Below are 144,179 nucleotides of genomic sequence, written 5' to 3' on the forward strand. Positions count from 1 at the left end.
TATAGGGAAAAGTGAATATACCATTAAGGGTATATAAGCTTAAGTACCCAAACTCATCATAGTACATCGTTTCCTATCATATATAGACATTGTAATTGTCCAATGTTCTTATAATTCAACTTCTAACTTGAATTACTTCAAAGATTTTTATAAATTTCATATTTATTTTCATCTTACATAATTGTCATTTTCAACTATAATATATATAACCTAGTAAGTTTTCGACAAAAAGATGACATGTAAGAGGAAGATAATAGTGAAAATTTAAAGATGTTGAATATAAATCAAGTTAAAGATTGTAGTTTAACAATATTATAATGAATATATCAAACAAAACGACGTATTATTATGAGTTTGGGTACCTAAGCTTATATACCCTTAAGAGTACATTCACTTTTCCCACATATATATATATATATATATATATATATATATATATAAAGAGAGAGAGAGAGTTACTTTCATATATTTTCAACAAATATTGTATCTATGTAAGAACCAATCCGAATTAAGCAAAAATAAAATTATTAGTAAATTATAAAATGGTATAATGGTAATATTAGTATATCTAATTATGGTAAAAATAATAATTCAATTAATACATACCCTAAAAATAAGGTAACAAACACCATATTTTTATCAATGGTGTGCACACACACATACCGATTAAATTGATCTCGTTTTTCCCTATTCAAAACATTATTAGCAACCACCCACAAAACGTATCGACAAACAATAAACAATCGTCATCAGCATCATCGTCGTCGATTTGGAAATCATAAAAAGGATTTCTCTAAAAAGGTTAGGCATTCTGCTCAATTCCTGACACCATCAGACCATCATCGTGAGAGTGCGATGTAATTCTATGGCTTAAGTGATTGACCATCGATCATCGACTTTCTTCACCAACGCCCCCCTCGTTCCCTATAAATTCATTTCAGGTGATTGTAACACCTTGTTCCTAATCGATTCCTAATTCGAGGCTGTGGGCTGAAGATCGGTAATCATAAGGCTTAGGGACTTTGGAATGGTTAGATCTAGACCCATTTGGGTGCGAGTAATGTAATTGAGGTGACCCGGGTGTTCGGTTTGTGTTTTGGTCGCCTAAGGGTATTTCAGTAAAGTGTCAGTTCAGGATTTTATGGAAATTGGATTTTGTTCAGAAGGTCTTAAGGTCGGTATGAGTTGATAGAAGTGTATAGCTTATTGTTACCTTTTCGTGGACATAAGGGTTGTTAGAAACAAACTTGTAATGACGAAGTAATCGCCTTCAGAAGATTGGTGAAATTAGGGTTTCACCAGGTACGCGGGATGTACATGAGTGTACGCATGACGTACTACTAGGAGGGTCAATATGCGGGGAGTACATCTTGAGTACGTTGGGCGTACAAAGCCAAATGTTCGTGATTATCCTTTGGAGTACGCATGGCATACATGAAGTACGTTGGGCGTACTCTAGTCAGTCCCAAACCCTATTTTATGGTCTTGGAGCCTATTTAAACTCCTTATCTCATCACCTAACCCTAATATGTTCAGCCTTCGTCCCTCTAAACCCTAGAAATGAAACTCTAGCTCCTATTTGAGTGGTTTTTGATTTTTTGGATGTTATTTTATGCTTTTGGTGTTCATAGAAGAAGGAGCTTCTTGGAGAAGTGTAAGATTGATTGAGGCTTTTGGATCCAGGCTTGTTGCATATTGATCTACATCTTGAAGGTACAAAAATTATTACCTTGGTGATCTTAAATGTTAGATCTAGTTCGTGGAGTATTTTGTAGATTTTGGAGTTTTGTATTAAAGATGGGTTTTTGATCTACTCCAAAAGCAATGGGTGTTGGATCTTAGTTCCATTCAGTCCCTAGGTTCATAAAAATGCAAGCTCTATAGTGTCTTTTAGTCCATGCTTGTATTTTGGTCCATGCAAGCATTAAGAACCTTTTTAAGTCCTTATTGAGCTTTCGAGTCCCTTTTTGCCATGTAAGCACGTAAACTTGCCAACTTTACATGATAAGTAGTCTTATAAAACCAGATATGAGAATTTAGCACTTTGTCTTAACCAATTAAGGGTTTATTGGATCGAAAAAGGCGTCTGAGGAGTATGTTGGGCGTACGTAAGTATATGCTCAACGTAATGCTGAGTTTGTGCATAAATGACTTGTACTCTGTGCTTTGAGGTTGTGTACGTAGGGCGTACATCTTGAGTATGCAGGGCGTAATACCCAATTCATGATTATTGGGCCTTTTTGAGTTTAGGCCTTGTTGGGCCATTAGAGTTCTGTTTTTGGGCCATGGTTAGGCTGAGGACTTTCATGGTATTGGTCCCTTGAGAATTTTAGGCCCAATTAGGAAGTTGGACCATACTGGGCTTTTGTTGCTTTTTCTTGGGCTTTGGGTTGCCATTTTGGGTTTTGGGGTTTCTATGCATGTTGAGATGGGCTTTGGTTATGGAATAAGTAAGTAAAGGGTAAAATGGTTTTTTATCATTTAGGAAGTTAGTTATGGAGTGGGTCTCGGATTTTGGGTTATCAGGTTAATTATCGATTAAGATTGTACTTATTATTAGTTGGCACGAGGTTATCTAGTTCGGCGATACGAGCAATCATTTGAGTATCAACAGATCGAGGTGAGTTTTCCTCACTATACTTGAGGGTCGAAGGCACCAAGGCCGGCCCTTTGGATAGTTATCCTAGTTTATCATACAATTATGTACTGTAGTGACCTGTTAGATCTGTATCCTGGTAGATAGGATGTTGCTATGCTATAGTGATCTGTTAGATCTGTATCCTAGTAGATAGGATGTTAGCATGCGGTAGTGATTGGTAAATCTGCCTGTTAATCTGATTCCTAGTTATATATTTATTAGTTGTTGTATGTCGACATGTTATGGTTGGCTAGGTTGAGACGATCCTATTTTGTGCTGAAGGCCAAGACACCCAGGGCGGACCAAATATATTGTAGGCCCTGCAACGCGGTCTAATCAGGACAAAGGCCTGGAGGATGGTCCAGATAGGCCGAAGGGTCGGTGAAGTGGTCCAGTCATGCTGAAGGTCCTGTGAGCGATCCAGATAGGCTGAAGGCTTGTATGGCGGTCCAGTCATGCTGAAGCTCTGTATGCATGCGGTTTGTTGGTATATGTTATATGTTTGTATGGTGGTTCTTTGGGGGAACTCACTAAGCTTTGTGCTTACAGTTTTGGTTTATGGTTTTAGGTACTTTAGAGAACCGTGGCTAGGCGAATGCATGACCGTCCACATCCTGATATTATGTGATTGATCTTGGAGACACTAATTTCTAAATAATGTTACGAAAATAATGTTTTGTAAACACAATGGGTCGTTTTTAAAAGTTCTAATTGGTCAAATTTTTTTGGGATGTTTAGAAATTGTAGTACACCCCAAATTACCACACATTAATTGATTGTTGTATGACTCTTTCGCGTATAAACCAAATATTGAGTGAATAAGCTAAGTCACATGCTACATGGTTTTAATGATCTTAGGATAAGGGATTTGGTCCTACTACATAACTCTTCTCTGATTCCAACTGTTGTAGGATCGTATCTTTTAGTATAAGATTGTTTAAGTTGTTCGACATGTGATTGTATTCATGCAATAGTTATTTGGCACCATTGGAGGGTCGTGTGGCAGTTCGTGGTAGGATGAGTTGTCTGGGGTCATCCGCCTAGTCTCGGGATGTGTAGTCCTCCTCTAGGCGGATTTTGTATGTGCGTATGCTAGTATGTATCGTTAGGGTTGTTGTGATGATAGTTGAGACAAATATAGGTAGGTGTGGAAGGTAGTATGGGCCTGTACTACTGAAAGCACATGATCCATACGTGTGTCAGGGAAGTCACAACCCATATGGCTTTGTTGGGAGTTGGATCTCCTGGTATGATATGTGTTTCTTCTTATATCTCCCTGGTTTATGTTGACTATGTTGATGATGAGATGATTGGAGGTGGGATCCGAATCAGGATCGGGAGCTAGTGGCCAGGATAGGCCGGTGTTGTCTATTCATCAAATGTAGGAGATGACTTCCGTGGAGGTTTTTCAGATTTTGCAAGAAGAATTGTCCAGTTTTGTAGATCGGGTCGCTAGTAGGGTGATTACAAGGATCGAGGAGCAAACTGCAACTTTGTAGTTTATGATAAGTGCTGCTAATAAGATGGCTACTGGGGGAGGCCTGGTTGTGTAACATCCAAAGTCCAAGTATAACTTATAAACCTTGTTCTTTTGGTAATTGTCAAGTTTATCCCTTATTGAGAAAAAGGTGGTAAATGAGTACGTGTGTGTATGCTCAGCGTACTCATGTGCGTGTTTTTGATGCGGAAGCGACCTAGTACGTTGGGCGTACCAGAGGGTACGCTAGGCATACTAGGTCCAAAATGAAAACCCTAATTTGGGGTGTGTCCCTATATAAAGGATATGATAGCCTCATTCCTGCCCACCATCCTTAGACAAACAACTCTCTCAAACCCTAGATTCTCGTTCATTGAGCTGGTGTGTCCTTTTGAGAGCATTTAAGTCATTTTGTCTGTTCTTGGAGTAAAGAAGGAGCTTTGAAGAATGAGTGGGAGTCCAGGCTGTGGATCTGAGCATATATCTGTGTTGGGAGCTTCATTTAGAGGTATAAAGCTCAAAGCTTTCTCACTCTTTTGATTTATGCATCATGTTAGATCATTTTAGGGGTTTAGTCCCAAAGTTGGATACTTTATGAGATATTGAGCTCCGGAGACTATGATCAGCTCCTTTGAGTGTCTTTAGTGGTGCAATGTCATGAAAATCGAGACTTGGACGTTTGAATCAATCCATGCATGATATATGGGCATTTTGAGATAAGAAAGTGAGAGTTTTGGATGTTTGTGACTTTTTCAGCTATACAAAGGCTTAAAGTCATAGACTTTATGGAGTAAGAGCCTTTAGGGAGTCTAGATCTGTGATATGAGCTAAGGTCTTAACTAATTAAGACCAAATGAGTAGGAAGACAAAAAAATGCAACGCAGGGTTACGAATGCCTGATGCATATGTGGCATCGGAGTACGCCCGACGTAGAGATCTTGTACGCACAACTACAAGTTGTCGTTGACTTTTAGGGTTTGGTCAATTTGTGGACTAATAAGGCCATGGAGGGGTAAAATGCTCTTTTACCCTTATGTGAGTTTGTAGAAAGGTTAGTCTAGCTTCTTTGAGGGTCGTTATTAATTAGGGATAGTCATCGTATGTGTTAGGCGGAGGCTAGACCGGTGATTCGAGTTCGAGGTTATCCAATTTCTTACGAGGTGAGTCTTCTCACTATACTTACTTGAGTGGTAATACCGAGCGGCCGGAGGGCCTTATCTAAGTTATTAACCGGAGGGTCCTATGTGCTTATATTGAGTTATGTGATATTGTGCTTTTCTGTCTTTGTGATATTTACTATGTTATTTTGTGTTTTCTGAGATCAGACTGCAGGGTCCAACCCGAGCTGTGAGACCGTAGGCTCCTCATCGTGACCGGAGGGTCCTCACTAAGACACATGACTGGAGGGTCCACACCGAGTTATAGCCATGAAAGGCTTATTATTTGTGTTTGTGGTATTTTGGGGAACTCACTAAGGTTTATGCTTACCGTGTTGTGTGATATGTGTTTCTAGTACTTCTGAGGGTCGCGGGAAGGCACCAACTTGATAGTACATATTGGAGCAGGATTATTTTTATGATTATGGGATAGTGATTTTTACTTGTTGATTTATTGACATTTGAGACACTTGTGGATTTTGAGAAAATATAATATGAGTTTATTGTGTTTTAGAATGAAAAATTTGGTTTGAAAATTTACGTTGTTACAAGTGGGGACACAACTAGGAAAGAGGAAGATGGATTTTTCAGTAGAGGACAAGGAGACTGAGGTTGTTGACTTGGGTACTGGAAGTCAGGAGAATCTTAAGGTGTGTGGCAAGTTTTGGGGAACTCACGGATTTTCTTTTCATAAGTTCAAGTGTTTCAAGTGTAGTGAAAGAGGGCATGTGCAGCAGGATTGTAAGAAGGAGCAGATATGCTTTCACTGTCACCAGCCGGGTCATTTCAGGTCCAGCTGTCCTGTTCTGGAGGCGGATGGAGTTCAGTTACCAATGCTCATCGTCCATCTGGAGGTCAAGGTCGAGTCGTAAGAAATCTATGGTATGTAATTGAAGCCCAATTTTGTATTGATATTGTGGTGAAATTGTTCTTGATCGATGTTGTATCTACCTTGGAGTGTTGATGGGTATTGATAAGTAGTATCTTCGCGTTAGTTCTCTATTTTTCCTAAGTTATGTATTTTGAATCTTCATATGAAATTTTGCATGTGAAGAGTTATCAGTGGGTCGTATCTTCTTGGGCATAGTTTAGTGGTTTAAAGGATTGTTCTGGTTCCTTTGGTTGGTCCAGTTCAGGGGTACATATTGAAAGATCTATGGTCAAGTAGCAGGAATTTTTCATTAGCGAAGTTGGATTTTGGGCATGATAGCATTCGTTTAGGTAGGAATGGAAGTTATCCATGAGAGAAACTTTTGGTCCAATCACTATCGTTGTTAGGGAAGGAGCGGTAGCGAGGAGATGGTCATGTTAGTTGCATGAGTCGTTGGGTCATTGGAAGTGTCAAGGGTTGTAGATAGTTAGTATTTATGGATTCAATTAAAGATGATGGGTTAGGATAAGATTCATCAATTTAGAGCAAGGGTTATGGTTTTAGTCACTTGCATTACGAGCTTAAGGATTTGTGCGATATCCTGAGAAGAGATTGAGATTATCAGACTTGCTAGGATTTTTGAGGAGATTTCTTCGAGAATTCAAGAGTTGGTCAGTCATCAAGACCGGCGTGTAATGGAACGTTGTTATTGCTAGACGAACTTCATAGTCAATTCGTGAGGATAACATGGGTTGGGAACCCACCAAAATTAGGGGCTTAAGGATTTGGTGCAGTATCTTGAGAAGCGATTGAGATTATCGGACTTGCTAGGATTTTGAGGAGCTTTCTTTAGGAATTTAAGAGTTGGTAAGTCATCGAGATCGGATTGTAATGGAACGTTGTTATTGGTAGACAAACGTTATAGTTGGTTCGTGAGGATAACATGGGTTGGTAACCCACCAAAATTTATGGGAAGGGAGAGTTTCGGAAAATCCAAGTGGGGAGAATTGATCAGAATCTCCGGGAGCTAACTCAGGTGTGGAACTAGGGTAAGTTTCACTTCCCAGTTTGAGGGAGGCAATTGTTTAAAGAGGTCATGAGTATATATGGGGGTCAGTTCGTGCCTTGGGCACGACGAGCATGATTGTTGGAGATAATTTCTCTGTTTTAAGTTAATGACCACTTGGGACCGAGGCGGAGTCAGGCTTGTGTATCTCTATGTGGATGGGACCCGTGGGCAAGGCCATGTGTTTATAGAAATTCAAGTGGGTCCTAGTGGAGACCGTAAGGTCGGGGTTTTGGATCTTGGGTTGCATGATTGAGTGTATGGTCATTAAGTGGCACAGAGGGATGCTTGGGTTAGGATATCCTTATCTTTCAAGTTCTGGTGAACCTAGTGGCTAGACCAGGTGTGAGATTGGTATCCTCAGCGATGGTTGGGGTAAAATCTTTATATCCAGGTTTAGTAAGGGGTGGCCGTAAATCAGAAAATTTTGGGTAAAATTCAAGTGTAGGTCGTTGGATATCGGGTTATGGGTTAAGTATTGAGTTGGTTCTTGGTTGGAACTTATATTGGGAATCATGGGTGTTCATGTGCAAGATCTTCATTTTGGTAGGGTATGAATTAAGGAATATATATGCCAAGAATATCCGTTGAAAGGTTCAGGGTTAAAGGATGGTTTCAGTTTTGATGGCATATCAGATTTGTGTGGTTGTGGGTTGGTTTGGTTCTATTTGTGTAGGTGTCAGAGAAGTATGGGGTTTTTGAAATTTTAAGCAACGATATGATGGTTTAGGAGTTAAAGGAAGCAATGTTTTGTTCAGCACTAGAAGGTTCATCTCCCAGTTTGTCTCCTGTTGTTCATTATTCCTGGGAAATTGTTTTCATCATGATGAACTTTCCCTCGAAGGATTATTTTCCCCTTTGGCCAAGTGAAAGGTTATTGCTAGTAGCATTCGGTATGTGAATATGTTTTCTAGAGGGAACTTCTAGTAGTAAAAAGTTGAGTAGTTGGTTTAGGGACAACTGGAATGGAATTAGCAACGGTACAATATGGGCGGTCTACTAGTGAGTCAGACCAATTCGAGACTTGAGATTTCAGGATTAAGTAGTCTTAATTATTTTTCATGGGATTGTTTGAGGCTGGGAAGGATTTTTTCATCTTCGGGTTGGAAGAACCCTTCTAGGATTGGTTTTGGTTGACATTGGAAGGTTGTTGTATGCTCAGGGTTGTGGCTGTGTTGCTCAAATTTTCTGGCATGTCGGGGATGGTAAGGACTGATTTCGAGGATGAAATCTAATTTAAGTGGGGGAGAGCTGTAACAGCTTGTTCCGAATTGATTCCTAATTCAAGGCTATGACCCAAAGATAGGTCATCATAAGGCTTAAGGCCTTTGGAAATGTGAGATATAGACCCAATTGGGTGCGAGTAATGTAATTGAGGTGATATGGGTGCTCGGTTTGTGTTTGGGGAGCCTAAGGGTATTTCGGTAAAGTGTCAGTCTGGGATTTTATGGATATTGGATTTTGTTCGGAAGGTCTTAAGACTGGTATGATTTGATAGAAGTGTAAAGCTTCTTGCAACCTTTTCGTGGATATAAGTATCGTCGGAAACAGACTTGTAACAAAGAAGTTATGACCTTCGGAAGATTGGTGAAATTAGGGTTTCACCAGGTATGTGGGGCGTACACGAGTGTACACTCGGCGTACTAGTAGGAGGGTTAGTACGTGGGGCGTACATCTTGCATACGATGGGCGTACTAAGCCAACTGGTCACGACTATCCTTTAGAGTATGCATGGCGTACAGGAAGTACGTTGGGCGTACTCCAGTCAGTCCTAAACCCTATTTTAGGATCTTGGAGCCTATTTAAACTCCTTATCTCATCACCTAAACCTAATATATTTAGCCTTCATCCCTCTAAACCCTAGAAATGAAACTCTAGCTCCCATTTTAGTGGTTTTTGAGTTTTTGGATGTTAATTTATGCTTTTGGTGTTCATAGAAGAAGAAGGAGCTCCTTGGAGAAGTGTGGGATTGCTTGAGGATTTTGGATCTAGGATTGTTGCATCTTGATCTACATCTTGAAGGTATAAATTTCTACCTTGATGATCTTATATGTTAGATCTAGTTCATGGAGTATTTTTTGCATCTTGGAGTTTTGTATTAAATATGGGTTTTTGATCTACTCCAAAAGTAATGGGTGCTAGATCTTGGCTCCATTCAGTCCCTAGGCTCATAAAAAAATCAAGCTTTATAGTGTATTTTAGCCCCATGCAAGCATTAGAACTTTTTAAGTCCTTATTGAGCTTCTGAGTCCCTTTTTGTCATGCAAGTACGTAAAGTTGCTAACTTTATGTGATAAGTAGTCTAACAAAATTAGATCTGAGAGTTTGGCATTTTCTCTTAACCAATTATGGGCTTATTGGAGTGAAAAAGGGGTCTGAGGACTACATTGGGCATACGTAAGGGTACGCTCAATGTAATGCTGAGCTTATGCATAAATGACTTGTACTTAGTGCTTTGAGGCTGTATACGCGGGGCATAATACCAAATTCAACATTATTGCGCCTTTTTTGTAGGGCCATTAGGCTTCTGTTATTCGGCTACGGTTAGGCTGAGGACTTTCTTGATATTGATCCTATGAGAATTTTAGGCCCAATTAGGAAGTTGGGCCATATTAGGCTTTTGTTTCTTGTGTCTTGGGTTTTAGATTACCATTTTGGGTTTTGGTGGAACAACCTAGAAATACGATCCAAAACTTTCATTTTAAAACATTAAATAAAAAAAAACATAACTCTCAATCATAAACATAACTCGTTATATCAAATCAGAGTATCATCTCAAAACATGTTCTTTTTATCAGAGTAAACATCCCAGGCTAAAACTTCTTGGTGTGTGCCATGCAGTCATCCCGAGCTTTTCCCTTCGCTACCAGAAGTACTTGAAACCAAAACTAAAAAATTTAAGCACGAAGCTTTGTGAGTTCCTCAATCTACCACATGCTATGCATAATCACATACTATAAATATTGGGCCTAGCCCGCTATATCGGCCTCTGACTGGCATCAGATGAATCCGGCATCAGGCCCCGCCTGGCATCGAGCCCCACTCGGTATACAAATTTGTTTCTACTAGGACCTGCCTATCTTCAGGCCCCGCCCACTACGCACATACAACAATAACATATAAACATGCTAACACAATCACTATACTCTAACTGCTAGTCTCAAGGCCCCGCCTATCTTGGGCCCCACCCCTATTTTGCTACTAATGAGATATCGAACCCAGTCCACATTCAGCTAGTGATGAGATATGGGCTCCCACCCAAACTCATCCCCCTATTAGGCTCATACAAGTATCACAAAGAAAACAAGTATAACTACACATACACTATTGCCTTGGGTACCACCCGACATCGAACCGCAGCTCGGAAAAATATATATAACCCTTCCTCGGGCCTCGCCCACTATCGAACTGAAATCCAGAACATATAAAATACATCGGGCTAACCCCAACATCGGATATAAATATGGTATACACCAACATACATAAACGGGCTGACATTGGCACCTTAGACCCGTTCCTACTGGAGAAAACTCACCTCACAAGCTGACTGTAGAATCCTGCGAATAGCCCCCCCGCTGCTAGCTGGCAGATCATCGAATTGCTAATCATTCAACTCCCCAAGCTACCAATACCAACATAACACTTAGTCCCAAAATGCCATCCAGAAGTCAAACTAAGTCAACTCTGGACAAAGTCAAAGGCAACGGTCCATGGTCAAAGTCAAAGGCAACGGTCCATGGTCAAAGTCAACACTTTCAGGTTGACTTGACTCGCTGAGTTGCTCCATCAACTCGCCGAGTTCAAAATCTTAGAATCCTGCAATTGTGAACCAACTCATTGAGTCATCCCCTAACTTGCTGAGTTCCCTGGTTAACCTGATTTATGAAAAAACTGAGTCAACTCATCGGGTCATTCCCCTGACTCGTCAAGTTCACCCATAACCAGAAAACAGGAATACTCACTTAAACTCGTCGGGTCCTTCCCTTGACTCGCCGTGTTCCTCGGTCTGCTGGACTATCTTAAAGGATTAAGCCCTATACCTCAGATCTGAACTCAAAACTTCATAAATACTCTGGAAATGGCCTATTAAGGGTAAAGTTTCCAGCTTAACCCATCCTAAGTCCTTCTTAATGGGTTTACACAAAACCCTAGCTCATTAAGACATAATTCCATGGTCCAAAACCCTTATTACACCAAACCAAAACAGGGAATTCAAGATCTAGACTCTTGACATCCAATAACCATGTACATTCCTAGACTTTACTTCCTTGCATGGCCTTTAGGGATCCAAGAGGCCATAATAATCTCTTTAAGCGTGCATGGGACATCCTAATGACATAAAGCTTGCACCGTTATACCTTAACCACCCCAAATACTTCCAGATCTGAAAGGATCACGCTTGGGGGACGACCAAAACCCAAAGACAACCATTCTTGGACTAAAAAGCTTCCAAAAAGGGACCATAAGGAGATCTAAAAAACCAAAAACCAAGATGAAGACTTGATTACCAAGAAACGCAGCATATGGAGTGTATCTTCTGGATCTACTTCCTCCTTATTGAACCTCCAACTTCCTTCTTCTTCTTCTTCCTCTTCAAGAGCACACAAAACACACCAAGGTGGCTCAAACACTCACAAGATGCACTAGGGTTTCTTGGGTGAGGGTTTGGGGTCTGGGGGTTGAAGATGAGGGTGAAGGAATGAGAATATGATGCTTAAATAGGGCACCAATCCCAAAATTAGGGTTTCCCAACCCAGACCAGACTCACCGTGTCACTCCCCCAGCTCGCCGAGTTTGCCACTTAATCTGCGACACAGAACTTGCTCCGACTCGTCGAGTTCTACCTTGGACTCGATGAGTTGACTCATTGACTTAGGTTTTTCCTTCCTCAAGCTGGCCTCCTGGCTTCCAGCTATTACAACTCTCCCCACTTAAACTAGATTTCGCCCTCGAAGTCCGCAATGGCCAACTTCCTTATAATCTGCTTATAACTTCCCCACACGATACACACTTCGCCTTTTCGGTCCAAACCTCGGTGGTCCACCCTTCGGAGAACCGCCTGGTCGTTCCACAAAACAAATCCTTGGAGACAAAAACCTCGAGAGCACTCCCATCACCAATAATCCTGAGAAACTGCTTCTTATCCAACCGACAATCCCTTTGGTACTCCTCGAACACTTATGCCAGACATCCCAGGGGTTCACCCATTCTTCCTGCACGATACACAGCTTTCCCAAGGCAACTTTCCATACACAACAACAACCTTCTCTTTGTTGTGAAGAATATACCTTACGCTGCATCAAATAATCCTTCGAGTAAAAGACTCACCTCTGCAACGGTTAGAATCAGATGAGAGCTGCGCAATAGGGCCAAATCCAGCACTCTGAGATTATTTAACCCTGATCACTCTCTTAGTCGCTCCCAACGACTTCTGCATAAAACTTCAACTACCAAAACCACTTTATCCACATTGCCACTCTTGGCTCTATAGATCCTAGAATCCTCGATCCTGTATCTTGACCCTAAGGTCTTTACTAGGTCCCACCTACACTGTTATAATCACATGGGCCTCCCCCATAGGTCTCACCCAACTATATCTCAGGGTGGCCTCCCCTTCAGGTCTCACCTCTCTAGGGCTGTGCAGGACCAACTCCATCGTAAAACTCAGCAAACCATCCTTCCTTGATCTTTATCCGACTGACTAGGAGATACGAGCATCCCCCACACTCTGCTAGTTAGGAGATACGGGCCCCTACCCACACTCCTCTAACTAAACTGCTAATGAATGATACGGATAATCCGCAATCTTACAACACTTTCCCATACTGTCTAACTATTGGCTACCAGCCTGAATACATCTAACGTCAAGCACTCCACAATATAACATCCTGATTAACATGTGTGTTACCGAGAAAAACATCAACTTGGTTTCCCAAACCAGTCCTCTACTACTGTGAACACATGAACTCTATGTCGGGAAGTTTCTCAAACCCCCGACTTCCCCGCTACTCTACCCAAACGGCTACCTCGACTGTTTCCCTTCTCAACAATTTCCCTTCTTAACAAGGATGCGAACACAATCCAAGTTGTTCTCCAACGTCAGCTCCTGACTACTAGGATAGCACTCCCCCACTTCGATTCAACTAGATCCCTACAACTCCCAGCTTGGAAAGGATTCCCAATCCTTCTATCCATATAATGGTCGATATGCTTACAACCAATGCTTACCACTGCTAGAGCTCCAAAACTAATCAATACTGAATCTGAACCACCCTCGAAGACTAACAAAACACCTCTCGAGCCCCACTCTTACTTGCTACAGTGACTACATCCTGAGAACCTGTTCTCAAGGGAAACATCTTCGAACCACTATTCTAAAACCCAAGGTATGCAAATGGCATATAACTTAATCATAAGCAAGAAATATAATATTATGAAATATACGTACCAACATCGATGCAGTACCATAGCAATAAAGTCATAAACAAAAAAATGATTGGAAAAGGGAAAGGTACGCACCTGCCACATCAGGGGCTACTTGCGTCTCCTCTGTAACCAACTGGAATGTTGTGCTCCTCGCCATGGGTGCCTCCGACCGGCCTGACGGTCGTCGGTGATCCTCAAAGTCGCAGGGGCAGGTGCTATCACCTGTCCCACAGTAACCAAACTCATACATTGGGCCTTATTATGGCCCCACTGAATGCAATGGAAACAGATCAGGTCTGATCCTTAGGTGGTGGCAACAATACAATCCCTGCTATAATGACCGATCTGAGCACACCTGAAACAACCAGAATCACCACCATTTCCACTCCTACATGTACCCTCGTGCGTCCTACCGCACTTCCAATAACGGCTACGGTCCTGATGACCTCTCGATCTAGAATCTGATGTCTTGGGGCTCTTGCCCGATCCCGTGGATGTCTGCACCTCAATTGGGTTTCTCTTCCTGTCTGTCTCTAAGTCAATCTCCCTCTCCCTGGCTTGAGCAATCATATCCTCCAGCATCTTGCAGCTGGACCGACTCACAAACTGCCTGATGTCACTCCTCAGCATTTCGTGGTACCGATCCTTTTTAAATTCCTCATCCACCACATACTGCGGAACTGGGAGGGCTCTCTCTCTAAACTTGGCAGTGATCTCCGCCACTGTCTCAGTAGTCTGCTGGAGGTCCTGAAACTCCCATGTTAACTGCTGCACCTCAATAACCGGTGCAAAATCTTCCCTGAACCGGGTCGGGAATTCGGTCCATGTAATGGCATCTAATGCGGAATCATCCCAAATGGCATGTCCAACCTCCTCCCACCAATCTCGTGCTCTGTCCTTCAAAAGACAGGAGGCAAGTTGGACCTTGTCCCCCTTGGGACATTGGCTCGTACGGAAAGTGTTGTCAAAATCGGCCAACCACCAGCTACTAGCGATGGGGTCACTGGCCCCAAGGTAATCTAGAGCTCCACAAGCTCCGAACTCTCTGAATTTCAGAGAGCACGCCCTCATCATGGCCACCATCTCAGCGCGGAAGGCTCCAAGCCTCTCATCCAAAATCTCCAATATACCCTCCTTGACCGTACCAAAGATCACAAGATTCTGGTCTAGAATAATGCGCATAATCTCAGCTAATATAAACTCCTTCATCTTCTCCCCGAATTGCTAGGCTCCTGATCCCGAGCCTGATCCCTCGAGTGCGCCTGAACCACCCACTGGTCTCTCACGCAACGTCACCATTCTGCAACATAACATAACTATCATCAGAATACTCACCACTACTGAGGGATCACCCACTCACTACAAGTTCCCCGATTGTTATCTTATCCCTTATCGAATCGAGTACAGATCTTATGCTTTCAGTAGTACGGGCCCATACTACTTTCCACATCTATCCGTACTCTCCTCGAGAATTTCCTCAACTCCGCCAAGTCCCTTTCACTACTACTATTGCTCCCAGCACTACTCTCATCCTAGGCTTTCCCTAGGGTAATCACCAAATCACTCTTCGCCATGAGCTGCATAAGAAGTCCCTGCTTTCTTCCCTTAACTAGCTCGCGAATACTATTACATATTACCCAGACTAGATAATTCTTCGAATGAGAGATCCTACCCTACAACGGTTGGACTCAAACAAGAGCTGCGAAATAGAGCTAGACCTAACCTTTTAAACTTATTTATTCCTTTCAATATGTAACTTAACATATTCGTTTACTAGTTAGTGAAAGACAACTAGAACTCCTAAAATAACTAAGCAAGCAGCATTCAGGCATTGAGTACACATAATCAAACACATACTACTCTGGATATCATACTGACTAATCTGTACTAGCATGCACTTCTTGATAAGCTAGTACACATATAACAGATACATAAGGCATCCTTCCTAGATCCTTAGTCCTAATCTAGCATGTTGTTCTCATAAAGCTGAAAGACATATCACAACATAAACTTGTATGGATAATTTGGGAGAACTTACTTGAGCTCGGCTGATTGCATGCACCACACCCTTTTTCTCTTTTTCCAAGTTCTTTTATAAAAATGAGTTTCCTTTAAAAAATTTCATACCAAGTCCTCAGTTTTAGTTTAGACACACCCGAGAGTGTGACCAAATCCCTCAAACCAAAGCTCTGATACCAACTTGTAACATCCTAGAAATACGGTCCGAAAATTTCATTTTAAAACATTAAATAAAAAAAACATAACTCTCAATCATAAACATAACCTGTTATATCAAATTAGAGTATCATCTTCAAACATGTTCTTTTTATCAGAGTAAACATCCCAGGCTAAAACTTCTTGGTGTGTGTCATACCGTTATCCCGAGCTCCTCCCTCCGCTACCGGAAGTACTTGAAACCAAAACTGTAAATTGTAAGCACGAAGCTTAGGGAGTTCTTCAATCTACCACATACCATACATAATCATATACTGCAAACATTGGGCCTAGCCTGCTACATCGGGCCCTGCCTAGCATCGGATGAATCCGGCATCAGGCCCCACCTGGCATCGATCCCCGCTCGGTATACAAATCTATTTCTACCAGCCCCCCCCCCCCCCCCCCCCGCTACACACATACAAAATAACATATAAACATGCTAACACAATCACTATACTATAACTGCTAATCTCAAGGCCCTGCCTATCTTGGGCCCCGCCCCTATTTTGCTACTAATAAGATATGGAACCCCATCCACACTCAGCTAGTGATGAGATACGGGCCCCCACCTACACTCATCCCCCTACTAGGCACATACAATTATCAAAAAGACAACAAGTATAGCTATACATACACTACTGCCTTGGGTACCACCCGACATCGAACCGCAACCCGGATATATATATATATATATATATATATATATATATATATATATATATATATATATATATATAACTCTTCCTCAGGGCTCGCCCACTATCAAACTAAAATCCAGAACATATAAACTACATCGGGCTAACCCCGACATCGGATCTAAATCCAGTATACACCAACATACATAAACTGTCTGACATTGGTGCCTTAGACCCATTCCTACTGGAGAAAACTCACCTTACAAGCTGACTATAGAATCCTGCGAATAACCCCTCGCTGCTAGCTGGCAGATCATTGAACTGTTAATTATTTGACTCCCCGAGCTACCAAAGGAGATCTAATAAACCAAAATCCAAGATGAAGACTTGATTACCAAGAAATGTAGCAAATGGAGTGTATCTTTTGGATCTACTTCCTCCTTATTGAACCTCCAACTTCCTTCTTATTCTTCTTCTTCCTCTTCAAGAGCACATAAAACACACCAAGGTGGCTCAAACACTCACAAGATGTACTAGGGTTTTGTGGGTGAGGGTTTGGGGTCCGGGGGATGAAGATGAGGATGAGGGAATGAGAATATGATGCTTAAATAGGGAACCAGTACCGAAGTTAGGGTTTCCCAACACAGACCAGACTCGTCGAGTCAGTCCCCTGACTCACCGAGTTGGCCACTTAATCCGCGACACGGAACTTGCTCCGACTCGTCGAGTTCTACCTTGGACTCAACAAGTTGACTCATTGACTTAGGGTTTTTTCCTTTCTCAACCTGGCCTCCTGGATTCTGGGTGTTACATTTCGGCTTTCTATGCATGTTGGGCTAGGCTTTGGTTATGGAAGAAGTAAGGAAAGGGTAAAATGGTATTTTTTTCCTTTAGGAAGTTAGTTGTGGAGTAGGCCTCAGATTTTGGGTTATCAGGTTAATTATTGATTTAGATTGTATTTATTGTTAGTTGGCGTGAGGGTATCTGGTTTGGCGGTACGAGCAGTCATTTGAGTATCAGTGGATTGAGGTGAGTTTTCCTCACTATACTTGCAGGTCGAAGGCACTAAGGCCGACCCTTTGGATTGATATCCCGGTTTATCATATGATTGTGTACTATAGTGATCTGTTAGATCTGTATCCTGGTATATAGGATGTTGCTATGCTGTAGTGATCTTTTAGATTTGTATCCTGATAGATAGGATGTTAGCATGCGGTAGTGATCGTTAAATCTGCCTGTTTTTCTGATGACTGGTTATATGTTTGTTAGTTATGTGTATGTCGACATGTTATGGTTGGTTGGGTTGAGACGGTCCTGGTTTGTGCTAAAGGCCAAGACAGCCAGGGCGGACCGGATAGATTGTAAGCCCCGCAAGGCGGTCCAATCACTAAGCTTTATGCTTATAGTTTTGGTTTTTTGTTTTTGGTTTCAGGTACTTCAGAGAACAGTGGCAAGGCGAAGGCGTAAACATACACATCCTGATCTTATGTCATTGATCTTGGGAGACACTGATTTTTAAATAATGTTATGGAGATAATGTTTTGTAAACACTTTTATTAGTAAATGGATTGTTCTGAAAAGTTTTAATTAGTCGAATTTTTTTTTTGGAATGTTACAATGATTCTCAACCTTTTTGATGATTTTTTACTCATATTCCTTCACTTTTTTTAGTATCGATGGTGATGATGATGAGAAAGGGATTTAGATGAGACTATGGTTGTTGTTCTATTATCAAACACTATGGCTCAAAATCACAACAATAATGTAAATAATGATGTGAAACTATCCCGTTGTCAGTGATGTTTCTATTGGCGGTCCTCCTTCTGAAGCTTCAAGGATTCTTGAAGAATTATCTGACAAAAATCTCATTCTGTAACATGTTGGGTAGGTATGTTTTAAATAATTAATCTCTCTTTTCTTTTTGAATTAAAATTTACATTTTATAGCTCAAATAACGCTTTTTTATAACTTAGACTAAAAAAAAGAAGTCATCAACTTCTACCAAGTGATGTAATTGCTGCGATCAATACAAAAAACTGAAATTCTTTAAAGATAATGAGATTTTTAGGTTTTTATTTGCAAATATTGTTGCTTATGATCTTGTTGATATTGCTATGTTTTGGATGATGATTCAAATAACTTTTAATCAAATTACTTTTTGAAGATATCACCATTGTGTCCATTTTTTATTCTTTAATTCTATATTATATTCTTTAATTTTGTTATATATTCTTTGTAGGTATTAAATATCAGGTTATCTGTTTTAGTTTTGAAAGATTCAAAGTTATTTCTTTTAATGTTAATGTAAAGTATATTTGTTCATAATTATATGTACTTCTTGAGATTTTGCATAATTTTTCTGCGCTCTAAATGTTAGATGAAATGCCTATAAGATACCATATGTAACATTCATATTATGGTATATATCCTTTTAAACCCTAAAGTGAAAATTCTCTACAAAATTGGTCCTTGGTTGGTACGTTGGGCGTACTCTTTGGGTACGCTTAGCGTACTAGCCTTAAGTTGGTTGCGGATATCACCCACGTACGTTGGGTGTACACGCAGATTTAGAAAACCCTAATTTTAAGGGTTTGCACCCTATTTAAACCTCAATATAACCTGTTTTGGACATGTTTAACCAGTCTCCCCCTTCCCTTCTCCAAAAATCGAAACCATAGTGTGTTTTGAGAGTTTTGAGCAATAAATAGTGTTTGTTGGTGCTTTGTGAAGGAGAAGAAGAATTGGACCACTTAGAGTTGTGCTTGGAGCTTGAGAATCCGGGATTAGCTCATCATTTACTAGCCTTTTGAGGTAAAAAGCTCACATTTTTCTAATATTTGATGCTAGATCTAGTTATGTTGCTATTCAATGTTTTTTGAGTCCTTGGAGTGATTGATGAGCTTCTTGATTCACTCATGAAGTGATTGATGGTAGATCTAGGTTTCTTTTAGTCTCTTTGTTTATGGACTCATGCATGCATTAAGACCCTTTGTTAAGCTCTTTTGAGCTGCAGAGCCCCATTAATCCATGCATGCACATAAAGTTGGCAACTTTACATGATAAGTCACCCTAAGGAAGTCATATTTGAGAGTTGCATCAAGGTCTTAACCGAATAAGAGCTAAATAAATAAAGTAGGCATCTGAGGCGTACACTAAGCGTTCGAGTTGAGTATGCTTCACGTACTCACTAGTGGGCTTTAGAATTTTGGGGTTTTTGATATTGGGCCAATGTTGGAACTTAGGAGTTTAGGGCTTTGTTGGGCCATCAGAATTCTATTTTTGGCCTGATGCTATTTTATTGGACTTTTTTGGTTGAAGGCCCACTAAGGGATTTGGGCCTAATTTGGAAGATTGAGCCATATTTGGGCTTTAGGTTATCATTTTGGAATTTGGGCCTTTTAGGATACTTGGCTTGGGCCTTGGCCTTGATCCAAGTTAGGTAAAGGTAAAAAGGTCTTTTACTCTAGTTTGGACTCATAGTGTGATTTGCGATCCAATTATTAATTGGATGTTATTTTATGTTAATAACACAGAGAGTTTAGTGGACCAGTAGCCATTGATTTATCTGTGAGATTCAACAGTTTCAGTTGAGTTTCCTCACTGTATTTAGTGGGCCGAAGGCACCAATGTTGGACATGGTTTATCATGTAGGTTTCTAAATGTCTACGTGACTCTTGCATATGTATGTATTGGTATGTATAAAGAGCGAGGCTCGATGTCGGGCAAGTCCTGATGATTGTATTGAATGTTTTTATCTTTTGGTAATCACATGTGTTAGTATGATTATATGTTTATATGCTTATATGTGTATTAGGTGGTGTGCGATGTCAGGCGGGGCCTGGTGATTGATAGATCTATAAACCGAGCAAGGCTCGATGGCGGGCAGGGCCCGATGAAGGGTGGCGGCCTAGTATGTGTTTATTATGTATGTTATGTGGTATTTTTGGGAATTCACTAAGCTTTTTGCTTACACTTTTCAGTTTATGTTTCAGATACTCCTGGTTCGAAAGGGAAGAGCCCGGGAAGATTGCAGAGCACACAAAACTTTATTCCGCATTTTGAGAATTAGTCTGGTATTTTGTGATGTAGTGATACGCTATGGTCTTCTTCGTTGTATGACAATGTTTTTAGATTATTGTTTTATTAATTTTAAAAATGAAAATTTTGGGTCATATTCTTGGGAAGTTATAAGTTGGTATCAGACCTTAGTTTAAGGGATTCAAACATACTCTTGTGTGTGTCTAAACTCAAACTGATGATTTTGTAAAATTTTCAAAAAAAAATGATTTTAAGGAAAAGGGTTTTCTAATAAAAGAAACGGTGTGGTGCATGCAACCGACCAAGCTCAAGTAAGTTTTCCCAAAATACCCATACATGTTATCTGATATGATTTGAATTGTGAATCTGTGAATCACATGATAGAATCCTAGGAGATATTCCTTTGTATGCCTATTGTATGAGCTTTTAGACTTGCATGCTGGTACTGATCAGTCAGTGATAAGATGACTTGATTAGGTTATGTTTGGTTCTGATTACTTGATGCTTGAATTTTTCCTATTTTATGCTTTTTTGGAGTTCTCACTAGTTTCAGCTAACTAGTAAGTGACTATGTTAGGTTACATATTGCTAAGACTAGATAATTTAAGAAGGTTAGGATTTAACTCTATCGCACAACTCTTGTTTGAGTCCAATGGTTGTAGTGTGAGACTTCTCATTCGAAGAATTATCTAGTTCTAGTGATATGTAATTGTATTCATGAGATAGTTAGAGGAAGTTAGCGGGAGTTCCTTCTGCAGCTGATGGCGGAGAGTGGTGTGGAGTTGCCCTACGAAAACCTAGGAAGAGATTTAGTGCTCGGAGCCTTATCTTGATGAGGGTTAATTATATGGATATAAAGTGACTTGACAGATTTAAGGTAATCCTTGAGGAAAGTATGGATAAATGTGGAACATAGTATGGGCGCGTACTACTGGAACCAGCGTATCCATACTCGAGTTAAGGAGAGTTGCGATGAAACCAAGAAGCTTTTAGAGTTTGTGATCCCTCGATGTATTTTGATGCGTATTCTAATGGTTTATATGGTCTATTTTCAGTATGGCGATTCTTCGAGTCAGGCCGGTTGGTAGTTTTGGTGCTGGTGAGGGCTTGGGCTCGGTTTTTGCAGCCGGAGAGTTGGATAATCAGATGAGGGAGTTCATTTCGTCTGAGATTACGCGTTGCATTCTCGAGCAGACTCCTGTGATCTTCGGTACGATCAATGAGGGTATTATGGAGCTGTTGGTGGAGCGTTTGGGCTCTTTCTGTCCTGAGATGGTGGCCTTGATAGGGGCGCGTTCATTGAACTTCAGGGAGTTTCTGGCATGTGGGGCTCTGAACTACTACAGGGAGAAGGACCCGATAGCGAGAAGCCAGTGGTTAGCAGATTTTGTTAATGCATTCTGCACCAACAGTTGTCCCTATGAGGCAAAGGTCAAACTTGCTTCCTGTCTTCTGAAAGATAGAACTCGAGACTGGTGGGAGGATTTTGGGCACTTCGTTGGTGATGAGGTTATTGATTTGATGACATGGGACGATTTTACAACTAGATTCAGGGTTGAGTTTACACCAGTGATTGAGGTGCAACAGTCAACACAAGAGTTTCAGGATCTCTTCCAGACTACTGAGACAGTGGCTGAGATCACCATAATGTTTCAAGAGAGGGCATTTTTGGTTCCACAGTATGTGGTGGACGAGGAGATGAAGAATGTGAGGTATCACAAGATGTCGAGGAGCGATATTCGACAGTTTGTGAGCCGAGCCAGTTGTAAGACACTAGAGGATATGATAGCAAGATCCAGAGAGAGGGAGATTGATATCGAGATGGAGAGGAAGAGGAAGTCGGATCAGGCTCAGGTTTCATGGGGATCAGGTAAGAGACCCAAGGTTTAGGATTTCAGATCGAGGGGCTAGCAGGGTTGGAGCCACTATGAGAAGTGCGGAAGGACGCATGAGGGACCATGCAGGGTGGGTGGTTTGGGTTGCTTCAAGTGCAACCGGATGGGTCATTTTAGCAGGGATTGTACTGCTACCACCACCACCCTAGAATCTGATCTGATTTGCTTCCATTGTAAGCAGAGGGGCCACAAGAAGGTCCAATGTCTGAGTTTGGCTGCAGCAGGGCCAGTGTCAACACCCGCTCATGCAACTCTGTGGATCACTGATCACTGCCAGGGAAAGATGGATGCATCTGTGGTGAAGATCAGGGCTTTCCAGTTGACGGTCAAGGTGGATCACGCGACACCTGATGTGGTGACGAATATGTATCTTCTCATTATCTCTTTATTTATATTAAATTGTTTGCTTATGTTCATATGTTTTATTTTAGGATCGTTCCTCGTGAACGGTATTTCTGCTTTGGTATTGTTTGATTCGGGGGCTACCCGATCTTTGTATCGCTTGTGCTTAGCAAGATGGTTATTGGAGCTCCAGGGGAGCTGGATTGTCCTCAAGATGTCGAGATTGCAGATGATCGATTTGTCAGGGTAGCGAGGGTTCATCATGGATGTACTCTTCAGATATTCAGCGAGTAGTGTCCAATTGATTTTGTTCCCATTCCTTTAAGTAGGAACAAGGTTATTGTGGGTATGGATTGGTTGAGCCCTAAATGGGTGGTGATCAATTGTGAGCAACAGTTAGTTCTGATTCAAACCCCAAGTGGCTGAAAGTTAGTGGTTCATGGAGAGAGAGCTCAGCATGGGCCAATTTTGTGTTCAGCAACGAGGGTCAGACGCTATATTCAGCAGGGTTGTTCCGAATTTGCCTCCTATGTTATGGATACTCAGGATAAGGGTAAGGTGACTCGAGATGATGTGCCGATTGTGTGGGAGTATCCGGACATGTTCCTAGAGGATTTTCCTGGGGTGCCTCCGGAGAGGCAGGTTGAGCTCACAATTGATTTGGTTCCTAGTACGACTTTGATGGCTAAATAATCATATCAGTTTGCTCCTCCCGAGATGTAGGAGTTGTCTATACAGTTGCAGGAGCTATTAGATAAGGGATTCATTCGACCGAGTACTTCGTCATGGGGAGCACCGGTCTTATTTTTAAACAAGAAGAATGGGTCTCATCGTATGTGCATTGACTACCGGGAGCTGAATAAGGTAACGGTAAAAAACCATTATCCACTCCCGATGATTGATGATTTATTTGACCAGCTTCATGGTGCAACTTTGGTTTCCTAGATTGATTTATGTTCGGGTTATCATAAGATGAGGGTTAGAGGCAAGGACATGCAGAAGACAACTTTCTGGACTCGTTATAGTCATTACGAGTTTGTGGTAATGCCTTTTGGGCTTCCCAATGCTCCATCCACATTCATGGATTTCATGAACCATGTGTGCAGGCTGATGTTGGATTGGTCTGTGATTGTAACATTGATGATATCTTGGTCTATTCCAAGACCCATGAGCAGCACGAGGAGCAGTTAAGGGAGGTGTTGGATACTTTGAGGAGGGAGAGACTTTTCACAAAGTTCTCCCAATGTGAGTTCTGGTTTCACGAAGTGCAATTTTTGGGGCACCTCGTCAACCAGAATGGTATTCTGGTTGACCCGGCCAAGGTCGAGGCTATGATGCGGTGGGAGGTTCCGAGGTCTCCATCTAAGATTCAAATTTTCCTTGGTTTAGTAGGTTACTATCGGAGATTCATCCAGGATTTCTCAAAGATTGTTGTTCCATTGACTCGGTTGACAAAGAAGACGGTCACTTTTCGTTAGAGGCCTGAGGAACAGACGACTTTTGAGACCTTGAGATAGCGGTTGTGTGAGGCACCGATTTTGACCTTGCCAGAGGGTGTTAGGGATTTTGTGGTTTATTGTGATGCATCGATCAAGGTTTTGGGGGAAGTGTTGATGCAGATGGCTCGCATGATTGTTTACGCTTCGAGGTAGCTGAAGCCTCTTGAAGCGAATTATCCGACACATGATTTGGACCTGGGAGCTGTAGTTTTTGCCCTCAAGATTTAGTGACATTACATATATCTGGTCCACTGTATCATTTACACGGATCACAAGAGCCAAAGGTATCTAATGCATCAGCCAAATTTGAATATGAGGCAACACCGATGGTTGGATGTATTGAAGGATTATGACTGTGAGATCCTTTATCACCCAGGGAAGGCTAATATGGTGGCCGATGCTCTCAACCGCAAGGCGGTCGCAGCTCCGATCAGGGATATATGTTTGAGGATGACCGTGATTACTCTGTTTTTGGAGCGAATTCATGAGGCTCAAATCGAGGATATGAAGGAAGAGCACCATAATAGTGAGTGTATTATGGGTCAGGTGGCTTCATTCAATTATGACAGCCGCAGATTGTTGATTTATTGGAGAGTATGTGTTCCGTATTGGGGCGGTGTGCATCAACTTCTGATGGAGGAGGCGCACAAGTATAGGTTCTCCATTCACCCCAGGGCGATGAATATTCACATAGATCTTCGTCCTGATTATTTGTGGCCCTACATGAAGAGGGAAGTGGAGCAGTGCTTGACTTACCGGAAAGTCAAGGCCGAGCATCAACGACCTCACAACAAGATGCAACTGTTGGAGATTCTCGTATGGAAATGTGAGGAGATTACCATCGATTTCATCATGAAATTTCCTCGGACTGCACGCTGAGTGGATTCTATTTGGGTCATCATGGATAGATAGACTATGAGCATGCATTTTGTCCCGGTCTAATAAAGTATCTCTACGGAGAAGTTGGCGGAGATTTACATCAAGGAGTTTGTGGCACGAAATGGGGTGCTGGTTTTCGTGGTTTGAGATAGGGATGTCAGGTTTACTTCCAAGTTCTGGAAGAGGTTTCATGATGAGTTGGGTACTCGTCTCCACTTCAGCACGACCTTCCATTTACAAACCGATTTTCAGAGCAAGCGGACCATTTAGAATCTATAGAATATGTTGCGTGCATATGTCTTGGACTTTGCTGGTAGTTGCGATACGTATCTTCCATTAGTGGAATTTTTTATAACAACAATTATCACGCCAACATTGATAGGCCTCCTTTTGAGATGCTTTATGGGAGGAAATGTAGGACCCTGATATGTTGGGGTGAGGTCAATCAATGGGTTATGGGGAGTACCAAGGTGGTACTCAAGACCACCAAGTTGATCCAGCAGGCTCGGAGTAGGCTCCAGATAGCTCAAAGTCGGCAGAAAAGTTAAACCGACAGATACTGATCAGACTTGGAATTCTAGGTGGGGGATATGGTTCTCCTGAAGGTGTCACCTTGGAAAGGTGTCATCAGTTTCAATAAAGAAGGGTAAGTTGGGCCCCAAGTATATCAGTCCTTTTAGGATTTTGGCTCGGGTGGGCTAGGTTGCATATCTCTTGGATCTTCCAGATGATCTTAGTCAGATCCATAACACATTTCATGTCTCTCAGCTATGGAAGTGCTTAGTGGATGATTCCGTAGTGGTACCGTTGGAGGATATTCAGCTGGAAGACCTCCTGAATTATATTGAGAGACCGATGGGAATTCTTGACCGGAAGATGAAAACCTTGAGGAACAAGGTTGCTGAATTGGTGAAAGTTTAATGGTAGCATCGCAAGGGTTCTGAGTGGATGTGGGAGCGGGAAGTCAAGATGAGGGAGCACTATCCGAAGTTATTTGGAGCAGCAGACGTTGAGGAAAAAGTATGATTCAAGTGGAGGAGAATCGTTACATTTGTATTCTGGTATGTCTCCTTTTAAACCCTAAAGTGAAAATTCTATACAAAATTGGTCCTTGGTTAGTACGTTGGGTGTACTCTTTGGTTACGTTTAGCATACTAGCGTTAAGTTAGTCGTGAACATCACCCACGTACATTGGGCGTATGTGGGAGTATGTTGGGTGTACACATAGATTGAGCAAACCCTAATTTTAAGGGTTTTCACCCTATTTAAACCCCATTATAGCCTCTTTTTAACCAGCCTCCACCTTCCCTTGTCCAAAAATCAAAACCCTAGTGTGTTTTTGAGAGTTTTGATCCATAAAGAGTGTTTGTTTGTGCTTTGTGAAGGAGAAGAAGAAGTGGACCACTTAGAGTTGTGATTAGAGCTTGAGAATCCGAGATTAGCTCATTATTTGCTAGTCTTTTAAGGTAAAAAGCTCACATCTTGCTATCTTTGATGCTAGATCTAGTTATGTTGCTATTTTATGGTTTTTGAGTCCTTGGAGTGATTGCTAATCTTTGATGCTAGATCTAGGTTTCTTTTAGTCTCTTTGTCTATAAAGATGCAAGCTTTGTGGTGTTTATGGACTCATGCATGTGCTAAGACCCTTTGTTAAGCTCGTTTGAGATCTAAAACCCCATTAATCCATACATGCACATAAAGTTGCCAACTTTACTTAATAAGTCACCCTAAGGAAGTCAAATTTGAGAATTGGGTCAAGGTGTTCACCGAATAAGAGCTTAATGAAGAAAGTAGGCATCTGAGGTGTACGATGGGCGTATGAGCTAAGTATGCCCCGTGTACTCAATAGTGGGCTTAAGAATTTTGGGATTTTCGGTATTGGTCCTATGTTGGACCTTAGGATTCTAGGGCTTTGTTGGCCATCATAATTCTATCTTTGGGGACGATGCTATTTTATTAGACTCTTTTGGTTTAAGGCCACAAAGGGATTTGGGCCCAATTTGGAAGATTAGGCCATATTTGGGTGATCATTTTGGAATTTGGTCCTTTTTGGATAGTTGGCTTGGCCCTGGCCATGGGACAAGTTAAGTAAAGGGTAAAAGGTCTTTTAGCCTAGTTTAGACTCTTAGTGTGAGTCGGGATCCAATTATCAATTGGATGTTATTTTATGTTGATAGCGCGGAGATTTTAGCGGAACAGCAACTAGAGATTTATCTGTGCGATTCAGCACTCTGAGGTGAGTTTTCTCATTGTATTTAGCGGGTCGAAGGCACCAATGTCGGCCCATTGATTATTATGTATGTTGCTAGATGGTTGCGTGACTCTTGCATATGTATATATATATATATATATATATATATATATATATATATATATATATATATATATATATATATATATATATATATATATATGTATATATATATATATGCCAAGCAGGCCTCGATGTCGGGCAAGTCCCGATGACTGTATTGAATGCTATTGTATTTGTAATTATAACATGTGTTAGTATGATTATATGTTTATATGTTCATATTGGGCAGGGTCCAATATCAGGAGGGTCCTGGTGATTGACAGATTTGTAAACCGAATGGGGTTCGATGCCGGTGGGGCCCGATAAAGGAAGGGGGCCCAATATATGTTTATTATGTATGGTAGGTGGTATTTTGGGGAATTCACTAAGCTTTGTGCTTACAGTTTTTAGTTTATGTTTCAGGTACTTCTGGTTCGAATGGGAAGATCCTTGTATAATATTCTACCATAATGTATAAAGTGTTTCTTAACAGTAATATTCTTGCATAATGAATTAGTGTTTTTTAGATTATTATTCATATTATTTTTTCAGAATGAATGTAATAATTGTTTATAGTGTTATTGTTTACGAATTATTGTAATTAGTGATTCTTAAAGAATAAAATACGCATTCTTTATAAAATGTTATTCTTGATAATACGTTGTGTAATTCGTTAAATATATTAATTATAAAAATAGCTTGAATGGAACCATATTCTATAAGAATGAAATCGAAAATATATTTACTGGTTTATGGTTGATTTTCTGTTATTCTGTCAGAATAAAACATGTTATTATTAAAAATTATATTAGAAATAAATTTGAATTAATTTAAAAAATTCTGATTTTTTAAAAAATAAGGGTATTAATTATCCATTAAAATCCGAAAATTTCCTTTTCCAATATATATTAATTGATTAAAATACCGTTATATTAAAATTTATGTGATTATATAGTATATATTATTACCCTAGTGTAAGACCTTTTATTTTAGATCATCACCATTTCACTCATTGGTCTAAATTATCCTTACGAACATACAATAGATGTACAAATCATATATATATATATATATATATATATATATATATATATATATATATATATATATATTAAAAAATTAAATCTTAAAAAGAAAAAGCAAGGCATGTGGGTCAAGTTGACACTTAAAACATGTTTTTTTAACAAGATAACAAAAATCTACTACCACTACCGTAAAAAATGACTAATATATTAGAGGTTGGTTAAACTGTGATCAATGATTATAGACGTTTATTTATCATTCTGTATAAATATGCTATTCTATTTGTATATATATGGTAGAGGGGCACATTTAATCATTGCTTGTCTATTAGTTTTCAGTTCATCTCTTTAACGCGGGGTAAAGTAGTTTGGGAGCTTGCAAGGCTCATAACCTTGAGGTCACGGGTTCAAATCCTGTTTCCACAATACTATTTGTCAAAAAAAAAAAATGATATGTTTTACTCTGATAACTAGTAATTAGTTAATACTTTTAGTTTTGGGCTAGAAGGCAAAAAGAGGAAGGATAAAATCACTACACTATGAAGGTTAACTATACCTTTCGCATTTTACATTTTGTGATATTAGATATTAAGTAAATGACTTCATTTTCGGCGGATAGCGGGAACCGAGCCCGCATCTTCTCCTTGCCAAAGAGAAATTTTACCTGTTATATATTCGTGATAATAAGTTGTATAATTCTTTAAGCATATTAATTATAAAGATATATTGAATGAAACCATATTTTACAACTATATTTACTAGTTTTTAGTTGATTTCTATTATTCTGACAGAATAAAATAGGTTATTATTAAAAATTATATTAGAAATAAATTTGAATTAATTTAAAAAATTCGGATTTTTTTAAAAAATAAAGGTATTAATTATCCCTTAAAATTCGAAAATTTTATTTTTTAATATAGGTAAATTGACCAAAATACTTTTATGCTGAAATTCGTATTATTATATAATATATGTTATCCTATTGTCCTTACCAGCACACAATAGATGTAAAAAACACATGAACATATATATATATATATATATATATATATATATATATATATATATATATATATATATATATATATATATATATATTACAAAAAATCAAATCTTAAAAAGAAAAAGCAAGGCATGTTGGTAAAAAAGATGGCACTTCAAACATGTTTTTTTAACAAGATAACAAAAATCTACTACTACAAAAAAAAAAAAAAAAAAAAAATTATGATTAATATATTATTAGAGATTGATTAAACAGTCTAAGAAAAATTAGCATATGTGACCCCATAAATTTATATGATTGGCACGTATACAATATTAACGTGTATCCTTCAATATCAGTGTTTATCATGTGTCTTATGTATAGATGTTTTTCTTCTACATTTCCATCCTATTTAGCTCGCAGATAGTTGTTTACGCGTTCCTAGACTGATGTAGCAGACCTTGAGTTTTTCCAGAAACAACGTACCTGGTGATGATTGTTGAATATTCATGTAGTATAAAAATATCAAGAAAAAGGGCAAAAGGGAATAGCTTTACTTTGCCATAATTTATGTATAATATTAATTTAATTATTGCTCAAAGTACTACTTCAGTTTATTGGTAAATCTAACTAGGGGAGGAACCGAGGTAAGAACATTACAAAATGTAGCACACATTAGAAGCTCCTATTGCATATAGAAAAATGCCCCTACAACCATTGCATATGATTTGGCTCTATATATTTCTATGAAATTCCAGGTATGCATGGTATTGGCTTGTGATATCAGAGTCAAACTATTCCAACAATTGAGAAAGATGATATTATGGAATTTAGATTTACTTATAATTATATTGATTTTTTAAAAATGATTAAAAATTGGACTTTTGTAAATTCGATATTTTAAAAACAAGTAATATGATATATTTTAGAGTAAATTAATGAAATCATCCCTGTGGTTTGGTCAAAATTGCACGTTTGGTCCCTAACTTTTTTTTTGCACTCAGATCGTCCCTATGGTTTGATTTTGTTGCGTTTTTCGTCCCTGTGGTTTGATTTTGTTGCATTTTTCGTCCCCTACATACATAAAGTTAGGGACCAAACATGCAACTTTTACCAAACCATAGGGACGAAAAACACAACAAAAGCAAACCACAGGGACGATCCGAGTGCAAACAAAAAGTTAGAGACCAAACGTGCAATTTTGACCAAACCATAGGGACAATTTCAGTAATTTACTCTATTTTAACTCCAAACAACAAATGACTTTCTTTTTGAAAGACAACACCACACCTATATTTTATCACATTGATGTAAATGACTTTTCCTTTTAATAGACGACACCACACCTATATTTTATCACAACATATACATCAAACGGACATATATTTATATTTATTTTCAAAAACGGCATGTTGCTTACATTTTTCTTGTCAAAAAGCAGCAAATTAACTAAGTGAATCACAAAAATGTAGCAAACTTAACTTTAAAACCCCAAAAAAGTTAGAAACAAAAATTGACAAAGAAAACATTATAAAAAAACAAAAACTATCTCCACTTCACTACTAGTCATTAGCTTTATCGTTCGCCGAACTAAAAAGCATCTCCAATCGAAACTCGGAACCCGCTATAGAATTGCCCTTAGTTCCAACTTTATCCAATTCTGCTATCGAAAACTGAAAAAGAAAATCAATAACCTTAAAATTAAAAACCAATCATAGATTCAGTTCCAACATTAGAACCTAACAAAATCCATTAAATTAATTAAGTACCTGTATCAAGTCATTTTCAATAAACCCGGTGTTGAAGCAAACACAGAAGAGACGACCCCCAATGTTCTTTTCATAGAATGTCACACACACATCTCCAGCAACCTGCAAAACCATTATATATATATATATATATATATATATATATATATATATATATATATATATATATATATATATGCAACGTTAATAATTTTACAAAAAACCTTGATTTTCATAAATGAAGGAGGTTTATTTAATAAGTAATCACACACCTTTATTGTTTTGTCACAAAAGTAGTGGTCAAGGCAGTTTTGTGTCTCTTCTTCCTCGATTTCCGAGTTCCCAAAACCACGGTTTTTCCTAACTTTTCTGCAGAAATTTCGACAAGCATCCACCGGTGAACGATATATATCTCCGGTAACTTCTTGCAGTTCCGAAACAACAAAAAAGATCAACTCTACAGATTTGGTGTCAAAAAGTCGAATCCTCCTGAGCTCTTTGCTACATGGTTTTGGAAGGCTGACTTCTGGTAAACAGCCGTTTGGAAATGTAAGAGATCTCCGCCAATAGCTGACGTAACGCCGTTGACTTGGTGTCATCACCTGCCACCGTTTCCATATTTAATATTATTATACTTTCATTGAAGATTTTCATTATCATAATGGAAGAAAAAGTAAGTATAAAACTTACTCGAAGATAATTTGTGGACCCTTTATGATTTGAATAAAGGGGAAGAGCTTCTTCTGCCAACATGCCGACGTAAACCAAGTAACAAGATGCCATCAACCCGATCCGACCTTTACCCGCCTGTTGAATTTTAAAAAGTATTTTAGTTTTTAGTTTTTTATAGCAAAAAATAATTTGCATGAATATAAAGAATTCCATAACGTATAGAATTTTGAGAATTTACCATGCAGTGGATGAAGACAACATTCTTTGGGTCACTTGAAAGCCATGAATGGACACTTTCACAGAATTCATTGATCATTTGGATCGATGGGGCATGATTATCATCAAACGGAAATCTTTCCACAAGATTGTTGAAAAGAGATGGATCATAAGCTTGCTCTGTACATAAGTTATACACCTACAAGGTAGAAAAATGTGAGAAATAGTAATTGGATTTCTTACTTTAATTTAATACAGGTTTTTGTAATCAAAAGTTTTTACCAATATTACACAAATTGATAAGTAATTATGGCTTTATAAATTGCTAAAAACGTTGTAAAGTCGTTACTTAAAATTGACACTATATAAATCCAGAAAAAACGTTCTTTTTCTATGGAATCGAATGAATGAAAGTTGTAATGTAATCCAATTTTTTATTTGTAGAATTTTTAATTAGACAACTTTTTTTAGAATTTCATGATATTATATATAATCTTCTTACAAAATTAGCCAGCACATATTTTCTTTATTGTAATGTTTTGCTTAATTTTAAGCTTTGTAAATAATCAAATTTATAACTATTATTAAATAATATATAAAGTATATAAGATAAAAAAATTCTTCTGAAATTTTATGATTGATATAGGTCAAAGAAAATATAACAACATAACTAGAATATAATAACTAATTTTTTTACCTTGTAATGTCTTGGATGTTTCTTTTGCAAAAATGCCTTGACTTGTATCATAGGATTTTGATACATAGCTCTCATTATCTCAGCTGGAAATGACATTGCTAAAATGCGAGTTGTGATGTAAGACATATCAAGCTCATAGCTAACACCACCAACAACCACCACCCGCTTTTTCTTTTGTTGTCTTGTTAGGAGTCTTGAAACTTTCACACCCATTTTTTTGTTGTAAACTATATGCAAAAATCAAAATATATTAGTTAAAAATCAACCCTACACAACTGAATCATCTATTACGTTGTATAATTTATAATATGTATAGATATTTTGCTCTTCTTCTATATATACACATTGACCCGTTTGATTGTTAACTTCAACTTAATGGAAAAAATATTCTTTATATTTTTCATAAATCTTTTATGTTTTCTGTGGGGTTTGGTCGTAGTCTCAATCTACGAAACATAGTCAAAACTTTTTATCCTACATTTATAATTCTTAAAAGAACATACTACTACATTCATAGTTCTTAAAAGAACGTAAACATTCGAAGATGTAAAGTTGAGATTACCTGTAATTGATACTGAAACTTAGCCTTAGGTTTCTTGTTTCCTCTTCGTTCTTCTGAGTCTCTTTGTGCGATAGGAGTAAGATACGGCTATTTAAGATTGTTGGTATATATAAGATTAGGGATTCGTATTTATCTCTTTGTATGTATATCTTTATCTCTTGATATTTCCAAATATGATTTAATCTGTTATCGTTTATCACAAATTGACAATTCAAAACTTACAATACCAAGGAAAGATAACTGACATATTACAATTGGAGTACAAATCGATTTCCTATATTCTCTTCTTTAATTTTTTATTTTTTTTTTTAATTTTCACTTTTGCACCCCACCTTTATTTCCTCTTCCAAGTTTAGCCTCAACTATTGTAATTTACGTCTAATTCCAGTGCTTTTTTCCCGGGTGTTACGATTAGAGATGCACAAAACATAGGATACAAGTAAATATAACTACACATTACACTTAGAGTACAAATCATACAAGTAAACATAACTACACATTACAATTAAAGTACAAATCATTTCATATATTCCTTTTTTTTCTTTTAAAATTTTCACTTTGGCAAACCACCTATATTTCCTCTTCCAACTTTATCCCTCAACTATTTTAAATTACATCTAATTCCACGCACTTTTTTCGGATGTTATGATTAGAGATCCACAAATGACTTGGGTGTAACTTAAACAGTATAACTAGTGGTGTGCGAGGGCAAGTGCTTAAAAAGACCGACACCATTCATCTCTTTCGGTCCAAAATGTTTGGCTGAAAGTCAATCATATTGTATTGGCAGACTTAATAGTGTTGGGCCGCAATACCTATATGACAATAGTCAAATTAAGTCAATGATCATCACATGTGAACGATCAAATGTAACTGTTTAATTTGTAATCTTTAACAACTTTAATAAAAATACAAATTTTGCATTATATTGTATAAATAAAAGCATAAATCCTGAAATACATGTCAACGCGATTTCGTAAATATAATGAACGCTTAAATATGATTTTGTATGAAGAAGTTATTATTTTTCGAAATTTCATATCGACATAGATACAGAAATCGAAATAGAGATCGATTACTTGTTATCCAAAACAATGTAAACAAAAGTTGAAGATTTCATATACGAATCCATCCATAGAAAGACGATTGAGAACGGAATTCGTATGAAAAAATTATAATTTTTGTTCAGATTTTAGCAATGTAGTCTCTATAAAAATATGAGTTAAAAATAGAGTGAGAACTAGTTGTTAAGATCTAAAAGAAAATTTGTAGAACATGGAAATACCTATGTATGAATATAAAGCACGTACAAAAACGGAGCTCGTTTGCATAAGATATGATTTTTCGAAGATGTGAAAACTACCAGGTAAAATGATGATGTGGCGGTCTGAGAGCGTGCCACATGGCAGATCGGGAATGCTCTTAACCGCCTCGGAACCAGCTCACCACAATGTGGCGAGCTTATAGCCATGACGTGGCGAGTCACAGAAACAGCTCTTAGCCGACTTAACACGTGGCACGAGGAGGACGTAGCAGACATGAGCTGATCCAAAACTCCACGACGTGGCACTTTCATGGCCATGACGTGGTGAGACATAGATCTCACCGTATAAATAGTTTGCAAAATCGGATGTTTTTTCATAAAAACGAACGCGATTCTTCTCTACTTTCTCGAGATTTCCCCAACCCTTGAGGCCGATTATCTTAAATTTTTGACCATTTTCTGACAGAAGTTATCGTAAAGTGTGCTTCGAAAAGTGGTTCATGGTCCTACTTTTAAACAATTTTAATGCTTTTGGGGGAAAATTTATGCTTGTTATAAAATATATACTCGATCCTATTATAAAGGTTATTGATAGTTTTATAATTATAACCGCTAAATAGTTGATTTATCATTATTACACAATTATATGGACTTATTCATATGATCGGTATTGTTGGTTTTACATTGGTTAAAACATGGTATAGCTCTATATACAGTAGTTGTGTTTCCCGTCAAGTAACTTAGGGTTTTAGACACACATTCACTTACTGTTGGAACTGTTAAATCTCGAAAAGTCTACATGAGATATGCAATTCATCAAATAAGAGTGAAATCTTAGTAAAATCCTCTGACCTATAACAGTTAATCCCGTGTGAGCGAGAAAGTTGTGTATAGATCTATATGGGTTGGCACTCCCAGTCGTTGTTGCTAGCTACAACCCATGGTTTGACGAAACCTACGGGGTGATAAGTTGTCCTTTCATTTGTTGGTCTGATGTCGATGAAGCATGCAAAGTGTTCGATCTGGTGTACTCCTTATAGCACCAAGCATAGGTCTTGAACGTCATATAACATCGATTATAGCCTCATGCAACGCCTATTACACTCCATAAAATTATACTTGTTCTTTATACAAGTATTAATGTGATGTATAAGTCTCATAAAAATTTATACTCAGAGTACTTGAAATGTTGTAGGTATAAAACTGGTGGGTTTTATAGGTTATAAAAAATTACATGTACATGCAGAAAACCATTTAACATTTAAAGGGTACATGAAACCTATAATGATCTATGTAATAACACTTTGAAGGCAACATACAATGAATAATAAGAACCCTAATGAAACCCTAATATAATCAAAATTAGTAGATATGGGGTTAAATACCTTTGATTTCTTGTAGTAAACAAATCACTTCAATTCCTTATAGTTGTTGGTCTTGGAAAGCTTAACATCAAAAGGATGAAGCCTCTAATGGATTTTACCTAGACCCTATAGCTAGAAGGGAAGAGAGGAAAGAGCTTGAGAAATCTGAATTCTTGGGGTGTCGAGAGTGGCCTAAAATCATAGGGTAATGCTTCTATTTATAACTGTTGAAAAACCCTAGAAACCCTAAATTTGAACATATGATAATAATACTTCAAATTTAGTAATTATCTAGTCTTTTAATTATCGAAAAGAACATTCTAGAAACCCTAATAGGGCATGCCAACCCCCCCCCCCTCCCCCTGCGGCCCTTTAGAATGTTCTGGAATCCTTATTTTGTTCAACTTTTAAACAATTACAACTCAGCCCTTGCATCTTTAATTAATTCTTATTAACCTCAAATTAATTCCAAACTAATAATAATTAATTCTTAATTAATAATTACTATTTCCAGTTAATATATTAATCACATGATACATTAACAAATTATTTATTACAATTTATTAACCATATAATAAACTAATAAATCATCTTGTCTCTATAAATGTCATTGTAACCAAGTTCTAGTTATGAGGCAACCCAAACAGACTTTTACTTTTAATTACAAGTATATATACCAATTCAGTTATGAGCATAGCCACCTTAATTAAATAGCTTCCCACTTAGATTAGTCTATAATTACAACTCCAAGTATAACCATTAACTAAACAGCAAAGCGTACTTTCCAAAGCCACAACCGAATTCTGATTCATATCAGAAAATTTCCCTAAGATAAGTGATCAACCATTCCTTCATTCTTCATGATATCTTATGGACACAAGAAATGGATTAGAATCAATCTCATTGTCTAAGATTTTGTTCTCAGATTTCCCAATTTGTGATAACGTCATAAGGCTACTAATTGAACACATCAATTTAGTCTTAGCTTGGCCCAATATTATAATGTCAACATCAAATCATTGATGGGCCATAGATATCGATTTTCATGTTAAGGAAAAAGGAACAAATAAACTTTGAATATATAATTTTAACCTTTACTTACCAAATTATACTACCACGTAATATAACATCAAGTTACTAATGCGTTTACGGAATACCAATGCACAACCGATTTGTAAATCACCACTTATGTATATCCGTTCGAAGAATAGAAGATATTATCATCTTAGAATTACTCATAATAAAATCCATGAAGTAATCTCTAAGCATGGGTTTATCTAATACTCAAAATCTCTATTTTCTAAGAACTCATGAAAATTGCAGTAATCCCATTGCAATGTCTAGTCTATATGGACAATCTAAAATCGATTCATGTTAGGACATGATTTGTGGTTTATACTTTACTTTACATAGCTTTTAGAGTTCTCGGTCTAGGATTGAAAACACCATGAATTCGGTGGTGTTTGGACTGAAATCATTAAGTGATTTCGGTTGGGCTTTGAGTTGGGCCTTTGTAATTAGGTCTAGGTATATATATTGTATTGATTCAGTCGTGTATAGAGTTAATTATTCTAGTTGTTGATTTCGAGATTTGAGAGAGACAGAGAGAACCGAGAGACATAGAGAGTCTTATGTACGAGACTAGTGATTAATATAGTGTACATTGAAGATTCAACATTGTGTTCTTATTTCATATTTACGATTTTTGTCATTCACTTGATTGGGATTCCGAACCAATCTAGTGATTTGGATTGATACCTAGATCGGGGTTTTACAATTGGTATCCGAGCTTGAAAAACGACTTAAAGTTGTTTTGGTATCAATCAATTCTCAAAACAATCCATAATTTTTTTTTTTTTTGAAGTTTTTGGTGTTTTGGGGTTTCCTTAGGCGAAAAATCACATTTTCTGCTCATAAGTGTTCATCATGTTCTTCGTTTATTTGGAAATTACGATCAGAATCATCGATTTCGGTTTAGCCTGGGTGATTTCGGCGGCACACTTGAGTTCTCGGCTGGGACAAAGTGATTTTGGCGGTTACTAGATTTCTCAGTCAGCAACTAAGTCAAACATCTAGTTTTTCGGTCAGATGGGGTTTCAGATCAGAGTTTTCGGAATGACATTGTGTTCGATCAACGATCTCGGTTAAATAGAGTTCTCGGTCAACGTTTTCAGTCAAGGGGATTTCTATCAGTAATCTTGATTTTTGACTTTTTGGTCAAACCTAGTAGTTTTTGGTTAAATCGTATACCTTTCGGTTTACAATAGACTCATACAACACCTCTCTTACAATAATGCAAAGTGATCTTGATTCAGTTATGGGGACAACAACTCGAATTCCCCGACTGCTAACTACTGATGGATTTCCTGAGTGGAAATTTAGATTTGAGAAGTATGTTAAGATGAATGATAGCAAAGTGTGGAGAAGCTTCCTAAGAGTTCCAGTCAAGATCACAACCACTCTGGATGATGAAGCTAAAACCGTGGTTAATTAGCCAATCGAGGACTACACTAATGAGGATTTCAACAAGATTGAAAATGATGAGAAAGCACTGGCTATTCTTACCGTGGCTTTGTCCCCTAACATTGTTCATGGTTTCCGGGAGTATAAATCTGCTAAGGCTTTATGGGAAGCCTTGATTGAGGTGTATGAATGGAATGAGGATATGAAGAAAAGCAGACAGAATTTGCTTCATCAAAGATTCAACATGTTTAATCATGTTCTTAGGGAGGCTTTGGAAGTCCAGTAGCAGCGTTTTATTGCTCTCAACATAGAAATGAGCACTATTGGAATTGTGTTGTCTCACTCTGAGATAAATAAGAAGCTGCTTAATTCAATTCCCAAGAATTGGGATATGAATGTGTTTGTGATCAAGAAGATAAAGGACCTGAGCAAACTCTCTCTTGTCGAAATGATGGCTATCATCAAGGCATGTGACATGGATGACAAGCAGAGAAAATTTAATCATGTCAATTCCTACTCAACTGCAAGCTTAGGAGCATCCACTAACAGTGAATTTTTAGTTGTACCATCGCATCATGCTCCTCCATCTTTTGATCTACCAATGGAATCTCCCAACTCTTCTACGTCCAGTTCCACCACCAAATCTACCCCGTAGACTCTAGCTCTTACCAAAGGAGTTGAAGAAAAGATGGCTATGATGGTTGGATTCATGAATTGCTACAATTCCTTTGTTGCTGGTGAATTAGTTCCTCTATTATGATTTGAGAACTCGATCAAATTCACCCTGAGGATGTTTAAGAGATGGACATATCATGGCAGATTGCTATGTTGGTGTTCAAGGAGAAGAAGTTCACTCAACGAACTGGAAAGAATAACTAGGGAGTGAATGTGGATAAGAAAGTAGGCTTCAACAAGAGTAAGTTGAGGTGTTACAACTTTCATGAGGCAGGTTATTTTGTTCATGAATGCACGACGCCAAAAGTGGAGAATAATGATGAGAGGGCTTTGGTTTCAGCTAGAAACAACACAGAAGCGCCTCTGAATAATGAGAAAGCTATGGTAGCACAACAGGTTTCATAGGAAGATCAGATGTAGACTCTAATATTAGTGAAGATAGAAGAGCTAATCTTGCCCAGATTAAAGATGGTGAGGATGCAGATTTGGCTGAGAAGAAGATGATGGAGTTGCAGTTCTCTTTCATGATCTTCACCACTCCTACCACTAAAGAGGTTAGTGAAGCTTCATGCTATAAATCTTGCATGTATAAAGTTAATAAATATCATGAGAAAAATGAGTTATTAGTTAGAAAAGTTTTTGATCTTAGAAATGAAATCTATGAAATTAAGAAAGTAAACAAGCCTCTTGAAGAAAAACTAGATGCTCAAAATAAAGATCTAATTAGGATTAAGGAGGAATATAGCATTAAAAGTGTTCACCATAGTTACGCTAAAGAGGAAATTGTCAAATTAACTACCGAACTTGATGCGTTAAAAGCTAAATTTAAATATGTTGAATTTAACTTTATGAAATTTGATGTGTCAAGTGAGATAGTTGAATCTATGATAGAAAAACAATTGAAATGGAAAGGTAACCAAAAAATTAGCTTAGGGTATCATAGTGTTCCACCTCATTTTAATGATAATTATGTTCTGCCTCTGAGACTATAGAAATCAAAAAACTTTCCCAATATGGCCAGCCCCCTATATAAACTTCAGTTAAGACTGAACAATCTAGCTCTACTAAAAGTGTTGAGATGAACGATACTGATGTCTCTACCTCATGTGTCGATTAAGTATTAGTGGAAGATGAGGACAAGGAGGACATTAATAATGATAGCTCTATTGAAAACCTTTCAAAGAATAACGTTTCATTTTCTTCTATTTCAAATATTTGTGTGAACAAAGATATTAAAAATGCTACTTTAGATTGTTTTAAAAATTGTGGTGATGTTGCTTTGAATTCAAATTCAAATAGTCCTATTTTTGAAAAATTTAAGCCACGTAAAGTTGTGAAAGAGTTAGATAAATGTAAATGTACGTGTGGAAATTCTTTGAAACAAGACTCTTTTGGGCCAGGACCAAGCTCTAATAACATTTTCTTGAAAATACAGACTTGTTTTAATTGTAGGACTCCATGTCACATTGCTAGAAACTATCCACATCATTCATATGCTCTCTTCTCTGAATTCGGATGGACGAATGTACTAAAGAGGAGATCTTCCAAAAGAAATCCTTCGACGTCACGTCCCCGTAATAACTATTGGAATGATGACAAGGCCAAGAATCAGGCCTTCAAGGACAAAATGAAAATTGACTTGAGAGATGGCCCAACCAAACCAAATCAAATGAGGTCAATGTCATCTCAAGGGTTGTCGTCTAGCTCACACTTAGAATATAAGCCTAAATCGAAAGGCAGTCCCATCCCAAAGGCAAGTGAAAAAGGTCCCATTCGTTCCAACAAGAAAGTACACAAACCAAGATACAAATGGGTACCCAAAGTCCTTTCTTCCAAATAATCAATTGGTAAACAAGATATAGTATGGGAAAGAGTATCCCGGATTAATAGTAATGGTGTAACATCCCCCTCTGGCACGTATCACAATATTGTCCGCTTTGGGCCACTCGGCACGAGGACTTCCCAGGGGGTCACCCATCCTGGTACTACTCCCGCCCGAGCACGCTTAACTGCAGAGTTCTTATGGGATCTGCTGCCCTCACGGCTTTAAAACGCGTTGTGATAGGGAAGGTATCCACACCCCTTATAAGGAATGCTTAGTTCTCCTTCCCAGCCGATGTGGGATCAGATCTAACCCACTTTCACCCCCCCCCCCCCCATTATAAGGTTCGACGTCCCCGTCGAACACATCGACCCGTGCCCTAGCTCTGATACCATTTCTCGATTTGTGCGTGTCATCCTTGCGCAGGGTCGATGTGTTCGACAGGGACGTCGAACCCTATAATGGGGGGTGAAGGTGGGTTGCACCTGATCCTACATCGGCTTGGAAGGAGAACAAAACATTCCTTATAAGGGGTGTGGATACCTTCCCTATCACAACGCGTTTTAAAGCCGTGAGGGTAGCAGATCCCATAAGAACTCTGCAGTTAAGCGTGCTCGGGCGGGAGTAGTACCAGGATGGGTGACCCCCTGGGAAGTCCTCGTGCCGAGTGGCCCAAAGCGGACAATATTGTGATACGTGCCAGAGGGGGGTGTTACAAATGGTTAACCCAGTTTCAAGATGGATTGGGTTCCCAAAACTAATTAATCTCGTAACTTGTACCAGAACAGCTATGAAGGAATATCATCAGACGTTGATACGTTGATAGTGGTTTCTCCAGACACATGACATGAGACATATCTCAACTGCATGACATTCAAAACATTAATGGTGGTTATGTGTTATTTGATCAGGGGGAGGGGTGGGAGGAAATATTACTCAAATGGGGACTGTTACAAATGGTGTGTTGAATTTTGAAAACGTCAACTTTGTTCCTGAATTGAAACATATGTCATTTGCATGTCGTAAATTATTAGTGGTTAACGAAAGGTCATTTCCCTATTTGCGGGTTGGGAGTGTTCAGTATTATCTTGGTTTATTGTCGAGATCGGTTCAGGGGTATTAAGTGGAAGATCAACGGAAAGGGTTCTGCAGGATGGTTATTCAGCATCATCAGGATCCAGTGGTTTTAGTAACCGTTATTGATTGGTTGATGGAAGCCCCAAGGGATGTGGCTCGTTGCTGAGGTATTGGTTGGAGCATTTGTCTTTTGGTCTTCAAGATTTGAGTGAGGTATCATTTCAAGCATTAGGGGCTATCAGTTTTACTGGAATCTAGGAGGTGTTCATCTAGTCTTTAGAAGTTGTGTGGTCATTGGGGGATTAGCTAGTGATGGAGCACGAGTTGGTAAGAGCTAGTTGTCATTGGGTCGATCGTTGTAAGGTGAGAAGGATTAGGAATCCTTCAATTCTCATATTCTTTGAGAGCTTAGTTGATTTAAAGTGGGGGAGAATCATTCCAAGACTCAGAAGTAGGAGCAGTTTTGAAACCGAGATAAGTTTTGCTTCCTTGTCAGGAAGAAAGACGGCCCAAGCGGTTGTTCGGGTTGACGATTGTGTGAGTTGGAAGTCCAAGAAACTTACCAACATTGAGATCATATTCTCTTGGTGATTAATAGCACGCTTCGGAAAACTAGGTCGGGGTCCCAGACATAACTCAAGTTCAGCATGGGGTGTTCGGTTGAGTGTGTGCTTGACTCTGAGTGTATTTGAATTGATAGATTGGGGTAAGGTATAGGGTTGCGAATGTGGTGAGGTGAAAGTGTTGTAAGACTATGGTGGATTCGTAGAATTCACTAGTAGTTAGTTGGGGTGAAAGTATTGTAAGACTACGGGGGAGCCGTAGCATTCACTAGTAGTCAGTTGGGGTGAAAGTGTTGTAAGACTATGGGAGAGCCGTAGCATTCACTAGTAGTCAATTGGGGTGAAAGTGTTGTAAGACTACGGGGAGCTGTAACATTCACTAGTAGTCAGATAGTATGGGAGGTGTTGTAAGACTGTGGGGTAGCCATAGCATTCACTAGAGGCCAGATAGTGTGGAAAGTGCAGAAAGACTGCAGGGTAGCCGTGACATTCACTGATTTCTTCAGATGACTTAGGCCAGGGTGGGCCAGTTCGCAAGGTTGTGAGTAGGTCACAACACAATTGGAATCAGGAAACAGCAGGTCAAAGGAGACCGAGCATGATGTAAGACTACAGTTATTCTAGTAGCATTCACCTTTTTACGTCGGATTCAATGGCGACAGGTTGTCGGCCTCTCATGAGCAGATGGATCAAAGGGATGGAAGGAACCATGATCGATAGTACAGATAGGGAAATTATTGTTAGATGAGGTATCCTTTGGAGGTCACGTGGGGCGAATGCAAGGTTTCTCGTTGGCTCAGCAATCGAGCAGGAACCCAATATTTTGGATATGGGCAGACAAGTTGGATCCAGGGAGGCTTCAGTTGCTTAGGAAAATAGCTAGGAGGCGGTGTGTTGTTCTGACCAGTGGTAGTGATTGAGATTCGTGTGTGGAGTTGCTTGCTATTCGGGGTACATGCAGAGCTGTTACATTTAGATTAAATAATCTCAGAGTAGCTAATTAGACCATGTTGTGCAGCTTTTTCCTGAGTCTTAATCGTTGTAGGGATAAGTCTCCTACTCGAAGGATTATCTGTGTTTTCTGTCAAGTATAAGTGTACTGCAAGGAAGTTTGGTATGTGACTCTATTTTCTAGTGGGAATCTCAAGTTATCAGAAGTTGAGTAGTTATTTGGGAGATAAGTGCAATGAATTCGGCAATGATTCAGTGTGGGCGGTCTGTCAAGGAGACCGAACATCTCGAGACTTCAGATTTCAGATTGAGTAAATGTGATCATGTTTCAAGGAATTTGTTCATCTTCGGTTTTTAGAACCCTACGAGGGTTGGTTTTGGTTGCCTTGAAAAGGTTGGGGTATGCTTGTGGTTGTGTTCGTGTTGCTCAAGTTGTTTGGCGTGTCAGGAGTGGTAAGGAATGATTTCCATGACGAAATCTAATTTAAGTGGGGGAGAGTTGTAACATTCTGTTTGAAATTGAGTAAATAAATAATAAAACCTGAACCCCAAGATGTAAATTTATATTATATATTATTTTATAGTAGCCCTAAAATCCATAATATTAAGCGGGGTGTTGGTTTCGGGGAGCCAAATGATATAATTTGGAATTTCAAGGGTTAAAGTGTAATTTCAGGATTTATTTTGTAAAGGTTTTCAGAAGTCCGGGGTGTTTGGTAATATATTGGACTTACATTGAAGGGATTTTGGAATGTTGAGGGCTGAATGGTAATATGTACTTAAGTTGAAAAGAATTGACATGGAGCGGCTAAAAGTGTATTATGAGCAAAGATTTCACATGGATGGGCATATAACCCGTCACCCTTGTCCCGTAACACTAACCCTAAGAAGTCTTTAGCCACCACCTTGTTCTTTCCCACCAACAGCTGCCACCCCCACCCCCTCCATTGTCAAGGTCGCGAAGCACCAACCAACACCACCACAACGTTGCTGTCGGACATCGTGGGCAGCCAAAAGAGCCACCGAGATAAAAGCCGAAGTCATGTTCATTGTGAGAGGGTTGTGAAGCCAGAAACCACCGTTTTGTTGTTGTCGTTGTTGGCCTTTTTCCCACAAGATCGTAGTGACTCGAGGAATAGCGTAAAGGTTTAAGTTGGTGTCTGCTTTGAATCTCTTCTCCTCTTCTTCATTCTTTTCTGTGCTGTTCCAACCTAGCCAACGTCCGTTACAGTCCATGCGGCCGTGAACGACGTTGTTTTCTTCGGTTCCCAATCGGTCTGCAGTTTCGACCATCTCTCTGCCGCCCTTGGGGCTCCAGTTGTGTGTGGTAGCCTCGGTTTGGTTGTGGGTCTCATATGTATGTACTCATCAGAATTCTTTAACATTGTATGTTTGTTGTATGGGTGTATGGGTGTTTTGTATCGTCGTAAAATAAGAGCACCACCATGGCAGCCAACCATGGTGGCTGCTGCCATTTATACCCTTTCTGCCGCCACCAACCACCGTGAGGATTTGCTGTGTGTGTGTTTTTTTAGTGTGTATGTGTGTGTGTGTGAGAGAGAGAGAGAGAGTGTGTGTGTGTGTGTGTGTGTGTATTTGATGAGTGTGATATTCTATGTATTTGTTTGGCCGGAAAATCCAAAGAAAACCCACCATCACCGCCGTAAGGTGGTGGCTGCCGCCTTCTGCCACCACCAGTCGTCGTGTTGGGTGGCGGTGTGCATTTATGTGTGATTGGATTGCTAATTGAGTTTCTTGGACATGTTTTGGACTAGAATTATAACCACCACCACCACAAGGTAGTGGCTGCCGCCGTGATCCGCCATTGGCCACCACTTCCCGAGGTGGTAGTGGGTGGTGCCCGACTTATTTAACACAAATTGACCTAAAAACTCAACTAATGGACTATTTGGCACGCGATTGGGTTGGAAACCCTAATTTTGGATATTTTAGTTTGGAATTATCGGGACCCACATTCAGACCCTTGGATTGATGTCACAACTTATGCCCAATTACATTGTATGCTTGGCCTAGTGGGGTGATGGACTTAATGGATTAAGTCCTTAATGGGTTAAGCAAGAACACTTAACCCTAATCATCATTTTATGTGAAAAACCCCAATTAGGGTTGGGTTCTTGATGGACCATTTCTTGGACTAAGTTGTTGTGGGCCTTCGTAGGCAAACTGAGAACATATTTATAGATTAAGGAAATTATTGGGCTTTAGGATAAGGCCTATTGGAAAGTCTTGTCCCTAATTTGGAAAATTAGGCCATATGAGGGCCATAATTGGGCCTTGATGATTAAGAGATATTGGACCATCGGAATGCCAAGTGTTTGGACTAGAATAAATGGTTGGGCCCTAAGGTAAAACCATGTAGAGGTTTGGGCCTAATTTGGAAAATTAGGCCATATGTTGGGCTTTGGTTGATTATCTGGCTTTTGGGCCTTTAGAGTGTGAATTTGGGCCTTGGTTTTGAATCAAGCTAGGTTGGGGTAAAGTAGTCTTTTTACCCCAAGCATGGACTTATTGTTATGTATTGGAACCCAATTATTAATTAAGTGTTGTTTTGATGTTGACAGTTTGGGAAGATGTCAACCAGCAGCTGAAGTTTTATCCGTGGGGCTTCAATAGTGTGAGGTGAGTTGTAACACCCGATCTCTGGTATGCATTCAATTCAAGTATTTCATATGTTTTTCCTCTAGGACTCGACGAGTTGGAGGCCCAACTCGTCGAATAGGATCGTGATCCGCGAGGAGTTTAAGTGATCTACTCGACGACTCAAGAGACTGACTCGGTAGTAGATGTTGTTTGAGTGAAACCCCAAATTAAGGGCTTGCACCCTATTTAAACACCCTATAACACCCCAACTCAAACCCCATCGTTCAGAGCAAACCCTAACTCGAAACCCTAATCGTTTTTGTGTGTTCTTGAGCCTTGTGGTGTTATTTTTGTGTGATTGAAGCTTGAAGGGGAGAAGGAGACTTGTGAGATCAAGGGGAAACAAGAAGATCCAGAGTTTTAAGCTCATTTCCAGCTTATTTGAGGTATGAAGCTGAAACTTTGTCTATTAATTTCTTGGATCTTGATTTTAGACCTTTTTTACATCCTTCTAAGCCCTAGTGAGGATGTATTCGGGATTTGGTATAAGAAGTGAGTTTGTGCTTCAGATCTAGGGTTATTGGGGGTCTTTATGGCATAAAGGTGCCCACTTTGTTGCCATAAACACCCCATACATCTTGTAGACCATCTTTTATGGCTTTTTGAGCCAAAGACCCCATGCATGTACACCAAGTTCGAATCTTTACGTGAAAAATGGACATTAGGAGGCCAGATCTATGGTTTTGGTGAGTTAAGACCCATTTAAATCAACTGTATAGTAATGGTCAAGGATGGACTCGGCGAGTCGTTCTTAGGACTCGGCGAGTTAGGGTGTAATGACCACCAAATCCTTTTTGTAGATGGATCATATGATAGGATGGAAGGTTCCTCTGTTGTTTAGGCTCATAAGGAACCTGGGAATCATGGGACTCGACGAGTGTTTGAGCAAAATCAGCGAGTCCAAGGCAGTCTCCCAATCTTTGAATATGGACTCGATGAGTTGTTCATACAACTTGGTGAGTCATAGACTGGACATATTCTTATGAGAGAGATGAACTCGACGAGTTCAAGGATGAACTCGACGAGTCGGATGAAGATGGTCCCGATGGTAGGATTGAAGGAGAACATGTAGAGTTCTTGCTAGACTCGACGAGTAGTGTCGGAGGTTGGTTTGGGTTAGAGGAGTATGGACTCGACGAGTTGGTAGACCAACTCGGTGAGTCAGGTCAACTGGATGTTGACTTTATCCAAAGTTGACTTTAACTTAATTAAGTTGACCACTGGTTAGGGTTGCGTATTCAAATTGATAACTTAGAATGGTTGTTGTGTAGGGATTGAGGAGTCGAGGAGAGTCGAATTTCACACCGAGGACAGTTCAGACACTACACGACATCGAGATAAGTTTCCTTCTAGTAGAAGTGGGTCTAAGGCACCAAGGTTGGCCCACTAGGAGTTGTCTAGTTTGAGATAATTGTCTTTGTGATAATTGTTTGGTTTGTTACTGCTTGATATGTGCTAGTACGCTATGTTATGTGAGATATTATCAATAGGAGGGGACTAGTCCGCGATTCGGTCGCTAAGACCAACGGGTCGGTCAGACACCCCAGATATGTCTGACAGCATGATTATGATATGATATTATATGCTAGCGGTAGGGGGTGAAATAGTCCCTATGTTCGGTTGAGATAGATCAGAGGGTAGGTCGGCACCCTAGAATAGCCTGAAATGGGTAGGTCAGCACCCCAGAACGGCTTGACATGGGTAGGTCAGCACCCAAGAATGGCTTGATATGGGTAGGTCGGGCACCCAAAAATTGCCCGACAATATGTATGGTATTTTGGTATGTGGTATGATGGGGGAACTCACTAAGCTTTATGCTTACAGTTCAGTTTTAGTTTCAGGTACCTCTTCATCTAAGGGGAATGAGTCGGTGGTGTAGCGGCACATCACACACACGCACTCATGGTTTCCGCATGGAATTTCTTGGATTTTACTCTAGTTTACTACTTTTGATTATATGGTTTGAGACACATTGGTATGTTTTTATAAATTGATATGACAACTGGAAATGTTTTGGTAAACTATGTTACAAGTTACTTAATTAAAAATGAAATTTTTGGCCCCGAAATTTAAGATGTTATATGAGTCTCCTCACCATACTAATGGCTCGAAGGCATCAAGGCCGACCCATTTTGTGATATGCGGTACACTAGTTGACGTAGTGATATGTGGTATACTAGTTGGTTATATGCTATGTAGCATGCTAGTTGTTTAAATGATATTTACATGAAAGACCATGGGGGATCCCATGGCACTTGGATGTCAGACCATGTGGGGGAGCCCATGGCTTTCCAAGTAAATACCATGGGGGGAGCCTCTGGCACTTGGATGTCAGACCATGTAGGGAAGCCCATGTCTTTCCAGGTAAAGACCATAGGGGGAGCTTATAGCACTTGGATGTCAGACCATGTGGGGGAGCCCATGGATTTCTAGGTAAAGACCACGAGGGGAGCCCATGGCACATATGTGTAAGACCTTAGGGGTAGCCCACGGCATCCTGGAGTAAGACCCTCGGAGGAACCCACGACATCCTTATATGTATATATATGCATGGCTTATGTGATTCGTATGGTTTCTGTGATTATGTGGATTATGTGGGGTATGCTCTGGGGAACTCACTAAGCTTCGTGCTTAAAGTTTTGTTTATGGTTTCAGGTATCATCGGTTTGGAAAGGAAGGGCCTGGCTTGATCGCAGCGCACACACCCGTGTTTTCTGTAATATGTGATTTTGGGATGAAATCTAATAAATGTTTTTAATTAGCAATGATTTGGAATGTTGAATTAAACGATATCTGTGTTTTGACTATAATAAAATGAGATTTTTACCCTTAATTTTTAGGTCGTTACATAATTCTCTCTTTATTAATCTAGTTAGTGTTCAAGTCATGCATTGGACATGCATAATTGAAAAGCTTTGATTTTTATGGTCCTTTGGGTTGGGGAAGACCTTCTGGAAGGTCTGAAGGATTTGTTTAAGGGATTAACAGCTTAATCGTCAAAGTTGTCTAGAACAAATATCACGAAGTGATGGATGGACTGTCAAACGACATGACCTATGGGTGGTCACAACGTGACAATCGGATGAGGTGGACTATGGTTAACCTTTGGATCAAACTTGGGTTTTAAGGGTGTAAAATGAGAGGGTATTTATTTACTGTTGTTAGGTGTCTTGTTGCTCACTATAGTTTCTTGTATAGTAGATATGTGTGTTGACCAGTTGGGTCTTAATTTTTGTTTGCTGCTATATGTGAACCAAATTAACTATGGTTAACTTTGGGATTTCTGAAAGTCCCTGGGGTTGTTGATAACACCTAAAACGTGTTTATAATCCATTGGGCGTGTTGTTAGCTCACTAGGATTGCTGATAATCCCCAGGGTTGCTGATAACTCATAGTTGTTGGTTGTGTTATGATGTATGGATATTTTGGGGAGGACTCACTAAACTTTATGCTTACAGATGTGGATTAAATGTATTTCAGGTACTTCGGATGATCGCAGAAAGGCGAAGGCTTGACTGTATATTCCGTTTATAGGTTTTGATGATTTTGCATTTTTGATACTCTGATTTGGGATGATTGTACATGACATACCTGAGATTTTATTGACTTAGATTTTATAAAACTTAAGGTTTTCCATATTAAAAATGAGAAATTTTTTGTTGTTATAAGGATTAAGTTAACTATTCATGTAACCGTTACTTTTACAGAAAAAAGTTTTTCTAAATTAAAATTGTTAAGAAAAATTATTTAAGATCTACAAAGTCACAAGAAATATTAAATGGATTAGTTATTTTGTCAAGTAAAAACATTTAGTAAAAGAAATTGATTATGGAAATTTTATTAAAGAATTTGCTTCTAAAAAGTCTAGAAAATCTAACTTAACGTCCTAAATATATTCACAAAAAACATATATAATAATAATAATAATAAATTTAACTCTGCTATTTATAATTTTTTTAGTTTATTAGGGAAAATGACGCAACGGCCCTACTATGTATTTCGATTTTACCATTTTAGTCCATAAAGTATTCTTTGTGCCTTTTAAAGGTAAAAATTGTTTTTTGTCAGGTCGATTTGGTCACTTTTGACAAAATGAAGGGGTAACCCGGTTACCCTTTTGTCACATGGACATTGACTTTAATTTTGGTTAATAGTCATTGATTTTCTATATTTGTATTAATTGTTTTTCACTTTAGAAATAAAAAATAAATAAATATTGGCTTCTCTCTCATGATTTGTTTTCTCTACTAACACCCAAATCTTAATACTTCTTTCTTAAGAGACCTCTTGCTCTCGTTATGTATATGTATGTATGTATGTGTCATCTTCATGATTGTATTTTTAAAAGCATCTCACCAGCTTCTTGGATCTCTCTCCGTTCCAACTTCTCTCTATCTCTGTGTTTTGTTTTTTCATTTCAACTTCTCTTCTCTAGCAATGTACATACCCTAAATCTATGGCAATCTCTCCATGCAAACTTGGTCTAGATAGCTTTACAAACATGACAACAAGCGAGAGTAATGGGTGTTTGGATGGTGATAAAGTGGATGAAAATTCTATTCTACTCTCTCTTAGTCTACCAAGTCAACCCCAACACCATGAAGTATCGAAATACCTCAACTATCACCAACATCATCACTTAAGTCTCTCATCCTCACACTACTCCTTTCACCGAAATCCTATTAAAGATCTTAACCTCAAACTAAATCTCAATAACATACTGCTGATCATAGTTGTGAGGATGGCGTAACAGTTGCACTTCATATAGGTCAACCAACAACTAAATCATCAGTAGGAGATGAAGACACCAACTTCTCCACTAATCCTAACATAAGCATATCAGTTGATCATATATAGTATTGGATCCCCATAACATCACAAATCATGGTTGGCCCTAGTATATTAGGTCGCAGTGACCAAAAAACCAGGTCGACAACAACTTTGTTTTGTTAAAGGATAAAAAAATACCTTTAAGGATTGAAAGGATAAAGTCAAATTACATAAAAGGAAAAGTTTATAACATTCAGTATAGTAATAGCCAAATAGCCCCAAAAAATTTTATTCAATTAAAGCCCCCAAACTGATTGAACTGTCCCGGATAATTCTGTCACGATTAAAAATTAGGATTCAAACAAAAGATCTCATGTGTATAATCCCACGCAAAGAAACTAAACAAGAATACTTCCTTCTCTTTTATTTTCATATTGAGTTTTATAATCTAATCTTTCACAAAGTATTGAAATCCCCAAACATTTGTGTTCATCAAAAACTAGTTTTCAACTTGGGAAGACCTCTACTTATTCATTCAGGATGCCCACAATATCTAACTAAACGCACATTATCACAATTTTGGGAATCGTTACTTATGGTAATAATTAGTTAAACAATATTTCATTGGTAACAAGAATAAAGCACATTAGCACATTGTTATTTCCTAAAATTTACTTAAAATTTTATTCAAATAAGATCATGATCCTACATTCGAATATGATTTTCTAAATCATGATTCCCAAAGTCACATAAATATATTTACTAAATCACTACTAAACCATTAATTGCCCTTCATTCTAGAAACAAAGATTACCAACACCTCCCTCATTCAAACCACTCTTCTATGACCTCCAAAAGCCCAAATCTGCACCCAAAAAAGGTACAATCGTTAAAGATAGGAATGGAATCCAAGATTCCGGAGTTTGTTTGATGGAATTCAAACCTTAAGATTTGTATCCCAACTTCCTGTGCACAAGGCACTGCCATCTGCAGACAACCCCAAACAGCTGACACGTGCCTCATGTGAGTTCTGAAGAGATCCCAAGTTCAAAACCACCTAAAACACCACAATACACACATTAACATTTACCCAAATTACAGAAATACCCCCCCATACTTTGCCTTTTTACCAATATGGCCAATGTCCTTCATTCAATTACAGAAATCTACTTAATACTGCTGACTGCTGACCTCAAAGAAAGACCAAAATCACAAGAGAAAATATTTTGGGACCAAAACTGCAAAAACCATCTATCCTCGGGGACCAAAAATGTAATCTACTCCAAACACTATTTATCCACACAATAAAGAAGAGGTTATAAACAAATGACGATTACCTTTGCCAATAAAGTATCCCACACAAAGCAATCACCATTTGAATATCCAGCAAACAAAAGCCTTCCAGATACAGAAAAAGCAATAGAAGTGACAGGAGGGGCATCAGCACCCTGCTGCTGAGGGTAAACTTGTAATTGATGTCCAGTTCTGATGTCATAAAGTCTGCAAGTTCCATCATCAGACCCTGTTCCAAATCTATTTCCATCTGGAAAGAATTTGACTGAATTCACATCCCCTTCATGCCCATGAAATGTTCTTACTGCTCTACTTGCAACACGTGTGTCCCACAGACGTGCAGTTGCATCACAAGAACCCGAAACAAACATTCTTGAGTTTGATCCGTTTATTGAAACACTGGAATTGGAAGAAAGATTCAAAAGTAACATGATGCAGATAGATCATTAGCTAGAAAGTTTGATTATGATGTTGTAATTAGCAACAAACAATTTAGTGATTTACCTCAAAACATCAGCAGTGTGTCCTGATTGAAACTCTCCTCCAAAAACAGAAGTCTTTAATCCAGTAGTTATATCCCACAAAACACATGTCTGATCACCAGAACTTGTTATCAAATGAGTATCTTCATCAGGAACATATTGACAAGAAGACACGTAACCCTTGTGTCCACTAAGCATTCTTGACACTGGTATATTACCATCTTTATCAGCTTGTGATGCAAGATTGAAAATGGAGCATACACTATCAAGCCCTCCACATGCAACTGATTGTCCAGTTGGAGAGAATGCACATGTCATCACCCATGCACATGGTAGCTTGATCGCATGTGTTTTCTGACTTGTGAGAGCATTCCAAACTATCAATCTTCCATCTTGTGATGCGCTAACTATCCGGTTCTTTTCAGGCGTCCAATCCAGTGAATACACCTGTAAATTTCCCAAAATTTGTTGAAATGTAGGAGACATAATAAGTGATTTGTGACTAAATACACTTTTGATATGATATGATTTCGCAGCATTAGTACTCAGATATCTGCATTAGGATTTAGGCGTTTGGTTTATATCACTGTCATGTAATTCTTCACGATGCTAATTTTAAACGATTTGAGTTGAAGAGTGATGAGAGTTAAAAGCCTAAAACAAGTCTAACATACACTAGTTTTTGATTATTAACTTATAGAAACTTGAAATCTTACCTTTCCAGTGTGCCCTTGTAAGGTCCGACAACAAACCAGATCAGTCGGGCCGAAAGCAACTGAAGTCTTCCCTTGCGCTTTCGCATACCCCGCAACTACAATCCATAGACGAGATCTAATTACATTGAGGAAACACAAATTCGCCAACCAAAACTCTAAATCATCAAAACCTAAAAGTTACCATCGGTATCGAGAAGTTGAAGTCGTTTTTGCTTTAACCGTTCTCTGAGAGAATTAACAGTTTCCGTAGCAGCTAAGTGCCTCTCTTTGAGCTCGGCGACAGACATAGTTCCACCCAAATTTCTGAAAGAGAAGCTCGATTATGAGGTCTGGTTCAACTTCATCATGATGTAATGTCGTGGAAGTTGAGAGAGGAGCTTGGTGATGTGATCAAATTGGGTTGAAAATGGTGGTGGAGGATTTAGGGCTTTTGAATGGGAGGTTTATGTGGGAAAAGGAAAATGAAAAAAAGATTGGGGTTGTGGATGCAATCTAGACGGACCCACTGGTGTTTGAGGAGGTGGCACACATGAACGGTTGGAAATTGTAGGTGGTGATGTGACAAGTTGTGCCGTCATTATTAAATGGCTAATACCTCTTCTTTTACAATTTCACCTGGACGTGATTTTTTTTTTTTTTTAATTTTTATTTTAACATTATTATTATTATTATTATTATAAATTTCGATAGCACTATAAATGTTGTAGCTATAATGTAAAAGTTACCAAAGTTGGGAAAATATGGTAGCAAAAGTCTAAAGGAAGTTTTTTTTTTTTAATGTCAAAATGCAAAAGTTTTGATTTTAAGGTTGAAAAGTATCAAAGTCACTAAAATTTTATAGTATTGTAGCACAACAATGTTTGAAGAATTTACACGTTTAGTTACTTAAGTATTTTTTATGCTCAATTGGTCATTAATGTTAGGAAATACTGATTAGTTAAGGGTTTCGGGGAAATTGTATCTAGTTTACGGGTGACAAGCTGACGTGACATAACATATGGAGGATTGTTTTTGGCACTGTAACACAACAAAGTTTAACGAATTTACACATTTAGTCACTAAAGTAACCAGCTATTTTTATATCAGGTCATATAATAGTGTAATTTATGGGTAAAATTCAATTTTAATGGTCTATTAAGTACAAAAAATAATTGAGTGACTAAATGTGTAAATTCGTTAAACTTTGTTGTGCTACAGTGTCAAAATCGAACTTAAAAATGTAAAAGTTTTTACTTCGGGGATGAAAAATGTCAAATTTAACAAACAATTATGGCAAAAACCTAAACCCAAAAAATTACTATTCCTAAGGTCTATGTGATTATATATATATATATATATATATATATATATATATATATATATATATATATATATATATATATATATATATATATATATATATATAAAAGATTAACATATAAAATAAAAGAATAAACAACAAAAAAAACAAAAAGGAAAAAAAAATAATATCAAATCAAAAGTAAAAGATTGATTAGATTGATATTAGGGGAGGTAAAATTAGTTAATGGGATACTTATAACACAACCCTTATTACATATACAATATCCCTTTTACTCACATCCAGTATCGCAACGTCACATCTACCACTATTACACTCATATGTAAAAGTACACAATAGCAGGGATCCATATAAAATTGTCATATAATTTAATCAAAATTATGTAATTTTTTGTTTTATAACATGAGAGTATTTCACATTTAAGTTTTTTGGAACTTTTTTTAATGAAAAGCATTAAGGTTTTATTTATGAGATTAGTTGGATAGTTAAAAATTTTAATTGGAAAAATTAGTTTTTATCTGATAAGCATTTATCATGTGCGGTCTAAAACATGTTTAGGGTAATCTACTATATGGAATACATAACAGTCTTGAGATCGTAACTAGGGATGAGATTTAAAATCGAAAAACCGGACCGGAATTGAAATCGGACAGGAACCGGAACCGTTAAAACCGGAATATATGGAACCGGTTTTGGTTCCGGGTTTAAAAATTAGCTTTATACGGTAATTTGGGTTTCGGTCTATCGGGTCCGGGTAAACTGGGTCTAAGAATCGAAACCAGTGTTAGGAAGCAGAACCACTCTTAGGAGCTGGAAACCGGTTTCCGTGAAACGTTTAAAACATGATATCTCATTCGTTTTAAGTCGAATTGACATACGGTTTTTTTCCAATGTGTAGTTTAGAATTTGTACATGATTTTAGACAATAAATTTGACATTTTAAGTTTTATATTCATTGATTTACAGTCCCCTAAAATCGAGATATCAAAACTGATAGTTTTTAGTTTTTCAGTTTTTTTGTATTCTGTGAAAATTTTAAAACATACATATCTAATTCGTTCAAATTCGGATTGACATGCGGTTTTCTCCAAATTATAGTTTAGATTTTATACATGATTTTAGACTGTAATTTTGTGATTTTTGGTTTAATATTCAATGACTTATAGTCCCCCGAAGTCAAGATATCAAAGCTGAAAATTTTCAACTTTTCAACTATTTGTTTTTGTACTTGTATTTTGTGAAAACGTTAACACATGCAAATCTCATTCATTTAAAGTCGGATTGACATGAGGTTTTTTCTGGAGTGTAGCATAAATTTTGTACATGATTTTAGACTATAATTTTGTCAATTTTGGTTTCATATTCAATGACTAACAGTCCCCCAAAGCAGGGATATCAATATGAAAATTTTCAAAGTTTAACCCACTAAGTAGTAAGTATGTGCCAAAAAATCTCCGATTTTTTCAGATTTTCTAGTTCTAAACCCACTTTATCTGGTTCCAACCTACCCACTTTGATGTTTCCGGGTTTTTCGGTTCTACACCCACTTTACCCAGAACCGAACCAGAACCGGTTCCTATATATCGGTCCGGTTTTCGGTTCTAAAATTTTTTGTTAATCTGTTCTGGGTTTTTTGGACCCCGGCCCATCCGGTCCGGGTTTGGACCCACTTTCATCCCTAATCGTAACAACCCAAAGCCACAACTTTGTTATATATAAAATAGGTCAGAAATTTATAGCATAAATGTTTCTAGTCTAACTAGTAAGACGTAGGCGTCACCATTTTAATATTCATAAAATTCTTGAAAATTTTAAACTTTTAAAACAACCTAAAATCATCATTGTCTACAAATTGTTTTCAAATAAGTTATACATCAGAGAAATCCCAAAATCGTAAAACAAAAACATGAGGAGGTGTACGATCACACATTCGCCTTCCCGCGATCCTCTGAGGCACCTGAAACATAATCCAAACTGTAAGCTCAAAGCTTAGTGAATCTCCCCCAAAATACCACTACAATATATAATCATAAATATCACAGCAACAACATGCATACAAAACCATCAAATGTTCTGGACCGCCGCACCGGGCCTTCAGCTTGTTTAGACCGTTCTCTAGGCCTTCGGCCTGACTAATCTGCCTTGCAGGCCTTCAATCTATCCGGGGGGCCCTGGGTCTGTTGGCCTTCAGCACAAAGCAGAACCGCCTCAACCCAACCATACACATGTCAACATATACATACCCATAAACATACAATCAAGCAACAGTCAAGCACAGATTATACAAATCAATAAGCATAGCATCATCCTATCTACCAGGATTCAGATCTAACAAATCACTATAGTACTTAATCATACGATATCAGGATAACAATCCAAAGGGTCGGCCTTGGTGCCTTCGACCTAAAAGTATAGTGAGGAAGACGCACCTCTCAAATGTCAAACTTCACTAAAATCTCTGACTGCTGACTCACGGAAAATCTTGACTTATCACAGAAAACAAACACCCAATTAACAATTGGGATACCATTCTTGATTAAGGATCCATACCTAGGGTAAATAACCACTTTACCCCTTTCCTAAATGGTCCAAGGCCCAAGTCCAAATCTTTGATCTAAAAAGGCCCAACTTACTTCAAGGCTCATGATTGGCCTAATTTTCCAAATTGGGCTCGAACCCCTTATTAGGCCTCATCCAAAGGTCTGATCCTCTACTTAACCCAAAACAAACTAATCCAGATGGTCAATTAGGGCCCAAGTATCAAAGCCCAACAGATGGCCCAATACCCGAAGCCCAAAGTCTGAAACCCAAACAGAGGGCATATGCGGGGCGTACATCGACTTACGCGGGGCGTAACCTCGCAGGTATTAAAATCCTTATAAGTGCTTAATGGATTAAGCACCTAAGCTCAAACTTTAGATCTAAGATTTAAAAGCACCCTAGAACCATGAAGTGTCAAACTTTAAGACTTTAGTCGACCAAAAAGGGTTTAATGCATGGTTTTAATCCATTAAGACCTCCTATAATGAACAAGGGACCAAACTAGCTAAAGGGACCTCATTTTTATGCCTTAGGACACATCCTAGGGTTTGAAAGGACAACCCATCACGTCCAAAACAAAGCATGAACAATATTGGGACTCTTGGAACAAGAAGGATACAAAAAAGCAACCAAAAAAATATCTAAACAAACCAAGCATAAACACATACATGGTAGGTCTAGAACCTCAGAAACACCAAGAGTTTCAACTCATAGCTCTTGGAGTGGTACTAAACCACTAGATCTCATTCTTAGGACCAAAATGAACCAAAAACTCATACATGCTAGATCTAGGACGTCAATGATCAAGTTCATAGCTTTTTACCTCAAACAAGTTGAAAATGAAGCCCATAATCCAGATCCATAAACTCTTTCTTGATCCTCATCTTTACACCAAACTCCGTTTTCTTGAAAATGGACCAAACACACCAAAATGCACACCATGAGCTCAAAATAACATCATGAAGGCTAAAGGACAATTTATAGGGTTTTGGGGACTTAGAGGCTAGTAAAGAGACCAACCCTAAGGACTTAATGTGCTTATATAGGGTACAATTACTTAAAAATATGGGTTTTCCTCTAACCCTCGTACGCTGCGCGTACACCTCATATGCCCAACATACGAGGATTCACATTCTCGAACAACTCTCACACTAAGCTCAATGTAACCCACACTACGCCTTGTGTACCCTTCTTCGTAGCAGTATGCCCCACATAATCCCTAGGTACACCCCGCGTACTAAGGTTTCCCCACAAACCCTACACATTCCGAAGGCCATAACTTCTTCTATACACATCTGATTCTGACGATCAATATATCCATGAAAAGGTAACGAGAAGCTCTATGATTTAACCAACTCATATTGGGCTTACTATATCCCAAAAAAACATCCATTACATAGAAGCCCAAGCTAAAAAATTACCGAAATACCCTTTAACTCCAAAACACAAACCGAATACCCAGATCATCCAGTATACATCATCCACCTCCAAATGAGCCCAAAAACTAATTTCTTCAAGGATCCTAATCCTTCTGATACCCAATCCTTGATCACCACCCAAAATGGAAACGATCTAAAACAGGGTGTTACAAGGTGTATGTGTGTGTTGGACAAGATAACAATGGAGTACTTAGAGTGAATTATATGCATGGCTCTTATTTGGGTTATAGTCTTTTGAATTGGAACAAAAGTGCGGTCGTCTATCCTATTATTGGGTTGTGTGCAACCATGTTTTTTGTTGGATTTTGCATTGGTGGCAGCATGTATTGTGAAGGAAAGTGTTTGTGATAGAAGTGTATGGTCAAGGTTGGGCTTTGGTTATGGAATCTCGAGTCATGAAGTTCATGGAGACGGTATAGCATGGGTTGTCAGGTAGAGGTATGAGATTTTAGGGGATGCTACATGAAATTCTTGGATGGACCATCATTATGTTCTTGGGAGCAGTGGGCTTATTTATGTTTCAAGTTCAGTCATAATCTCGAATGATCAGTTTTAATGGAACTCCCTCATTTAGCTCTATTATAATTTATTTCTCGTTGTCATTGGGTTAATTATATTTGCTCTCGAATGTATAGGTGATGGAGTTTGTGAATGTTATGTGGAATTAGGGCCTCTTGGGTTTCTGGTTATTAGTGGTTGGTACAAATTAATAGAGTGTAAGTTGGTTTGAGTATCATAGATTATACAATGGTTGGTTAGTGGATCGGGGGTAAGCGTGGGTGCTGTCAGAGGCTAGCAGTGTAGAGGTTGTTAGAGCCGAGTAAGAGCCGAAACTTGTGTTGTATGTGATCGTTGGGTTCCTTGTGTTGGTGCATTTATATGCGGGAATATATTGGCAGAAGTCGGTCGAGAATTACGATATTCTTTTTTCTAAGGGACAGCGTATGGCTGAGAATATCTAGGACCGATCAAATCCGCAAATTTTGGTCAGCATAATTGATAGAAATGATGGTTTAGTCTTGTCGACTGGGTTTTGTAAAATCTCTTGTCGGTGCGTTAGTGTGTGTGAAGATGGTAGTTATGATGTTAACTAAAGTTCCTATTTCATATGTGGATAAGCGATGCGAGGCGAGGAGACCATGGTCGAGTTATGTTGGAGGAATTAGGCAACATGAGTTTCAATGGGGTGGTTCAGTTTTCTTGAACGTCGTTCATGATCTTGCAACCTAGAGGTCCTAGATTGAAGAGTAAATTCTTTTCTTGTGAATTAACAATGTTGTGGGGAATTGTTTATCGCCTGGTTGCTTCTTTCTTTTAAGGTATGCAGATATGTCGGGAAGAAATCGATCGTGATTAGGTGCTAAAATTAATGCATGTGCTTGGATTTGGATCTTAAATGCTACCGGTGCGGGTCTTGGTCTCCAAGCGATCTCAAATTGTGTTAAAAGAGTCGGGTTTGAAGGATCTCAAAGGGTTACCTCTTGAATGGGAGCGAGAAGTGATTTCGAGGACAAAATTGAATTTAAGTGAGGGAGAATTGTAACACATGGTTTCCAAATCGGATCAATTTTGGGATTCGAAGGGTCAAAGGCATGGTTTTTGGGTAAAACCATGACTCGCAACGTGTCCATAAAGAGGTCACGAGTAGTGATCAATAAAATTCTGGATTTAAAATGTGCTCACGACTTGAGGAATAAGAGCTCACGATGTCAAAACGCTGCTAATGCGTATTTAATGTGTATATATATTTGTCCAAGTTTTAAATTTATAAAACTAATGTTTCTTTCACTAGACAATTAAACACACCAGGCAGTGTACCTAATCGTTTAATAGTATAGTTATGGTAAGAACAAGTGTCGAACTCCAGGAACGGTGTTTTAATTGAATTTATTCTACTACTAACTAATTACTAATAAAAATAGAAAAGGTTTTGTTTTTCTAGTTTTGCAAGACTAGTAACTTAAATTACCAAACTAACTATTATCAATTAATTAAGCTAACACTAAACTAAGACAAGAGAACAAAAATTGAATTAACCAAAGTGAGTAAGAGACTTTTGTTTAGCTTCAAATTTACTTGTTATTATGGTTGATTTATGGAAGTGCAAGGGATTTAATTTCTTTAGTTACCGATTCCTAAGATGATCAAATTAATATTCACTAATTTAATCCTTTAGTAAACTATCTTATTTATTCGGTGATCAAGCGGACAAACTTACAAGTTTACTAGTGTTCGGTTCGAATTGATTAGACTTATAATTTATTGATCAATTTAGTTTATTGATTCAATTCAATACATGATTTATCGTCATATATTAGCTCTTATACCTTTTTACCCACTTTTCTACTTAACCATAGGCTTTGTTCAAAACTCTAGTCCTACAATTTTGTAATTCACAAGATCATAAGATTCAAACTCAACTAAGTAAGATTTTCATACTAACTTAATTAAATTCAGCAATAAGTAGAGAAAATAGTTATCAAAAGTACTTGAGGTTCTTTAATAAGCTAAATCAACAAATAACTAAAACAAATTAAATCCAATCCATAAATTCAACCACAAATAATCAATCCATCCTACACTAAACGAAAGTCATGAGAATTTAGCTCATGATTTCAGCATACAAGAGCATAAAATCGAAATTCAAAGAGTTGACGTGGTAAGCAATAATTAAAAATCAAAGTGTAGATATTGGTTGCCTTAATCCTCTTACTTCCAATGGTATGATTTAATTCCTTGCTTCTAAGTCTTAGAACAGGTATTTCTCCTTCAAAAGTGATGATTCTTTCCAGAGCCAAAAGTCCCAATTCAGAGGAAAATGAGGTCTTTATATAGTTTTCTCAAAATTAAATCACCATAGCATGGTAAGTTCACCACGCCATGGTCTTCGTGTTTATCCCGTGTTCTACAAGTCTTCGAAATTGATCGGGAATCTTCAAGTCACCACGCCGTGGTAGGTCCACCATGCTGTGTTTGGTGTATTTTTTGTCATTTAAGAGCTTTGATCCAAACTTCCAACTTCCAGCATCCGACTACCAGCTTCCAGCTTCCTTTGTGCTCCATGCATGACTTTTGTCCATACAACATAATTCATAGCAATTTAAGTATCTTTTGTTCTAATAAGGGCATAAAAGTAATTAAAATATTAAATTATGATGTATACTTATGTGTATAAATATACACATATCAGATGCAGCCAAAGCCCACGATCTTTTAGGGGTTCCTTCGTATTTAAACCCCATAAACTTCATTTTAGGGTTCCAAAACAGCCTCCTTCGTCCCTAAGCTTAGTAAAACCTTAACCCTAGCCTCTCACCATGATTCTTGAACTTTGGGTAGAGTTTTGGTGGCTTGGAGAGGAAGAGATCACCATGGAATCACAATTTTAGCTTGGAAGTTTCATTTGCAACCCTTAGCTACACTTCTAGACCAATGTGAGTAATCAAGATCCAAGCTTTATGTTTCCTCTTTGATAGATCTAAGGTTTTATACATATTTATCCAAGATCTTAAGATCTAGAGTATTAGGACTACATAAAGTTGGCAACTTTATGGGTCCTTAGGTTCCCTTGATGCTTATATGTCATGCATCTGAAGTTTGGAGGATGTTTGAGTCCATGCTCGAGAAATTACCTCCTTTATCTTCATGAATGACCTAGTTTGAAATCAAGTCTTGTATTGGACCTATAAGACCTTAAAACATCAATTTTTATGATCCTAGGATTGTTAGGATGCCTCCTGGAAAAGATGGACTGATGGCTTATTTGATTAAGTGGTTTTTGGTTCAAAATGGCGTACAGATGCATATCACGACATGAGGAAGATGCGTTCCACGTCATGTGTAGTGTAAGATCCGACTATTTTTTCCTGTAGTGGTTCACGACATGAGCCATAAATGGTCATGTCGTGAGGGTCTGCTGACTGTTAAATTCCGTTGACCATTGACATTTTGACCAAGTTTGACATTGGGTCAAACTTGAGGATTTGGGATTATTGATTGAGATTCTATCTGGTTCTCGTATTAGTAGATTCGCAGGAACAAACAATGATGAAAAAATGGATTGTATTGCAGTATTTTAGAGTTCTTCGATTTAGGTGAGTTTTCTTCAATGTACTTATAGGTCGAAGGCACCAATGCCAACCCATTGGATTGATATCATGGTTTGTTGTATGTTGTTATATTGTAATGATCTATTAGATCTATATCATGATATATAGGGTGTTGCTATGTTATAGTGATCTATTAGATCTGTATCCTGATATATAGGATGTTGCCATGATGTAGTAATCTTATAGATCTGTATCTTGGTATATAGGATGTTACTATGTTGCAATGATCTATTAGAGTTGTATGACTACCTGTATTTGCTAGTTATTGATTGTTATGGTGCATGTTGATGTGTGATGATTTACAGGGTTGAGGCGGACCATCTGAGACTGAAGGCCAAGACACCTAGGGCGGTCCAGATAGAATGAAGGCCTGTGAGGTGGTCTAGTCAAGCCGAAGGCCCGGAGAGCGGTCCAGATATGTTGTAGGCCCAGTGCATCGGTCTAGCCATGTTAAAGGCCCTGAGAGAGGTCCAGATAGTTCGTAGGATGGTGAGGTGGTCCAGTCATGCTGAAGGCTCTGTATACATGTTATTATTTGTTATGTTATGTGGTGGTATTTTGGGGGAACTCACTAAGCTTTGTGCTTACAATTTCAGTTTATTGATTCAGGTACTACAGATGATTGTGGCAAGGCGAATGTGTGATCGTGCACATCATTCTGGTTTTTATGATATTGGATTTTAGGACACTCTGATTACTGTACTTTTGAAACAATGGTTTTGTAAACATTTATGGTTTTTGGTTGTTTTTTAAAAGTTAAAATTTATTGTGATTTTTGGGATGTTACAGGGGTTGTTTTGGAAAAATGAAATTTTTTCTTTGATTTTTAGTATGTTACATGATTGTTAGCCAAAACAATCTAAACGATAGTTGAAGATCCCGTAGATACAATTCTGACAATATAAAGACAGTTGAAAACGGAATTTGTATGAAAGATTTATGATTTTTATATGGATTTTCGTAGTCTAAGCCCTTTCAAAATATATCTTTAGAAATAAATTGAGAATTATCTGACGGAGTCTAAATGAAAGTTGTAGTACTTGTTGACAGCTACACGTGAATATTAAGAACATAAAAAACAAAGCTCGTGGATATAAGTAACCAAACTCATCAATAATTACTTGGTTGTATTGTATTTTTCCTTTTTCTTATCTAATTTTACCTCATATAAAAAAAATTTCTCGTTGGTTTATCTATTTTAAATCAAATATCACTCTGATAATTTTTTACTTGATTTTTCATATATGTATTTAAATTTTGTAGAAAATTTGTTTATAGTTTTTATGGAGTCTGAATATTTTTATGTTTTTTAATATCTTTAAACTTATGTTGGTAAAACTGAAATTTAGAGTTTTTCTTTACGTAAAATTTTTTATATTAAAAGAGAAAATAAAATCCCCGATTTCCCTCTGGAGATCCTTTGTCCCCGTTGGGGATGGAGGTGGAGATTCATTTATATTCGTGGTGAGGATGTGGATTAGAATGAAGATTCGGAGATAGGGATGAGGATTAAGGACCCTTGTACCTGTCCTGGTTGCCATCTCTAGGTCGAGATGACATTTTACCCCTAATAATTTTGATTCTGATGTTGACCTTAATAACTTTAACTCTATTGTTGACCTTGATAATTTTGACTATGATGTTGACCCTCATTTTTACGGTTGATATAGAACCAATTTTAGGCAGTTTAATGATGGTTTGTGGCAGTTGTAATTATTAATGTGATAATTTATTGACAATTTTTGGACAGAGAGTTATATCCCATTTTTGGTCATGGTGCACATAAGATAAACATCCATCATTTTATGTTCTTTTTTGGTCATGGTGCACATAAGATAAACATCCATCATTTTATGTTCTTTTTTGGTCATGGTGCACATAAGATAAACATCCATCATTTTATGTTCTTGATCTCTTACCGAGTTACATCCGATTAGAGATTTCAAGTGTACTATCGAAATACTTTAATATGAAAATGCAATTCACACCTCTGAGTAATCGAAACATTCTTAACCCTAATTTTCTAGCTTTAACATAAGTATATTTTCTACATTCTCGTATTGCATTGTCACAACTTGTTAGACGATACAAAATTTGTCATATTTAGAGGTGTTTTCGCACTCCAAAGATACACATAATTAAATAATTAACTGATTAAGCATAAAGTTACTTAATGTGCATATAGTAAAAGGTCCACTTCTATAAAGAATATGTTTCACACTTTCACTTTTGATGGGGCCACGTTGCAAATTTGAAAAATTGAAAGAACACAAATATTAAAAATAAGAACAAAAAGTGTATGGATTATGTAGAATGTTTGATACATGATGTGGATATGTCTCAAACATTTTTCATGTATAAATAACTTAATTTACAAAGTAAAAATATTTTCAGACTTGAAAAATAAGTTTGAATGTTAGAAACCTGTAGGGGTAAAAATTAGAAACTCCAAATAGTAGTGGTGATTTTTAGTAAAGTAAACGGACAGAATGAAAAAAAAGTTCCATTGCCGGGAATCGAACCCGGGTCTCCTGGGTGAAAGCCAGATATCCTAACCGCTGGACGACAATGGAAACTTGTGATGATATGTAATCATTATTTATTTTTACTGGAAATATCATCCAAAGATTCAATACAAAGCAAAATTCTACCCAAATTAACTAAAGCTGTTGTTGTTGTTTGCTTATAATTTCTTTTATGATGTTATAAACCGTGAAATTCGATTGAAATTCTGAATCCATATATGAAAATGATACTACGGCTTATGTTAGTGCCATTCATATATTACTTAATTCACAAAATATATGATTAGATTCATAAAAGTAAGACAACCTTTGTGACTAATTTCAAGGCTTATTAAAAGTTATATCCTAGCAAAATAAGTTTCGAAAGAGATTATATTCACGAATGAAGTCACGAACTATGTTCACTTTCCATTAATCGCCTTATTTTGCTTCACTTTGTATCCAACTCTTTTTTTAAATGCCAAGTCTACAACACAATCAAATTCATAATGAAAATCTCATGGTTACTTTTTATATTATCATAAACTATAATATGTGGTTAGAGTCATAGTTTACACTTGTATTTTAGATTCAAAATTTTGTTTCATTATTTCATTCCAAGTTCTAACATATTCAGCAGTTATTATAACCCAATGGTCAATATGATAATGTGAGGATAACCATTAAACCAAAAGAAAAAATTATCTCGACTAAATGAAAGAAATAATAATGTATTTTTTTATTAAATAAATAGAATTTCTATGTATTACAACATTCTACATTCATTATGAAAATCTATTCAGCTAAAGCCTTCAATTTTTTTTTTCTTTATTAGGATATTATACTTGTAAAAAATCTACCACATTATTGCATCCATTTTCATTTTCATTCTATCAAAATATTTAACTTTGAAAAATCTCAATCCAATTATAACAAAACTGAAGTGCAAACATTACTCTCCAAATCCCACAAACGGTTACAAAAAAACACAAAACTCTCGAGCAATGTATTCGGACTTTTTAATCAGACAAATAAAAAACAGCCGAAAAGCAACAAAATTTTGAAATAAATGAATATGAAGCACTTCGAGGCTTCTAAAAAGAATTTTAAATAAAATGGAAAAAAAAAATGGCTGAAAGTGAAACTTGCATGATGGATATTTCACCAATTAGATTAGATTTAGCCTCCAGAGTGTGAGACAGGGTTTGTAACAAAGTTTCCATCTTGGTAAGTGTGAATGTATTGCTGTGGCAACGGGTGTTCCGCCTGCAACCATATCATTACATCTCTCTTAAACAGTACATGACATGACAACAACACAGAACAACTTTTACTGTGTTTGGCCTGCATTGGACTGAGACTGAAACTTGGATTGATGTGAATGGGACAAAAATAACAATCTACCGTGCCGCCAAAAATGGTGGGACAAGGATTTGTTTTTGATTTCTTGTCTGTGAAAATGACGTAACTACCCCTAGAAAGTTTTTTAAGAAAAAAAAAACAGGGAAGCAAAGCATACCAGATCAGCATCAGGATCTGAGGAAGGCACCATGACATTAACTTCAGTTGCTTTGGCAGTTGTTATAGAAGCTTCTAGAGACTCTCGGCTCAAGTACAGCTGGCACCCTGCTGTGTTGTCAATAGAAATTGTAGGGGCTGCACCCTATATAAATATAACCAAATATTATTTCTATTTCACCATATTATTATAAACTAACATTAATTCAACAAAACTGATATATATATATATATATATATATATATATATATATATATATATATATATATATATATATATATATATATATATATATATATATATATATATTACCTGGCATTGCACCTCAATACTGCTACAGTTAACAGTTTCAAAAGCAGCAACCACATCCTGTTTTCCAAATTTAAGACTCAGTCATCACACATACTACACAAACTTACATAAAAAACAAAAATAATCATAAATTTTTACTGACTGTGAATACAACTCCCATTTTTGTGCATTTGTCAACAGTGATGTTGTTGACTTTTCCTGTATGCAGTAACCAAGGTCAACGAGAATACCAATTAAATAGCTCAAATTAATTATTACGAATGAATTAGTTAAGTTGTGGGACAGAATGCCACGTCATCAGTTAGTTGATTCCTTGTTTGTACTTTATATATGGGCAAATATGCAGGAAGTAAGTAGTAATGTATTTTTTCCTTTTTTTCTCTCTTTATTTCTTCTATTACTAGGTGATATTACCCCTGCTTTGTAGGGAGGCGTAATCTGTAAATTTTGTATTAGGTAAGGATCATTTTTGTAATTTTTTTAAACATATTGACCGTTTCTATGAAAAAAAATATGCATAGAGACCTTTTATGTAAACTACAGGGACCGTTTTCGCAATTTATTTTCTATGTAGGGATCAAACCTCATTTTTGTAAATTTGTTATTAGGAAGGGGCATTTTTGTAAATTTTTTAAGCATATGCACAACTCCTGTAAATATACCGTAAATTAAAGGGACTGTTTTTGTAATTTATTTTCTATGTAGGGACCAAACGTATCAAACCTGAAAGCATGATAATATATGAAAGGTAAAGGGGTGGAAAATGCCGATGTTCATATTTGAGGGGGTAAAACTAACATTTTACAACATACGGGAATGGAAAGTGGCATTTGACAAAGTAAAGCGGAGGGAAATGCGAACGTACAAAAATGTAGGGACCAAATTTGCCAACATAAGAAAGTTTTGTAGCGAAAATTTAAAATAAAAAAGTTTTATTTCTAAAGAGTAAAACCCTAAAACCATACTTTGTGGCAACAACCTAAAACAAGAAACTTTTTTGGCTAAAATCTAAAACCATAAAACTATACTATTCATAAGCACTTTTGTTTTAATATATATCATAATATCATTTTTATTCAATGGGAGTTGAATTTATAGTTAATCATGGTACCAAATCTATATTTTTTCTTATTAACCCTTTTCAACTTCCAATAATTAAAGTTAAATTTTTTTGATTATAGAGGGAGAAAAAAAAATAAAATTTATTACCTTTGATATGTAGAACTGAATCTTTGCATCCAAAAATATATACAGTCTGCTTAGGATCACAATCATCAATCGACAAATCCTTCACACCAATTTGATTCTCAACAACCCATCTGTATATTGTGTAAAAAGTATACAAATCCACCATTAATAACCTTATATGTCCAAATGTACTACAAAGCATATAATATAAATCTAAAAAGAAAGAAATAACAACCTACTTTCATTTCTTTCCATTACAACATTACACTTTCACTTTTTTTCTTATTTAAGCATTGTACTTAAAAAAATCTATCCAATTATAACGATGATTGGGTAGTATTTTTAAAGTACAATGTAGTAACATGAAGAAATGAAAGTAAAATGCTATAAATATAATAAACATATAAATGGAAGTACGTTGCTATTTCTTGCATTTTACACTGTAAAATACTCACTTGCGACCCATTACAAGCTCAAGCTTTGGAGGCCCAGTTTTAGGAGCAGCTTTTGGTGCATTGTCGTGAACTTCTTTTTCGCCTGAACTCACAAACCCTCCTCTATCTTTCCGGTTTTTGGTTTTCATATCATCTGTAACCTTTCTTAATCCTGAAATCATGAAACTATGAGTCAATAACTTTGCACTAAGTAGCAACATACTTTCATTTCTTTCTATTATAACATTGTACTTTCTTATACAAAATCTATCCAATTACATCATTGTACTTCCAACTTTTTTCTTTATCGGGATATACTTTAAAGAGAAATTACATATCCTACTACTTATCTTCTTACCCATATGAAATGATGACAAGCGCCTTAAAATATTATTAATTTTATCAAATTGTGACACTTGTCACCATTTTACATGGGTTCAGACAAGTAGGAAGAAAATGTATGAGGATATTTAATTTCTCTACGTTAAAAACTCTACCAAATTATGGCATTGAAAATTGCTATTTAGATGGGGTACATTGCTATAATTTGGTAGAGTTTTCAAAGTACAAACAAACCAATGAAAATACATTGCTATTCATAGCATTCTACTTTCATGTCATTATAGCATCCTACTCTCACATTTTTTCTTTCTTATTAAGGCATTGTACTATGATAAATCTACCCCATTATAAAAATTGTTTAATAGTTAGATGACATTAGGTTTTTTCACAGTACAATGTTAAAATAACGAAAATGAAAATAGGATGTTATAATGAACAAATCAATAGAAATACATTGCTACTTCTTACATTTAACCCAAAACAAAAATGGAATATGGACCTTAAACTTACCAGAAGTAACCGGCTTTGAACTAATTTCCTGAAAAACAGCAGCCATTCCTTGGCCTTGCTTTGGGCGGGATGAAGAAGAAGATGCCAAGTTGGCAAGTGAAGCTGATGGAGGATTTGGGGCAGATGGTTGGGCAGATTTTGGGGCAGAAACAACTGCACCCGTTGTACTCCATAAAGGTCCCAAAGAATAGTGAGCTTTCACATAATCCCTTAACCCTGGTACATAAAGTTCCTTAAGAGCTTTTGCCCATTCCACATGATATGGATCTTTATTTTTGTATTCTACAAGAACCTACAATCAATATACCAACAATCAGGCAATCACAACTCACAACCCCTGTTAACTTTAAGAAAAGGGGGTGGATAAAGATGAACTTAATTATAAGTGATAAGTACCTTGTTGTTGTAAAATTCAGCTGATTGCCAACATTCTTCCACGTGTCCAATAGGCATGCTCATTCCTGAGAAGATAAGAACAAATAATGGTTGCTTTGATGCAAGATTGATGTTGAAAATGGTAAAACATGAAATGAGAATTAAGAGTTTTTGCTTACCACAGCCTTTCCCTGTATATGCAATCCAGATTAAAGCTGATAGACTCTCAGAAGCAGCTTTTAAGTGGTTGAAGAAATCAGAACGCTTTCCTTCTGACATGTCATTTGCTTGAGCTAATTTATCATTTAATGGTTTTAAAAATACTGCCATTCCTCCCGCATCAGGTTTCTGCATGATTAATATGTAGAAATTAAACATCAAATATAATGATTAATTAACATATTACTTCACATTCACTAACAAAAGAGTCTATGCATATAATAGGATTAATGTAAAATACTTCATCTTCTAAATCAATCGGAGGCTTTTAGGTTTTGTTTTTATCCCAAAATAAATGTGGCTTCGATTTTTTTTTTTTGGTTTTAATCAAATTCAACTACATCTTGATGGAGCTTTTTTTCATAACAATCTGTTTTATCGAATCCAAGGAATGTTCATGTCTCGTTTTTCATCCAATTTCAAAACACAAAAGAATTAAATATAATGTACGTAACATATGTGCATGAAACAGCTACTTAGATGTTTAAACACGATGAATTTATGGTTTTTAATACCTAATTGATTGATCGCGATGATTTACATGATAAATTCTCTTCTGATTTGGTAGAAACACACGAAATACGTGAATTAAACAGAAGAAACGAGTCCCAAACTTCATTCACGATAATCAACATGATTCCATTTATACGCGTAATGCCGATGACGATTGGAAATGAAAAAATTGTAAAAAATTAACCTGAGTTTGTTTGATCTTCATGAGAAGCTCCTTCTGAGTAGCGAAAGCCTGACTGAGAACAATCGTAATATCATGAACTTGTCCGCCGATCTTCTCCGCAGCAAGGGATACCTTAACGACGTATTCCACGAGCAGATCGTCGTATGCGACGATCGACGGTTCCGATGCCGCTGATACGGAGTCAAGTGTGCCGGATGGGGGCTTGGAACCGGGGGAGAGCGATTCCAGCCGTGCTATGGCGGACTCCAATCTCTGAATCAACTTCTCATCCATTTGGACGAGCGTCTTCCTGTATCGGATCTGGTGTTTTGTGTGTGTGTGTGTGAAGGTGATGCTTTTGTGGTTTTTGAAACGCCAAAACCGGTGAGTGCGTTTGCCGGTGATTTCAGGGGAACAACATGCAATTGTGCGTGTGACACGTGTCGTTTATCAAATATTCTCCCTTTTTCTACGTTCATGTAAAAATAGCAAAAAGTAATGTAATGTCAGTTTGTTTAATACGACCTATATTTAATCGTTTTTGTACGAAACTTTTTATTTTATTTTATTTTATTTTATGAGTAACAAGGTTGCTTGTTAGTTGTTTCACATTGTAACATAAATTTTTAAACATTAGTAATAAAAAAAATATCAATACAATATCAAGATGCTTTAATGGTGAACTTTCTAAAATGGAGAGATCAATGTTCGTTGTCTAAGTTATATTGATGTGCTTTTTTTTTAATTAATTCGATTTAGAGAGTATCGGGTTAATGAGCCGAAGAGATCTCCAATAGATGAGGTACAAACATAAACTGTGCATATACACCAACTCATGGGTTATAAATGAAAGAATACGACAGAATTTAATACTTTCTAAAAAATGATCATATAATTTCTTTTCTCATAAAGGAAATAAGAGACCAAAATCTTAGAACATTATATCTCAATCTATCGTAAAGGTTGAATATCAGGGGTGAAAAACTTAGTTAATGAAACATGCTAATTCGAAACTAATAACGGGAGTTATACATGTCCCTTCTCAAGACAACAATTATCTATACGAAATTTACATGTATTCAAGTGTAACATTTAGCATCAACATACAAAACACATTCAACTTACATTCACCATACCTTGAAAAAAACACAAAAGGTCTAGTTTAGGTGTTACACATTCCTTTTTTTATATGAGTTAGCTGACATCTTTACCAAATGACTACCAAGACGTTTACTTGTTGACATTCATAACAATCAAAGAATATGTTTTCATCTTCTTGGACTGACCGAGAGAAATAAAAAAGAGTCAAAAAAGAGTCGTGGTGAAAAAAGTGCAATTCTTCTACGGTTCATTGATTATTTTTTGCATGTTTTACTTCTAAAATAAAAAGAGACTAAGATGGTGTATTAGATAGATAAATATTTGGTAAATATTGTTGTTGGAATATGATGATCCAAAACATACAATGAAAACATTAAAAACATTGATCATCACATAGGACCACAAATCCATGTTCATCGAATTACAAGCAACAAAAACTAACCTATAGTTACCTAGAGAACTATTATGAAATGTGTGCGCTTTAGAGGTTTTTGTGCTTTATTTTTTGTATTTATGTTGTTTGTATGTTGTATGGATGATGATGTTAGGTCCATTGACATGACCTAAGCAACACTAATTGGCAACACCGCATGACTACACTTGTAACGACGAGATTTTCAAAACAAAATTTTCATTTTTCAACAACCAAATTTTAAATATAAAACATTCCCAAAAAGTATTCCACAATAGTTATCAAATCAAACATATCCCAAGATCACAAATCAAATCTCCTCTCTGTATGTACGGTTCACGCCGGTGCCTTTCCACGGTCCTCGCTAGTACCTGAAACACATAACACAACAACTGTAAGCATAAATGTTTAGTGAGTTCCTCAATATATCACATACAACACATATGCCACTCGAGGCTAATGTACGACCCTCCGGCCGATGTGTCTCAGCGGGACCCTTGTGACAACCCGAAATTTCCATTGTACGAACATTATCTATTCAATAGAAGCTAGTCCAATTTCTGTAAATTTCAGACTTGTCCGAACAAGTTTGTGTACATTAGGGTTTACGTTTCTGGACGTATCAGGAGAGTGGATGCTCCTGTAATTGTGAAACTTGAACATTTTAAGTTTCATAATGTTATAGTCCGACTTCTGGAATAAAAATATTTTCTGTCAAAATATTCCAGGACTATAAATAGATTTCTGAATTTAATTAATTCATTATTCACAATTCCAACTAGAGAAAAGCCAATTCTCTCTGACGGATCTTCGGGTTTTCATCCCAGATTGTGAGTCTACTTTCCTAAACGTGTTTTAATACTTGTTATATGCTTTATAACATCAATTACATGTCCAAAATACAAGATCCGTGAGTTTACCGCCCAAGAACGTTCTTGGGGAGTAAACTCCAAAATGGAACTTTAAGGCTTCCTAGTCCCGATTCCGTGTTAGACAACGTGTAAAGGACCTTGTGTATGATCTTTATAGACTAGAAAGCATCCAAAATCAACAAGTTAGAGGAGTTTACGGCCAAGGAACTTTCTTGGGCCGTAAACCCCTTTTTAAGGGTCAAACATGCCCTAACTTGCCTCCTTGAGCCTAAGGACTTTAACCACTAATACTTGTGCTTAGTTTGGACTTCAAAACACTTCAAAATGATAGAATTATAGGAGTTTACGGCCAAGGAAGGATCTTGGGCCGTAAACCCCTTTTCTAAGGGTAAAAATCATTCCAAACACACCTTAGGCCTTAAGACAATTTACCTTGAGTACTTGGGACTAGAATGGAGAGTAGAACACATAAAAATCACTCCTTGAAAGGAGTTTACAGCCAAGGAACATATCTTGGGCCGTAAACTCCAAGTGAAGGCACAAAAGTGTGCCTCTTGTCCCCATTAGCCTTAGATAAATTCATGGAAGCCATCCTTGATGTGTAAGAGCCTCAAAACAATTAAAATCCATCACCCCATAGGAGTTTACGGCCGTAAACTCTAGGGTGAATGGACTTTAGGCCGAAAAATCCACTATGGGGTATTCTAGAGCCTTAAACTACTTCATGTGTTATTCCAACAGAGCTAGGAGTGTTCTAGGATCAAGATAACACCATAAAACACCCAAGACCACCCTTTGAGGAGTTCACGGCCATAAACCCATGAGTTTACGGCCGTAAACTCCAAGGTGTGGGGTTTGTTGGGTGGTGAACTCCTATGCAAGGCCATTTGATGTTTCAAACCCTTTTGCCTTGTCCCGTAGCAACTTAGATGCAACCATTTGAACCTTAAACACTCATAAAAGTGTTTACATGTTTCCTAAGTGTCTTAACTTATTTATTTAAGTTATTATTTGTCTAATTAGTTATATATATGCTTATTATATGATAACTAGGCTCGTGCGAGTAAACAAGTCTCCGTTTGCCACCTAGCACGGTATCTGACACTGCAATTCAAACGACTCACCACAAGTGAGTTCATACCCCTTGAATCAACCTTTGAAATGATTTTAAATGTTTTAAATACTTTATGGGGGGAATACAAGTCAAATACTTATAGTTATTGCTTCAATCACATGTGATTGCATTTAATCACATGTGATTAATAACTAGGAAAACAACGATTTTTACCAATGTTCAAACTGTTTCACTTCAAATGTTTTACAAACTCTTTTTACTTATCAAATGCTTTTATTAAACTTTGTTTTACTTCTTATAAATTGCATGCCCATATATGTATATATATATAAGTAATGTTTAAAGGGCTTAGGAAGGCCATCCGCCCTATTTCCTTTTCGCGCACTGAGATGTGGTCTGGTGGGATTTCGGGTGACCATCCGAAGGTCGTTTCAACATTAGTTATATATCATATATACATGTATAGACATAAAAGTACTTCCATATTCATATTTATCAGTACATCAATAGTTAGTTACCATCGGGGTAACACAATACATAAAACAATACATATACAATGATGCTAGAAACAATACATATACATATACTAGAAACAATACTTATACAATGATGCTAGAAACAATACATATACATATACTAGAAACAATACTTATACAATGATGCTAGAAACAATACTTATACAATGATGCTAGAAACAATACATATACATATACTAGAAACAATACATGTACAATGATGCTAGAAACAATACATATACATATACTAGAACGAGAAACAGTACATATACATGAATACTTTATTATTGTGATTTAAATCGGAGCATGACTTAACTGTCATGGCTCGAGTTGTAGCCAGAATTCTCTTGAAGGGAGAGCGTGAGTTTGCGTATAGATCTATACTGGATTGACAATCCTACACCTTGCTGCTAGCTACAGCCGGACCTGCAGGTCTACGGGTGCCAAACGTCATTCCGTTATTACGACCATTCATTTGTCGTTGTTACTAGTCGATAGTATGGTGCAATTTATCACGTAATGCCTTAATATAAATCCGGTTTAAGGTAGTTAGTACAACAGTAGTTCTTATAATACAAGGCTACAGTACTACAATAATTTACCCATTACATATTTTTAGTGATAACCTCACTTAAACGTTTATGTACAAACTATATTTTGTTAAATGATAGTTACATTTGGGAAATTACACACTTTTACATCAAATGAGCATACAAAACAGTTAAGCCTTGGTAGAAGGCTACTTTAATAGAAAATATAGGTTTTTCTGAGAGATTCAAACTTTTACAAATAATTGCAAACCTTTACGTACATTTTACAAACTTATACTTTACACATGTTCAAACATTTGGATGACAAATACCGACACAAAAATACTTATGAACTCACCAGCTTAATGCTGATAAACTCTTTCAAAATAACTTGTATTCTCAGGTCGTCAGTAGACAGGTACCGAGGCCAGCTTTTGAGAAGATGGAGCGCATTCAAGACTCATCTTATTATTTTGATATACGTTATTTTTGGTGTCTATAATGTATAGAACACACTTGTATTAAAATTATATATTTGATGCAATGGATGATGTTGTTTGCTTATTTACATTTACTGTGTTGTGATACTTACATAACGTCCTCCGCCCCAGAACGTTTCCGCCGTTCTTGGTTTTGGGGTGTGACAACCCTCCGGTCCCATAGCTCGTTGGACCCTCTGGTCCGGTAATAGCTCGTTGGGCCCTTCGGCCCAGTCTGAATCGTTGGACCCTCCGGTCCGGTCTATACAATTATATATCATACTTACATCACATAGCACATAATCTCATACATGGCACACAATCTCATACATAGCACATAAGACCTTCTGGCCAACTCATAATACCACTCTAGGTAACGTATAATGAGAAGACTCACCTCGTGTAACTCGATAACTCGGAAATATCGGACTCCGTGAAATAGGATCTAGCCTCCGCCTAATCATACGAAATAAACACTCGACATCAACACATTTCCCAAGGCTAGACCATTCCCTCTCTTAGCACTCTCAGGAGGGTAAAAGACCATTTTACCCCTTTCAAGGCTCAAATACTCAAAAGTTGACCAAACCCTAAAAGTCAACAAAAGTCAATGGTCAACTCTTTAACTAGACTCGCCGAGTGCACAATTGTGACTCAGCGAGTTTGGTCATGAACTCACGTCCTCAAAATCCCCAATGACTCACTGAGTCACTTCCCCAACTCAGCGAGTTACCATCTGCGTGATTTATGGGGGAAAAACCATCCTACTCGTCGTGTCTGTTCTTGGACTCTGCGATTTCAAGCCATGCTCAAACTCAAACGACCTCCTGAGGTCAGACCCGTTCCTCTAACCTATATATCTGGCCTCCTTAAGCAAAATAAACACGTAAAGTTTGGATCTTGATGCCCATGCAAAGACCTAATGCCTCTATATGAAGAAATGGCCCCAATATGCCATCCCAAACTCTTATCTCCCAAATACACTCATAAAGATCAAGGAGTTAAGGTCTCTGGACCACTTTGGATCCAGATCCAAAGTCTCAACACAAGAAGGGACCAATTGCACCACAATCCATACTCTAAAGGGGCTAGAAACCCTAACTCTCAAGGATTAACACCAAACTGAAGAAGGATCGAAATATATACCTCAGAACGAAGTCCCTAGCCTCTGAAATCCACAGAATATCGCCCTCTTTAGTTCCCTCATGCCTTGACCACCTTCTTCTTGCAAAAACACCCACACAAAGATCAAAAATGACCTCTTCTTCCTCACAAACGCTCTGGATCTCTTAGGGTTCCTCTCAGGGGTCTGGTAGCCGCAAATGGTGGCTATAAACCCCTTTAAATAGGTCCTAACCCCCGGGGATTAGGGTTTCATTAAACAGCGTGGACTCGCCGAGTCCGCCATTAAATCAGTCCGACCATCCGCAATCCTACTCGGCGAATCTAAGCGCCTACTCGCCGAGTCTCTCTCCAAAAACTCAATATAAATGCATAAAATAAGATACATGGGAGTCCGGATGTTACAACACTGTATGACAGCACGACATGACAACACCACCAAACAACATTGCATAGACAACCATGCAGTGTTGCAAAACGTGTTGTCAAACTGTTTAGGTCATGCCAATTGACCTAACATCATCACTCATAAAAACATACTAACATCGTAAATACAAAAATAAAGTACAATGGCCTCTAAAACACACACATTACATAATAGTTCTTTGGGTAACGAGCTTTGAATTTTGTCCATATTTAAGCAAACATGTTTTCTTTTTGTACATGTTGGTAATTACTGTTGATATTAGCATATTATGAATAAGTCAAAACAAATTTACTGTCAAATATAAAAAAGCGGGGTTACCCATATCATATATTAATACAAAAACAAAATATTATTACTCGTTTATTATGATTTTGTCATGATATATTAAAATTCATGTTTTATAAAGATAAAAAATAAATTTTATAATAACAAAAGTTTGTCGAAACATATTTAATATTGAATGTATTATTAACTTTATTAAATGATATAATTTATATCTGAAATATCCAAATTTTGTCAAGAATTAAATAAAAGAAGAAAGGGTATAAAATGTGTATCGGATGTAATGTAACGACTATAAATGAAATAATAATTATGTTAATAAAAATGGTGAGGGCCATCCATGGCATATCATTATCCACTTTAACTTCACAAATACCTTTCATATCATTATCCACTATAACTTCACAAATACGTTTCAAGAAAACACCATAGGAGGCTATATGAGACTAAAGGTCTCAGACCCATTAAAAATCTTGTCGATTGTCTTGAATGGCGTTTCTTTTGGCTGAATAAAGGAAGGAATGGAAAGCCATTACTTGTTCAACACAATAGAAATATGGCTGAATGAAGGACGAAATGGAAAGCCATTACTCATGGAATATCATCGAATGCCATTACTCGTCCATTTCCTTACCTAGTTGATTATATTCCATCAAACAAAATATATTTGCACTCTGATAATAATAAACAAAAAAAAAGGTGACACTTCACGATTTCTTGTGGTTCTAAAAGCTACCATTTTTAATAAACCAATAATTTCAAGTAAAAAAATGCAAATAATTCGCTAATATTTACAATGCTCTTTGATGTCCATGTTTTAAAACATATGCATTTGTGTGTATATATATATATATATATATATATATATATATATATATATATATATATATATATATATATATATATATATATATATATATATATATATATATATTATCATATTATCAATAAAGAACAAACAAATTATGATAATGTGACCCACAACAAAACTATTTCATTGAAGTTGTTTTACTTGCGGCATCCACACCCAAATTCAGCATACCCGTGTCTCTAGGCGGACGATGCTCCTACAAAATGAAACCAAGAAAAACTCATCGTTAATATATTAACAGTCTTATTCTTCCAGCAACCCTTGAGCTGACTCACACTCACATTGCACGTTACACATTATCTGTGAGGCTTAGGGCCCACAAGGAGCCCAATCCACATTGGAAATGAAACTCATACACTGTGTCTACTGACACGAACCCTTCAATCCACATTGGAATTGAAACTCTCACACTGCGTCTGCTGACACATGTCTGTAAAGATACCATGGGTGAAAGTTTGAGATGACTCACGGTGCGGAAAGGGAAATCGTCTGCTTCAAGCATGTGTACGATTTGGCCCATTTTTGGACGCTTATTTGCGTCCATATCTATACAACGAAGACACACGAGCAATACGCGCTTTAAAGCTCTTGAAGGAGGTTGTATGCTAATTTTGGGATCTAACAATTCTTCTCCACGACGACTTGCCACCATTCCTTTAAACCAGTCGACCAAATTCATCTAAAATAAAAACCAACACAAACAAGTTTTATATAAAATGAATATTTTACATTTTTGGTCCTTGAGTATAGCTATTTTTTCAATTTTGGTCTTAAAAAAATTCCCTTTTGCAATTTTGGCCCTTATTTGCGGTTTTGGTCCATGTTTCTAGTAAAATTATTAAAGCGTAAATTACATATTTGGTCCAAAAACGTTTTCGCTAGCAATTTTTGTCCTTATTTGAGGTATTTATTGCTAACATTTTGGTCCATGTGTCCGAGTAAAATGATTATATAGTAAATTACATATTTGGTTTCTGAGCATAGTTGATTTTCGAAATTTTGGTACCAAAAGGTTTTCTTTTGCAATTTTGGTCGTACATCAAGTTTTTTTTGTAACATTTTTGGTTCTTGTTCCAAGTAAAATGACGATTTTGGGACCAAAACTACAAAAAACAGCTATATACTCAGAGACCTAAAAATAGTAATTTTACTTGGAACATGAACCATAATAGTTGCAAGAAACTCAAATAAGGACCAAAACCGTAAGAGAAACCTTTTTGGGACCAAAATTGCAAAAACCAGCTATACTTAAGGACCAAAAATGTAAATTACTCTAAAAAAATATATATCTACAACACGAAAAAGTTCAAAATTTTAGTTATACCTCTCCGGGTGCTCTAGAATAATCAACGGGGCTTCTTCCTGTAACCATTTCCATAAGTAAAACTCCAAAACTATAGACATCACTACACTCATTTAACATCCCCGTGCTTGCATAATCGGGAGACACGTATCTGGAGATTCATATATTTGTGGTGTAAGATAAATATAAAATGTAAAAATGTTAAAAAAAAAAATTAAAGAAAAGGTAAGTTTTTTACTAACCCGAATGTGCCCATTACACGTGTGGTGACATGGCTTTTTTCAGATCCTAATAATTTGGCAAGTCCAAAATCGGAAACTTTTGCATTCCATTTTCTATCGAGGAGAATGTTGCTTGATTTAACATCACGATGAACAACTTTTGGTTCCAATCCTTCGTGTAAATATGCCAACCTAATGCAAATAAATTAGTTTAAGTCCAGTCCTAACCAGTCTGCTTTTCCTCAATAAAGTCTTTTTGGGGACCGTGATACTCCAAATTTAGGGTTTTCCATTGTTTTTTTGTCTTTTTAGGACTGTCGGTCAAGTTTTAGTTTGGGTCAGACTTTTTTCATCATGATTGATTTGTCTTTTTAGGACTATCAGTCAGTTTTCAGTTTGAGTCGGACTTTTTTCATAATGATTGATTTGTTTTTTTGTCAAATAGATTTATTAATTAATTCTTATAAAGCTATGCAAATATTTTATTTTTTTAAATCCCAACAAAATGTTCTTAAGTTTTTGAGTACATTACATATTTGGTCCCTGGGTATAGTTTTTTTTTTCAATTTCGGTCCTTATTCGAGGTTTTTTTAATCTTTTGGTCATTGTTACAACCAAAATTCGAAAATTTTAGTTATACTTTACTTGGAACACAGACCAAAAACGTTACAAGAACCTCAAACAAGGACTAAAATTGCAAGAAAAAGCTTTTTGGAACCAAAAGTGCAAAAATCAACTATACTAAGAGACGAAAATTTTAATTTTTATTTGGAAAGTGGAACAAATATCATAAATTATTGGATCTCGGGTTATTAATCTCATAGCATGTGAAATATTCAATCTTCAACCATCATTGTTGTAAATGTCTTTGTATTATATATATATATATATATATATATATATATATATATATATATATATATATATATATATATATATATATATCCCTCAAGTGTGTATGAACAAGCAAAAGTACACGATTATTAGTTGTAAGAAATAAAAGAAAAGTACACACGTACCCTTTAGCTGTCCCAATTGCAATCTTCATTCGAATATCCCATGTTAAAGGGCTTATTGGTCCAACATCACCATGCAACCATTGTTCCAAATTTCCATTATCAACATACTCATACACAAGCAACCTGCATTGACCAAGTTAAACTATCCTTAACTAGCATACTCTACTCCATCTTTAAATGTCGCATAACTTACTAAATTAAATATCTAAACAATGACAGATAACAGACAGATAATAGATAACAAACAGATGACAGATAACAGATAACAGACAGATGACATGTGATTGTCAAAAGCTTATGACTTTCTGTCCCACATGGTTTCTTGTCTGTTCAAAAGACGTGAATGCCCTCTTGATAATTAATTATACCTTTTAGCACCATCTGCGCAAAATCCAAGGAGACCCACCAAGTTTTTATGCCTAACTTTTCCAATGGCTTCAACCTCCACCTTAAATTCCTTTTCTGCTTGACCCCTATAAAATTTTGACATTATTAAAATTAAGTTAGTTAACACACTATGCATTATTTTGGTAATAAAAGTTTCAAGTATGCAAAAAATAATATTGTAAAGAAAATAGTATGCACCAAGAGTAACGCATAATCTACATTTAAATTCTAAAGTCTCCTCGAGCCCCATACAAACATTTTAAAATAAGATATTAAAGATATTCAACACTTTGGAAAGTGTTATATTATATTATATTATATATTTCCTTATTTTTTTGGTGCAACTACTCTCACATTTCTCAAATGAGAAGCACATTCTTTACACCAAAGACCATGTGATCTGATTTTTATTTTACAATTTATTCAGAGGGGACCAATTGTCAGTGTAGATTGTTCACAGATCCATTTTTTGAAAGGAAAATAGGGGGCAAAATAAGCAACAAGATGATAAATCTGGGATTTTTTTTTTATTTGTGTTGATAATTTTCCAGGATGAATGACTAAATGAGGTATCTTTATTGCAAAGATCAAGACAAATATAGGATTTTAGTTTTTCATGGAAGAACAGTTATGCTTTGGATGAAAGTCACTTCCATACAAAGATTTTTGTTGCTATTTATGTAGAATATTAATTTAAAGAAAAAAAAACATTTTCCTTTTGTTCTTTACGAAAAGTAAATGAACAAGTTGGGGAATTAAGTGGGGAATAAGATAATGTTACATTCAGTATGAATAAAGAAAATTTAATATTTAAATGTCGAATGAGATGCAATTTAGAGAAGAAAAAATGTGGATGGAATTTTGCTTTATAAAATAATATCGGTGATCAATAAGAAATATATCCCAAAAATCAAAGTTTTTCTTTTTCTTCTTTTGAAAAAAGAGGGATGATAATTGATAAAGCTATACATTGCTTTATTTTTTGTTGAATAAGTCCCTTTCAAACCATTATATTTTAATTTATTCAACACGATATCATTTTGGTCTGTAAAAATGCAAAGAGAGAAACATTATGTTTTGCAAGAACATTGTCATTTTGTATAAAAAAGTCAACTTTAATGGTTGTTTTGTATCTACATTTGTGTAATTTGTTAGAAACCGTTCATTTTCACTAATTATGGCGTTGTTTTAATCCCAGACGCCGGCACCGGCGAGAATCAATCTTAGATCTAAGAAGTGCAGATCGTCTCTTCCAAATAAATTCAATGAAAATCTCAGTAAATTTGAAGAGAAATTTCAAAATGAATGTACACAAATAGCATACATTCAATTCGATTTGGAACAGAATTTGAAAAGAGAAGCCGAAGAAATTAGAAAACTAACTTGTTGTTCAGAAGATTCTTCACAGCCACAAAACCATCTCGTACAACACCTCTATACACAATTCCGTACCCTCCTTCTCCGATCACATTCTCCGGCGCAAAGTTACTCGTCGCAATTTCAAGCTCATTCAGGCTGTACCACCTGCCCCAACCTAAATTATTCATACCATCCGCCGACAACGACGTTGACGCCCCTTCACTCCAACTCGTACCCGATTCATTACTACCAGAATTCGTATTCCCTAATTTACCCTCAACAACTTTGATTATCGGTCTAATCTCTTCCTTCTCTCTATCATCCTTCTGAAAAACACTGATTTTCGATGTTTTCTCAATCTTCTCGATGTTGATCGCCTCCGAGACCAACGGCAACAATCCCGAGCTGTGCTTCACGCGCATCCTACGACGTCGTTTAGAATTCAAATTTCGACGAATACAACAGAAGATCGCTACGAGAACAGCTGTAACAATTAGTACGGTGACGGCGACGATGACGTAGAGTTTTTGGCCAAATATTGGTGTTTTCGAGGTGAGACTGACACCGCCGTCGGTGGAGGATGTGTTATTGGACACCGCCATTGCTCCGGAGGAGATCAGATGCCAAAAATGAAGATCAAAGTGCAGGAATTCAGTGATCTTGTGAAGAATTTGTAGTCGAAGGGAAGGAAGAAAAGGGGGAGAGCATTTTTGTTAGAAAGAAAATAGAGAGCAGAGCATTCTAACGGACATAATGATGGTGGAGAGTGTAAGAGAGTGGAGTTAACACAATTGGGTTTGATTTATGGAGATTATTACGATAGTGCCACTGCACTATTAAACGTCAATGGGACATTATTGACTAGGTAAAATGACAGAAATGCCACCCGCGTCGGTGTGCTTACGAAGTTAAACGTTATTAGGTCACAAATTTGTTAAGTATTTACTATAATTTAAAAGTATAATAGTAATTAGTTTCAACTATGTCTTGATAAATTATTACATCATATAGTTTCTGAATAATCAATTATATTAAAGAGACAAAAAAAATGATTGTCATATGATAAAAACAAACTCACATATCTATATCATCTTTTCATTTTGATATTAGATATTTTTATTTTATTTAGATTTTACATGACATGTCTCTTTTATTCTATCAAATATGGTTCTCTCATTTTTATCGTCAAGATATAGAAGTCGACTTGAACGTATCTATTAGACGAAAAATAATTTTTGAGTGTATTCGAGCACCTCATATGTTTATACATTTTGTATTTTGATATATTTGTTATTTTTCGTACCAGAAGTAGTGAGGTTCCTCAACAAAGTCCAACTAGTTATGGATAGTATGTTATATCCTTTAGATCCACAAATATTTTTTAAAATAATTAGTTTTGTCATTTAGAAAAATGCTTATTTACATTCCATTCGATATGCATTGACTCTATATATATATATATATATATATATATATATATATATATATATATATATATATATATATATATATATATATATATATATATATATATATATATATTACAAATAAATTCTATTAAATAGTTTAATAATAAAAATTTGAATAAATTTAATTATCAAGTTTTGCAAAATTTGACAACAAAATCACAGGTGGATGTTGCCTTGTAGTTTATTTGTAGAGTAAATTATAGAAATGATCCCTATGGCTTAATGGAATTCGTGTGTGTGTGTGTATATATATATATATATATATATATATATATATATATATATATATATATATATATATATATATATATATATATAATTGTTTTTTATCTTTATTTTAATAGAATTAATATAGATTATTTATAAAATTATTTTTATTTTTTAAATCAGTTATCTAAATTATATAAATTATATAAAGTCATATTCTTATTATTATTATTTATTTATTGCTTTATATATTTATCTTTATTTTTATGGTTTAAAAATCTTTTAATATTTTTGATATTTTATCTGAATATATTATTAAATGTTCTCTCTCTTTTTTTTTTTACATTTTGTTCATTTAAATTATATAATGATTTTTTTGATGTTTTTTCGAATAAACAAATTAAAACAATAACCCGGATAGTTATCAGTCGTCCAATAAAATTATTTAATGTTCGTTTTTTTCTTCTCATTTAAGGATATATATATATATATATATATATATATATATATATATATATATATATATATATATATATATATATATATATATAATTGAATAGTTTTACTTTGGTTTTTTCATAAATAGTTATACGAAAAAATATAATTATTTACGCAATAAATGAAGAAGCATTGACATATAAACGAATGATGTAAATAAAAACACATAAAACTAAATAAAACTGAATAAAAGAACAAACATCACCATATAATTGTGTGACATCCCCAATTTCACGTAAAAAAAAACCGATTTGTTTATGCTTTGTTTTATAAAATCAGAGTAAATCTTTTAAAGAAAACGGTTGCGGAATTTGTTCCCAAAACAAAATATAATAACCATTTATCAAAACATTTCTCAAAGAGAAATGTATTTTCATTAAATAATAAAAACCTCGGGATGTCATGTTCCGATACAGACCAAAAGCATAAACAGAACAAAATAGACCTTACAACAGTTATTTATAACTACTGATCTATAATCCAAAAGCTCTCGTCAAGTCCACCAACTTATACTCTTGTGTCATTACCTGCAATGCAAAGAAAACTGAGTGGGTCAGGCTTGGGAGTCTGGTGAACATATAGGGTTTTCAACCCACAATAAATAATTAATTTAATTTCATCAACCAATAATAACCCAATTACCCATTCCCATTATTCTCACTTTACATCCCTAAGACAACTAACACAAGGAACTTAGTCTAAGAATATTTCATCGGGGCGACAACACATGCTTCGGGGGTTCCTCAGCAATATAACTCAAATAAGGCAACTATGAGGGGGATGGAATACAACGAATGAACACCCAAGTTCATTAACACCTACAGGTTATGAGCCTGATAGTGTTCCACGGGACTGTCTAGAAAGAGTCTGTGGTCATCGTCTAAATTCCGCTAGATGACTGGATCACAATGACATCAAGGCCTCTCATCTGTTTATCACACAACTATCTACCCATGTTCTACCCAACATATTAGTAGATAAAAATATATATTTTTATACATAGTTTAAAACCTGTATAGCATGTTCAATCAATACATATTCCACATAACAGACGAGGCACACACACATAACACACATTTCATAGAGAATAAATCAGATCTATGAGATAAAAGAAAGTGAATATACATTCACACATATAACAACAAACTATACACATAACGCGTATATCGTATAAAATACTTCATAGTTATGCGTTAAAAGAAAGTAACTACACACTCACTTGATCAGAAGATGATCTGACAACATTACGGCTTGTAGAAGTAGTATTCTTCGGTAGATCTAGAAGATCTTCACAAAAAACCGGACTCCTCGTGGGCAGAGCTTCGACTCGGAAACTCTTTTCTTCTCGGGATCTTCGGGCTTCGGGACTCGCTTCGGGTCTCGGGATGATACTGGGGCTTCGGGGGTACTTCTTTGCACGTAAATCGAAGTAATATGGGTGAGAGATGAGAGAATGAGCAACCAAACTCGGATGGCCCTTCAAATCTATTTATAGGGCAAAACTGGCCCTTGCCACGTCGTGGAACCTTTTTCCACGTCGTGGGCTTGATCGTTAGTGCATGCGTCATCTCAAGTTGCATCTGGGGGACTCCCGGAGGTGTCAGAAGACCTGCCACGTCGTGGCACTGCTTGCCACGTCGTGGTCTCTGACAGTTTTGGGGTTCGCGCCCCGTACTTCAGAAGTTCATAAGTTTCGCATACGAACTCCGTTTTCGACGTTCTTTATATCGCCGCGAAGGTGAGATTAGGCTCTACAACTATCGTTTAGACTCCATTGGCCAATTTTAACTTTATTTTTAATATATTATCAGTATATTACTTATATATTATCTTTAGTAAGCCGGGACAGGAAAACTCTGTTCGAAATTCATAACTCCTTCATCTGAACTCCGTTTTCGCCTGTCTTTTTATCGTTGGACTACTATCGAAGAAATCTTCGAATCTCATTTAGATCACTAAGGATAGATATCTATCTACCTTAAATTCACTATTTACGTTGCGCTAGGTCGCGCTGGGTCATGTCGGTTTTATCGCGAAACTTCGACAGGTCATAACTTCTTCATTATAACTCGGATTTTGGCATTCTTTATATGCACGGAAACCTTGTGACATATACTAAAACTTGGTTAAGATTAATCCTTCTAAATAATCTTCCATCAAAAAGTCATTTTTTGATGCTTATCGTCTCTAATTTGACTAGCCCGGATCTACGGGCGTTACAATTATCTCCCCCTTAGGATGATTATGTCCCGGAATCATCAACGAAATAGGACTTGCATAATGATTCCGCACGTTATTTCTTCATCCTAGGTAATAACCGTAACTTCTATGTTTCCTCGAAAGAGTATTTAACTCGATGGCTTTCTTGACCACAAAAGATGCCCAATCTTGCATTTGTTTATCGTACTATTATGTACTTTCAATCGTAAACTTCAAGTTACCAAATAAGTCCTTATTGTGGAATCCTTCTTCTTCTCAGGATAAATTCTTTTATTTATCTATTGTAATAGACTGATGGGTCGTGTTTTAACGACCTCTCATCATAGTCGGACTCAATTTGATATGACCACTAGGGTCGGAATAACAACCATCTTACTAGTCATTACTGAAACAATGGTAATGACATACTTGAATAAAAATGAACTCAATTACAAGCTTCTTGGTAACCGTGTAACTTTCCTTGATCCAAGCGTGAGTCATGTGCTTCCAGTGGTATAGATCTCTACTACTATTCACACCTACTCATACTCGTCCCAAGTATTGTCTCGCAGTCCCCAAGTCCTAAAATCACAAAACAATTTAACACATGCTAATGTGTCCAATTAATCATAAAAATTCTCCTAAACTCTACTAGGACTTCTTCCATGCGTATCTTCAATCATCAATTCTACTTCAACTCGGTTGGTGATGGAAATTCCAGACGATGGGATAACTTCAAAAATTACACCAGTCGTTCCATCATCTTGCCAATCGCAGGTGTACTTCATACGTATTGTAATCCTCTTAACATTCCGTTATTTTATCAGACGTATTCTGAAGGCAAGATACCACTCTTACGATATCCTTCGATAGATGTCATTCAACACATCAAATAACAAAACCAGGGTTTATATTAATTCTTGAAACTATTACACAAAAGTTCAAGTTCACCCTATACCGTGCCTCTAATAGGCTACACTTCTTGATACTAGCTATACCTTGATACGAGTTCTTCGTCCTTGACTCCTCGCTTTGTCATCTGCTTCGTCAAGGATCATTTAAAATGCTTCTGCCTTTGGCTATGGCAGTGCATTTGGTTTTGCTCCCTCATTCTTCTTTAGGCAGTACCTAAATAAATGCCCTTCTCCTCGGCATTCATAACACACCCTCTTTTTGGATACACACTTGTTGGAATAATTCCCTGTCTTTCCACACTTACAGCAAGTCACCTCTTCGTCGCATCTCTCAAAATGTTTCATTGGAATATTTGGCTTTGTAGCTTCTTCCCTCTTTGGGCAGTCCTATTTGAAGTGCCCTTCCTCATTACATCCGTAACATACCTTTTCGTTGAATGTACATTCATTGGCATAATGCCCATGCTTTCCACACTTAAAACATGTCACATCTCGCCACTTTTTCTCGAGTTTTTCTTTTTGCATTTCCCGCACCATTTTTCTTCATCTCCTCTTTTTCTAGACTTCGAGAATATGTTGCTCTTGTCAGACTTTGAAGACCCCTCAAATTTCCTCTTCTTGCCAACTTCAACCTTGTTGGCGATACAACCAATGATCACTTCTTCGACTGACTTAGTAACCCTTATAGTTGTCTCAAGAGTAGGTTCCTGGCGTATTGGTACAGTATGTTCATCCTTACTTTGTTGAAGTAAATGCCTTGTTTCCTCCATCTGATGATCCAACATCATTCGCACCATTGCGTATACTCCCGCCAGCGTGATTGGCTCAGGTGCAGTTGATAGCTCTGGTGCACTCCCAATCACGTGTGGTTCAAGCAGCGGGTTATGGTTTCCCAATCCATTTAGTGTGTTTTCCATTTCGATCTATACACCAAATTAGGTGAATTTAGATCTCTATTTCGATAGACGTTCAAATCATCCTTTTCACTCCGAAACGTTTACATGCTAGTCCTAATATCGTATTTGTACGCTTAGAATCCTAAACACATAAGGTTTCTAGATCCGGTCGGCAACAGACCATAAATCCGAACAAAAATATCATATATGGCAAACATATATCATTTAGCACATAAAAGCATTTTAGGCATCTTTCCTAAAGCATACTAGTGCTCGTGTCAATTTAGGTGTACTGCCTAAAATATAAAAGACACACTCAACTCACAATCATCGCTTAGCATCCTAAGTTTAAGTCTACTAATTTCCTACAAATTCCTAGTTCGCTTAAACTAATGCTCTGATACCAACTGTGACATCCCCAATTTCACGTAAAAAAAAAACCGATTTGTTTATGCTTTGTTTTATAAAATCAGAGTAAATCTTTTAAAGAAAACGGTTGCGGAATTTGTTCCCAAAACAAAATATAATAACCATTTATCAAAACATTTCTCAAAGATAAATGTATTTTCATTAAATAATAAAAACCTCGGGATGTCATGTTCCGATACAGACCAAAAGCATAAACAGAACAAAATAGACCTTACAACAGTTATTTATAACTACTGATCTATAATCCAAAAGCTCTCGTCAAGTCCACCAACTTATACTCTTGTGTCATTACCTGCAATGCAAAGAAAACTGAGTGGGTCAGGCTTGGGAGTCTGGTGAACATATAGGGTTTTCAACCCACAATAAATAATTAATTTAATTTCATCAACCAATAATAACCCAATTACCCATTCCCATTATTCTCACTTTACATCCCTAAGACAACTAACACAAGGAACTTAGTCTAAGAATATTTCATCGGGGCGACAACACATGCTTCGGGGGTTCCTCAGCAATATAACTCAAATAAGGCAACTATGAGGGGGATGGAATACAACGAATGAACACCCAAGTTCATTAACACCTACAGGTTATGAGCCTGATAGTGTTCCACGGGACTGTCTAGAAAGAGTCTGTGGTCATCGTCTAAATTCCGCTAGATGACTGGATCACAATGACATCAAGGCCTCTCATCTGTTTATCACACAACTATCTACCCATGTTCTACCCAACATATTAGTAGATAAAAATATATATTTTTATACATAGTTTAAAACCTGTATAGCATGTTCAATCAATACATATTCCACATAACAGACGAGGCACACACACATAACACACATTTCATAGAGAATAAATCAGATCTATGAGATAAAAGAAAGTGAATATACATTCACACATATAACAACAAACTATACACATAACGCGTATATCATATAAAATACTTCATAGTTATGCGTTAAAAGAAAGTAACTACACACTCACTTGATCAGAAGATGATCAGACAACACTACGGCTTGTAGAAGTAGTATTCTTCGGTAGATCTGAAAGATCTTCACAAAAAACCGGACTCCTCGCAGGCAGAGCTTCGGCTCGGAAACTCTTTTCTTCTCAGGATCTTCGGGCTTCGGGACTCGCTTTGGGTCTCGGGATCTTCGACTAAAACTCCAAACATTTGATAGGTTTGAGAGAATAATCGCAATATTTATAATTTTTTGAATCTGGCCCACCACATCGTGGTTGACCGCCACCACGACGTGGTCTTTATTAAAAATAATTAATCAACAAATCACTATTCCATCGGAATTTACAACATCACCACGTAGTGTTGAGACCATGGTTGCCAAAATCGCGATACTGATCATATGATCGTACGACCCTACGATCCTAGGTATGAAAAACGATCCGGATCGTAAAAGGATCGTATTTGGGGTAGGATCGTAAGATCGTAGGTAGGATCGGAGGATCGAGATCCGATCCGATCCTACCTTCCCTTGATTTTTTTTTTCAAAAGAATTTTTTTTACCACTTTATGTCTTTTACCCTTTATCAATCTATCATTTATCATTTTGTATTGTGGCTTATGACTAATATTTTGAAGTTTTTATAACTTTTGAACAAAAAATTGAATGTTTGAAATATTGTTCATGATTAAAAATTATAAATTAAAATTATATTTTATTTTGTGGGATCTTAGGATCGCGATCCTAATCTTGCAAACCCAAAAACGATTCTAGGTAGAATCCCGATTTTGACAACCTTGGTTGAGACAACCACGATGTGGTCTTCAAGTTTTAAGGCTTCTTTTATTTTTATCCATTTTCCCACTTCCAGCTACGCAATAGCTTTTTTTTTTTTTTTTTTTCACGAGCATGTCTTCACTGCTATAAAACATATTTTAAACAAGTTAAGTATATTTTGTTCTATAATTAACATAAATGTAGCAAAAAAATATTGAAATAATGCATGAAATATATAACTAAATATGCATATATTTAGTTATATATGCATATCTAAAATACTATTGGGTGGTGGACAATTAGGAAATAAATAGGTTTGTTTTAATTCATCAAATCTCAAGATATCTAAAATACTATTGGGTGGTGGACAATTAGGAAATAAATAGGTTTGTTTTAATTCTTTGAGAACAATAGAGAAGTAAACTACGGCCGGAAAAAGGGACAACCATAGCCACCAACGTGGTGGAGGTATGGTGTGATGGTGGCTAATTAATTTATATTAAATTTAATCATAATAATTTAATAACTTTGAATATTTAAATAAAATAAAAAATATAAAAAAACTTCATGCTTTTTTTTGCCAAATTATTTTTAGATATTAAACATGTTTTTATCTGAATACAATTTGATAATTTATTTGTAAAGCAAAAACGAAATAATTAGATACAAAGCAAGCAAGAAGGATAAATGAAAGCGAAAAGAGAAAGGGAGAAGTTGTTGTCATGACATCATTTCTAAGATAGGCCATTAGATCACAAAGTGTTAACGTTCCTTTTACCTTTTCCTTTTCCTTTCTTATTAGAAAATATATCCATCCATCTTCATGTTTATATAAATGGTATCTATTAATTTTATCTTTTAATTTCTGATTTTAACACTTAATATAATATATTGAAACAAAGAATAACATGATATTTGCTCTCGTATTTTTTTATTTCTGTTTTATCATTTCGACTGAGAGTGTCGAAATGTATTACAACACGATTTTTTTTAGATTGGGTTGGCTTAATCTAAATAGTTTTCATATCCATAATTAATTTGTTTGTATAGGAAAGAGATTTGTATAAAATTCATGTTTTTTTTTTAAAGGGAACTTCTCTAACGAGGGTTTCCGGGTCAGTTTTCGCGCACCGATTAATCCTCCGCTGCAAACATAAAGTTTTGCCTCATGTCCTGGAGTCACTACAGGCGAATCTCCATGGCCACAAGGGTTGAGTGGTGTCAAGATTTGAACATGGGTTAATAGGTTATCTACCATATCTTCCACATGTCTTACCAAATCACCACAACCCAAGTGGTTTATAAAACTCATGTTGACATGCAAATATTATTATATCAAACGAAAAAAAGAAATATATATATATATATATATATATATATATATATATATATATATATATATATATATATGATTATGCTAATGTTTCAATCTTTCAAGTTGCATTGTTCTTACCAATAAATGTTTATACATTTATCTTCTTGATGAAATATGATCTAATCAAGACCAATCTACACAAAGATCAATAGGTAGGCCCGACTCAAGAGAGAGGCAAGTTGGCAGAATGCCTAGACCTCCGAAATGTTAGGGTCCTAATTTCCAAAGAGTTACTCTCTCTCTCTCTCTAGTAAAGTTATGGTGTACCTTATTACTTTTTTGCTAATATTTTACCTAATATTTAAAGAGATAATGACTTGAAAGGGTAACCAATTATACAATTTGTACATATTTGGTTACTTAACTTTTTTTGGTGCACTATTAACCCTTAAACTCGTTCTTTTGTTTAAAACATACCACTATTACCTGCAATAGCAGGCAAAACATGTTTTGAGGGGTCTAACTTCTACCTCCGATGACATTTCCGACATTTCTTATCTCCAACGACATCTCCGGTCATCTTCTCCGGTCACATCAAATTTGGAATTTTATTTTTGAGTTATTATGCTTCTAAAATGGAGTTGTTAGAGCATCTCGTTATGAAATCTGAAAACAAAAACGAGTTATTGATTTCATTTAACCAAGAACTCCAGATCAGTCGTTGTTTACTAGAAAATCGAGTTGTGAAAGATGAAATCGTTTGCAGTTGTGTTCAAAACTTGATTTTGAAAGATGGAATCGATTGCGGTAGGGTTTTGAAGCTAGGGTTTTTGTATGTTCATGTTTATCCTCATCTGAGTTCATCAAGAATGCACATCTGAAGGAGGAAATCGATTTCAGGAACACAAATCCGAAAGAGGAAATCGTGGGTTCATCTTTATCTTCAGCATGTTCTGTTTCAAGAACACAACTGAAAAATCGAGGTTTGAAGCTAGGGTTTTTGTGTGCTCATCCTTATTTTCATATGTGTTCGTTTTCTAGAAATATAAAGGAGGAAATTGATTTCAGGAACACAAATCTGAAGGAGGAAATCGTGGTTCATCGCTATTCATCATCTCCATTAACGAACATGCAACACCTTCGAATAACATCACAACCATCGAAAATCATCACCACTACCGCCATCAAGAACCGTCACACATCCACCTCTGTCTTCGTTTACCATCAGTCGAACATCCATGGCAGATTTTCAGTTCATCCATGGTAGTTTTTTCGAGTTTAAACCCTTCATCCATGGCAAGTTTCGATTTTGTTTCTAAAACCCTTCATTTACTCGAGTTCGAACCGTAACTCATTTCTGAGATGAACAAACTCTAACAAGAATCAAGTATTTGAATTATTTTGTGTGTGTGTATTGGAAACAAAAGATAAGAAAGAGATAAACAAGAAATCCAAAAAATGTGTCAAAAACTCATCTCGCTAGAAAATCTATTTTGGCCAGAAAAGATGACCGGAAAAATCATATTTGGCCGGAAAAAATGTCGGAAATCGGAAAAACCCTCTATTACCGGTCATAATGGTATCTTTAAAAAAAAAAACAAGTTTAAGAGTTAACAGTGCACCAAAAAATTAAGTAACCAAGTTTATACAAAAGATATAAATGGTTACCCTCTCAAGTTATTATCCCATTTTTAAAGCACTTAATACATAATGGATGTGTTCGGCACAGAGCGTTTGAGATCTTTTAGCTTCTAGCGTTTGACAAAACGCTCCGTTTTAAACAGAAATCCCCGTTCGGCACTACAAACTTTTAGCGTTTAGTTTAAACAAAACGTTCCAAATTTAAATGCTATTTAATGTAGCGTTTAACAAAACCCGTTCGGTACTACCCGCTACCGCTACAAGCCACCAGCTACCATCTAATTTTGCCGAACACGCCCAACATGTAGTTTATATTTTACTCGGTAAGAAACAACATTTCTATGAAATCAACCCACGTGTTATCTATGTCAAGTGAAAGAGTTTTTTCCAAATTTAGTTTTATTTGATATCTATATAAACATATTATTTATATAGAATAATAAAAGTTATATATGTTACCTTGTAACTAACGATTTATCTCATTGCAAATGGATTTTTATATTAATTCATTATAGTTTTATATGCATATAAATACATTAAAAACAACAGAAAAAATATCATGTAGTTTAATTACAATATTTAAGTTATTAGCTACTAGGTTATAGCCCCTGAAAACCACACTTAAGAAAAAATAATAATTTATGATTAATAATGATAATGAAAAATCAAAGATCTATAAAATTTTATTGAATTAATAAGAAATAAGTTTTGTTATGACTTGTATATTGATTATTTAAAACCTCTCATAAATAATATATATTAATTTGAATATCCGATATACTTTTATATGTAAACATTTAATAAAATTATGATTTTATATAAGAAATATAAATTTGAATAGAGTGTAAAAAACATAATCAATCATGCAAATAACATTAATATACGATAAATTAAATATAAAATAAATGTAATACAAATAAATAAATGCAACACAATAAATTACAAATTAATGGTTCAAAAAATGAAGCTTTTTTCTAAAATGTAACCCCATGAGGCCATGATCTAAGCAATTAGCACATAAATTTATAAAGTTGAACTAATCTTATTTTATTTTCACCAAGTTCAAGAACAAAAAATCAAAAAGATATGCAATTTCAATGTAGACTTTTAAATGCTAATTGATTTAACAGTGAATATGAGATGAATCTTATGGAGCATTAAAAGCAATTTCTTGGTTAAGACAATGCTATTTTGATCACGATTTCTTATTCTTTTAAATAGCAAGAAACAAAGTTTTAAGCATAGAAACTAAGAAAGATTGTTCTTTGCATAGATGGAATGAATGTGCATAACCAATTTACCCTTCAACCAAAAATTGTGATTTCTCTCCTGCATTATCATATTTCATAGCAAATAAAAATTTATATTAGAGGAAATGAAAGCAAATTACCATTTTATTCATCGAACAAAAGAATGTGATTTTCTTGAAATCGTAATCATAGCACCAAATATTCATATTAAACCGAATGACATAAAATGACCAATTTTACCCTTTTAATAAAAAAAATGTGATTTTCTTGCAAAATCTGTAAAAAAAAATACAACTTGATGATTACTTTTTGTCACTTACATGAGTTTTCTATAGGAAATAAGAAGAATAAATATGGATTCTTACCCTTACAAGTAAAAAGAACTAGATCCACTTCATTAGAAATTAAATAGGATGACATTCACAATAAAGATGTAACGTCCCAAAATTTAAGAATAAAAATTTTGATTTTTAAATTAATAAACTATTCTCCAAAGCAACATCAGAAATTTTGATTTTTAAATTAATAAACCATTCTCCAAAACAACATCATCAAAACCATAGTGAATCAAAATGTATCAATAACATCCAAATACATCAGAGTAATAAAAATGTGGAGCGATGTGGTGTGTGCACTGCAATCATCTCGGGTTCTTCCCTTCGCACTAAAAGTACCTGAAACATAAATTGAAACCGTAAGCACAAAGCTTAGTGAGTTCCCTAAAATACCACATACCATACATATCAAACATATAATTGGCCCCACCTGGCATCGGCCCCCGCTCGGAACACATCTATCAGTCATCAGGCCCAACCTAGCATCGGGCCCCGCCTGGTATACATACAAACACATAAACACATGCATAAAAATCACAAAGATAAATAACATACAATGTAATCATCAGGCCCCTCCCGGCATCGGGTTCCGCCCGGTAAACATATAAACAAATAACAGATGCAAGAGTTATGCAGACTACTAACATCCTACACATAATAAACCATGGGTTGGCAATGGTGCCTTCGACCCGCTAAATACAGTGATGAAACACATATCGCCGACAAAATCCACAGCTTACAGCTCATACAGCCAATGAATAGGTGTCGTACACCTCCTAACAAACCATACAAGGTAAACCCCTGGCCCACCTTCTAAAACTAGCAATTTGACCAAAAGTCAACTCCACCAAAAGTCAACACTCAAAGTCAACGGTCAAAGTTAATAGTCAACAGTCAACATTTCCAGTCGACAAGTCCTTGTTCACGTCAAGAGAACACACTCAGCTAGATTCCAACTCAACTTGCTTCAACTCAGTCGACTCGGTCCCGGACTAAGCAGTTATCGCGGTCAAAAATATAATGGCGGTCACCGGCCGCTATTTGAAATCGCGGTTCTCGCGGTGATATAACGTTTTTTATATTATTTAAAATTTATATATATTAAAGTATTAATCAGTAAATCATACTTTAAAGTTCAACCTAATCCAGTTAATTAGTTAATCATTAAATCATAATTCACATATCATATTTAGTTAATCATACTTCACATATCATAATTAGTTAATCATATTTCACAAACCGGTTACCAATGTCTCAGTTAATCATACTTTAACACAGTCAACAAGAAAACATATGCAATACTTATTATTTTATCATACTTTAACACAATTATAGTTATCAAATGAAATGATTATGTAATTTGATAGTTAATCATACTGTATTACTTCAAGTTTTCGAAACAATTAGCAAGACAACACATACATGGTTTCAATGGAAGTTATGATAGTCACAAAATTACAATTTTATTCAATAGAATGACACAAAAGTTATGGTTTGGGCTAAGAAAAAACAATTTTATTCAATGGAATGGCACAAAAAATGTTTTTTTTATTGTAAAATAGCCCAAAAATGAAATTTATTCATATAGCGGTTATAGCGCCGCTATAGCGGTGACCATAATTGCGGTAAATCGCGGCGCTAATAGCGTCACCACTATAATTCTTCCTTCATTATAAGTATAATGATAATATAAAGTAATTAAACCTTTTATAAATTCCCAATCTTAGTTACTTTAGGAAAATGTGAATTTGGTACTAACCCATGAAATTACACTTTGCACTTTGCTTAAATTGTTAGTGGAGCGTGTGTGGTTAACCGACACACTAACCTGGATTTAACAAGGTAGGCAAAGGGTAACTTAATGTTTATCATAGGATCGGTGGAGCGCGTGTGGTTAACCGGTACATCGATTAAGTGAAAAATATTAAGTGTACCAAGTATATTTGCATGGTTATTCACACCTTTTTTTTGTGATCCTCGGCATCCCAGTCAGAAAACTTGAGAGGGCACAATCGAGATTGAAACATGCCATTGAAAAGTTCAATGAATCTCAAAAGATGTAGGAGTTTCAAATCCAATAAAAACCTAATAAATTATTTCATTTTTCATGGTGGAAATTGGTTAATCGTCATTCGACTACCTTCAAATATTCTATAGCTTGGATTACAACATCCCTCTTCCAAGTTATAAAAGTATAGTGTTGGGTCCTTGCCTTAATATTTCATATTGGGTGTTATATTAAGGACTTTAAATAAACTAACTTGAATTTCTCCCATTATAGATGTCTAGTTCAGACAACTATGATCTTCCTAGATCTCATGGAAATCATACTTCTCTTCCTCCACCTCCTCCAATTATTCTCCCTAACCCACAAGTTCAAGGTCACTCAAGCCATATTGGCAAGCAAGGTCTATGTGTGCTCAATCTTGGAGATGAAGTCGCATATTGACAAGCCGGGAGACTTGGGTGTCAAAGTCTTGAGAAAGTTGGTTATTCTTCCATCACTTTCTAAGTCACATAGTGATTTTCCTTTCAGACTACTATGTAACAGACTATGACATGACCCTTAATGATCTTATCTATTTGCTTGGTGCTGCTGAATCAACAATGATTTGGAGCATTGGTCAATCAAATCTGATTAGAAGATCAACTTCCCAAACTTCCATGGACTCTGACAATGGTAACATTGGATATCCAGAAAAGCTTTCTCTTCCCAATGGAAAGGGATCGGCCATAGTCAACTCGGTTGACCAAATGGTAAAAAGAAAGGCTAAGTCTAAGATAGTCCCATATACCATTCCCAATGAGTCCATATGTTTCTATTGCCAAAGGAAGGGGCATTGGTTGTGAAGCTGCCGTATTTACCTAAAAGATCATAAGGTTGGTTAAGTCAAAAAATTTGACTCTACTTCAGGTAAGTCCAATATCTAACTCTATTAAGATCCTTTTTAGAGACTCTTATTACATGATATGACTAGGTCACATGTTGATGTTTTAAGAATAAAAGGAAAAAAACGGAATTTTAAAGGAAGTATATGCTGATTCTGATTGCGAAGATGGATTTCGATCGCATGGTTCACTAATCAGAATTTTGAGTTGCTGCTTAAGAGTTGTGATAGATTGCTTAGGAATAGATAACAACATTGTTTTCAGATGCATTTGCATTGTAAGGATAAGTTTTTCTGCAAGTTTTAAAATAAAAGGAAAAAAAGGTTTTGACTTTATTTATTTTAATTATCCTTACACCGGCATTTGTGAAAAATTGTTGCTTATATGATTCCTTTAATAGCAATATTGGAAAGTGGATTTGATTCTTTCGTTTGTGGTAGTGTCATAATTTGCCAAATAAGGAAAGATTCTCATCACCCAAGTTTCAGTTGGATAGAAACTTGGAATCATGCAACTTGTATTGTATGATGAATGAGAATTTTCATCTTTGGAAAATTAAAACTAATTCCTTGTTCACATGTATATGTAAGTCAAGTGAAAGAGTAAGGGATCGAGTACACATTCTTGTGCACAGGTCAAGTCCACCATAAAAGATAGATAAGACTATTCTTCATGATTTACTAAAGTTTAGTAAATATGGTTATACTTACAAGTTTAAGTATAATTCTGAAGCATTGGAAAAGTTTCGATGTATGACAGAACGGATGAGAAGAATCAAATTTGGTAGAAAGATAAAAGTTTCTCAAATCTGAAAAGATGGGAGAGTACTTTAGTATCATGTTTTATGATCATCTTGATGATTATTAAACCATATCACAATTCATCCTCTAAGGACATCTTAGTGCATTCGTATGGCTAAGAATAGGAGTCATGAATTATTGAAATGGTTAAATCAAGAAGATGAGTCATACTTCGTTCCAAAATAAGTCTTAGAGTCATTCTCCAAGATTATAACTTGAGTGACACATCTCAAAGAAGGTTTATTAACACTTGTCAAATGTAAGAGTAAAATGTGTCCTACTCTTGTACATTTGAAATTGGTAAGTTGTGATGTTTTGGATAAAACAAAGACTAACTTAGGCCAATTGTGTGAAGTGTTTGTCTTGATAAGAATCCGTATTATATCTTGAATATTTTTTTGGTCAAGGATTGGTTACTGGCAAGAGAGTCTTATACGTCAATAGGATAGTGGGCTAGGGGTGCAAACGAGCCGAGCCGAGCCCAAGCCTGGTCAGGCTCGACTCGGGCTCGTTTAAGTTATACAAGGATCGTGTAACACCGTAAATTTCAAAACAAAATTTTCAATTTTTATAAAACATAATTCACTTAATATTCATAAAACAACCATGTTTGAAATTCAATCCAAGTAATACAAAAATTCCATGATCTCAAAATCATAAATCCCATGCGTGTGTACTGATCAAGCCGGCGCCTTCCCACGGTCGTCACTAGTACCTGAAACAAATAACACCAAACACTGTAAGCACAAAGCTTAGTGAGTTCCCCAAAATATCACATACAACACATATTAGCCACTCAAGGCTATAACTCTGTGGGTCCGTGCACCCAAACTCTGTGAACCCTCAGGTTCTAAGTCTGTAAACATGCACAGCATAAATCACAAAGAATAATGCAGCGCAACACATACACATATATAGCATACAAACACTGTATCACATAACTCTAGTTACCTACTCAAGGTAAAGTATAGTGAGAAGACTCACCTCGCGTATCTCGGTAACTCGCAAGTCCCTGAAATCACTCGCGCTCGATCTCCCGATCTATAGTCCTCCTATAACACAATACGTCTCTAAATAACACTTCACAACTAAGGTTGACTATCCCTTAACAAGTCAACATAGGTCAACACTGGTCAATGGTCAACGGTCAGCTTTGACCGGACTCGATGAGTGCACTATAGCGACTCGCCGAGTCTATGCGCATACACTGATTTCCCTGGGATCCTCACTTGACACGACGAGTATTCTCCTAGCTTGACGAGTTCCACCTGGCATGAGTTGTGGGGCCTCCACGACTCAACTCGTCGAGTCTCAAGAACAACTCGGCGAGTTCCAGCTTGACTCAGTCCACCTGTCAACCCACTCTGACTCTCCCTGACTCACTGAGTCAATCCCTTAACTCGGCAAGACCACTCACTGAGTGGTGCTGGGCAATCTTCATGCTACTCGCCGAGTCTGTTCTTCAGACTCGGCGAGTCCATGCCATGCATCAACTCAAACTCACTCCTGAGGTCAGATCTGCTCCATACATTCATAGATCTGGCCTCCCCAAGCATGATAATCACGTAAAGTCCAAACCTTGGGGCTCAAACAATAACTATTTGCTCATAAATGATGTTTTAGCCCCATATCTCATAACTCTAGGCCAATACTCTCATGAACCCTCATAAAGCTTAAGGAATACAGCTCTTCTAGACCTCTATGGATCTCATCTCAAGCCTTATCAAGAATAGGGATGAAATGGACATCAAATCTAACCAACAAAGGGGTCAAGAAACCCTAAACCCCCATGTTCATCATAAAAACAAAAAAGGAAGCCAAGATATACCTCCAAGATGATGCTCTGAGCTCCAAAATCGCAGAATGTCCACTTCCCTTGCCTTCTCTTAGCTAGAATCTCCTTTGCCTTGCCAAACCAAGCTCCAAAGGTCAATAATGGCCTCTTTTCTCTCCCAAAATGCTCAAATATCTTTAGGGTTTCTCTCTAGGGGTTAGTGGCCGCAAATGACGGCCATAAGCCCCTTTAAATAGGTCTTAAACCCTAGAAATTAGGGTTTCATTAAATAGCGTGGACTCGCCGAGTCCAGACGCAAACCCGCGTCCAAAATCGCGATCCTACTCGGCGCGTTTGAGCTCCAACTCGCCGAGTCCACTCACAATTCTTCAAAAAAATACACTAATAATAAATACCTGGAAATTCCGGGCTGTTACAATTCTCCCCCACTAGAACTAGACTTCGCCCTCGAAGTCTCGCTCTGCAAATAACTCCGGATGTTGTTCGCGCATCTCACGCTCCGGTTCCCAAGTCATATCGGACCCCTTCCGATGCTGCCACTGAACCAAAACCAAAGGTACCTCCTTGTTTCTCAGAACTTTGATTTTCCAATCTCTGATTGCCACTGGTCTCTCAACATAATTCAAGCTCGCATCCACCTGAATATCCTCTAATGGAACCACTGCCGACTCATCGGCTATACACTTCCGCAATTGCGACACATGGAAAGTGTTGTGAATCTGCCCCAACTCTACTGGCAAATCCAAACGATAGGCTACCCTGCCTACCCTTGCGACTACCCGAAATGGTCTGATATATCGGGGCCCCAACTTGACCCTCTTCCTGAATCGAATCACTCATTTCCCAGGAGAGACCTTCAGGAGCACAAAGTCGCCGACCTGGAACTCAAGTTCGGACCGGCGTCTGCCCGCATAACTCTTTAGCCGACTCTGAGCAGTCAGTAACCTCTGTCTGACCTGCTGGATCTGCTCTGTCGTCTGAAGTACGTTCTCAGTGTTGCCCATAACGCGCTGTCCAACTTCTCCCCAGCAAATGGGGGTCCGACACCTCCTCCCATACAACAGCTCAAAGGGTGGCATACCGATGCTCGAATGATGGCTGTTGTTGTAGGAAAACTCGGCCAAGGTCAAATATGTATCCCAACTTCCCCCAAAATCCAATACACATGCTCGGAGCATGTCCTCGAGCGTCTGAATCGTCCGCTCACTCTGTCCGTCTGTATGGGGGTGATATGCGGTACTAAAATGCAGCCTAGTACCCAGCTCCTCATGAAACTTCTTCTAGAATTTGGAAGTGAAACGTACATCCCGTTCTGAGACAATCGAGATCAGCGCCCCATGCCGAGATACCACTTCCCTCACGTACATCTCTGTTAACTTCTCTGCGGAAGAACTCTCGCTGATAGCAAGGAAGTGAGTGCTCTTCGTCAACCTGTCCACAATCACCCAAATTACATCAACTCCCCGAGCAGTCCTTGGCAATTTGGTGATGAAATCCATGGTGATCTGTTCCCACTTCCATTCAGGAACCTCCAACGGCTGCAACTTACCATGCGGTCTCTGGTGTTCGGCCTTAACCCTACGGCAGGTTAAGCACCTCTCAACAAACCACGCAACATCCCTCTTCATAAGGGCCACCAATACTCCCTCCTCAAATCCAAATACATCTTAGTGGCCCCAGGATGGATCGAGAATTTCGACCGATGAGCCTCTTCCATCAAAATAGTACGCGTCCCCCTACAAACGGTACCCAAATACGCCCCTGAAATGTCATAAGCCCCCGACCATCGGTGAAGAACTCCGATACCAACCCAACAACTCGCTATCTTTTCTATTTCTCCGACCTCACTACCTCAGCCTGTGCTCCCCGAATGGTGTCCAACACCGGAGCCATCACGGTCAATCGCAAACATACATCTCGCAATGGGGCGCTCTCCGCCCTGCGACTCAGGGCGTCGGCTACCACATTAGCCTTGCCCGGATGGTACAGGATCTCACAATCATAATCCTTAACCACGTCTAACCACCCTCTCTGCCGCATATTTAGGTTGGGCTGATCCATCAAATACTTCAAACTCTTGTGGTCTGTGTATATCGTACACCGAACCCCATACAGGTAGTGACGCCAAATTTTGAGAGCGAACACCACTGCCCCCAACTCTAGATCATGGGTGGATATCTCATCTCATGAGGCTTCAACTGCCTTGATGCGTATGCTATCACATGCCCTCTCTGCATCAGCACCGCTCCCAACCCCAAGATCGATGCATCACAGTATACAACAAAGTCCTCCATTCCCTCTGGGAGGGCTAACACCGGGGCCTCGCATAACCTTTGGCGAAGCGTCTCAAAGGAGGTCTGCTACTCGGGGCCCCATGAAAAGGCGACACCCTTTCGGGTCAACCTAGTGAGTGGCACTGCGATCTTAGAGAAATTCCTGATAAATCTACGATAATAACCGGCCAACCCTAGAAAACTCCTGATCTCGGAGGGTGACCTCGGCACCTCCCAACTCATCACCGCCTCAACTCTGGCCGGGTCGACCAATATCCCTCCCTGGTTAACAAGATGTCCTAGGAGCTGGACCTCTCGCAACCAGAAATCACACTTGGAGAATTTGGCATAAAGCCTCTCCGATCTCAGAACTCCGAGGATCTCCCTCAAATGCTCCTCATGCTGCTATCTAGATTTTGAATATACCAAAATGTCATCAATGAATACAATCACCGACCGATCCAACATCGGCCTGCACACCCGGTTCATGAGATCCCTGAACACGGCCGGGGCATTGGTGAGTCCGAAAGGCATCACCACAAACTTATAATGCCCATACCACGTCCTAAACGTTGTCTTCTGGATGTCCTCATCTCGCACCCTCACCTGATGGTAGCCAGACCTCAAATCGATCTTGGAGAACCAAGATGCTCCCTGCAACTGGTTGAACAAATCGTCGATCCTCGGCAACGGGTAACGGTTCTTGACCGTCAGCTTGTTCAACTCCCGGTAATCAATGCACATCCGGTGTGAACCATCCTTCTTCTTGACAAACGGAATAGGCGCTCCCCACGGCGAGCTGCTCTTCCGAATAAACCCTTTCCCCAGCAGCTCATGAAGCTGTGAGGATAACTCTTGCATCTCTGGAGGTGCAAGACGATAAGGCACCTTAGCGATAGGCGCGGCCCTCGGGACCAAATTGATACCGAACTCTACTTGCCTCACGGGAGGCACACCCGACAACTCCTCTGGAAAGACATCCGGGAACTCACGCACTATAGGAACCTCCTCCACCGACCTCGGCCTCTTGGAATCAACCCGCGTATCCAACACGTACACCACAAAACCCTTACAGCCCTGCTGTAGACACTGCCTCACCCTAGCGTCCGAACAAAACGTTGATCCAGAACGGGTACCCTCGCCGTACATTGTAAGAACTCCCCCACTAGGGTCTCGTATGGTCACTTGCTGTCGCTCGCAGTCGATAACCGCACCGAACCTGCTTAACCAGTCCATGCCCACAATGACACAAACATCCCCCATGGTAATAGGAACCAAATCAATCGGGAACTCAACACCGAAAATCTCGAGTACACACCCACAGATCACCTCCGTGGCATATATCACCTTCTTGTCAGCTATGGAAACTCTCAGAGGCCGACTCAGCGCCTCACGACTAACACTGATGTATTGACTAAAAGCCAAAGATACAAAAGACCGACTCGCACCTGAGTCAAATAATACCAAGGCAGGTACAAAATTCACAAGAAAAGTACCTACGCATAACATAATATAAGCATAATATCTCAACATTACAACAAATACACGAAAGAATACATACCAGCCACGACATCGGGCGCTACGCGAACCTCCTCCGCAGTCAACTGAAAGGCTCTCCCGCGTGCCCTCGGTGCCTCATCCTTCACTAGCCGACTCTCGGTAGCTCTGATGGTGGCAGGGGCAGATCCCTGAGGTGCTCCCTGCGCTGATCCCCGCAACTGCGGACATTCCGCCTTCCGATGTCTGGTATGGTTGCAGTGAAAACATACTGCAAACCCCTTGGGGCAGTCCTTGGCCATATGCCCCTCCTTGCCACATTTGTAGCAAGATCCAGCTCTACATACTCCATCATGACCCTTGCCGCACTTTCCACAAGTGCAGCCCTTCTGGCTCCCTGATTTGGGATCAGTGGGCTTGGCCCGCTTGGCTGCCGGCTGGAATTGTGCCGGTCTTCGATCCCTCCCCTGAGACTCAACCTCCTCTCTAGCTTGAGTCTCCATCTCGATCTCCCTCTTTCGGGAATTTGCCTGAAGCTCAGCAAATGTCCGGTACGAGGAGTTCGCCACGAACTCCCGAATGTCTCGCCTCAAGATACTCAAATACCGGCTCATACGTGCCTGCTTAGTGGACACGTGCTCAGGGCAGAACATTGCCCTCTCGTGGAACATCATGGTAATCACCGTAACAGACTCAGTGCCCTGCTTGAGGGTCAGAAACTCCTAGGCCAAACGCTCAATCTCCACCTGGGGAACGTACTCATCTTGGAACATGGCAGTGAACCTCTCCAAGGTCACCACTGCAAGCTCAGCAGGCGAAAAGTGCGATGTCACAAACTTCCACCAGTCCTTCGCTCCCAAGCGAAGCTGGTTCAGCGCGAACCATACTCTCAAATGCTCAGGAGATGAGAAAGTGAAGAAACACCCCTCTATGTCAGAAATCCATCTCATAGCCGCCACCGGGTCCCGGGTCCCATCAAACTCTGGTGGTTTCGTGTTGATGAACTCCCGGAACAACAACACATCACCACCCTGCGGCCTCGCAGCAGCAACAGCTGCGGTAGCCGCCGCAATAGCAGCCTCAGAAAGAGCAGCATAACGCTCGTCGAAAGTCTCAATCAGCGTGGTTTTAATAGACCTGAGCATCTCTGGTATCTCTGCCCTGATGGCTATAGCCACCTCCTCGTGGATGATCTGACGGATCTCCTCATCACTAGCCCCAACGCCCTCCGGCATATGATGTGTCCTCACCATCATCAATCTCTGAAATACAACATACGATAAATTAGAATCCATTCAAGTATATTCACACTCGACACTCATCCCTCCTTGATCCTTGGTATTCCAAAGATTCTTACTTGGACCGTACACCGCCCCGGTGCTTTCAGTAGTACGAGCTCAATACTACTGTCCACACCATTTCAGTATACACCCCAAATCCTCCTCTTCGAATCCAAATTTCCAAGTACTCTCTCACTTTCTAATAGATCTCTCATAAGCTCCTCGCTGCTACCTATTCTCTCAAGCATCTCATAGCAGCTCACCTCTCCCTAGGCTAAGACATCACAAATCAGGGCACTCTAGTCCTAATAGGAATACCTAGCCTACTTTAGCAAGATAATACATCATAACAATCTCATAAACATATAATATAAGGGTATTTTGGGAAATCACCGTTCGGGCGCTGACTGATCGTACACACATTTCTCCTCTGAATTTCTCTAGAAATCTTTTAATTTTAGAAAATTTGGTTTTCTTTTTTGAAAATATTTTCCAAATCCTCAGTTTGAGTTCAAATACTCCCGAAGGTGTACCCGAATCCCTCAAACCAAGGCTCTGATACCAACTTGTAACACCGTAAATTTCAAAACAAAATTTTCAATTTTTATAAAACATAATTCACTTAATATTCATAAAACAACCATGTTTGAAATTCAATCCAAGTAATACAAAAATCCCAAGATCTCAAAATCATAAATCCCATGCGTGTGTACTGATCAAGCCGGCGCCTTCCCACGGTCGTCACTAGTACCTGAAACAAATAACACCAAACACTGTAAGCACAAAGCTTAGTGAGTTCCCCAAAATACCACATACAACACATATTAGCCACTCGAGGCTATAACTCTGTGGGTCCGTTCACCCAAACTCTGTGAACCCTCAGGTTCTAACTCTGTAAACATGCACAACATAAATCACAAAGAATAATGCAGCGCAACACATACACATATATAGAATACAAACACTGTATCACATAACTCTAGTTACCTACTCAAGGTAAAGTATAGTGAGAAGACTCACCTCGCGTATCTCGGTAACTTGCAAGTCCCTGAAATCATTTGTCCTCGATCTCCCGATCTTAGTCCTCCTATAACACAATACGTCTCTAAATAACACTTCACAACTAAGGTTGACTATCCCTTAACAAGGCAACATAGGTCAACACTGGTCAATGGTCAACGATCAGCTTTGACCGGACTCGGCGAGTGCACTATAGCTACTCGGCGAGTCTATGCGCATACACTGATTTCACTGGGATCCTCACTCGACACGACGGGTATTCTCCTAGCTCGACGAGTTCCACCTGACATGAGTTGTGGGGCCTCCACGACTCAACTCGCCGAGTCTCAAGAACAACTCGGTGAGTTCCAGCTTGACTCATTCCACCTGTCAACCCACTCTGACTCTCCCTGACTCATTGAGTCAATCCCTTAACTCGGCAAGACCACTCGTTGAGTGGTGCTGGGAAATCTTCATGCTACTCGCTGAGTCTGTTCTTTAGACTCGGCGAGTCCATGCCATGCATCAACTCAAACTCACTCCTGAGGTCAGATCTACTCCATACATTCATAGATCTGGCCTCCCCAAGCATGATAATCATGTAAAGTCCAAACCTTGGGGCTCAAACAACAACTATTTGCTCATAAATGATGTTTTAGCCCCATATCTCATAACTCTAGGCCAATACTCTCATGAACCCTCATAAAGCTTAAGGAATACATCTCTTCTGGACCTCTATGGATCTAATCTCAAGCCTTATCATGAATAGGGACGAAATGGACATCAAATCTAACCAACAAAGGGGTCAAGAAACTCTAAACCCCCATGTTCATCATAAAAACGAAAAAGGAAGCCAAGATATACCTCCAAGATGATGCTATGAGCTCCAAAATCGCAGAATGTCTACTTCCCTTGCCTTCTCTTAGCTAGAATCTCCTTTGCCTTGCCAAACCAAGCTCCAAAGGTCAATAATGGCCTCTTTTCTCTCCCAAAACGCTCAAATCTCTTTAGGGTTTCTCTCTAGGGGTTGGTGGCCGCAAATGAGGGCCATAAGCCCCTTTAAATAGGTCTTAAACCCTAGAAATTAGGGTTTCATTAAACAGCGTGGACTCGCCGAGTCTACTCTTGGACTTGCCGAGTCCAGATGCAAACCCGCGTCCAAAATCGCGATCCTACTCGGCGAGTTTGAAATCCAACTCGCCGAGTCCACTCACAATTCTTCAAAAAAATACACTAATAATAAATACCTGGAAATTCCGGGATGTTACAGATCGAGCTCGAGCTCAGCTCGATTCGAGCTTTCTTTTACTGAGCTCGGCTCGGGCTCGGCTTGTTTGTCATTTGATGTGCCTAAATAAGCTTAAGCTCGACTCAAGCTCGTTAAGAAGCTCGTTTACTAATACCTGAATCTCAAATATGTTTTTATTTTAATATATGAAAATAATAATAAATTATATTACATAAACGCCCGTTTAGGCTCGCGAGCCTAATCGAGCTTAGTGATATAGGCTTGAGCTCGAGCTCGTTTAATAAACGAGCGTAATATTAAGCTCGAGGTTGGCTCGGGCTCGTTTAAAACCGGTTTCGAGTCAAGCTTTTAACGAGCCAATCCCTAGTAGCTTGCGAGTAGCTTGGCTCGTTTGCACATATGGTGTTGACATATTCCTATTTCAAGATCCAATAAAGAATAAAACCTGTAGTTTATCACTAGCTCACGTCTTGAGGTTTATAACTTATCGTGTTGACATATTCCTATTTCTGTGCCCATTCCAATTAAAATTGGCTTTGCATATGAGCTCTGAGAGTTCTCAATTGGTTGCATAGCAACTTGGAAGCAATGGTAGACCCTTGTGCTGCCACGTGGTAGGAAGTTAAGACTACACAAGTTCCATCCATATGAGTTTGGATTTATCACTAACCTTGTCTTGTGATTATGGTTTTGACAAATTCACATGGATAGGAACACATACACCATAAAATCTAAGTGTCATAAGGTTTCTCTCATAGTCGTTAATGGAGTGTGTGTGGTTAACCGACACACTAACATGGACTTGTGAGAAACGGAAAATGTCTAAACAATTGAGACTATGATTACGACATCCCTTTTCATAGTTCTGAAACTGTTTAGACACACATGTGTGCTATCTAAGGAAAGGTGTATGATTTTGATAAAGTTTTATCAAAGCATATCACATCATAAATCTGAATTTTGGTAAGAAAGTAAATAAAGTATTGATTTCTAGAAGTACAGTTGGGTTTTTAGTACATGTCAAAGCTAGTGGGAGCATAAGTGTTATGCTAATAATCATCATGTTAGTGGAAGCATGATAATTAGGGTAAGTGTTGCAATGTTAATTATAGAAAACAAAACTTTCAATTGGAAAAAAGTTATTTTGCTATAATTAAGGGAGAGGGATATATACTTCATTTCAATTCTAAAAAGCTTAGATTGAGATTTTAATCATCTTTAGTAAATGATATATATATATATATATATATATATATATATATATATATATATATATATATATATATGAAGTTGTTGGAATGACTCAACTTAAGGAAATTCTATATATATTGCGTTCTCAAAATTCGATTATGATTACAGCATCCGTCTTCATAGTCGAATCATTAAAACATGGAAAATAAAAATATTGTAGCAAAAGACTGGTCTAGAATCTTGTCTTTATGTGAGACATCATGAATCGTGTCCCATATACTTCGGGTGTAGGATCGATTACATGTGCTATTATATTTATCTTTCTAAATTTTTCCAAATGCGTGGTGGCATTAAGAGGGGAAAAAGGTCTAGAATTGGATATGACTAAAATGATTAAGCAATTGTCGAGAACAATCTAAGGTTTACCAAATATTGGTTGCTCAGGGACAGTTAGAAGTATAGTGTTAATTTTGGAAGGACCATATTGACATATTCTAAAAGGAGGCAACTCTTGTTCAGAAGTGATAGTCAAAATGGAAATATGGAAATGTCTCCATGGGTGGAAACTATTCAATATGTGTAAGATTAGAAAACTTAATACAAAAAGGATGTTCAAAGCAATGTACTTTGAATATGAGACTTCGTTTCCATGGAGTTGATCTCCATTAGAATATTTTGTAATCATTACAGAGGATCAGTGCATATAAGTTTAAAATCTAACTGTAACATCCCATTTAAAATAGAATAATTAAATAATAAACCTGGAACCCCGAGAAATGATTTTATTGTTATTTTGTATTATTATGGCCCTAATAAAATAATATTAGTGGGGTGTTGGTTTCGGAAGTCGAATGACAAGATTTGAACCTTCCGGGGTTGAAAGTGTAAGTTTGGGATTAAATTAGAAAAGGATTTCGGAAGTCAGGGTGCGTTTGGTAATAAATGGACTTAAATTGAGAAGAATTGAAGGCTTGGGGGGGGGGGGTGATTGGTAATTTCGGGACTTATGGTGAAATGATTTTCGAAGATAGGGGCTATTAGGTAAGTTTTAGACCTAAAATGAAAAGAAATTATGGAATCAGGGGCAAAAGAGTAACTATTGGATTAAAGTTGAAAAGATTTAATGAAGGAGGGGTTGAACTTGTAAAATAAGAAAGAAGTTTGAAGGGTATGGGTGAACCTGTCACCCTAGCGTGCAACCTCCATATTTAATCTAATGCAAACCCTAAACCGCCATTTTTACTCCAGCCACCACCACCATGTGTTACACTTTCAGCCGCCACCTTCTTCTTGTTCTTCCGAAGAGTCAAGAGCGTCGGCTGCCTCACCGATGAGTACCACCACATCGCTGCCACCAGAGACGTAAGGAAGCCGTAGGAGCCACCGAGACCCACAAAGGAGGTGGTGAACGCCGCTGTTGAGGATGAACGACCTGAAACTCACGGTTAGTCCACTGCAAACCACCCATCTATCCTTTCTTCTTTGTTCTTACTGTGATTTGGTGTTGTGTACGTCAGGTGCTGCCGCCAGCAGCCCTATGGTTGCCGTTTGGGTCGTCGCCGCTGTTGGTCGCCATCTCTAGGGTTCTATTCGTCGCCTGCCACCCGTAGTGGCTGAGTTGGAGATGTCTCGGCCTTTAGATCATGTTTTCGAGTGTGAACATAGGTTTTTTTTTATTGGGAATCAAGAAAAATTGTCAGCTGTCATTGCGAAACCACGACCACTGCCGCCTCTCTTGGGTCCTATCGCCGCCAAACGCCACCAGGTGGGTGGCTATGTTACTGTTCCAAGAATGGAGTAATTGTGTGTGTGTGTTATTCAATGATGTAGTGTTGGGTGTTTATTTGGCCGAAAAAAGCCACTGCCGCTACAAGCCACCGTCAGGCGCCACTAGGGTGGCTGTTTGTGTATTACGTTAGTTAGTGTGTGTGTGTATTTTTTTGGTTTCAAGCATTCTATCTATAATTAGCAAAGAATAATAAAATAATAACCACCACTGTAAGGTGTTGGCCGGCACCATGAACCGCCGTTTACCACCATTGCCCGAGGTGGTAGTGGGTAGTGCCTCATTAGGAAAACCCTAATGGACCTAGCAAAAACCCTAATGGGCTTAAAGATTAATTTTGGGCCTATTGGGCCATGTTTGGGTGGGAAACCCTAATTAGGGTTTAGAATACCCTAATTTTAGATATGCAGGCACTGGACTTATTGGATCCATCTTTGGGCCATTGGGATTCGATTGTGTATTAATCCCAAATTACATCATATTATTTATCTAGTAGAGTAAAGGACTTAATGGATTAAGTCCGTAATGGGTTAAATGAGAAACACTTAACCCTAATTGTCATTTTATGTGAAACCCTAATTTCACTCGGACTTTGAGTTGGGCCTTCCTATTGGGCCTTGGTGATTGAATAATAATGGACCATCCAAGAGCAAGCAAATGGACTAGAATGATTTAATGGAATTAGGGTAAGGCCCATATAAGGGGTTTGGGCCCAATTTGGAAAATTAGGCTATAGATGGGCCATAGTTGGGCCTTGGTGCATTATTAGACTTTTGGGCTTTTTGTTTGGGCCTTGGGCTTGAATCAAGCTAAGATAGGGGTAAAGCAGTCTTTTATCCCAAGCATTGACTTATAGGTATATGTGTTGGAACCCAATTATTAATTGACTGTTATTTTGATGATTGACAGATTCGGGAATCTGTCATCCAGCAGCTAGGGTTTTGTCAGCAGGACTTCAGCAGTGTGAGGTGAGTTTTACTACAGTAGGAACAGGTCTAAGGCACCAATGCTGACCCATTTATGTAGTTACAGTATGTCGGGATAAGCCCGATGCCGAGGTTAGCCCGATACAGTTTATATGTATTTCGGACTTCGGTCTGATGCCAGGGTGGTCCTGAGAAGTAGTTATGTATGCTTGGTGTCTTTGTGATTCATGCATGTTTATGTTATGTGGTATATGTTCTGGAATTCAGTCCGATTTTGGGCAAGCCCGATGCAATATATGTGATTATGTTATATGTTTATGTTTTTGTTATGTTTAGTATATTCCGGACACCGGTCCGATGCCGGGTGGGGCCCGATGCAGTGGGCGGGGCCCAAGTATATTTCAGACTTCAGTCTGATTCCAGGCGGGGCCCGATGTAGTGGGTGCGGCCTAAGTTATTTTGGACTTCGGTCAGATGTCGGGCGTGGCCCGATGTAGTGGGCAAGGCCCAATATGTGCTATATGTGTTATTGTATGGTATGTGGTAGTTTGGGGAGACTCACTAAGCTTCATGCTTACATTTTTCAGTTTTGGTTTCAGGTACTTCGGTTTTCAAAAGAGGAGCTTGGGAAGGTTGCAGTGCAAACACCACAACTTTCAGTCTGGGATTGTTTGAAACTCTGATAGATTTTCTCATTTGTTTTGATACCGTAATTGACATGAGATTTGAGAAACATGACACTTGGTTTTCTTATTGATTATGGATAGTTATAGTTTTTATTATATTTTCAAAACAAAATTTTTGGACTGTATTTTTGGGATGTTTCAAGTTGGTATCAGAGCTTGGGTTTGAGGGATACGGGCACACTTTCGAGTGTGTCTGAACTCAAATTAAGGAAGTGGTATAAAGTTTTCAAAAAAACCATGTTTATAAAGGGATTTTGAGAAAAGAAAACAATTTTAGAAAAAGTATAAAGAAAATAACTTTGAAAAGAGAAAAGGTTGTAGTGCATGCAATCATCCGAGCTCAAGTAAGCACTCCCAATTTACCCATAAAAGTTTATGTTATGATACATGTACCATCTTTATGAGAACTGCATGCTATATTAGGACTAAGGATCTAGGAAGGATGCCTTATGTGCTTATTATATGTGTCAGCTTTATGAGAATCACATGCTAGTTAGGACTAAGGATCTAGGAAGAGATGCCTTTGTATGCTTTTATGAGCTAGTAGACTTGCATGCTAGAATTGACCAGCTTGGGGTGCAATTGCCTGTTTAGGTTATTCTTGATATTTTTGTATGAGCTTTATGAATTGCATGCTAGTACAAATTCCTGAGTAGAGGATAGAACAATTTGATTGGGTTATGTGGTTAGTTTTCCAGTGTCTGAATGTTGCTTGCTTTGTGCTTTGTGGGACTTCTAGTGATGTGAGTTAGCTAGTAAGTGAATATGCTAAGTCACATGTGGCACATGCTGGATAATCTCAGAGTGATGGACTTGGCCATATTGCGCAGCTCTTGTCTGACTCCGATCGTTCTAGGGACGATTCTTTTACTCGAAGGATTATCTGATCTCTGTTGCATGTGGCTATATTCATGAGGTAGCTAGTTGACATTAATAGGAAGTTCTTCAGCAGCTGAGGACGGGGTGAGACGGAGATTTTGATGGGTTTTATACAAAGAATCCTATGTGTACATCCAACCCTAGAATTTAGATCTATCTTTTTACTATTAGATACACAACATTATGAACACATAATAAAACCCTAATGAACCTTACTAATTTCGAAATTCACAAAGAATGATAGATGACATACCTCTTGTTGTTATATTGCAATAACAACTTAAATCTTCAAACCCTAAGTCTTGAAAGCAAGAACCACAAGTGTAGTGCCTCTAATGGCTCACAAACACCACAAGCAATTAGAGAAGATATATAGAGAGAAGAGGGAGGTAGAAATCGGCCCTAAGAACCCTTTAAGAAGCATGGACAAATTCTTATGGAAAAGGGGTGTTTATAGGGCTGTAAACGAACTGAACGTTCGGCGAACCGTTCGTGAACTGTTCGGCGGGAAGTTCGTTTATGTTCGTTTATTTAATAAATGAACGAACATGAACAAAAATTATCGTTCGTTTAGTTAAATGAACAAACATGAACAATGGTCTCGTTCGTTCATTTATGTTCGTGAACGTTCGTTTATGATGTTCGTTCGTTTAAGTTTATTTATATTCATCTATATTCAATTATTTTTTATTATATTGCTATATTATATGTTTGTTTATGTTCATATATGTTCAATTGTGTGTTTTTTTTTTTTTTTTTATCTTTGTTCATTTATGTTTGTTCGTTTATGTTCGTTTAGCATGTTCACGAACATAAATGAACGAACATGAACAAAGTAATTTGTTAAACGAACGAACATGAACAAGAAAATCTTGTTCGTATATCCGTTCGTGTTCATTTGTTGTTCGGCTAACTTAAACGAACGAACATGAACAAGACCTTGTTCGTGTTCGTTTGGTTCGTTTACAGCCCTAGGTGTTTATATAGGTGTGGAGATTAGGGTTTCAGTCCTTATCCTTATCTAGTTGCTTGCCCACCAAGTAACAATAAGATAAGCCTTGAATGCCCTTATCTTTGGACGATTTCAAGGATCCATATCCTTTAGATTTCGTCCAACCCATATCTAGGATAATCCTTACCCTACTTTGTAACTATCACATAATTACAATTCAGCCCCTCTAGTTTAATTAATTACACTTGATCACAAAATTAATTCCTAATTAATTATTGACCAATATTAATTAAACAAATATGATTTCTCCTTTTAATATATTATTCTTATAACATATTAATAAATCATAATAACCTCTTTCTCTATTATTTCTCTAGTCAAGTTGCTTTGGTAAAGGCAACCCAAAAGGACCATGCATAATCGGGTCAAGTACTTACCAAATATGGTTACAGGCTTAGACACTAATCCAACAGTCTTCCACTTGGATAAGTCTAGTAACCACTAATGTAAGTACAAATCGATTAGCAATCGTAGCTCTCAAAGATGTTGTCAAACTCTGATCTTATCAGTAACCTGTCCTTTAGATAAGGTATCATATATTCCTCCATTCTAGATATCGTATAGACACGAGACATGGATTGAAATCATTCTCTCAGTCTATGTGTTGTTTCCTGATTTCTGATTTACGATGACTGACTAATTGAACAAATCAAATTAGCCCTAGCCCGGTCGAGCATTTACGTTTGTCATCACTAAAGCATCGAGGGGCCCACATATATCGCTTTTATCCCACTTTGGGTAAAAGGAACGGATAAACTTCGACTCAATGCTTGCTTGCACTCACTCACCAAATCACACACAACAATAAGTTTTATAACACCAAGTTATTGGTGCGTTTACATATTATCAATGTGTAACCGATTTGCAAGATACAACTCACACATCTTGGTTTCAAGAATACAAGATATTATCGTCTCACCAATCGCTCATGATAAAATCCATGAAGCAATCCAAGTGAGCGTGGGTTTAATCCAATGCTCAAAATCATATTCATAAGCACTCATAAACGTTGCAACAAACCTTTGCTATGTCTAATACGCTTTTAGACAATTTACAACCAATTCATGACAATCTTCATTCATACTTACTTCCAACGCATGACTGACTGTGGTCCGTTTGAATAATTTGATTATTCTTAATAAACTCAATTATTCTGGAAGTCAAAACATGCAAAGTGAAACACAAAAGTAACACTAATCCTATATGGTCCCAAACCCTTGAGTATAAATAAAACACCTTTATTTAATCACCATATTGATTACTCATTATCCATTGTTTAACGTTTCAAACAATCAACTTTATAACTCGAATTATAACCACAATTGTCCCATGCTCCAAGCATGCACACTTTGGTTTCCTATGGACTATACTTTGTGAAATAGATCAAATGAACACATTTTTCAATCATACTCATTTCACAATTCCCAGTTCTTATCATAAGTACAAGAACATCAAATTCTTGCTACTTATAGAATATGTCAAATTCTAATATTTTATGCAACAATCCTTTTGTGAAGTTACGACACAAAAATACAAGTACTTGGCCATCGAAATCACAAGGTACTCTATCAAAATAGTTACAAACAATTCTATAGATGTGATGTCTCTCACTCAAAGTACATTCCTTGAACATCCTTTTGCATAAAATTTTCTAATCTAGACATAAATTGTTAATTTCCAATTCCCAATTATGGAAACATTTCCATATTTACCATGTGACAACTTATTCTTAATAGAGTCTTATCTATTCATAATAATGTCGATATGGTCCATTCAATACCATACTTCCAACTACTCATAAGCGACCAATCCTCAGCGAAATTTGGATCGTCCTTTGATAATTGTTTAATTATTTCAGTCAAAACCAGTTCTAGTCCCCTTTCCGTCTTAATCCCCGTAGCATTTGGAGATGGTCAAATGTTATAGCATATGCAATTGTTCCTATACCCGAAGCGTATGGAACATGATGCATAATGTCTTACATAAAGATACGATACTCTATCAATCTTTTGCCATAATATTTTATGTGTCACGTTCTTACAGTTTGAACTATGAAGAGGGATGCCATAATCATGACTGAAATTTAAGAACTCACTATGTATCCTTTGACTAAATTTATTAAAATTTCTAAATCTAAGCCTTAGATTTTTGAAACGAAGTATAATATTATCTCCCTTAATTATAGCAAAACAACTTTTCAACTCTTACAACTTTGCAAAGTATAACTCTTGTTTTCTATAATTAGTATTGCTAACTTGCAATACTTGCCATAATAATCATGCTCTCACTTACATGATGATTATTTCTTTACCAGCATAACACTTATGCTCCCACTAGCTTCGACATGTATTCTGAAATCAGCTGAATTTGTAAAAACAATTTCTTAAGTTCATATTTCTAATACTACATGCTTCGATAAGTATCTATCTAAGCTTCTCAAACTCATACACCTTTCCTTGGACAGCTCATATGTATATGTCTAAACGATTCTAGGACTCATATCAATAAGTCTAAGATGTTCAGACCCATTTGCCATTTCCCACAATTCAAAATATGAAGAGGTATGCCGTAATCATATTTGAATTTGAGAAACCCAAATCACATAATGCTATCTTCAAAATCTCTCTTAATGAAAGCATTTCCTCACAACCATTTTCATGAAGGAGAGAAACCTTATGATACTTAGATTTTGTGGTGTATACATTCCCATCCATGTGAATTCGTCGTAACCGTAATCTCAAGATAATGTTAGTGACAAATCCAAACTCTTACGGATAGAACTTGTTCTTCTTAATTTCTTGCCATCAAGGGTCCCCCATTACTTCCAAGTTATTGAGCAGCCCACCCCTTCATTTCAATGTACTTTCCATTAAACAAGGTGCCTTGCCCCTATACAATCCATCGAGAACTCGTAGAACTCACATGCATAATTAACTCAATTGGAATGGCACAGAAACAAAATAGTGTCAACACGATAGGTTGTAAACCTTAAGTCGTGTGCTAGTGATGATCGATAAGGTTTATTCTTGATTTGTTCTTGAAACCTTTCAAGACCATTAAGACTTCCACTGATTCCTTGACATATAAGGTTCTCTTGTCAAGAAACATTTCTTGACAAACAAATATTCAAGAGTTAGTGTAGTTTAATCAATACAAACCATTTCTGATGATTGGTCCTAGTTGGTCTTTGTCCTATCCAACACATCACAACTTACCAATTTCAAATGTGCAAGGATAAGAAAACCTTTTCCAAATTTCACATTTGATGAATGTTATAAACCTTCTTAAGACTTGTCACTCAATTCACAATCTTGGAGTATTACTCTAAGACTTGATAATGGAACGAAGTATGATTGACTTCTTGATTTAACCATTTCACAATTCTCGATTCCTCCTTTTAGACATACAAATTGTACTAAGACTCACTTAGAGGATCAATTGAGATAAGGTTCTTAATCATTAAGTCCTATCATAAAATGTACTCTCCCTTCTTCTTAGAATAGAGAAACTTTTATCTTTCTGCCTACTTGATTCTTCTTATTCGTTCTGCTACTGATACTCAATCTTATAAGTATAACCATATTCACTATACTTTAGTAAATCATGAAGAATATCTTTGTTACTCTTGTGGTAGACTTGATTAATGTACGACCTAGTGTACTCAATCTCTTAGTCCTTAATTTGACACTTTGTCATAAATTAGTCTAAATTTCCCAAATGTGAAAGTTTTTCATTCATCATGCAATACTTGTTGCACGATTCCAAGTTCCTATCCACTTAAAACTTAGGCGATGAGAAACTCTCCCAATTTGGTAAACTCTTGACCCTTCCACAAACAACTTAATTAAGAATCAAATCCATTTTGCTAATAATAGAAGTACACAAACATTAATTTTTCATATATGCCATTGTAAGGATAAACAAATAAGATAAAACCAAAATTTATTTTATTCATAAAAGCAATGGAAAAACATGTTCTTACAATGCAAAATTCAATTGAAAAACTATGTAATCAAATACTCCTAACAAATCTATCATAACTTGCTAAGCTCAAAATCTGATCTTCGAATCCATGCTATCGTAATCCATTTCTTTGTGATCAGACTCATCTTGATCTTCCATCAAACTTCCTCTCTTTTCTCTAATCCTGCAAAACATGCAAATGTAATATCATCACATTATGTATAAAGAATAGGAATTTAATGAAGTTAGATAGTGGATTTTATACCTGAAGTAGAGCTGTACTTCTTGACTCTTTCATTTCTTATATTCTTCAGTTCCTTCGGGCAACTTCGTATCCATTGCCCCTTCTCTTGGCAGCAGAAACAGGTGGGTTCTTCTAGAATGTCCACGGAAGCATGGTTGGTTGAATTACTAGACAAATATGCTCCATTACTTCGCCAAATCATTTCTGATTCAGCAGCAATAAGCATGTATGCTAATTCAATGAGGGTCGCATCAATATCCATCATATAATACTCTCTTATGAACTTATCATATGATTCAGGGAGTGACTGAAGAACCTAGTCCAACCAATTTATTGGGAAAAGACGCACCCAACATAATCAACCTATCAATGTGTGATTTCATCCCTAGGACGTGAGCACACATGGGTTTACCATCTTCATGTTCCATTGTCAGTAGGGTTTCGATGATCTTGAACCTTTCAATTATTCGATCTTGTGGGCCGGGGAGAACAACGGGAGGAGGAGGAGGGAGTGAAATTAAGCTAGTCCATGTTGATCCTTCACTTTGGAACAAGCTTTTACTTTCAACAGGAACACCTTTTCCTTGGGGTTCGGGAAGACCACGGTTAGAGTCAGACATCTACAAAACGGGAGAAATTTCAAGTTAGTTGATTGAATCCTTAATGAAACACCCAAATGAGACATTAAGGCTAGGATCCAACAACATTATTTACACATTAGAAGAGGGATGCCGTAATCCAACATGCAAATAATTTGGAGGTAAGTGAATGACGATTCACCTATTCTTCACCAAGAAAAAACATAAAGGCTTAAGTTTTAAATGTATTAAGAATTACTAGATTTCCTTTGATATTCGTTGAACTTTTCAATGGCATGTTTAAATCTCTATATGCCCCTCTCGTTTGTGACTGGGATGCTGAAGATCACAAAGTGGGTGTGAATAACCATGCAAATCTTCATGGTGCCCTGATTGTTACAGTCACCTATTCAATGTGTTGGTAAAGCACACACGCTCCATCGAACTATGAAAAACATTGAGTCACCCTTTGCCACCTTTGCTTAAAACCCAATTAGTGTGCCGGTTAACCACACACGCTCCACTAACGTCTTAGCAAGGGTACAAAGTGTAATTTTATGGGATTGCATCAATTTCACTTTTGCCTAAAGTAACTAGGATTGGGAATTTGTAAAAGTGTTTAGTTACTTTACATAGATTCATTATACTTATTAATGAAGAGAGGATTGCCCTATCTTACCCGTTCCGCTAACGATCCTCCACCAATCAAGGAAGCGGTGGGTAAGAGTGGATACCCATTAAACGGCCATTTTATAGGCCATAACTTTATACCCCCCTTATAGATCGGCTTTGTGAATGAGGCCTACTAACGGTAAGACTAACATTTTAGTTATACATATATAATATTAAACTTTTAATGTTATACATAGTATAAGGGTGTATTTTACACTTTTAAAATACTAGGCGGTTTAAATTACACTTTTGATTAACCAATATCATCATGGATTTATTAACTCTCATTTAATTATATACTTAATTAATTTAATAAAACCATAAGGTGTAATTTGAATTTTTTCAAAACCAGGGTTTTAGAATTTAGACTTTCAAAATTAAACTTTTAATCAACAATTTAAATTCCAAAACTTGAGGGCAGTTTTGAAAACTTTTCAAAACAATTAAGTTTTAATCTCACTTAAAAATTTTCGAATTTAAGAAAATTTGAATTAAAATTTTAACTATTAAAACTCTTGATTTAATAATAATCTTGAATTAAACTATTAATTTAAATTATTAAATCATAAGGGATTATCTAGATCATAGGGATAATTACCATTTAAACATTAAGCTTATCCTAATCCCTTGATTATCTACATAGATTTCGAAAATGAGGATAGGATAATGCAAAATCTTAATTACCATATATAACAATTAAAGGATAATTACAAGATATGGGATAATTCAAATCCCTAAAATTTAGGATCTTCTCTTGGGTAGGGGGCCAATTTCAAAAATCAAGGGGTTATGGAAAACCCTAGATTTCGAAATCTAAAGGTTTAAGGAAAGGATTTGAAAATCTTTTTCAAGCCTTTGCAAATTAGGGTTTGGAAACCCTAATCTCGAAAATCCTAGCCTCCTAGGGTTTATTGGCAATAAACCCTAATATGTTAAGTTCATACAATTGAATAATTCTAATTGAAAACAAGTTAACCAAAGGCTCTGATACCACTGATGGGTTTTATACAAACAATCCTATGTGTACATGCAACCCTAGAATTTAGATCTATGTTTTCACTATTAGATACACAACATTATGAACACATAATAAAACCCTAATGAGGCTTACTAATTTCGAAATTCACAAAGAATGATTGATGACATACCTCTTGTTGTTATATTGCAATAACAACTTAAATCTTCAAACCCTAAGTCTTGAAAGCAAGCGCCACAAGTGTAGTGCCTCTAATGGATCACAAACACCACAAGCAATTGGAGAAGATATATAGAGAGAAGAGGGAGGTAGAAATCGGCCTTAAGAACCCTTTAAAAAGCATGAACAAATTCTTATGGCAAAGGGGTGTTTATATAGGTGTGGAGATTAGGGTTTCAGTCCTTATCCTTATCTAGTTGCTTGCCCACCAAGTAACAATAAAATAAGCCTTGAATGCCCTTATCTTAGGACGATTTCAAGGATCCATATCCTTTAGATTTCGTCCAACCCATATCTAGGATAATCCTTACCCTACTTTGTAACTATCACATAATTACAATTCAGCCCCTCTAGTTTAATTAATTACACTTGATCGCAAAATTAATTCCTAATTAATTATTGACCAATATTAATTAAACAAATATGATTTCTTCTTTTAATATATTATTCTTATAACATATTAATAAATCATAATAACCTCTTTCTCTATTATTTCTCCAGTCAAGTTGCTTTGGTGAAGGCAACCCAAAAGGACCACGCACAATCGGGTCAAGTACTTACCAAATATGGTTACAGGCTTAGACACTAATCCAACAGATTTTTCCTAGGACAAGCCTAGGATGAGATTAGCATGAGAAAAACAGTTGTAATATAAGGGACTTGGTGGAGTCGTGACAGTTCTTGAGGAAAGTACGGATAGATGTGGAAGGTAGTATGGGCCCGTACTACTGAAAGCCAAGGATCCGTACTCGAATCAAGGAAGGCTGAGACGAACCCAGGGAACTTGTAGTGTGTGAGATCCCTCGAGTTATGATGAGTATTATGATGCCTGTTATGTTATATTACCGAGTATAGTGACACTATGTGGTAGACCAGATGGTAGTTCTGGTGCCGACGAGGGATCAGGCTCGAACTCTAGAGTCGGGCAGATTGATGGCCATATGAGGGAGCTTATTCCATCTGAGAGTACGCGTATTATCATTTACTAGACTCCTGTGATCTTTAGTATGTTCAAGGAGGGAATTTTAGAGATTTGTGACAAGAGGATGAGTGCTCTCTGCACTGAGATAATAGCCATGATAGGGATGCATACACTGATGATTCAGGAGTTCAGAGCTTGAGAAGCTCCAGATTATCATGGGGGTTACGGACCCCATTACTAGCAGCAGATGGTTGGCAGATGTCACCAACGCTTCTCGTATTTGTCGTTGCCCGAAAGGGGACAAGATCCAACTTACTTCCTGTCTCCTGTAGGACAGAGCATGTGATTGATGAAAAGAGGTTAGTAGTGAGTTGGGTGATGTTGTAGTTGATGTTATGTCATGGGATGACTTTTCGACCAGATAAAGGGGCAGAGTTTGCCCAGGCGATTGAGGTGCAACAGTTGGCACAAGAGTGGTTAGATCTCCACCAGACGACTAAGACTGTGTCAGAGATCACTATCAAGTCTCGAGAAAGAGCTTATTTGGTACCATAGTATGCAGCAGATGAGGAAATGAAGAAGGTAAGGTAAAAGTACATACTCCATATGATAGCAGGGAGATCGTGAGTAACTCGAGGTGCGAGACCCTCAATGAGACAACTTCTAGAGCACGAGAGTGAGATATTGAATTGGGGAACATTAGGAAAAGGAACCAGATCAGTTGTTTCTATAAAAGGGTCTCGGGAGGAGACCTAATATTTTAGATCAACTTTTGAGAGGCCTGTAGGGCCAGAAACGGTGAATCAATGGTGGGAAAGGGAGAGTACAACATCATCTTGGTTTATTCCAGGACTAAGGAGCAACATGAGGAGCATCTGAGAGAGGTGCTAGAGACTCTGAGGAGGGAGATACATTTTGCAAAGTTCTCAAAATATGATTTCTGGTTGCATGAGGTGCAATTTCTTAGGCACCTTGTCAACCAGAAGGGTGTACTAGTGGATCTGGCTAAGATAGAGCTCGTGATGCAGTGGGAGATTCTGAGGTCTCCAACTAAGATTCAAAGTTTCCTAGGTTAGCAGGTTATTACCGGAGATTTATTCGGGACTTTTCCAAGATTACAGTTCATTTGGCCCGACTGACCAAGAAGTCAATGGCCTTTTGCTGGGGGCCTGAGCAACAAACAACTTTCGAGACTCTCAAACAGTGGTTGAGCGAGACCCCAGTTCTCACCCTGCCAGAGAGTGTAGATGATTTCGTAAGTTATTGTAACGCTTCGATCACGGGCATGGGTGCAGTACTGATGCAACGGGGTCATGTGATAGCAGGCCTTAGGGAATCAGGTTGGGGACTCTATTCAGGACATGAGTTTAGTTGAGGGTAGGTCAAGCGCGTATTCGACCCAGTATAGAGAGTGTTGTAAGTCTGCGGGTGTAGTCGTACCATTCACTAGCAGCCATATAGTGTTAGAGTGTTGTAAGTCTGGGGTGTAGTCGTAACATTCACTAGTAGCCATATAGTGTTAGAGTTTTGTAAGTCTATGGGTGTAGTTGTAGCATTCACTAGCAGCCAAATAGTGATAGAGTGTTGTAAGTCTACGAGTGTAGTCGCAACATTCAGTAGGTTGGTAGATATCATGAGTGCGTTGTTAGGACGCGAAAGGAATAGTAGTACCCACCAGTTCGAGTGTAGCAGTGAGGATATGGAAATCCACTGATTGGATTTTAGAATTACCTAAACAGATTAGACTTGGTTAAGCCAGTGATAAGACTGTAGAAGCGCCACTATAACTATGAGAGCAAGGAAGAAGTAGACTGCTTAAGGTCATTCATGACATAAGGCTACCATTGGTCATATACCAATCACTTTTATCCTTGGGTTTGGTGACGTCAGGATTCGATGCATGGAACCAATCGGTTAGATCAGAATGTGTTTAGAGCCACAGTGGCATGATAACTAGTTGCAACTAGTTCCAGAGAAGGATTCGTTCAGAAGTCGTGTGAGATGACTAAGTGGGAGTCCTTTGGCTCCGTAGTCAGGCTGGAACCTGGTATTTCAGAGGACTGACAAATGAACTGAGACCAGGAAAGTCTCGGTAGATTCTGGAAAATAGCCGTGTGGCAACATACTGCTTCAGGCAGTTCAGTGTTCGGATAATTTTAGCGTTTGGGCAGTGTTAGTATTTGTGTTTTAGGTTGTAGATACGGATAGAATAATGGTTCATTGGGAAGTGACAAGTCACTCACAACGGGATCAGCTGAGCCTTGGCCGAGTATAAGTGAGCTACAAGGGTAAAGGGGTCCGTGACTCTGTTTTTCAGTGGGAACCTCGAGTTATAAGAATTTGAGTAGTCATTTAAGGGTAAGTAGATTGGGTTCAACAATGATGATTCAGTATGAGTGGTCTGTCAGGGATTCAGACCATCTCGAGACAGCAGATATCAGACGCAGTAGATGTGATCATGTTGCAAGGAATTCATTCACCCGTGGATTTTGGGGCGTGTGAAGCTTAGTCAAGGCTACCCTGGGAAGACTAGGGTGTTCCCAGCATGGTGACCATGTCACTAGAGTGGTTGGGCGTGTAAGGAATGGTAAGGAACGATTTCAAGGACAAAATCAAATTTAAGTGGTGTAGCACCTAGTTCCTGGTACGTAAAAATTTATCTAAGTAATTGTCATTTTAGCCTTGGACTCGGCGAGTTGTAGGTCCGACTTGCCGAGTAGGGACGCACTCCGGGGGCACGCTTAAGTTGGCGACTCGGCGAGTCCATATCCTGGACTCGACGAGTCCATATCCTGGACTTGACGAGTCCATATCCTGGACTCGGCGAGTCACTGCTATTTGATGAAACCATAATTCCAAGGGTTTGCCCCCTATTTAAGCTAGCTTGTGCGACCCAAGCTCTCCCCCTTTCACCCTCAGAGCGCCCTACATCAAACCCTAACTCATTTCTTATGAGATTGAAGTGATTAGAGTGATTCCTTGAAGTTTTTGGGAGAAGAAGGAAAGTGGAGCAAGAAGAGGAGAAGGAGAACATATATCTTGGTGCTATTTCAGAGTTCTCTGAGGTATATCTCTACTCTATTCTGTTTGCATGCTTAAAAGCCCATTAGAGCACCTTTTGAGCTCTTCTTGAACCTTTTCCAAGCTTGTGCATGAAGTGGAATTCGTAATAGGTTGAGTATCTGCTAGAACTAGTCATGTTTGAGCTCCAGAAGCTCAGATCTATAACCTTTATGGGTGTAAATTGCTGGAATGTCCTAGATCTACCTTCTTAGCCATTATTTCCCCCCTAATCCCCATTCTATGCATTTCTACACGTAAAGTTGGAAACTTTACGTGTAAACCAGGCCCTAGGAACCCAGATCTATGAATGGCATGAGCTGGATCCAAGAAAAATCGCGTGTATGGTTTTTGCATGTGGCCAACTCAGTGAGTCGTTCATCTGACTCGGCGAGTCCCAGGGTTGTTCCCTTTTGTGTTTGCGAGTTGGAGTAGTGAGTCATAGGGTATGACTCAGTGGGTTGGAAGCTAGACTCACTCATGAGGTCACTCGGCGAGTCAGTGCCATGACTCGGCGAGTTCATGGCAATCTTCTTGTCTCATGAACAACTCGATGAGTTATTCATACAACTCGGCGAGTAGGATGAAGGACTATTGGACTTGGGTATAGAGAAAGGGACTCGGCGAGTCGGCAAGCCAACTCGGCGAGTCTGGTCAACTGGCAGTTGACTGTGACTTGACTCATGACTTGTTAAGGGTAAATGGGCAATTTACCATGAGGGTGGCTAGCAGTATTTGACTAAGTGTTTGGTGGGAATTACAGCCGGAGGATTTCCGGAGCAGCAGACAGACTATTCCCACACTAATCAGCAGCTACTACGAGGTGAGTTACCTTCCAGTAGCGGTGGGTCTACGACCACAATGTCAGCCCACCCGTAGGAGTTGTATGATGGATGATTGTCTCTGTGATATTCATCTAAGGTTGCTACTACCTGTGATATGTTTATGTGCTAGTATGATATGCTGCTATGTGCTAGTGACAGTAGGGGGAGATAGTCCCCAGATTACCGGTCGATAGGGCCGAAGAGGGGGGGGGGGGTCATGCCCAGCCATGCTAGATAGATTACGAGATATATGTGTTGTGTGGTAGTAGTAGGGGGTGAAATAGTCCCCAGTATCCGGTCGAGAGGACCGAAGGGGGAGACCAGCACCCAGATATGCTATTCAGTATCCGGTCGAGAGGACCGAAGGGGAGGCAAGCTCCGAGTTATGCTAGATAGTATCCGATCGAGAGGACCGAAGGGGTAGGTCGGGCACCCAGATATGCCTGAAGATATATGCATGTTATGTGATTGTATGGTCTGTGGTAGGTTGGGGGAACTCACTAAGCTTCGTGCTTACAGTTTTCAGTTTTGGTTTCAGGTACCTCTTCTTCGAAGGGGAAGGAGCTGGCACGGTAGCGGCCCATCACACACATGCTTCGTATTCCGCATCATGAGATCTTCCTGGGGATTTGTACTCTAACATTATTATATTTTATGAAATGTTTTCCAGACATGTGATATCTTACTAAAATATTATGATCAGTAAATGTTTTAATTCGAATGTTTTGCTAAACTTATGTTTTCAAAAATGAAATTTTTGGCTCGTATTTTTGGGGTGTTACAAGTTGGTATCAGAGCCCTGGTTTGAGGGACTCGAACACACCTTCGGGGGTGTTTGAACTCAAATCGAGGGATTAAAAGATTTTGGAAAGAGAAAACATTTTCTAAAAGGCTAAGTAAAGGGTTTTAAAACGTTTTCTAGTTCAGTTTTCTCTACGAGGATAGAGTTGCTTGAGATTGCTTTGTTTATGTCCAAATGCTGCTTGCTTTGTGCTATGTGGGCTTTAAAGTGATAGGAGTTAGTTGTTAGGTGAATACGTTAAAGTCACATGTGATCAGGGTTGAATAATCTCAGAGTGTTGGATTTGACCCTATTGCGTAGCTCTTGTTTGAGTCCTAACCGTTGTAGGGATGAGTCCCTTAATCGAAGGATTATCCGAGCCTCATCACATGTGATTGTATTTAGGTAATAGATAATTGGCATCACCAAGAGGCCTTCAGCAGCTGAGGACTAGGTTGGGTGGAGTCAGAGGTTTCCTAGGGTAAGCCTAGGATAAGAGTAGCAGTGATCAGCGGTAGTGGAAGGGACCTGGTTGAGTCGAGGCGGTCTTTGGGGAAGGTACGGATAGATATGGAAGGTAGTATGGGCCCGTACTACTGAAAGTAGAGGATTCGTACCCGAACCGAGGAAGGCTAAGATAAGACCAGGGAACTTGTAGTGGGTGTGATCCCTCTAGTGGTATCAGTATCGCTAACAGTTGTTATTTCTTTGTATTTCAGAATGGTGGTACTACGCTCGAGGCCAGCAGTTGGCAGTACAGGAGAGGGATCGGGTTCGGGATCAGGTTCCGAGCCAGTAGATGAAGGGCTACACGAGTTCATCGTGTCAGAGATCACCAGAGGCATCCTTGAGTCGACCCCCATTATCTTCGGGTCGATCAAGGAAGGGATATTGGAGATGATGGACGATCGCCTTTGGGCATTCAGGAGCGACATGTCATCTGGCCAGTCAGGACCCCGCACACTGTCCTTCAAGGACTTTCGGGGCAGTGGTGCACCAGACTTTCATGGGGCGAAGGACCCCATAGCTGCCAGATGATGGATTGCAGACATTGAGTCTGCATAGTTGACTAGCTTTTGCCCTGAGGGGTCGAAGGTGAGATATGTAGCAGGATGTATGAGAGATCGAGCTAGGGATTGGTGGGAGTCCGTTGGTGACTCGTTGGGAGCCTCGACTGTCAAGGATATGACCTGGTCGGACTTCGTGACCAGGTTCAGGGTAGAGTTTGCACCGGCTGTCAAGCTTCAACAGCTGGCCAGGGAGTTCCTAGATATGAGACAGACAACAGAGACTGTGGTGGAGATCACCGCCAAGTTCCGGGATAGGGCGTTGCTGGTGCCCCAGTACGCGGGTGACGAGGATATGAGGAGGACCCACTATCATGATATGCTACGAGCTGATATTTGGGAGCATGTTAGTTTTTCAGCTTGCCCTACCCTGGACTCTATGATTTCCAGGGCAAGGGAGAGGGAGATAGATCTGGAGCACATCCAGAAGAGGAAGACAGAGGAGGGGCATGTTATGGGGGCTTCGGGGAAGAAGCCCAAGGGATCAGATGCGGGGCCAAAAGGCTAACAGGGACGGGGGCGCTAATCGCATGAGGGAGCGTGCAAGTTGGGATCGTCAGGCTACTACAAGTGCGGCAAGTTAGGGCACTTCAGCAGGGATTGTACCACCCCTGCACCTGTGATTCAAACATTGGAGTTGCTGTGTTTCCACTGAAACCAGAGGGGCCACAAGAAGGCCAATTTCCCCCAGTTGACATCACTAGTGCCGGTTAAGGCGCCAGCTCCAGCTACCCTGCGGATTACAGATGGCCGACATGGCAAGGCAGAGGCTCCAGTGGTGAGGAGCCGGGCATTTCAGCTGACTGCAGAAGAGGCACGCGCCGCACCTGATGTGGTGACGGGTATGATTCTTTCCCTCTACTTTATTTTATGAGGTTATGTTATTGATATGTGCTCTGTGTATATGCATTAGGATCGTTCTTTGTGAACGGTATTCCAGTTCAGGTGTTGTTCAACTCGGGTGCCACCCGGTCATTTGTTTCCCTTGCGCTTAGCAAGAGGTTTATGTAGTCCTCGGGCATGTTGGATTGCCCTTTAGAGGTAGAGATTGCCGATGATCGATCGGTGCGAGCATCTGCAGTGTTTTGGGATTGTGTTTTGAGGTTATTTGAGGAGCGCTATTTGGTGGATTTGATTCCCAAACCGTTACGGGGGAACAAGGTGATTATAGGCATGGATTGGTTGAGCCATAATGGGGCGGTGGTAGATTGCGCACAGCAGCTAGTGTGGGTCAGGACCCCAAGCGGGGGAGAGTTGGTGATCCACGGCGAGAGGCCACAATGTGGACCTATAGTATGTTCAGCAGCGAGAGCTAGGCGCTACCTTCAGCAGGGATGCGCGGGGTATGTCGCGTATGTTATGGATACCCGGGAGACGGGTAAGGCGACGGTGAGCGAGGTTCCAGTGGTGCGAGACTACGCTGATGTATTCCCGGAGGAGCTTCCTGGAATACATCCAAAACGTCAGGTGGAGTTCAGGATCGATCTAGTTCATGGTGTGGCTCCAATATCCAAGGCACCCTATCGGTTGGCTCCTCCCGAGATGCAGGAGTTGTCTATACAGCTGTAGGAGCTGCTAGACAAGGGGTTTATTCGACCGAGCAGTTCACCCTGGGGAGCCCCGATCCTGTTTGTGAGGAAGAAGGATGGGTCGCATCGGATGTGTATAGATTATCGGGAGCTGAATAAGGTAACGGTGAAGAACCATTGCCCACTACCGAGGATTGATGACCTCTTCGATCAGTTGCAGGGAGCATCTTGGTTTTCCAAGATCGATTTGCGTTCAGGCTATCATCAGATGAGGGCTAGAGAGGAGGATATTCAGAAGACCGCGTTTCGGACGCGTTATGACCATTATGAGTTCGTGGTGATGCCGTTTGGGCTCACCAATGCTCCTGCCGCATTCATGGACCTCGTGAACTGCGTGTGTAGACCGATGTTGGATCGGTATGTGATAGTTTTCATTGATGATATCTTGGTTTATTCCAAGACTTAGGAGGAGTATCAGGAGCATCTGAGGGAGGTTTTGGAGACCCTGAGGAGGGAGAGCTTGTATGCCAAGTTCTCCAAATGTGAGTATAGTTTCTCGAGGTGCAGTTTCTTTGGAACCTCGTCAACCAGAACGGGATTTCAGTAGACCCGGCCAAGGTGGAGGATGTGATGAGGTGGGAGGTTCCGAAGTCTCCATCTGAGATTCGGAGTTTCCTAGGATTAGCAGGCTACTATCGGAGGTTCATTCGGGATTTCTCCATGATAGTTGTACCCGTGACACGGTTGACTAGGAAAGTCGTGGTCTTTCGATGGGGGCCTGAGAAGCAGGCAACATTCGAGACTCTGAGGCAGAGATTGTGCGAGGCGCCGATCCTAGCCCTGCCCGAGGGCGTGGAGGATTTTGTGGTATATTGCGATGCGTCAATCTCAGGCTTAGGCGCAGTGTTGATGCAAAGGGGCCATGTCATTGCTTATGCCTCGAGGCAGCTGAAACCTCACGAGGCGAACTACCCGATGCATGATTTGGAGTTGGGGGTCGTGGTCTTCGCCTTCAAGATATGGCAGAATTACCTCTACAGGGTTCGATGTACCATTTACACGGACCACAAGAGTTTGAGGTACCTCATGGATCAGCCGAATCTGAACATGAGACAACATCGGTGGTTGGACGTGGTGAAGGATTTTGATTGCAAGATCCTTTACCACCCGGGGAAGGCCAATGTGGTGGCCGATGCGCTTAGCTGCAAGGCGGCACCGATCAGGGATGTTTGCGTGAGGATGATTGTGGTGACTCCCTTGTTGGAGCAGATTCGGGAGGCTCAACAGGAGGCTATGAAGGAGGAGCATCGGAAGAGTGAGCGAATAGTAGGACAAGTCAACTCCTTCAATTATGATAGCCGGGGGTTATTGACACTACACCGTAGGGTGCGGGTGCCGTATCATGGAGGCGTGCGCCAGATCTTGATGGAGGAGGCGCACAAATCCCGATTCTGTATTCATCCAGGGGCGACGAAGATGTATCGGGATCTTCACCTGGACTATTGGTTGCCCTGCATGAAGCGGGATGTGGCATGGTACGTCGAGCGGTGCTTGACCTGTAGGAAGGTCAAGGCCGACCATCAAAGACCGCACGTCAAGATGCAGCCGTTGGATATCCCATTGTGGAAATGGGAGGATATTACGATGGATTTTATCACAAAGCTTCCACGAACGGTGCGAGGAATAGATTCGATTTGGGTCATCGTGGATCGGTTGACCAAGACCGCCCATTTTATTCCGATTCCGGAGAGTATCTCAGCCAAAAAGTTGGTCAATATCTATATCAGGGAGATAGTGGCGCGGCACGGGGTGCTAGTGTCAGTGATATCAGATTGAGATGTGCGGTTCACTTCCAGGTTTTGGAAGAGGTTTCATGATGAGTTGGGAACTCGTCTGCATTTTAGCACCGCCTTTCACCCACAGATGGATGGTTAGAGTGAGCCGACCATCCAAACTTTGGAGGATATGTTGCGGGCGTGCGTATTAGATTTTGGTGGTAGCTGGGATACTTATCTTCCCTTGGCTGAGTTCTCATACAACAACAGCTACCACGCGAGTATTGAGCGCCCCCCATTCGAGATGTTGTACGGTCGGAGGTGCAGGACCCCGATATGCTGGGGTGAAGTTGGCCAAAGGGTCATGGGGAGCACCGAGGTGGTGCTCAAGACGACCGAGAGAATCCAGCAGGTTCGGAGCAGGCTTCAGACTGCGCTGAGTCGGCAGAAAAGTTACGCCGACAAGCGTCGATCAGACTTAGAGTTCCAGGTCGGGGATATGGTTCTCCTAAAGGTGTCGCCTTGGAAAGGCGTCATTCGATTCAGGAAGCGGGGCAAGTTGAGCCCGAGATTCATTGGATCGTTCAGGGTTGTAGCCCGGGTGGGAAAGGTGGCATATAGGCTGGATCTGCCAGTCGAGCTCAGCCAGATCCACAGCACCTTCCATGTCTCCCAGCTGCGGAAGTGTCTCGTGGATGATTCAACAGTGGTGCCATTAGAGGATATACAGGTTGATGACAGCCTGAATTACATTGAGCGCCCAGTCGCAATCCTCGACCAGAAGTCGAAGGATCTAAGGAACAAGAGGGTGGAGCTAGTGAAAGTGCAATGGCAGCACCGCAAGGGTTCAGAATGGACTTGGGAGCCGGTGGAAGAAATGATGGAGCATTACCCCGAGCTGTTTCAGGATCGAGCGGCAGACTTCGAGGGCAAAGTCTAAAATCAGTGGGGGAGATTTGTAGCACCTAGTTCGTGTTACGTAAAAATTTATCTAAGTAATTGTCATTTTAGCCTTGAACTCGGCGAGTTGTAGGTTCGACTCGCCGAGTAGGGATGCAGTCCGGGGGCACGCTTAAGTTGGCGACTCGGCTAGTCCATATCCTGGACTCGACGAGTCACTGCTGTTTGATGAAACCATAATTCCAAGGGTTTGCCCCCTATTTAAGCTAGCTTGTGCGACCCAAGCTCTCCCCCTTTCAACCTCAGAGCGCCCTACATCAAACCCTAACTCATTTCTTATGAGATTGAAGTGATTAGAGTGATTCCTTGAAGTTTTTGGGAGAAGAAGGAGAGTGGAGCAAGAAGAGGAGAAGGAGAACATATATCTTGGTGCTATTTCAGAGTTCTCTGAGGTATATCTCTACTCTATTCTATTTGCATGCTTAAAAGCCCATTAGAGCACCTTTTGAGCTCTTCTTGAACCTTTTCCAAGCTTTTGCATGAAGTGGAATTCGTAATAGGTTGAGTATCCGCTAGAACTAGTCATGTTTGAGCTCTAGAAGCTCAAATCTATAACCTTTATGGGAGTAAATTGCTGGAATGTCCTAGATCTACCTTCTTAGCCATTATTTCGCCCCTAATCCCCATTCTATGCATTTCTACACGTAAAGTTGGAAACTTTACGTGTAAACAAGGCCCTAGGAACCCGGATCTATGAATGGCATGATCTGGATCCAAGCAAAATCACGTGTATGGTTTTTGCATGTGGCCAACTCGGCGAGTCATTCATCTGACTCGGCGAGTTGGGTTGCGAGTCCCAGGGTTGTTCCCTTTTGTGTTTGCGAGTTGGAGTAGTGAGTCATAGGGTATGACTCAGTGGCTTGGAAGCCAGACTCACTCATGAGGTCACTCGGCGAGTCAGTGCCATGACTCGGCGAGTACGTGGCAATCTTCTTGTCTCATGAACAACTCGACGAGTTGTTCATACAACTCGGCGAGTCACAGCTTAGAGTGTTCTTCGGATGAAGGCGAACTCGGCGAGTTGTTCATACAACTCGGCGAGTAGGATGAAGGACTATTGGACTTGGGTATAGAGAAAGGGACTCGGCGAGTCGGCAAGCCAACTCAGCGAGTCTGGTCAACTGGCAGTTGACTGTGACTTGACTCATGACTTGTTAAGGGTAAATGGGCAATTTACCCTGAGGGCGGTGAGCAGTATTTGACTAAGTGTTTGGTGGGAATTACAGCCGGAAGATTTCCGGAGCAGCAGACAGACTATTCCCACACAGATCAGCAGCTACTACGAGGTGAGTTACCTTCCAGTAGCGGTGGGTCTACAGCCACAATGCTGGCCCACCAGTAGGAGTTGTATGATGGATGATTGTCTCTGTGATATTCATCTAAGGTTGCTACTACATGTGATATGTTTATGTGCTAATATGATATGCTGCTATGTGCTAGTGACAGTAGGGGGAGATAGTCCCCAGATTACCGGTTGATAGGGCCGAAGGGGGGGGGGTCATGCCCAACCATGCTAGATAGATTACGAGATATATGTGTTATGTGGTAGTAGTAGGGGTGAAATAATCCCCAGTATCCGGTCGAGAGGACCGAAGGGGGAGACCAGTACCCAGATATGCTAGTCAGTATCCAGTCGAGAGGACCGAAGGGGAGGCAAGATCCCAGTTATGCTACATAGTATCCGGTTGAGAGGGCCGAAGGGGTAGGTCGGGCACCCAGATATGCCTGATGATATATGCATGTTATGTGATTGTATGGGATGTGGTAGGTTGGGGGAACTCACTAAGCTTCGTGCTTACAGTTTTCAGTTTTGGTTTTAGGTACCTCTTCTTCGAAGGGGAAGGAGCTGGCACGGTAGCGGCCCATCACACACATGCTTCGTATTCCGCATCACGAGATCTTCCTGGGGATTTGTACTCTGACATTATTATGTTTTATGAAATGTTTTCCAGACATGCGATATCTTACTAAAATATTATGATCAGTAAACGTTTTAATTCGAATGTTTTGCTAAACTTATGTTTTCAAAAATGGAATTTTTGGCTCGTATTTTTGGGGTGTTACAAGTGGGGGAGAGTTGTAACATCCCATTTAAAATAGAATAATTAAATAATAAACCTGGAACCATGAGAAATTATTTTATTGTTATTTTGTATTATTACGGCCCAAATCGAATAATATTAGTGGGGTGTTGGTTTCGGGAACTCGAATGACAAGATTTGAACCTTCCGGGGTTGAAAGTGTAAGTTCGGGATTAAAATAGAAAAGGATTTCAGAAGTCAGGGTGTGTTTGGTAATAAATGGACTTAAATTGAGAAGAATTGAAGGCTTAGGGGGACTGATTGGTAATTTTGGTACTTATGGTGAAAGGATTTTCGAAGATAGGGGCTATTAGGTAAGTTTTAGACCTAAAATGAAAAGAAATTATGGAATCAGGGGCAAAAGAGTAACTATTGGATTAAAGTTGAGAAGATTTAATGAAGGAGGGATTGAACTTGTAAAATATGAAAGAATTTTGAAGGGTACGGGTGAACCTGTCACCCTAGCGTGCAACCTCCACTTTTAATCTAATGTAAACCCTAAACCGCCATTTTTACTCCAGCCGCCACCACCATGTGTTACACTTTTAGCCGCCACCTTCTTCTTGTTCTTCCAACCAGTCAAGAGCGTCGCCTGACTCACCGACGAGTACCACCTCATCACTGCCACCAGAGACATAAGGAAGCCAGAGGAGCCACCGAGACACACGAAGGAGGCGGTGAACGATGCTGTTGAGTATGAACAACCCGAAACTCTCGGTTAGTCCACCACAAACCACCCATCTATCCTTTCTTCTCCGTTCTTTCTATGATTTGGTCGCCGCCACTATTGGTCACCATCTCTAGGGTTCCGTTTGTTGCCTGCCACCCGTAGTCGCTGAGTTGGAGATGTCTCGGCCTTTAGACCATGTTTTAGAGTGTGCACATAGGTTTGCTTGATTGGAAATCAAGAGAACCCTCCGGTTGTCATCACAAAACCACCACCACTGCCGCCACTCCGGGGTCCTTCCGCCGCTAAACGCCACCAGTTAGGTGGTTGTGTTACTGTTATGGGAATGTAGTAATTTTGTGTGTGTTATTTGTACGGAAAAAGCCACTGCTGCCACGAGCCACCGTCGGCCGCCACTAGTGTGTGTATTATGTTAGTGTGTGTGTGTGTGTGTCTTTTTTTTGTTTCAAGCATTGTATCTGTAATTAGCAAAGAATAATGAAAATAATAACCACCACTGTGAACCGCCGTTGACCACCACTACCCGAGGTGGTAGTGGGTGGTGCCTCACTAGCAAAACCCTAATGGACCTAGCAAAAATCCTGATGGGCTTAAAGATTAGTTTCGGGTCTATATAGCCATGTTTGGGTGGGAAACCCTAATTAGGGTTTAGAAAACCCTAATTTTAGATATATGGGCCTTGGACTTATTGGATCCACCTTTGGGCCATTGGGATTGGATTGTGTATTAAGCCCAAATTACTTCATATTATTTATCTAGTAGAGGAAAGGACTTAATGGATTATGTCCTTAATGGGTTAAGTGAGAAACACTTAACCCTAATTGTCATTTTATGTGAAACCCTAATTTCACTTGGACTTTGAGTTGGGCCTTCCTATTGGGCCTTGGTGATTGGGATAATAATGGACTATGCAAGAGCAAGCAAATGGACTAGAATGATTTAATGGACTTAGGGTAAGGCCCATGTAAGGGGTTTGGGCCCAATCTGGAAAATTAGGCAATAGATGGGCCTAGGGCCGTCAAATCGGGCAGTCGTGTCGTGTTTTTGTTTGACACGACACGACACGACAAAGTTTTTTGTAACATGAACATGACACAACACGATGTCGTGTTTTTTTTTCACAAACACAAAATGAACTAATTAAAAACGACAACACAACATGACACGACAAAGATAATATTACATGACTACTATTTTATTTAATTCATATTGAATCATATATAACACGATAAGAACGACAAACATGAAAAATACGACAAACACATGCTCAATCGTGTCAATTTCGTGTGGATTTGTAAACACGAACACAACACGACACGACATCGTGTTTTTTAAACTTGACACGAGCACGACACGAAAACGAATTCAAATTTTGATTTCATCCTAATTTCGTTTCGTGTCGTGTATTTTTGTCGTGTCATGTCATAAATTGACACCCCTAGATGGGCCATAGTTGGGCCTTGGTTCATTATTAGACTTTTGGGCCTTTTGTTTGGGCCTTAGGCTTGAATCAAGCTAATATAGGGATAAATAAGTCTTTTACCCCAAGCATGGACTTATAGGTATATGTGTTGGAACCCAATTATTAATTGGGTGTTATTTTTATGATTGACAGATTCGGGAATCTGTCATCCAGAAGCTAGGGTTTTGTCAGAAGGACTTCAGCAGTGTGAGGTGAGTTTTCCTCCAGTAGGAATGGGTCTAAGGCACCGATGTCGGCCCGTTTATGTAGTTACAGTATGTCGGGGTAAGCCCGATGCTAAGGTTAGCTGGATGCAGTTTATAGGTATTCCGGACTTTGGTCCGATGCTAGGGTGGACCCGAGAAGTAGTTATGTATGTTTGATGTATTTGTGATTCATGCATGTTTATGTTATGTGGTATATGTTCCGGACTTCAGTACGATGCCGGGCAAGCCCGATGCAGTATATATTGATTATGTTATATGTTTATGTTTTTGTTATGTTCCGTATATTCCGACCATCGGTCCGATGCCGAGTGGGGCCCGATGCAGCGGGTGGGGCCTAAGTATATTCCAAACTTTGGTCTGATGTCGGGCGGGGCCCGATGCAGTGGGTGGGGCCCAAGTTATTCTGTATTTTGGTCTGATATCAGGCGAGGCCCGATGTAGTGGGCGGGGCCCAAGTTAGTCCGGACTTCGGTCCAATGTCGGGCGGAGCTCGATGAAGTGGGCAAAGCCCTGTATGTGTTATTGTATGGTATGTGGTAGTTTGGGGAGACTCACTAAGCTTCATGCTTACAGTTTTCAGTTTTAGTTTCAAGTACTTCATTTTTCGAAAGAGGAGCTCGGGAAGGTTGTAGTGCACACACCACAACTTTTAGCCTGAGATTGTTTGAAACTCTGATATATTTTCTTATTTGTTTTGATACAGTAATTGACATGAGATTTTGAGATACATGTCACTTGGTTTTATTATTGATTATGGATGGCTATAGTTTTTAAAATATTTTCAAAACAAAAATTTTGGACTGTATTTTTGGGATGTTTCACTAATAGATTTCGGTAAATGGCAGGAATTTGGAATTCTTGCATTTGCATTAAGGATTTGGGATTGTGAAATGAGAATCATTGGAATTATGTTCAATCGATCTATTTCACAAAGTAAAGATCATAGATAAACTTAGTGTGCATACTTGGTGTATGGAATGACTATTGTTTGGATAAACATAGTGTGCATGCTTAGAGAATGGCATGACTAGTGTTTTGATTCAAGTTTAAAGTTGATTAGCTGAAACAGTATACAATGAATAATATGTAATCAATACGATGATAAATAAAAGGTGTTCTATTTATATTCATAAGTTCTGAGACCATATTGGATTCAATTATTCTTGTGCTTCACTTTGCATGTTTTGACTTCCAGAACAACTAGGTCATTCTTCCCGAATGACTAAGTTATTCAAACCATCCACAGTTGGTCATATGTTGGAAGTAGATATGAATCAAGATTGTCATGAAGTTGGCTTGTAGATCGATGTTTAAGATGTTGGACATAGCAAGAGTTGCTACAACACTCATGAGTGCTCATAAGTTCTGAGTATTGGATTCAACCCACGCTCATTTCACTTCATGGATTTTTTAATGAGACTATAATATCTTATATTCTTCAAACTTAGAGATATGAGTTGTTGACTATGAGTTGGTTATACATTGATTGTACAAAAACGCATTGGTAACTCGATGTTATAAAACGTGCCTTTGTGTATGATTCAACAAGTAATAGAACAAGCATATGAGTCGAAGTTTTTCCATTCCTTTTACCCTTGGAGGGATAAAAGTGATATATGTGGGGCCCTCGATGATTTAGTGATGACTCCCTCTAAGTGCTTGGCCAGGCTTGAACTAATTTGATTTGTTCAATTAGTTAGTCGTCATAAATCGAAAATCTAGAAACAACAAATGGATAGAGAAAATGATTATAATCCATGTCTTAGTCCATATGATATCTAGAATGGAGGAGTATATGATCTCATATCTAATGAACAAGTCATTACCTAGGTCAGAGTTCGACAACGACTTTTAGAGCTACGATTTCTAGTTGGGTTTTGGAGTCATACACAATAATAGTTTTAGACTTATCCAAGTGGGAGACTGTTGGATTAGTGTCTAAGTCCATAACTATAATTAGTATGTACTTGACCCGACTTGGCATGGTCCATTTGGGTTGCACTTAATCGGAACAATTTATATGGATAATCTTTTGAGAATTGTATGTTTATGATTTATATTAATATATTATAAGTCCTAATATATTAACATGGAATCATATTATTTAATTAGTAGTGATCAAGAATTAATTTAGAATTAATTTAGTGATCAAAAGGAACTAATTAAATATGGACTCGTATATATATAGCATGGTCCAAGTTCTTTTAGTTTGGGCTAAGCTTGCATGGATAGTCCATGGAGTTTTAACCCATGGATCCTATGGAAATGAAAGGTCATGGGTATTAGGGTTTACATGAATGTAACCCTAATCCTCTATACTATATAAAGAGGTCTTTGGCACATGAAATGGCACTAGTGTGTGAGGATACAAGGGTGGGCCGATTTCTAGTGTGCATTCTATTCTCTAAAGTTTTCCAAGGTGTTTTTGGTGATTTTTGATTCCACTTAAGGCTTCCACACTATTGGGGCTAAGCTCTTAAAGTTCAAGACTTCAAGCTACATGAAAATGTATGTCATCTAACTAGGCTTTTGTAGTATAGTGGCTTGATAATATGCTAGTTAGGATAAAACCTTGTAATACTGAATATTTGCATGTATAATAGAGAAAACATAGATCCACGGTTTATAGGGTTGCATGTACACAATAGGAGTGTTAGAATGCTCAAAACCCTTCAAACCAACACTAATAGCAACCCACAATTGCAACACTCAACCAACGACTTTCAATGAACAACTAAGACATCCAAAAAAAACAACACTCACTATTCGCATGATCTAACCCAGCAGGCCACTGAGTCTCTCGGCTCCCTAAACCGTCGTAACACTCAACCATGCAACAAGGGTGACAATTTGAGACCTAAGATTCTCAATCAGATTAACACCTGGTCCCTCCTATATGATTCATACCATCACTGATTCATGATACACCTGGACACCATCTAACCATTATAACAATTAGCTTATGGTACATCACTGATCTTGCCATGATTCCATCACTTTACTGAAGGCTCGAGACTAGCATCACAAGGACCTAAGGATGCATAACCATACATCCAATGACTTTCAAGAACCCAATCAACTATTAGATTAGGTGTCTAAGACCAAAACTATAATTGGGATGTACTTGAGCTGATAGTAGCATGATCCTTTTGGGTTGCCTTCATACTGGTGACTAGACAGGATGACTGTTAAGGAGAGAGGCTGATTTATTGTTAAGAATAATAAATTGGGGCATAAATATGATTAATTAATATATTATAAGAATAATATATTAATTAGAAATCATACTATTAATTAGTATTTAATCAGAAATTAATTTGAAATTAATTTTGGGATTAAAGGAACTGATTAAAAGTATAGGGGTTGTTTTGTAATTATTTGATAGTTAAGGCTTTAGGCCATTGGACCACCTTATTTATAAAGGGCCAAAAATCCTAGAATGATCTAGTAGTTTTCGTCAAAGGCTAAAGGGTAGGAGTTCCATGGACTTTCTTAGGCCCTAAGCTAAGGAATTAGGGTTTCCACCCTAAAACCCTAGCTAGCCTCAAGTATAAATAGACCCCTAGGCATTGGATTTTTAGAAAACCTTCAAGAAACCCTAGGAGTGACAATTTCTAGAGCAAGCCACCCTCTCTCATTTCTATCATATTCATCCTTTCACCTAGTATGTTTGTGATCCATTAGAGGTACTACAATTATGGTACTTGTTCTCAAGAGAAAAGGAAATTCAAGGAACTGGTTGTTATTACTATATAGAAACAAAGGTATGTATTCTAATCATTTTTTGTGTATTTAGAATTTTTAGATTCATGCTAGGGTTTTCTTTTGTGCTCATTTGTTGTATTTCTAATAGTTAAAACATATATCCAAATTAGGGCTGCATGCACACCTAGGATTGTTTGTATAAAACTCATATGTGGTATGAGAGCCTTTTGTTCTTGTTTGCAATTATATTTGATACAAAAGTATGAATTTGACAAATTAGGGTTTATGGAAAATAAACCCTAGGGCTTGGATTTTCGAAATTAGGGTTTCAAAACCCTAGCTTTCGAAATTTATTAGTGTTTCTTGAACCCTTTGCTTTGGCCTCATATTTTTGACTTTAGGGTTGGTTAACCCTAGGGTTTTCGAAAATACCTTCCACCCCAAGATTAGATTTCAAAATTTTAGGGATTAGGATAATGTAGTCTTTGGTAATTATCTTATTAACTGTTTAAGTGGATAATTAAAGATTTTGAAATCTCCCTTTCCAAATTTTCGAAATCTAGGGGATAAAGAGATTAGGTTAAATTAATTGTTTAATTTAAATGGATAATCCTTTAAGATTTAATAATTTAAATTAATTGTTTAATTTTGGATAATTATTAAATCAAAGTTTTAGTATTTAAGATTTTAAAATTAAACAGTATTTTTTTTGACAATTTTAAATTTGATTAAAACCCTAGTATTTTGAAATGTTTAAAATACACCCTTATACTATTATAATATTAAAAGCTTAATACTTATATACATATATATATATATATATATGTGTGTGTGTATGTATGTATGTATGTATATATATATGTACGTATGTATGTATGTATGTATGTATGTATAAGATGAGTCAGTCTTAACGTTAGTAGGCCTCATTCACGAAGCCGATCTATAAAGGGGTATAATAAAACTGCCTATAAAATGGTGGTTGAATGGGTGTCCACTTTCAACCGCCGCTTCCTTGATTGGTGGAGGGTCGTTAGCCGAACGGGTAGGATAGGACAAACTAATTCCTCATTAGTAAGTATAATGATCTTATAAAGTAACTAAATGTTTTCATAAATTCCCAATCTTAGTTACTATAGGAAAATGTGAAAATGATGCTATTCCATGAAATTGCATTTTGCACCTTGCCAAGTCATTAGTGGAGCATGTGTGGCTAATTGACACACTAATTTGGGACTAAAAAGGGTGGAATATGGTAGCTCGAGAATTATCATAGATCAATGGAGCGTGTGTGTCTAACCGACACATTGATTAGGCAGTAAACGAAATCGAGTGTACCACACATATTTGCATGGTTATTCATACCTTGTTTTGATCCTCGGTATCCCAGTCACAAACTTGAAGGGCATAATCGAGATTGAAACATTCCATTGAAAAGTTCAATGAATCTAGAAATTTCAATTCATTTAAAACTTAATATTCTTTTTCGTTTTTCATGGTGGAAATTGGTAAATCGTCATTTACATACCTTCAAATATTTTGCAATTGGATTACGACAACCCTCATCCGAATTGTGAAATATTGTGTTGGGTCCTAGCCTTAATATTTCATTTAGGTGTTATATTAAGGAATCTAATCTAATCTAAACTTTGTCTCTTTTCTTTTTCATATGTGTACTTCAAACAACACTTCTGGCTCAAACACTTTTGGCTCCTTTTCCTTCATGAACTTATGTGGGAGAGTGATCTTCGATGGATCCAATTTTAACGATTGGATTCGTAACATACGCATGGTCACTCGCTACGAGGACAAGGATTATGTCCTCGACAAAGAGATAAAGGAGATTAATAAAGAAACTTCTACTCCTAAGGACATCATCAAGTATAGGGTGCATGAGAAGGACGTGACAAAGGTGTCGTGTATCATGCTTGCCACTATGACTGCTGAACTCCAAAAGTCCTACGAGGACTACTATACTTTCGAAATGCACCAAGACTTGATTGAAAGGTACTATCAAAGTGCTCAATAGGAAAGATACAAAATCATTGCCTCCATGATAACAACAAAGATGAAGGATGCAGAGTCCATCACAACTCACTTGCAAAAGATGCAAAGGTTTGTGGACGACTTGCTGAAGTTAAATGTCAACTTCGATGAAGAGCTGACTATTGACTTTATCCTACACTCTTTTATGATAAGTTCAGAATGACTTATCATATAAACAAGGGGGAAGTCACTCTAAGCAAGCTTCAAGGCCTACTAAGAACTGCTGGGAGTAGTTTAAAATGCAAGTCTGTTGTACCTACTCCTACCATTGTTGCCCATGTCTTGGCAATTAGAAAAGGGAAATGAAAGAAGAGAGAGGCTCCATCTATGATCCATAAGGGAAAGTCCCATGACAGATCCTCTTCTAGTAGGACCAAAGGTGGTTCTGCTGCTCCTTCTTCAAATCCAAAGGATCACTACAAGAAAAAGACCCTTTTACGATGAGCAAACCACAACACTCATTGATTTATGTTACGCAAACGAGAGTGACATTAAAAAATGTCATCTCTTAAAAAATTTAAGGATTTACGTCACGCATTATTGTGTGCCCTTAAATTACTGTCGCAAGAAAAAAAAATAAAAACACGGTGGGCGCTTTATTTTAAACGCGCGTCCTTTATACCCGTCGCTTTATAATTTTAATGAAATGCACATTCAGTAGAGGGGGAAACGAAATCACCAAAATTTTAAACACCCGTCTCCTACCTTCTTTATATCTTTCATCTTCTCCCCTCTCCCTCCTTCTCTCTGCTCTCCGATCCGCTTCTCTGCCACTCTTGACCTCCTTATCGGTCTCATCAAACATCGTGCCCCCTCCTTAATACCTTGCATGAATCTAAAAATTAGAAAACCCCGTCCTCACAATGTCTAAGAAAATTGGGGTTTTTTCATCCCTCAAAGGGCGACCCAAATCCTCCATAGATCGATCTCTATTGCTTCATTTCTCACAAGAAATCGAACAATTTACATTCATATGGCCACAAAATCGACTATTGCTGGAACTAGGGTTTTGGATCTTATTGAAATCAAAGGGTTTCTGGTCACCAAGCCATAGATTTGAAATCAAAGTGTTAGGGTCTCGTTTGTCACTGAAATCGAAGGATTGATGCTCACAGGGCCACGAAAGCTAGGGTTTTAGGCAAAGCGAGAATCACTCATGTCTAATTCCATCAGGAAATCAGTTATAAGCGATAACTATTCTTCGTTCGTGCTCCTCTCCAAGCTAATCGATTTTCTATTTCATAGCAAAGGTAAATAAGATTTCTTTTAGCTATTTTTCATTAATAGAAATTAGAATCAGAATCGTATTTCCATTCTTGATTCTCATATACTCTAACAATTATACTCTGACATTGTAGAGATAAAAAATTCTA

The 144,179-nt window shown here is 38.2% G+C and overlaps 4 protein-coding genes and 1 non-coding gene across 5 annotated transcripts; all 5 read right to left on the minus strand.

Moving 5' to 3' along the window:
* Positions 1 to 30,913: 30,913 nt before the first annotated feature.
* On the minus strand, positions 30,914 to 33,398 carry LOC145006368 (phosphatidylinositol 3,4,5-trisphosphate 3-phosphatase and protein-tyrosine-phosphatase PTEN1-like). Its single transcript, XM_078965455.1, has 7 exons — positions 33,333 to 33,398; positions 32,771 to 32,997; positions 32,096 to 32,272; positions 31,876 to 31,992; positions 31,458 to 31,787; positions 31,207 to 31,308; positions 30,914 to 31,110 (listed from the first exon to the last, which is right to left on the minus strand). Exons 2-7 carry the CDS (start codon positions 32,981 to 32,983, stop codon positions 31,000 to 31,002), a joined length of 1,050 nt encoding a protein of 349 aa, XP_078821581.1. The 5' UTR covers positions 32,984 to 32,997; positions 33,333 to 33,398; the 3' UTR covers positions 30,914 to 30,999.
* An 18,163-nt stretch (positions 33,399 to 51,561) lies between these two features.
* On the minus strand, positions 51,562 to 53,916 carry AGB1 (GTP binding protein beta 1). Its single transcript, XM_078964260.1, has 6 exons — positions 53,615 to 53,916; positions 53,434 to 53,528; positions 52,740 to 53,164; positions 52,280 to 52,634; positions 51,886 to 51,999; positions 51,562 to 51,807 (listed from the first exon to the last, which is right to left on the minus strand). The coding sequence occupies exons 1-6, from the start codon at positions 53,718 to 53,720 to the stop codon at positions 51,772 to 51,774; spliced, it is 1,131 nt and encodes a 376-aa protein (XP_078820386.1). The 5' UTR covers positions 53,721 to 53,916; the 3' UTR covers positions 51,562 to 51,771.
* An 11,407-nt stretch (positions 53,917 to 65,323) lies between these two features.
* Positions 65,324 to 65,395, minus strand: TRNAE-UUC (transfer RNA glutamic acid (anticodon UUC)). The gene has a single exon. It is a non-coding gene; the product is annotated as a tRNA-Glu (tRNA).
* Positions 65,396 to 66,287: 892 nt separating this feature from the next.
* On the minus strand, positions 66,288 to 71,272 carry LOC145005057 (cyclase-associated protein 1-like). Its single transcript, XM_078964103.1, has 10 exons — positions 70,923 to 71,272; positions 70,186 to 70,354; positions 70,028 to 70,092; positions 69,632 to 69,923; positions 68,801 to 68,951; positions 68,367 to 68,476; positions 67,300 to 67,355; positions 67,158 to 67,214; positions 66,846 to 66,989; positions 66,288 to 66,592 (listed from the first exon to the last, which is right to left on the minus strand). Exons 1-10 carry the CDS (start codon positions 71,193 to 71,195, stop codon positions 66,506 to 66,508), a joined length of 1,404 nt encoding a protein of 467 aa, XP_078820229.1. The 5' UTR covers positions 71,196 to 71,272; the 3' UTR covers positions 66,288 to 66,505.
* Positions 71,273 to 78,472: 7,200 nt separating this feature from the next.
* LOC145004648 (Protein kinase superfamily protein) lies at positions 78,473 to 83,640 on the minus strand. The gene is made up of 7 exons (XM_078963609.1): positions 82,901 to 83,640; positions 81,499 to 81,603; positions 81,131 to 81,253; positions 80,133 to 80,303; positions 79,912 to 80,041; positions 79,057 to 79,266; positions 78,473 to 78,783 (listed from the first exon to the last, which is right to left on the minus strand). Exons 1-7 carry the CDS (start codon positions 83,476 to 83,478, stop codon positions 78,706 to 78,708), a joined length of 1,395 nt encoding a protein of 464 aa, XP_078819735.1. The 5' UTR covers positions 83,479 to 83,640; the 3' UTR covers positions 78,473 to 78,705.
* Positions 83,641 to 144,179: the final 60,539 nt, after the last annotated feature.

This window comes from Lactuca saligna, chromosome 7, assembly GCF_052625555.1.
Source record: "Lactuca saligna cultivar CGN05327 chromosome 7, ASM5262555v1, whole genome shotgun sequence".
In the NCBI taxonomy this organism is placed as follows: Eukaryota; Viridiplantae; Streptophyta; class Magnoliopsida; order Asterales; family Asteraceae; genus Lactuca; species Lactuca saligna.

What these genes read in the sequence shown, in the direction of transcription:
- LOC145006368 (XM_078965455.1), bottom strand. Translation starts at nt 32,983, where the DNA reads ATGGGTGTGAAAGTTTCAAGACTCCTAACAAGACAACAAAAGAAAAAG. An exon ending in AACATCCAAGACATTACAAG is followed by an intron (nt 32,273 to 32,770) that starts GTAAAAAAATTA and finishes TCTACCTTGTAG; the next exon opens with GTGTATAACTTATGTACAGA. An exon ending in GGTCCACAAATTATCTTCGA is followed by an intron (nt 31,788 to 31,875) that starts GTAAGTTTTATA and finishes AAACGGTGGCAG; the next exon opens with GTGATGACACCAAGTCAACG.
- AGB1 (XM_078964260.1), bottom strand. Translation starts at nt 53,720, where the DNA reads ATGTCTGTCGCCGAGCTCAAAGAGAGGCACTTAGCTGCTACGGAAACT. An exon ending in CACACTGCTGATGTTTTGAG is followed by an intron (nt 52,635 to 52,739) that starts GTAAATCACTAA and finishes TTCCAATTCCAG; the next exon opens with TGTTTCAATAAACGGATCAA. An exon ending in GGGATACTTTATTGGCAAAG is followed by an intron (nt 52,000 to 52,279) that starts GTAATCGTCATT and finishes GTGGTGTTTTAG; the next exon opens with GTGGTTTTGAACTTGGGATC.
- LOC145005057 (XM_078964103.1), bottom strand. Translation starts at nt 71,195, where the DNA reads ATGGATGAGAAGTTGATTCAGAGATTGGAGTCCGCCATAGCACGGCTG. An exon ending in TGAAGATCAAACAAACTCAG is followed by an intron (nt 70,355 to 70,922) that starts GTTAATTTTTTA and finishes TTAATCATGCAG; the next exon opens with AAACCTGATGCGGGAGGAAT. An exon ending in TTCAAAGCCGGTTACTTCTG is followed by an intron (nt 68,952 to 69,631) that starts GTAAGTTTAAGG and finishes TCATGATTTCAG; the next exon opens with GATTAAGAAAGGTTACAGAT.
- LOC145004648 (XM_078963609.1), bottom strand. Translation starts at nt 83,478, where the DNA reads ATGGCGGTGTCCAATAACACATCCTCCACCGACGGCGGTGTCAGTCTC. An exon ending in AAGAATCTTCTGAACAACAA is followed by an intron (nt 81,604 to 82,900) that starts GTTAGTTTTCTA and finishes AAAATTTTATAG; the next exon opens with GGGTCAAGCAGAAAAGGAAT. An exon ending in TGCGCAGATGGTGCTAAAAG is followed by an intron (nt 81,254 to 81,498) that starts GTATAATTAATT and finishes TGGTCAATGCAG; the next exon opens with GTTGCTTGTGTATGAGTATG.